The 144179-nt window shown below is 43.5% G+C and overlaps 3 protein-coding genes and 1 pseudogene across 17 annotated transcripts; all 4 read left to right on the forward strand.

The window, feature by feature from the left end:
* Window positions 1-7163: 7163 nt before the first annotated feature.
* IFNAR2 (interferon alpha and beta receptor subunit 2) lies at window positions 7164-43411 on the forward strand. Of its 9 annotated transcripts, none has more exons than XM_063803524.1 (9): window positions 7164-7508; window positions 19193-19284; window positions 20966-21007; window positions 22242-22365; window positions 24009-24181; window positions 26006-26151; window positions 29963-30131; window positions 37880-38010; window positions 39830-40027. In XM_063803524.1, the coding sequence occupies exons 2-9, from the start codon at window positions 19230-19232 to the stop codon at window positions 39983-39985; spliced, it is 996 nt and encodes a 331-aa protein (XP_063659594.1). In that variant the 5' UTR covers window positions 7164-7508; window positions 19193-19229; the 3' UTR covers window positions 39986-40027. The 9 variants fall into 9 exon arrangements, 8 of the variants coding, with proteins under 8 accessions (XP_063659594.1, XP_016802667.1, XP_016802666.1 ...); XM_016947178.4 differs by having other exon boundaries at window positions 7184-7849; XR_010154464.1 differs by having other exon boundaries at window positions 7371-7508; window positions 37880-38241; window positions 39125-40027.
* IL10RB (interleukin 10 receptor subunit beta) lies at window positions 43296-84423 on the forward strand. 7 transcript variants are annotated; one of them, XR_010154465.1, is made up of 8 exons: window positions 43642-43798; window positions 45656-45779; window positions 53862-54019; window positions 57021-57187; window positions 60362-60509; window positions 65420-65577; window positions 82426-83066; window positions 83217-84423. XR_010154465.1 is itself a non-coding variant. In XM_063803527.1 (7 exons), exons 2-7 carry the CDS (start codon window positions 45664-45666, stop codon window positions 70591-70593), a joined length of 921 nt encoding a protein of 306 aa, XP_063659597.1. In that variant the 5' UTR covers window positions 43296-43459; window positions 45656-45663; the 3' UTR covers window positions 70594-71469. The 7 variants fall into 7 exon arrangements, 6 of the variants coding, with proteins under 6 accessions (XP_063659597.1, XP_063659598.1, XP_531433.2 ...); XM_063803527.1 differs by lacking the exons at window positions 43642-43798; window positions 82426-83066; window positions 83217-84423 and adding exons at window positions 43296-43459; window positions 70420-71469; XM_063803528.1 differs by lacking the exon at window positions 43642-43798 and adding an exon at window positions 43312-43459 and having other exon boundaries at window positions 82426-84423.
* Window positions 84424-97697: 13274 nt separating this feature from the next.
* On the forward strand, window positions 97698-129392 carry IFNAR1 (interferon alpha and beta receptor subunit 1). Its single transcript, XM_514868.9, has 11 exons — window positions 97698-97947; window positions 108927-109050; window positions 114353-114528; window positions 116628-116785; window positions 116898-117039; window positions 118599-118713; window positions 122448-122647; window positions 122746-122900; window positions 126109-126259; window positions 126990-127135; window positions 128667-129392. Exons 1-11 carry the CDS (start codon window positions 97872-97874, stop codon window positions 128898-128900), a joined length of 1677 nt encoding a protein of 558 aa, XP_514868.2. The 5' UTR covers window positions 97698-97871; the 3' UTR covers window positions 128901-129392.
* On the forward strand, window positions 107818-108648 carry LOC134809236 (upstream stimulatory factor 1-like; annotated as a pseudogene).
* Window positions 129393-144179: the final 14787 nt, after the last annotated feature.

Consider the following 144179-nt stretch of genomic DNA (forward strand, 5'->3'; position numbering starts at 1 on the left):
ATAGGATTAGTAGTGATGACCTCTCTTTCATTTCTAATATTGGTAATTTGTGTCTTCTCTCTCTTTTTTTTCTTGGTTAGCCCACCTAGAGGTCTATGAGTTTTACTGATCTTTCAAAGAATGAGCTTTTGGTTTGGTTGATTTTCTCTATTCATTTTCTGTTTTCAATTTCTTTGATTTCTGTTTTAATTTTTATTAATTCTTTTCTTCTGTTTGTTTTAGGTTACATTGATCTTCTTTCTCTAGTTTCCCAAGGTAGAAGCTTAGTTTTTGATTTTAGGTCTGTGTTCTGTCAACAAAAAGAGTCAAACTCTGTAAAATATTTGAAGAGATTTATTCTGAGCCCAAATGTGAGTGACTAATGGCCCCTAACATAGCCCTCAAGAGATCCCAAGAACATGTGTCCATGGTGGTCAGGGCACAGCCTAGTTTTATACATTTTAGGGAGACATGAGACATCACTCAGATATGTGTTAGATGTACATTGGTTAGATCTGGAAGGGTGGGTTAATCCGAAGTGGGGTGAGGCTTCCAGGTCATAGGTAGATTTAAATATTTTCTGATTGGCAATTTGTTGTTATTATCAATAGAAAAGAATGTCTGGGTTACAGTAAGGGATTGTGGACACCAAGGTTTTATCATGCAGATGAAGCCTCCAAGTAGCTGGCTTCAGAGAGGATAGATTGTAAATGCTTCTTATCAGACTTAAGGTCTGTGTTGATATTAATGCTGGTCAGCTTTTCCTGAATTCCACAAGGGAAGAGGGTATAATGAGGCATGTCTGACCCCACCTTTCATCATGGCCTGAACAAATTTTTCAGGTTAACTTTGGAATGCCCTTGGCAGAGAGGACAGATCCATTCAGATGGTTGGGGGGAGGGCAGGGGCTGCTTATAATTATATTTTTTGGTTTACACTTCTTTTCTTGTGTATTCATTTAATGCCATACATTTTCCTCTAAGCACTGCTTTCATTTTATTCCACAAATTTTGATGTTTTATTTTCATTTTTATTCAGTTAAAATATTCCAATTCTTCCTAAGTCTTCTTCTTTGACCCATGTGTTATTTACAAGTTTATTGTTTAATCTCCAAATATTTTGGGACTTTTTCTAGCTATCTGTTATTGATTTCAAGTTTAATTCCATAAGATCTAATAGTATATTTTGTGTGATTTCTATTCTTTCAAATTTGTTAGCATGAGTTTTATGGCCCAGAATGTGGTCTATTTTGGAAACTATTGTGAAATAGTTTCTTGTGAAACTATTAATTGTGAAATAGTTTCTTGTGAAACTATTAATTAATGGTTTCACAAGAACTTGAGAATGGGTATTCTGCTGCTGTTAGATGACATATTCTATAAATGCCAGTTAGATCAAATTAATTGATGGTGCTGGTCAGCTCAACTATATCCTTACTGATTCTCTCCCTGCTGGCTCAATCTGTCAATTACTGATAAACAGATATTGAAAACTCCAACTGTAATGATGGATTTGTCTATTTCTCCTTGCAGTTCTATTAATTTTTGCGTCATATATTTAGACACTTTGGAGTTGGGTGCATATACACTAAGGACTGTTATGCTTTCTTGGAAAGCCGACTTTCTTATCATTATATAATTGTCTTTTACCCCTGATAATTTTCTTTGTTCCGAAATCTGCTTGCCTGAAATTAATACAGCTACTCCAGCTTTCTTTTGATTAATGTTAGAATGTCATATATTTCCCCATTTTTCTTCTTTTTTTTTTGAAACTGGATCTGCCTCTGTTGCCCAGCCTGGAGTGCAGTGACACAATCATAGCTCACTACAGCCTTGAACTCCTGGGCTCAAGTGATCCTCCCACCTCAATCTCCTGAGTAACTAGGACTACAGGCACCTGCCACTACACCCAGCTAAAATTTTTTTGTTTTTTGTTTTTTTGGTAGAGACAGGGTTTTACTATGTTGGTCAGGTTGGCATTTTAAAAAATGTAATCTATCAGTGTCTCTATATTTAAAGTGGGTTTCTGGTAGACAATATATAGTTGGCCCTTGATTTATTTTTAAATCCACTCTATTAGTCTCTGTCTTTTAATTGGTACACTTAGACCATTCACTTAAATATACTATTGATAGTTAGATTAATATCTCCCATATTTGTAACTGTTTTCTATTCAATGCACTTGTTCTTTTTATGTTCATTGTTGTTGCTGTTATTGTTTTTCTTCCTTCTCTTTTTCTGCCTTCTCTGTTGTTGTTGTTTTTTTGTTTTTTTTTTTCTTTTGAGACAGAGTCTTGCTCTGTCCCCAGGCTGGAGTGCAGTGGCACGATCTTGGCTCACTACAAGCTCTGCCTCCTGGGTTCACACCATTCTCCTGCCTCAGCCTCCTGAGTAGCTGGCACTACAGGCACCTGCCACCATGCCTGGCTAATTTTTTGTATGTTTAGTGGAGACAGGGTTTCACCATGGTAGCCAGGATGGTCTTGATCTCCTGACCTCGTGATCCGCCCCCTCGGCCTCCCAAAGTGCTGGGATTACAGGTGTGAGCCACCATGCCCAGCCCTTCTCTGGTTTTAATTGAATATTGTATATGATTCCATTCTCCCCTCACTTAGCACATTAATTGTATTAGTCAGGATTCTCTACAGGGACAGAACTAATAGGACAGATGTATATATGAAAGGGAGTTTATTGGGAGAATTGATTCACATGATCACAAGGTGAAGTCCCACGATCAGCCATCTGCAAGTTGAGGAGCCGGAAAGCCAGTCCAAGTCCCAAAAGCTCAAAATAGGGAAGCCAACAGTGCAGCCTTCAGTCTGTGGCCAAAGGCCTGAGAGTCCCTGGCATATCACTGGAGTGAAGTCCAAGAGTCTAAAAGCCGAAGAACTTGGAATTTGATGTTTGAGGGCAGGAAACATCCAGCATGGGAGAAAGATGGAGGCCAGAAGACTTAGCCAGTCTAGCCTTTCCCCCTTCCTCTGCCTGTTTTTATCCTGGCCATGCAGGCAGCTGATTAGATGGTGCCCACCCAGATTGAGGGTGGGTCTGCCTTTCCCAGTCCACTGACTCAAATGTTAATCTCCTTTGACAACACCCTCACAGACACACCCAGGAACAATACTTTGCATCTTTCAATTCAATCAAGTTGAAACTCACTATTAACCATCACATTAATTATACTTCTTTTTAACAAATCTTTAGTGACTGCCCTAGAGTTTGCAATATACATTATAACTAATCTAAGTCCATTTTCAAATAACAATACACTAATTCATGGGTAGTACACAGGTATCTTAGAAAAGAGTATTCCCAATTTCTCCCTCTCAACCCTTATAACATTGCTATTATACATTTCACTTATTCATAAGCTATAATCACCCAATATGTTGCTGCTATTATTATTTGGACAGTTATTCTCAACCTGATAAAGAACATCTACAGAATCCCTACAGCTACTCACAGAACTCAGGAAAGCACTTTACTTACTATTACCGGTTTATATAAAAGATACAATTCAGGAACAGCCAAGTGGAAGAGATACCTAGGACAAGGTATGGGAGAAATGGAAACTGAGCTTCCATGCCCTCTCTAAGTGTACCAACCTCCCAGAACTTTAATGTGTTAACCAACCCAGAAACTCTTCAAACTCTGTTGGTTGCTCAGGGGTTATTTATGGAGGTTACATCATGTAGGCGTGATTGATCATTAACTCAGTCTCTAGTCCCTCTCTCCTTCCTGGAGGTTGGGGTGGAGGGGGTAGGGCCGAAAGTTCCAGGCTTTATTGATTATTGGGCTTGGTCTTTTTGGTGACCAGCCTCCATCTATAAAGCTATCCAGGGGCTCACCAAGAGTAGCCTCATTGCTGGGCGCGGTGGCTCACGCCTGTAATCCCAGCACTTTGGGAGGCCGAGGCGGGCAGATCATGAGGTCAGGAGATTGAGACCATCCTGGCTAACATGGTGAAACCCCGTCTCTACAAAAATACAAAAAAAAAAAAAAAAAAAAAATTAGCTGGGCGTGGTGGCGGGCGCCTGTAGTCCCAGCTACTTGGGAGGCTGAGGCAGGAGAATGGTGTGAACCCGGGAGGTGGAGCTTGCAGTGAGCCGAGATCGCGCAGCTGCACTTCAGCCTGGGTAAAAGAGCGAGACTCGGTCTCAAAAAAAAACAAAAACAAAAACAAAAACAGTAGCCTCTTTATAACGCCTATCACCCCTATTACTCAGGAAATTGCAGGGGATTTAGGAGCTCTGGGCAGGAACCAGACCATATATTTTTCTATGAAAAAACAAAACCCTTAGCATAGCAATCATCATGATTTTAAATTCCTAGTCTGATTTGCAAATTCTCTGCCATCTCCGAGTCTTATTTCTAAGCTTGCTTTGTCTCTTCCAATTGTGCTTGGTGTTGTCTGCCTTTCAGCATGCCTTGTAATTCGTTGTTAAAAACTAGATATAACATATCAGGTCATGGGAGCTGAGAATAAATGGCCCTTTAGGATAAGGTGTTAGGTTTATCTGGCTAAGAGTTAGGCTGTGTTAAATGTTTGCTGTAGTTGTACGTGTCAGAGGCTTCAGTTTTATTTAGTGTCCTCATTTTTGTCTCCTCCATTGTCTTTGGGTTTTCCTAGAAATGCCTTCTTAAATGGAGTTGTAATCCACCGTTAATATACTACAGAGTCCTGTTGATGTGGTGGTAAGATACTGTGGAGGCAAAACATTCTACAATCTTATGATTAATTCCCAGAGTTTTCTTTAATGGGCCTGAGTCTCTGGGCTATGACCCTCCGAGAAGTTTCTTAACTTTTGCTTTTTTCCTCCAGTCATGATAGACAGGAAGGCTAGAGGGGGCTGAGTTGTCTAATTGCCCTTCTGCTAGGTCAGTTTAGGCTCCAGTAACGTAATTCCCCTGAGGACAGGTTTTTGTTACAGAACACTCTGGGCATGTCTCAAAATGTTTACTTTTCCCCTCCCACCGGCCAGCCAGGAATTTTTCTGTGGTCTTTACCATGAGAACTTGGTAGAGCTTCTTGGAGTAAACCTTTAACAATTTGGGGAGCATCCCTCTAAGACTGAGTACCCAACAGTGTTTAATTCTCAAGCTAGTCCACACTCAGTCTCCAGCAATTGGTCAATTACAATTTAAGTTTTGCTATGATTTCAGAGGCTTCTGGTCCCTGTAAACTGTGATTCTTTGCATTTGTCTGTCTTTCAGTTTTTGCAGTTTGCCCTGTGACTCAATTCACTGATACTGAAATAAGAAGAGTTGTTAATCTTCAATTTGTTCAGCTTTTCTCTTGTTGTGGGGAGTGGAGTGACAGCTTTCAAGCTCTTCACACCTTGGCATAGACTGCATTTGCTTTTGTTTTGTTTTGTTTTTTGTTTGTTTGCTTGTTTTGAGACGGAGTCTCGCTCTGTCGCCCAGGCTGGAGTGCGGTGGCGCAATCTTGGCTCACTGCAAGCTCCACCTCCTGGGTTAACGCCATTCTCTCGCCTCAGCCTCCTGAGTAGCTGGGGTACAGGCGCCCGCCACCACACCCAGCTAATTTTTTTTTTTTTTTTTTTTTTTTTTTGGTATTTTTAGTAGAGACGGGGTTTCACCGTGTTAGCCAGGACTGCATTTGTTTTTTAAAAAATCTTTTTCCCAATTATATAAGTAAGGATGTTTACTGCAGAATGTTTGGAAAGGAAACAAAATAAAAATCACCTACTATCATCCAATCTGCAATAAGTCATAGTTAAGGTTTTGACATAGTTTTATTTTTAATATATATGTTTATATAAAAGAGTGCATGCAGCACATGGAGTTTGGTATTGGATTTCTCCCATTTGCAGAGGCTATTTCTGCAAATTCTCTAAAACTGTGGCTGAAAATATTTTCAATGTTGAATGTCTTTTATAAGAAATAGGATCCTAGATAAGTTCCCTTCAGATCGTATGGGGCTGGTGGGAATTCTGCCAAGGGTCACATAAGAGGCAGGACCGTGACATCCTCTTTATGATCACCCTTGTGCCTAGCCTTAAAGGAGTATCAGCAAATGTTGGTTGACTTCATAGATTAAAAGGCTCATTTTTCCCATCTACAAAAAGTATGAAACATCCTCCTCCTCCCTTTCCTAGGAGGCCAGAAAGCTGAACGAGAGATTAAATACTCAGTTAAAACAATTTAGGTGGTTAGTGTATCTTTTCCCTCTCCTTCAAAAAGATATTAACATTTCCATTTTAGTAGCTGTAATGTTTAGAATATACATACATTTTACTTGAAAGCTGCCTCATAGTCTATTTTGGTTTTGGATTTTTTTTTTTTTTTCGTTTTTCTTGAGACAGTTTCGCTCTTGTCTCCCAGGCTGGAGTGCAATGGTGCAATCTCAACTCACTGCAACCTCCACCTCCCAGGTTCAAGCAATTCTCCTGCCTCAGGCTCCCAAGTAACTGGGATTACAGGCGCCCGCCACCACGCCCAGCTAATTTTTGTATTTTTAGTACAGACAGGGTTTCACCATGTTGGTCAGGCTGGGTCTTGAAGTCCTGACCTCAGATGGTCCATCTGCCTTGGCCTCCCAAAGTGCTGAGATAACAGGTGTGAGCCACCGCTCCCGGCCTCATAGTCTATTTTAGAAGTTGACAGGCTATAAATAACAAGTAGACAAATTAATGAAGAACATCTGTCTTTCTGCCTATCCCGAAACACGTTGATCAGTGGGGGGTCGAGGGAAGGGTAGGAGTATGGAGAAGAGACCCGCGGAGAAGAGGGGAGAATCTACAACGGATAATGTTGTAGATATTTACAACATTTACTCAATGGTAGGCATTTTTATCCTCGTTTTACTAGTTGGAGAATTATATCATGCAGGTTTATACAATTAACAAGTGGGGGAGCCAGGAGAGAACCCATTCACTCTTTAGTTCATTCATTCATTCATTCAGTCAACACATCTTTGGGTGTCTTCTAAATGCCAGGCACTATTCTAACCCCTAAGGATACTTCAGTAAACAAAACAGTCCCAAATTCTTCCCCTATGGAGCTTTCTCGGCGAAGGCGGGATTGGTTAGGAGCTGACAATCGGCAGCAGACGATTGTAAATGACCGGACCTTTTCTCTATTCTCCTGCCCAGCCCCCGGCCCGGCCTCCGCCTCCGGCCCTGCTCCAGCCCCGCCAGCGGCCCAGGACCCGCCCCTGGCTCCGGCCCCGCCCCCGGCTCCGCCCCCGACCCCGCGCCGGCGGCGGCGCGGCGCGGCGCCCGCGCTTCCGCAGCGCTCCTCGTAGGCCGGGGCTCGGCGCCCGCACCCGCACTAAAGACGCTTCTTCCTGGCGGGTAGGAATCCCGCCGGCGAGCCGAACAGTTCCCCGAGCGCAGCCCGCGGACCACCACCCGGCCGCACGGGCCGCTTTTGTCCCCCGCCCGCCGCCTCTGTCCGAGAGGCCGCCCGCGAGGCGCATCCCGACCGCGAGCGTCCGGTCCCAGAGCCGGGCGCGGCTGGGGCCCGAGGCTAGCATCTCTCGGGAGCCGCAAGGCGAGAGCTGCAAAGGTAACGCAGCGTGGCGGGGACGCGGGAGCGGAGCGCGTGGCCAGCTGACTGGAGGGAAAACGCCGCCTCCCTGCAGCGGTTCCCGGAATCCCCTCCGGTTCCCTCTCGCTCTCCCCGACTCCTCCTCTTCCTCCTGCCCTCCCTCCGCGTCTTGAGTATACGGCTAGTGCGCCCTTCCTCTCTCCCGGGGCCGCACCTGCGACCCCAGGACCCCTCCCGGGCCCTGTCCTGCGCCCTCCACGCGTCGCCCCTGCTGGGAGTCCGCTTTCGTTGCACCCCTCCGCGTCCCACCCCACCCCACCAAGGATGCCCAGGATACCGGGCACTTGCCACTGCAAGATGTGAGTCATTGCTAAGTTTGAGGGTCACATTCCTCCAGGTCCACCCCGCCTTGCAAAGCCGGCTCACCAGCCGGGTGCTCAGGTTCGGGATCCCCAGCCCGCCCCCTTGAGGTCCCCTGGGATTAGCCCCCCTCGACCTGCGTCAGGGTCACAGACTGCAGCCGGGGCTGGAGCGGCCTACACCCCTCCGGATCCGCTGCGTGGAGGCAGGAGGGGGAAGGGGCGAGGGGACGTGGCCGCGGAGACAGAAGGGTGCACCCTCCCAGGGTCGGAGAGGGGAGATACTGGGAAGATACTCCGCGAATATGGAGAGGCGATCGGCACTTGCATTTCAATCCTGAGCAAATCAATCCGTTACACGCAGTAGCGAGTTGACTACATCAGCCCGTTTATTTGGTTAGCGATGGTTATATTGACTCTGAGTATTCCCACCTCCTTTCTTTTAACATTTTTTTTTTATTTCCTTGTTTTGTTTAGCAAGAGGTCTTAGAAACGAATATAGCATGCTTGGGCGTCGAGTCAGTGGTGAGAAGTGCCGGAGCTGGCTCAGGGAGAGGTGGAGTTTCCCATGTGTGCTCACTGGCCCAGGGGCTAAGTCCCACTGCTTGCCAAGGTTTCTCAGTATCCTGTCCACCCACCCCCTATCCACCTGTGCAAGCTTGAGGGGGTGAGGGGGTAGCAGAGACCCTATCAAAATCTACCCTAAGGAAAATATTCGATAAACTCCCCTAGCAATTAGGGCATAGCTGATAAGGCTTGATCTGTTTGTCGCAGAAAATGACTTGAACTTGTAAGTTCTATTGTTCATAAAGTTGTTTTCCACAATTTTAGATAATCAAAAATGTACATGACTCATTTTTCTTACCTATATTTCCTCTAAAGTTTCTCATGTATTTATTGAAAAGTTAAAGAAAATCTGATTTTGGTTCACATAATTTGACAATGGTGATTTGTCTAAAAGTCATTTCAAAAAGTAGTATGAAAAGGATCATAACCCAAGAGGTACTGTCATAGAAGTGAAACATCTATTAAAATATATATTCCATGGCTCACACTTGCACACTCAAAGCCACATTGGACTCATTTTTTCTGCTACCTTTATAAACCTTCAAACTGTTCAAGAGTCAGTGGTATGTATCATCTTCTGTTATCAATCATCATGTTTTGTTTGGTTTGGTTTGGTTTGGTTTGGTTTTTGACAAAGTCTCGCTCTGTCGCGCAGGCTGGAGTGCAGTGGCACGATCTTGGCTCACTGCAACCTCCCCCTCCTGGGTTCAAGCGATTCTTCTGCCTCAGCCTCTTGAGTAGCTGAGATTACAGGCGTGTGCTACTACGCCTGGCTAATTGTATTTTTAGTAGAGACGGGATTTCCACTATGTTACCCAGCCTGGTCTGGAACTTGTGACCTCAAATGATCCACCTGCTTTGGACTCCCAAAGTGCTAGTATTACAGGCTCAATCATCACGTTTTATCAAAGCTAAAACCCAAACTAAAATGCCATTGCTTATAAGATGCACTTTCATTTTATGTAATGAAGTAAGAAAAAACACTGTCAATCATGCTATGCCATGCCACCAGAATGAAAGCATTCTGATTTCAGAAATTCTCAAATGTTAAAAGAAAATGTGCATTTTATAATTTGTGAAATATTAGTGAGTTAGAGCAGAGCTTGATGGCACTGGCCCTGAGGGTCCTTCTTCTTCCTTTGGAAGAATGAAACTGGGGGCTATGCAATTCAGGGAAGAATAAAGGAAAAACAGGTAATTGGCAGAGGAGGTTGGCTGACTTAGAGGTATGGAAAAGACAAAACAAAGGAGGGAAAAAGAGAGGTATGTATGATGGGGAGGAGTTCAGAGCCACCGAAAATTTTCTCTGGCCCCAACAGGAAAACGAGTTACCCCACAAGCCAGGGTTTTATCATCTGGTACGTGGAGATATCCATCAGCATTGTCATTGGTTTTCATTTGTTTGTTTTTAATTCTCAAGTTTAAAAAAAAAATTAAAATTTAAATGTGTCTCAACCACCAGAAACTATAGTGAGATTTCTCTGTGATAAATAGGAAAGAAGGAAACTGATCCAGTCCTTGTTAAAAAAAAAAAAAAAAAGAGGAAACTGAATCACAACATACTTTGCTTTTTTCTTTTCTCACTAAGGAACAGTGGGCCCTTTATGCTGGGTGAAGGTGAGTGAGATGGGGGAAGGTTCACTGGGCACCAACCTTCTGGGCTAGAGAAATTGCCCAGGCTTTACAGAACAAGCTGGAATCAGATAAAGTTGTGGAAAGGAAGTCAAGGTTTCACTCTGCCATATCAGTAGGAGGTACTAAAGCCAAACTAGTAGCAGCAAAGTGAACAGAAATGGTAAGGGGGAAAAATAGGAAAGGAAAGAACAACGTGGATGGCGAGACGTCTTACTAAAAACAAAGAATTACGCTTGGAACAGAAGAAATTCTTTACCATTGCCTTACACTGTGCAACAACTTGATAAAAATATAAATCCAATAAAACAAACTCAAAGATGAGAAAATTGTAAATTGGAGATGAAAAGGGAGATTGCAGACCTAAAGGAAAATTGAAGACCGTAAAAACATAGTGACAGAATAAATAAGTCAGGAGAAAGAACAGAAGCAATACTGCTGAAAATAAAAGTATTTTAATAGAAGAAAGCCCAGTAAGGAAGCCCAGTGAATTCAACTGAAAAGGGACAAAGATTAAGAAGAAAGAAGCTATTATGAAAGACAAAATACAATCAAGAATTGGGAACACTGAAGTCCAAGATGTAGAGAAGTCAACAAATGGGACAGAAAATTCAAATAAAAATAAGTCCAAAGAAAGCTTATTGAGATGAAGAAAAAATGGTCTGTAGGCCAAAGGAACATGTCATGTTCCAGAAAATGTCATGTGGGAATACGGAAGCACTAAGATATCTTAAACTATTTAAATTCAAAGAAAAAGAATTATTTAGGAATCTAAGAAGAAAAAGTAAAGGAGGGAAAAACAAAATCAAGCTCGCCTCAGACTTCAGTGCAGCACTAAATGCCAGACTATGATGGTTGTTAGGGAACAGTTCCAAGGGAAAGAAACTTTTCCGAGGGGCATATTTTTTTTCCGGAAGAACAAAGGGAATTCAGCACCCATGAACCGTTTTTGGAAAAACAAAAACTTGCTGAGTAATAAAATCCAGGAAATAGCAGATTAAGAGATAAAATAAAGAACTTAAGAGTAGAGAATGGTAAAAAGACTTGGTGAGTATTTATTCTATTTAAATATAGAAGTAATACATCTGTAGAAATTGTGGGTAGGATAGAATGCGATTGTTATTAATCTAGACAGAAATATACAGCCAAAAAAAAAAAGAAGTCAGAGAGGAAGATGGAAGGAAACATGAGAATACCAATATTCTCTTCTTTCAAAGAATGGAATAGTAAATATGGTATAAAATTAAAAGATGCTATGTGAATATATAATACTGCAACTTTTAATATCTTTCATAAGTTTTATTTAAAACCTTAGAGGGATATCATAGGAAATTATACTTTCTTATGGACAAAAAAATTTAAATTTTAACAACTCCTTTGACTTTATTTTAGTCTTTTCCCAAGTAACATTAAACAGAAACACTGTGTGTGTGTGTGTGTGTGTGTGTGTGTGTGTGTGTGTGTGTGTGTGTGTGTGTTTATGCATAGAAAGATCTGTGGGATTATGTTCGCCTAATGTTAATGATAGTAATAGTTTTTACAGAAGAAAAAAGAAAGATGTTTCAAAAATAAGCTAGAATCAAATATGCCAAGATGTTAACAATTGTTGATGCTGGATGGTAGGAATAAGGATGAGTGTTACTTTCTTATTTGTACTTTTTCATATTTTTCTAATTTCCAGAAAAAGATATGTAATTGTTTTTGTCTAACATTTCTGAATCCACTTCATTCATTATTCATTGCCTCCTTGACAATGTGCATCAGTCTATGTCAGACAGAAGGAAAGACACAGCCATACTTTACCAGGAGACTATGAGGCAGCGAGTTCCTGGAGGGTTGTTTGTCTGTCTAGGAGGAGTTGGAATTCAAATAATCGCTTCACTCAATCCATCCATTTTATCTGGGCCTTGAAAATTGGCAGGGTTTGTCTGGTCTCAGGGTGAATAGCAGGTAGAGCTCTTCTTTCAGAATGGAGAAGGCCAGAGTGTCACAGGGTGAACCTGTGACAAAATTGGGGTTCAGCCTGGGAAGCCACATGAGTTGTTGGCTTCGCACAGGATGGAATTAAAGAGCAAGCTGACAGAATTAAGTGAAAGCAAGTTTATTAAGAAAGTCAAGGAATGAAAGGGTGGCTACTCCATAGGCAGAGCAGCAGCATGGGCTGCTCCACTGAGTATACTTATGGTTATTTCTTGATCATATGCTAAACAAGTGGTGGATTATTCATAAGTTGTCTGCAAAAGGGGTGGGAGTTCTGGAACTGAGGGTTCCTCACTTTTTTCGATGATATAGGGTAACTTCTGCATGTTGCCATGGCATTTGTAAACTGTGGTGGCACTGGTGGGAGTTCCCTTTAGCATGCTAATATATTGTAATTAGCATATAATAAGCAGTGAGGACAGTTTTGTCACCATCTTGGTTTTGGCAGGCTTTGGCCAGCTTCTTTACTGTGTCCTGTCTTATCAGCAGGGTCTTTGTGACCTCCTGTTTTATCACATAACTAAGAATGCCTAACCCCCTGGGAATGCAGCCCAGCAGGTCTCAGCCTCATTTTGCCCAGCTGCTACTCAAGATGGAGTCACTCTGGTTCCAACACCTCTGACAAGAGCAGGGGGTGACCTGTCACCTGGGGCTCAGCAGGACAATAACTCTAGGAAAAACTGGAAAGGCTGATAGCCTTGAATTTAACCTAAGGAGCTTGGTGTATTGTCAGGCAACAGTGAGCTACAGACTGAGCTCACTACATAATTCACAGGGCCCACCCAGAGCCAAATAAAAATGCATGAGAAAGTACCACTAAAGGTACTAAAATATAAAGCCTTTTCTTCCACAGTCTCTCTCTCTCAACACGTAATGTTTTTTTGTTTGCTATTTAATATCATTCTAAGTAAAAAAATAGGCCGGGCATGGTGGCTCACGCCTGTAATCCCAGCACTTTGGGAGGCCAAGTCAGGTGGATCATGAGGTCAGGAGATCGAGACCATCCTGGCTAACACTGTGAAACCCCGTCTCTACTAAAAATACAAAAAATTAGCTGGGTGTGGTGGCGGGCGCCTGTAGTCCCAGCTACTCCGGAGGCTGAGGCAGGAGAATGGAGTGAACTCGGAAGGCGGAGCTTGCAGTGAGCCAAGATTGCGCCACTGCACTCCAGCCTGGGGGACAGAGTGAGACTCTGTCTCAAAAAATAAAATAAAATAAAAAATAAAAATAAAAACTTGAATTATTAGCATGAATATTGCAGTTCTTTATATTATGCAAAACCAGATTTAAATAAGAGCATTTAATTCATATATGGAATTGCCAAGTTATACCATTAGTACTTTACAGCACATCTTGGGAGGTTCCCTTAAACTAGCCAGAAGAAGCAAACTGAAGCCAGACAGAGGAAGATTGCAAAGAGGAAGAGAGGGTCTCCACCAGGCACAGAGCCACCCAAGGGAGCCCTCCCTCAGGCTCAGGGATACCGAGGGAGCCAGAGCAGATTCACACAGGTCCCTGGGGCCCCTCTGCCCTGGTGACTCTAGGATGCATGTACTTGCACCTGACTTCTAGGCATCCCCCTCCTGCTAGCTTCCCCTCGATCCAGCCTGGGGCAGGCTCTGTGGAAGTCAAGCCTTGCATCTCCCTTTCCCAAGCACCTACCATCCTAACCCACAGTGTAGTGGCCACGTCCAAGGGTCTTTACATCTCTGCCTCAGATATGCTAGGTACCTGGGTCAAGAGTGACCCAGAGACTCATCCCTGCCAGACCCAACCTCCAGCCAGTCACCCTCTGACTCCAGTCCATGGGGCGAGGCTGGAGTGCTGGCCCTGACCTCTCCAGCATCTGCACCAGGAGGGCTTCAGCGGAATGTGGTCCCAGTTGATGCCCCATGCCAACAGCAGCAGCAGCAGTTGTTAGGCATAGAGATTGAAGCCAGACAGGGCCTGGGATTCCTCTGCTGGGAGCCTAACCTGCAGGAGATGGGGAAGGATCCAAGTGTGAGCTGGGGCTCCTAGCACAAAACACACATTGAAAGATAAAATGGTTAAGAATTTCAGGATAGCCACAGGAGAACCTCAAGCCAAGTGTAGGATCCTTCTAGCTGCAGGGCCTGGGGGTACTGAGACTAGCCCTGTTGACAGGAGCCATGCTTTAGGAAGACTGATCTATTTGTAGTCAGCAAGAGTTTTAAGGAGCTCCATTTACAATTTAGGCAGGATGCCAAGATGGGATATTATATTTTCCAAGCTAGAAGAATCTGGTAATCAGGCGTATGGTTCCAAGTGAAGTATATGTCACCAGAAAGCAAGGAAGGAGGCCATCCCCTGGCCCAGAGGGGGAGAATGGTGTGTGTGTGTGTGTGTGTGTGTGTGTGTGTGTGTGTGTTTTCTTGGCTGCTGAAGAGACTGAGTGTTCCTGCAGATTTGTAACAAAGATGAAGATGTGCCACCGTTGGAGACAAACGGGGACCAGAGGCCACATGTCAGAGGTCAGGTCAGGTGTTCAAATATAAAGGAGTTGCCCTGGCTGGGCATGGTGGCTCACATCCATAATCCAAGCCCTTTGGGGGGCTGAGGCCGGAGGATCACTTGAGCCCAAGAGTTCAAGACCAGCCTGGACAACATAGCAAAGCCCCATCTCTAAAAAAAAAAATACAAAAATTAGCCAGGTGTAGTGGCAAATGCCTGTAGTCCCAGCTACTTGGGAGGCTGAGGTGGGAGAATCGCTTGAGCCCAGGAGGCAGAGGTTGTAGTGAGCTGAGGTCACACCACTGCACTCCAGCCTGGGTGACAGAGTGAGACCCTGTCTCAAAAAATAAAGAAGTTGCCCTTCTACAATCTGGATGTGGTGGTATCTAGGGGAATGTTCACAACTCGCAACGCCTCTGCTGTGGATTGATTATGGGAGATGACATCACACATCAAGGTATCTCAGCAGATGTTTCTCAATGGGTACAGTATTATGGGATTAGTTCCAGGCAGTCGTGCTTGGATATCTCATGGGTGGTGGAGTCTGTAGCAAGGCTGGAAATTTTGACTTGGAATCACTTGGATTTCTCTAAGAGAATACCCCAGGTTGGACGTGTTACTGTGGCAGCAGAGAAGACTTAAAAATTACATTGTTTTTAGCTTGAACTTCGTCTTGTGAAGTCCTAATTAGGGAAGAGGAGTCAGGCTGGGGGTCTAGGGGAAAGCAAAGAGATAAAGCAGATAAGCCATAGGTCTACCTTGCTTCATGGTCCAGGACATACAAACAAAAAGAAGAAGCAGATAAGCTATAGGTCTGCCTTTCTTTATGGCCCAGGACATACGACCCTCCTGCACACATAACTCACAATCTTCCTGCGTATCATCAAATGCTTCAACTTATCATCAAACATTTCGGCTGACAGAAGAATGCAAGTTAGCTCCCTGCTACCTTGGCGTTGTCAGTCCTCCACATAGCACTCTTCAGCTCAAATTGCATTTTATAAAATCCCCAGCAAGACTTTGTCTCCTGGCAGTCAACTCCTCTCTTACTGACCTGCCCATTGCTCCCCTGCAATGTATTTTCCTACTTTCTCTAATAAATCTGCCTTTCTTGACCTAAACTGTCATGGTAAATTCTTCTTACTCCTGTGTCACCAGCCACAGACATTCGCCACAAGCCATGACAAGTCTGCAATTTCATGGTCTTTTTTTATTTTGATGATATTTCCCCAGTGTTTGGGGGACAGAAGAATGCCCACAATCTATAGGTCTTAGTCACGTGGATGGGGACAGAATATCTGAGAGAGAGAAGGAACAAGATCTACTGGGGCTCCTTAAAATTATTCTTGAAGAATTCCTTTCTCACCTTGGAGTAGGGAAGACTTTCTGATTATGACTCAAAATTTAGAAGCTAAGAAAGAAAATACCTTTAAATCTGAAAACATAAAACTCAAAAACTTCTGGGTGTTTTTTTGGGGGGGGGTTGGTTTTTTTAAACAGCACAAGCAACTCAAAGGGCAAGTGACAAACTGGGGAGAGAATAAAAAGATGTGACTCATATCACAGTTTCCCTTCTACTTAAAAAAAAACTCCTGCAAACCAGTAAGAAAATAGCAACAGCTCAACAGAAAAATTGCCAAGGGCACAAACAGTTAATGAGAAGGAGATGCAAATTGCTCTTAAACCTATGAAAAGATGAAGATGTTCCATCACAAAGAGTAAGAGAAATACAAATTAATATTAATGTGAAAGACAACTTTTCATTTATGAATTTGAGAAAAATCCAAGAACTTGATGATATACCTCTAAGAAGAGACGGTAGGGAAACGAAAATTCTCACACATTGCAGGTGGTTAAGTAAATTGGTATAGCCCCGAGGGTGGTCAGTGTGACAGTTTCTATCCAAATTACAGATGCATAGTTTCATTGCCAGGTCTCTTCTGTCTGCTTCTTCAGACCCACCCTCCCCTCTCCCCACTCTTTAGTTGGCCCAGGACCCTGTCTGGTAAGGATACAACTCCAGGCCCCTTGCCCTATGGCTTCTGGTTGTGTTCAGCCGATGGGGAGCCCCAAATAAGAGAAGGGAGGGACACCGTGAGTGATATTTATCCCTCAGCTTCCTGCCTGCACTGTCCTCTTGGTCTGGCTGTGTCCAGTGGTCTCATGTCATAGCTGCTCATACAGGAGTTTCTCCTTACAAATTGCAATGTTGGCTTCTCTTCCCCCTCCGGCCCAGAGTGATTACAGCCATCAATGTTGTGAGCTACAGGTTCTATACCCTCCCTTCTGCAGGCCCAGAATGGTTACAGCCCTCAATGTTGTGAGCTGCAGGTTCTGTACTCTCCCTCCTGGGGCCCAGAGTGGTCACAGCCCTCAATGTTGTGAGCTACAGGTTCTATACTCTCCTTTCTGCAGGCCCAGAGTGGTGACAGCCCTCAATGTTGTGAGCTACAGCTTTCAATGTTGTGATCTGCAGGTTCTGTACTCTCCCTCCTGGGGCCCAGAGTGGTCACAGCCCTCAATGTTGTGAGCTACAGGTTCTATATTCTCCCTTCTGCAGGCCCAGAGTGGTCACAGCCCTCAATGTTGTGAGCTACAGGTTCTATATTCTCCCTTCTGCAGGCCCAGAGTGGTCACAGCCCTCAATGTTGTGAGCTACAGGTTCTGGAGTCTCCCTTCTGGGCCCCAGAGTGGTCACAGGCCTCAATGTTGTGAGCTGCAGGTTCTATATTCTCCCTTCTGCAGGCCCAGAGTGGTCACAGCCCTCAATGTTGTGAGCTACAGGTTCTATATTCTCCCTTCTGCAGGCCCAGAGTGGTCACAGCCCTCAATGTTGTGAGCTACAGGTTCTGGAGTCTCCCTTCTGGGCCCCAGAGTGGTCACAGGCCTCAATGTTGTGAGCTGCAGATTCTATACTCTCCCTTCTGGTTTGCCTACAGCCCTCTCACACATTTGTAAATATAGTCCTGCAACCCCTAATGATGTCTTGGGCAAAGATGGACCCTTTATATGACGATAGCCCCATAAGATTATACCATATTTCTACTGTACCTTTTCTGTGTCTAAATATGTTCAGATACACAAATGCCACTGTGTTGCAACTGCCTGCAGTATTCAGCACAGTACCATGCTGCACAGATTTATAGCCTAGGAACAATAGTCTATACCATATAACCTAGATGTGTAGTTGGCTATGCTATCTAGGTTTGTCTAAGTATACTCTATGATGTTCATACAACAAAATAGCCTAACAATGAATTTCTCAGAACACAGCACTGTTCACAGTTGCAAAGATATGGAATCAACCTAAGTATCCATCAACAAATGATTGGATAAAGAAAATGTGGCTAGGTGTGGTGCTCACATCTGTAATCCCAGCACTTTGGGAGGCCAAGGCGAGAATCCAGGAGTTTGAGATCAGCCTGGGCAACATAGTGAGACCCTATCTCTACAAAAAAAAGGTTTTTTTAATTAGCCGGTGTGTGATGACACATACCTGTAGTCTCAGCTACTTAGGGGGACAGGTGGGAGGATTGCTTGAGCCTGGGAGGTTGAGGCTGCAGTGAGCCATGATTGCACCACTGCACTCCAGGCTAGGCAACACAGCAAGACCCTGTCTCAAAAAAAAAAAAAAGTTACATATATATACACACAGTATATTCAGCCATAAAAAAGAATGAAATCGTGTTTTTTGCAGCAACATGGATGGAACTGGAGGCCATTATCTTAAGAGAAACAACTCAGAAACAGTCAATACCACATGTTCTTATAAGTGGGAGCTATTAATAAAAAATGTGCACACGTTGACATATATATAATATGGAATAATAGTCATTACTGACTGAGAAGGGTGGATTGGGTGTGGGGAGTTAAGGAATGAGAAATTACTTAATGGGTATAATGTATACTATTCAGGTGATGGATACACTAAAAGCCCAAATTTCACCACTATACAATATATCTATCTAACAAAACTGCACTTGTACCCCTTAAATTTATTTTTTTAAAAAGCGTCTATCCTAATTTGAATGAGCTGTTTCCTGCCAGAACCCTAACTGATATGTCCTTTGTCTAGCAATTCTACTTCTGGAAATTTTCCCACACTTAAACTGGCACATGTGCAAAATGAAAGAGATTTCCTTGCAGAAGAGACTGGAAATAATTCAAATGTCTATAGTAGGGGTACTAATTATATAAATAATGGTGTGTCTATAGAGTAGAACTGTATCCAGCTATTTAAAAAACAAGGATAGAAAGATCTTCCAAACATATTTTTAAGTGGAAAAAGCAGGGTGGAACAGGGACTATACATGCTATCTCTTGTCTAAAAGATGGGGAAATTAGGAATATGTATTTGTTTTTGCTTATACATGAAGATACTCTGAAGGATTCACAAAAGAAAAAGAAGTTTTCTAAAGGGAGCAAGACTTTTCACAATTTTTTTTTTGAATGCTTAAAATTGTTGAACCCAACGACTGTTGCCTGTTCAAAAGTTAAATTTAAAATTCCTCCCAGACTAGGTAGGGGATTGGGCCCAGAAGCTGAGACCAGGCTCACTTGAATAAATGGGGTAAATGACTAGGAATTTTACTATTCCTTACAGGTCTCTCATTATCTTGTCTTTGCTCCCATTTTTATATTTGCAATTTAATTAGACACTTCAGAATTTTGATCACCTAATGTTGATTTCAGATGTAAAAGTCAAGAGAAGACTCTAAAAATAGCAAAGATGCTTTTGAGCCAGAATGCCTTCATCGTCAGATCACTTAATTTGGTTCTCATGGGTAAGTGCTGCTTTTTATCTTAGCTCTTATAGAAGCAAGCTGTGATGCCATCCTCACTGAGAGCACTGGCAGGAAGTCGCAAACTCATTTCCCTGACTAGAGGACCCAGTACCACCCTGCCTAGTGTCAGGAGTTAAGTGGAAAGCAAATAGGAAACCTACACTAGTAGTTTAGATTCAATGTAGATTCCTGTCCTGTTGTTAATTTTAGGAAAACAAATGAGTGACTTAAGGCAATAATAATCAGGACTATCCTCGCCATCATTTGAAGAGTAATTTCTCCTAACACCCTTTCTTCCTCCCCAATCTTTGATAATTGTCTTTTACCTCTAAAGTTGATTAATTAGCAACATGCTTATTCATATTCTGTGAATATTTCTAGGATGGACAATTGCCTCTGAGGACATTCCCTCAGCCAGCCCAAGTATTTAAATAAAAACAAGGAAATTCTTTGATGTTAAAGATCTCGTGTGTGTCCGGGCGCGGTGGCTCGCGCCTGTAATCCCTGCACTTTGGGAGGCCGAGGCAGGTGGATCATGAGGTCAGGAGATTGAGACCATCCTGGCTAACATGGTGAAACCCTGTCTCTACTAAAAAATACAAAAAATTAGGCGGGTGTGGTGGCGGGCACCTGTAGTCCCAGCTACTTGGGAGGCTGAGGCAGGAGAATGGCGTGAACCCAGGAGGCGGAGCTTGCAGTGAGCCGAGATCGAGCCACTGCACTCCAGCCTGACAGAGCAAGACTCTGTCTCAAAAAAAAAAAAAAAAAAAAATCTCGTGTGCGTGTGTGTGTGTGTGTGTGTGTGTGTGTGTTTTGAGGCATAGTTTCACTCTGTTGCCCAGGCTGGAGTGCAGGGTGTGAGCTCAGCTCACTGCAGCCTCCACCTCCTGGGTTCAAGCGATTCTCCTGCCTCAGCCTCCCAAGTAGACGGGATTACAGGCACCTGCCACCACGCCCGGCTAATTTTTGTATTTTTAGTAGAGACAAGGTTTCACCATGTTGGCCATGCTGGTCTCACATTGCTGACCTCAAGTGATCCACCGCCTTGGCCTCCCAAAATGCTGGGGTTACAGGTATGAGCCACTGTGTCCAGCCATTTTTTTTTTTTTTTAGACAGAGTCTCCCTCTGTCACCCAGGCTGGAATGCAGTGAGCGATCTCAGCTCACTGCAGCCTCCGCCTCCTGGGTTCGAGCTATTCTCCTGCCTTAGCCTCCCGAGTAGTTGGGACTACAGGTGTGCACCACCACACCCAGCTAATTTTTTGTATTTTTAGTAGAGACAGGGTTTTGCCGTGTTGGCCAGGCTGATCTCGAATCCTGACCTTGTGTGATCCACCCACCTCGGCCTCCCAAAGTGCTGGGATTACAGACGTGAGCCACGACGCCCGGCCCCAGATATATTTTTAAGTGGAAAAAGCAGGGCAGAACAGGGACCGTACATATTGTTGTTAGTGTCAGCTCCCAAATGGATCTTATTTTAGCTCAGATCACAGTCCTTGCACCATGTGCTGCTGGCACCAATGTAGAGTAAAAACCATCTATGTCGGCATTTTTTTGGCACAAGAAAAGTCTCAATCTGATACCAATAAATGTGTGTTAAAGAATGCCAGACTTAGAGTAATCATTGCAAGTTGAGCCCAGATAAAACTATTGCCTCTCTAATGTGTTTTCTTCCTTCTAGTGTATATCAGCCTCGTGTTTGGTATTTCACATGATTCGCCTGGTAAGAGATGTTTTTTGGCTTCACTAAATTTTGTATAAGAGTGAAAGTGTTGGGGCAACCATTCAGAGGTATAAAATGTGGGAGATTTGATTTCTGATTGTACATCTGTTGCCTGTTTTATTGGGATTCTTTCTCTGTAAAAGGAGCTAAAATGAGCTAACTCTGGTTTTTTGAGAGATACAAAACTAGTCTAAGAAATGAACACTAGAGATCATTTTTAAACTTCTTTAAAGAATATTCAAACTCTTAATAATCTCACTAATAAAAGAATGAGGAGACACAGACTGCCAAATAAAAAATGGCCCAGAAATATTTACTCTTTAATTTACATTCTTCCACCCTGATGATTCCAGACAAAGGACAATAATTTTTTTTTAACTAAACTTCTTCCTACGTATATAAATCTGTCCACAAAACTTCACTAAGTATTAAATGTGTGTCCAACCTTGTGCTAAGTGTTGGTTGGGGGTGAAGAGTTGGCAGTTGAGAAACAAAGGCCTGAGTCCTAACCACAGGAAACTTAGGTGATCTTTAAAAATTTAACCATATAAGGCAGAATTTGGCAAGTCTGACTTTAGTGTCTCATTTATCACTGCCACTTCCCACCTACATGACATTGTATAATTCAACTCAGTTTCACAGTCTGTAAAATGAATCTTTTCATAGTGCCTACTTCAGCATTGTTTTGGGGCTTAAATGCTTAGAAAGGGCCAGTCTGGGCTCATGTTATACTCCCCTGCTCTCTGTGATCCAGGGAATAAGTGAGCTGGGGAATCCAGAGGAAGGAAAATTTGCAGTGGGCTGAGCTACTTAAGGAGGACTTCATGGAGGAGCTGGGAGCAGAGTTGAGAGAACGGCTTGGGGAGGGAGAATGGGTAGGGGAGAGTGAAAGGAAGTGCATCATGTGGGCTGGGATGGCCTGGGTTATTTTGGTCCAGTGAACCATGGAGGGACAGTCCAAGGGCATTGGAGAAGCCCTTCTGTCCAGACTCTCCTTACAGAGTGCACAGTTCCTGTTTCCCATGCTTGCCTGCCCTGACAATATGTTGCTCGTTAATTAACTTACTAATTTATTTCCCATGTCCTGTAGACTTCCTGTTTTCAAGATACCAGGGCTCTCTGGAGAGGTTATCTGCCAGAGGTGTGGGTTCTAGATCCCAAGAAATGACTGAACAGTGGCCAGAATACAACTGTGGATTCCAAATTTCAATGCCCTTTTTCTTCTTCTCTTTAGATTACACAGATGAATCTTGCACTTTCAAGATATCATTGCGAAATTTCCGGTCCATCTTATCATGGGAATTAAAAAACCACTCCATTGTACCAACTCACTATACATTGCTGTATACAATCATGAGGTTGGTTTGATATTTCATTTTCTCTTGGTAAACATATTATTGTTCTGTTATATGGGGAGAGGTGATCTTTTCTCTCTCTCTGTCTCTCCCTCTCCCTTTTCCTATCTACCTCTCCTTCTCTCTGCGTTTCTTATTCAGAGCCTTAAAAAGCCAAAGACAAAACACCATCACACATCCATTTTTAATTCAGTTGAATACTTTAATAATCCAAATCTATTTTGACAAAGCTTGTATGTGTCATCAAAGCCAATTTCTACAGGTCAGAACCTCACATACAAAATAATTCTTGTGTATGGGTTAGGCAATGATTTCTCTAATTCAGTCAGTCTGAATGTTTAAAAGTCCTATTATCTGAGGACAGGAATCCAAAAGTCTATTGACCGTATTGATGGTTTACGTTCACTTTTCTTTACTCTGGTGGGACACCAGAAAGCTGCCTGGCCTAGTCTGGGACAGGCCTGGGTCCATAGTCTGGTTTGGTCATTAACCAGATTGACACTTGGCACGGACCTCAGCCCCTAAGCTAATGCCTCTGCTGAGGGGTTGCTGCAAGGATTCATGACATAATGGATGGAGTCCTGCTTGTCTTTTCTCTTCCCACACCTACCAATCACCCTTAGAAGTCATTGCTTTGATCCAGCAGCCCCTTGGAGTGTCCTTTTGTTGGTTATTTCTTTGGCCTAGAGCTGCTGCTGCTACTGCTTATTGACTGAGCCAGTGGGAGACCTCTTGTGAGTTTCTCTTCGGTGCCTGCTAAAAAGTTTTTCTCTGCATTGAGTGGTCACATGTATCATCCAACTAACTGAAGCTTGGTAGATGAGATATCTGCATTGTCCCTGAAATAGCCCAGGTCTGACTTAGGACTGGATCATCTAGTCTTAGCCAGAGAGGGAGGGGGTCTCAGGGAAGGCATTCATAATTGTCCCATAGAGGGAGGGAGATCTGAGGCCTCCACCATGAGGGCCCAAGTTTCATTCATTCATTTACTCATCTGGCAATTTTTTTTTTTTTTTTGAGACGGAGTCTCACTGTGTCACCAAGGCTGGAGTGCACTGGTACGATCTCGGCTCACTGCAAGCTCCACCTCCCGGGTTCACGCCATTCTCCTGCCTCAGCCTCCCAAGTAGCTGGGACTACAGGCGCCCGCCACCACGCCCAGCTAATTTTTTGTATTTTTAGTAGAGACGGGGTTTCACCATGTTAGCCAGGATGGTCTCAATCTCCTGACCTCGTGATCTGCCCGCCTTGGCCTCCCAAAGTGCTGGGATTACAGACGTGAGCCACTGCACCCGGCTCCTCTGGCAAATTTTACTGAGCACCTACTACATGCCAGGGGGTCCAACTGTGAACCAAAGTCCCTGCCCTCCTGGAGCAGACATTATGTAAATGGAGACATCAGTAAACAAAGGTATAATGTGACAGGTGTGGGTAAATGCTACAATCAAGAAAAGAGAGGGATTGAAAGTGCAGGGGTGGGGAGGGCATAAGATGTTCCATTTTCAATAAGATGGTTGGGGAAGATCACTTAATACAATGATGTTTGGGCAGAGCCCTAAAGGAAACAATGAAGTAAGGTGCCCAAAAATAGACTCTCATTACATCAATGCTAACAATTTCCTTTTTCCATTTTTTTCTTTCCAAAGTAAACCAGAAGATTTGAAGGTGGTTAAGAACTGTGCAAATACCACAAGATCATTTTGTGACCTCACAGATGAGTGGAGAAGCACACACGAGGCCTATGTCACCATCCTAGAAGGATTCAGCGGGAACACAACGTTGTTCAGTTGCTCACACAATTTCTGGCTGGCCATAGACAGTGAGTTTTATCTCTGTTTCTCCACGTCGTCCCCATCATCAAGATCTTTATTATTTGCTATTCCATGAAATAGGAGGTCTACAAAGGTGTTTTAGACCTGGGGCTGGGCTCACCTCTTGGCCCTGCCACTTCCTAGCTCTGTAACCGTGGACTGCTTTGCTTCTCTGAGCCTTGGTTTTCTAAATCTGAAAAGTGGAATGATAATTTGTACTTTGCAGATTTGCCCCGTGCCTGTATAAGGCAGTAGGAGCTGCTGTTTTTCGGTTTCACAGCCTGACAGGAAGTCTGGAGCCAGGTTCGGGTGGGCTGGATCTAGCGTTCTCATCTCTCTGGCCCAGGATTTTCTTTCTTTCTTTCTTTCTTTTTTTTTTTTTTTTTTTTTTTGAGATGGAGTTTCACTCTGTCACCTAGGCTAGAGTGCAGTGGTGCGATCTTCGCTCACTGCAACCTCCACCTTCCAAGTTCAAGCGATTCTCCCACCTCAGCCTCCAGAGTAGCTGGGATTACAAGCACACACCACCATACCTGGCTCATTTTTTGTACTTTTAGTAGAAATGTTTCACCATGTTGGCCAGGCTAGTCTCGAACTCCTGACCTCAAGTGATCCACCCGCCTCAGCCTCCCAAGGTGCTGAGGTTACAAGCATGAGCCACCACACCTGGCCCCAGTGTTTTCTTAATACAGCATCTCCACCCCCTCATTATAACCCAATGTTCTTTTGTGTGTGAACACCAAGTGTGCATGCACCTAGTACCCAAAGCTCAGAGGAGAAGACTAGACCCCAAGAACAGGCCTACCCCTTCTTTCTTTCCCTGTGACTCAAGTCAGTTCCCTAACGCACTGTGTTAACAGCCCCAGCTCTGTTACTTTTTCAATTTCCCACTTTACAACGAGTTTCCAAGAGAACCATCTGGTCTCAGCTTCCTGTTGTAGGCTATGCAGGTGTGCACGTGCTCATACATGATTAGCAAAGTGGTAAGGATAACTGAATCCCACTGTGGCAAACAATTCGGATATGACATTTGTTGGATTTGTGTGCATGTTTACGTATGTGTATAAACAGACATCTGTGTGTACACACAGAAAAGAAAGAAAATCAGAATTTATAGTTCATGGTATTTGGGTTGTTAAAGAACGCATATTAAAGTAACAGTGAGATATGTTTCATGACTCAAATGATAAATATGAAAAATACATAAATATCCAGGTTTAGAGGGAATACAAAGAGTGTGCTTTGGCATGGTCCATCTGAAGTAATTGACAGCATGTATTAAAAACCTTAACATGTGCTTACTCTAATCCAGAATTCTTTAGTAATTTGTCCCAAAGAAATTATTAAGGCCAGGCACAGTGGCTCACACCTGTAATCCCAGCACTTTGGGAGGCCGAGACCAGTGTATCACTTGAGCTCAGGAGTTCGAGACCAGCCCGAGCAACATGGGGAAACCCTATGTCTACATTAAAAAAGAAAGAGAGAAAGAAAGAAAGCTGGGGGGGAGGGAGGGAGGGGGAGAGAGAGAGAGAGAAAGAAAGAGAAAAAAAGAAAGAAATTATTAAGGACAAATGCAAAAATTTAGTTCCAAGAATATCCCATGATCCATTAAGTCTTTAATAAAAATCAGAGACAATTTAAATGTTCAAAAGAGTGAATCAGTTAAATCATGATACAGTCACTTAGTGGAATAGCATTAGCAATGAAAAATTATGATGTAAATCAGGACTTGGCAGATTTTCTATACAGGGCCAGAGAAGAACCACTTTAGACTTTGTGGGCCACATATGGTCTCTGTGACATATTCCTGTCTGTTTTTGTTTTTTGCACAGTGTCTTTTGAACCACCAGAGTTTGAGATTGTTGGTTTTACCAACCACATTAATGTGATGGTGAAATTTCCATCTATTGTTGAGGAAGAATTACAGTTTGATTTATCTCTCGTCATTGAAGAACAGTCAGAGGGAATTGTTAAGAAGGTAAGTGGCTTCTCCTGTTAGGATCAAAACAGTTCTGAGTGGGCAATCAATGCACTTGACTGTCTCTTTTGAAAGGAAATTTGCAGTTGAACAATTAAAGCTAAAACGTCAGGCTTCAGTATGGTCCGACTTAGGGAAGAAGTCACTATGGTTCATTCACTATTGATCTAAACCTGCAGCACAGTGTTCTTTAAAAGAATAAGCCACGGCTGGGCCTGGTGGCTCACGCCTATAATCCCAGCACTTTGGGAGGCCGAGGCGGGCAGATCATCTAAGGTCAGGAGTTTGAGACCAGCCTGGCCAATATGGTGAAACCCCATCTCTACTAAAAATACAAACATTAGCTGGATGTGGTGGCAGGCACCTGTAATCCTAGCTACTCCGGAGGCTGAGGCAGGATAATCGCTTGAACCTAGGAGGCAGAGGTTGCAGTGAGCCAAGATTGCACCATTGTGTTCCAGCCTGGGTGACAGAGCAAGACTCCGTCTCAAAAAAAAAAAAAAAAAAAAAAAGAAGCCACATGCACAACATCAAGGAACACACAGGAGAGAGGGTGTGGGAGGGAGATGCAGAGTACAGCCAAATTTCAGTGAACCCTGGAGAGATTTCTTTGAAAAGGAGGGTTTAGCTGAGCCACCCGTGAAAGGCATCTGTCGCTGCCTCTCTGGCCCTCACACACAGTAAGGAAGTGGCTTATCTGGCAGGTTCTGTCCTCTCCTAATTTCTGCAAAGGACCTGACTCTCAGTAACCTCAGGGTTATCTGGTATCAGACAGCCCTGCATCTTCAATTTTTGTTGTCCCTAGCCCTCCAAATGCTGGAATAAGTGGAAATGGACAAATTGCTCTCACCGGTGTAGCAGCAGCTTATGTCTGTAGAGCCCTTTGCCAAGTATAAAACCCTTGCAAGTGAGACCAGCCTGAGAGATAATCAGGGTAGATGCATTTCAGGCGGAGGGCACAGGAAGTTCAAAGGCTCTGAGGCTGGAGTGGGCCCGGTGTATTTCAGCAACAGCGGGGAGAGGTGGCTGAACTGGAGTGACCAGGCAGGAGATGAAGAGGAGGTGAGGTCAGAGGGTAAATGTGGCTGGACCTGGTAGGAGTTTGTGGGTCTGGGTCTTCTGAGTGTGATGGAAGCCTGTGGAACCCAAGGCTTAACAGAGCATCCTGGCTGGGCTGTTAAAAATAGACCACAGGGGCAAAGATGGGAGTTAGGAGACCAACTAAGACACAATCCAGGGTGGCAGTCACTTAAGAGGCAGTAACAAATTATATGATTATTATCATTTTTCTTTTAATATCGACATGGATTATAATCAGTACTCTAGGAAAAGGAGCAAAAATGGGTGAAAAGTTTATGTGGCCTAAGGACTATGTGGAGTGTCATTAAATCTGTTTCAATCATGTCTCGTTTGTGTTCACCCCATAAGCAACTAACTCTGTGTTTTAGATTATGATTCCTAAAATAAGAGACTGATGCTTATTAGGATATTGACTACTCTATAAGAGGAAAAACTGTAGTTAATAGGCATCTTCTTCGTAAGGAAAATTAGCCTTTAAATCAAGAAAAAAAAAATAAGCTACTAGTATAATCTAAGCAACAGATGGTGGTGGCTTGGACCTTGATAGTAGAGGGGTAATGAGTAGTGAGAAGCCATCAAATTCTGCATATATTTTGGGTTTTGTTTGTTTGTTTTTGAGATGGAGTTTTGCTGTTGTTGCCCAGGCTGGACTGCAATGGCACGATCTTGGCTCACTGCAACCTCCGCCTCCCGGGTTCAAGCCATTCTCCTGCCTCAGCCTCCCTAGTAGCTGGGATTACAGGCACCCGCCAGCACACCCAGATAATTTTTTGTATTTTTAGTAGAGACAGGGTTTCACTGTGTTGGCCAGGCTGGTGTCGAACTCCTGACCTCAGGCGATCCACCCACCTCAGCCTCCCAAAGTGTTGGGATTAGAAGCATGAGCCACCGTGCCCAGCTCATAATTCTGCATATATTTTGCATGTGGAGCAAGACTAACTTCCCCATTAACTATGGAAGATGATGAATGAAGCAGGTGAGGGTTAGATAGGGTTAGAGGGTTTGGGACATGTTAAATTCCAGGTGTCCGTAAGGAATCTAGGAGGAGACGTGGGGAAGGAGCTGGATGTGCCAGTCTGTTGTCCAGGGGAGAACCCGCAGCTAGAGAGAGAGCCTGGGAGTCACTGGCTTCTTGGTGCATGTTGAATGCCCTAAGACCAGATGAGGTCACCTGGGAATAGACACTCAGAAGACAAGACATCCAGTGACAGAACCCAGGAACATTCCAAAATTTGGAGATCTGGCAAATGAGGAAGAAACAGCAAAATCGACTGAGAAAGAGCAACCAGCATGGTAGGGAGAGAAGCAGGTGAGAGTGATGTCCCGGTAGCTGAGAGAAGAACTTTCCAGAAGGTGAAAGTGGTCTACTGAGTCCAGTGCTGTAAATGGGACAATTGAAGAGGGCTGACTATTGGATTTAGCAACATTGTGTCCTTGATAAAAGTAGTTTTAATGGAGTTAGGGGCAAAGAGCTGGTTGGAGTAGATTCAAGAAAGAGTGGGAGGAGAAAAATTGGAGACAGTGAAGAGAGCTCATTCTTCCAAGGAATTTTTCCAAACAGGGAAGGAGATTGTGTGCTGGCCACTGGAGGGGAAGCTTTTAGTTTGTTGGGTCGTAAGTTTGTTTGTTTACTAACTCCTCCTCCCAAACAGAAATTTACAGAAAAACATCATTACTGAAGGCTGTATTTGAGCTGCTAGGAATCCTCATTTATTAAACTGCTAGTAAGAATGTATTTTAAAAACTGTAAAACATGATACAAAAGTTATTATTCATGAAAGAGCCTTCATATCATCTTTTAAATTCTGAAGTGAAATGCAACTACAGGAAAGAAGAGGCAAGGTGTTTAAAGGGAGATGGCTGGGCACAGTGGCTCACGCCTGTAATCCCAGCACTTTGGAAGGCCAAGGCAGGCAGATCGCTTGCGGTCAGGAGTTCAAGACTAGCGTGGCCAACGTGGTGAAACCCCATCTCTGCTAAAAATACAAAAATTAGCCAGGCATGGTGGCAGGCATCTGTAATCCCAGCTACTCAGGAGACTGAGGCAAGAGAATCTCTTGAACCCAGGAGGTGGAGGTTGCAGTGAGCCAAGATCATGCCACTGCACTCCAGCCTGGGCAACAGAGTGAGACCCCATCCATCCATCTATCTATCTATCTATCTATCTATCTATCTATCTATCTATCTATATCTGTCTATTGATAAAGGGAGAAGATGAGAAACTAGACATCAGTCAGTTTTGTCACAGACAAGCTCTGTGACCTTGGAGAAGTTACTTAGCCACACTGAGCTACAGTTTTCTCATCCGTTGAATGGAGGTAATGCCTATTTTGCAGACTGTTTTGAAAGTCAAAAGGGTTAATGTTTATGAAGGCACTTTCTCAAGTGTAAAGTAGACACACACTGTCCATGAGAGAAGATAATCTTGTAAAAATGACGTTACAGAGACTTTCATTCGTCTTTGAAGACTTTTATCTCATTTGTAAAATGAAGGCGCTAGACTAGATGTCATGGTTATAAAATATGTATGTGTGCAGGTGTATATTAAAAGTGCATGTAGGTGTAGTTTTCTGATAAATTACTTGCTCCAGATGACTTATAAATCCTTTTTCTTACCAAGCCTGTGATAAATCTAACCCTGTTTGAGATTTGAAGACAAATCCCAAAAGAGATTAAGGCCTGCCTGTAAATGAAATTCTCAGTCTTACTGATTTTTTGCTTATGTTTACAGCATAAACCCGAAATAAAAGGGAACCTGAGTGGAAATTTCACCTATATCATTGACAAGTTAATTCCAAACACGAACTACTGTGTTTCTGTTTATTTAGAGCACAGTGATGAGCAAGCAGTAATAAAGTCTCCCTTAAAATGCACCCTCCTTCCACCTGGCCAGGAATCAGGTATGTTCATTTTTTTAAATTCATGTTTTGAGTATTCATGCTTTTACTCTGAGGGCAAGCCTATTTAAAGAAAAGAATCTGAAAAGAATTCATGGAGCACTAAAGGTCTTTCTTCCAGTAAGCACCTCACAGAGATGTTTTCTGTTGGTTCGTGTGTATGATCTGGTAGAGTCACTTTTATGTTGTCATACCAAAAAACAATCAGATACTACTCGATGAGATCAGAAATCTTGAAATGGAAACGCTTTTATTTCAGGGAGTCAGGATTAAATTCAGCGCTGTGTGCCCTTTGTGTGGCCATTGCTGAAGCCAAATGCCAGAAGAGGTGGAGTTCCTTGAGACAGTGGTATACAGTGGCATTAAGGGGTGAAAAGGCGGAAGCAGCGAGGTTGGGTGCAGTTCATGGATGTGATCTGGCATCAGCTCTCGCTCATAGATGAAAGGAACCCTTGCCAGGGTGTACGAGAAAATCACTGATGAAGGCTGAACACCTTTCTGTTACACAGACATCAGAACAGTAAACAGTGTGATCCCAAACCTTCTTCCCCTTTGGAGTGAGAACAATGAAGCCTCGGAACTCCCTGCTGATTGTTTTCTCAGGAAGTAGCCAAGTTTCCACCTGTTTTACCAAAAGTGAGAAGCTATGCAAGTCTCCCTCAAAGAAGCCCTTCTAAATGTCCCAACCGCAATGTTAGGGGAAAGAGGTCCCAATCCATACCCCAAGAGAGGGTTCTTGGATCTTGCGCAAGAAAGAATTCAGAGCGAGTCCGTAAAGTGAAAGCAAGTTTATTAGGAAAGTAAAGGAGTAAAGAATGACTACTCTATAGATAGAGCAGCCCCGAGGGCTGCTGGTTGCCCATTTTTATGATTATTTCTTGATGATATGCTAAACAAGGGGTGGATTATTCATGCCTCCCCTTTTTAGACCATGTAGGGTAACTTCCTCACATTGCCATGGCATTTGTAAACTCATGGTGCTGGTGAGAGTGTGGCAGTGAGGACGACCATCTTGGTTTTGGTGGGTTTTGGCCGGCTTTACTGCAATCTGTTTTATCAGCAAGGTCTTTACCAACGGTATCTTGTGCCAACCCCCTATCTCATCCTGTAAGTTACAATGCCTAGACTGTCTGGGAATGCAGCCCGATAGGTCCCAGCCCCATTTTACCCAGCTCAAGATGGAGTTGCTCTGACTCAAATGCCTCTGACACCAATGGAAGTATCTTTAATGTTCTGATTTACCAGAATAAAAATAAGGTAGGATCTATAAAGAAATTACTTTAGTTGTAAACCAAAATAAAATTCTAAGCCCCCCAACCAACTGAATGGATCCCTCCTCTCAGCCAAGGGCCGAGTAAAGTAAAGTAAACCTGAAACACTAGTTCAGGCCATGATGGGAATGAGTGGTCCAGACGTGCCTCACTGGACCTTCCTACCTTTGGAATTCAGGCACAGCTGGCCAGCACTAATATTAAAACAGAAACCTTAAGACTGACAAAAAGATGCTTTGTAGCACTAATACCAGCATGATGGATAGCAGGCCCTAAAAGAAACCAAAGTGTTTTACCCCAAAATACATTTCTTTGACATATTTTGAAATGGCCCTGCAAAGCTGTCTCTTGCAGGGAAAATCTGCTTTCTATAAAGAACCCCCTTCCCAGTCCAGGTGTTCTTCCTGATCCAAGAGAGAATTCACTAAGAGTCTGGCACTTTTTTAAGTCCGGTAAGAAACATTTACAGTCTGTTCTCTCTGAAGCCTGCTACCAGAGACTTCATCTGCGTAATAGGAACCGTGGCCTCCGCAACCCTTTGTCTTAACCCAGATGCTTCCTTTTATTAATTCCAAGTTTTTAATCAGAAAATCTTTGAATCTACCTATGACCTGGAAGCCCCCCCACTTCGAGTTGTCCCACCTTTCCAGATTGAACCAGTGTACATCTTACATGCATTGATTGATGCCTTATGTCTCCCTAAAATGTGTAAAACCAAGCTGCACCCTGACCAAGGGTTCTCGGGATCTCCTGGGGCTGTGTCATGGGCCATTGGTCACTCATATTTGACTCAGACTGAATCTCTTCAAGTATGTTACTGACTTTGGCTCTTTTCATTGACAAAGTGATATGGTCACTTGTGAATGAAGTGAGCCACGGAACGTTGCCTGGCACATAACGGTGCTCTGTGTTGGATTCACTACAGGGCAGTATGATTTGATTCTGTAGTGTTCCTCAAGACCAGATGATGCACAGGCTGGTTCTAAAGGAAAAAACATGTCAAACACCTTTAGCGTAAGTTATTTTTATGTCAGCAAATACAGGCAAACTTAAAACTGCATATAGATTCTGACTATAGCTCTTTCAAAAATATACATCCAAAATAAATGTGCATGTCTTTGTTCTAACACCAGCTATCTGACACTAACTAGTTGTCCAATGATTCCATTCATTTCTGATACTACCCCAGGTTAGCACAGACCCCACAGGTTAAAGGCTCAGTCCCACAAAACTGCCTGCCCCCACTTCAGATGCCAGCCACAAGTCATGGGTGACAAGGTTCCCTGCACAAATTCAGGAGTTCTCATGACCTCCCTTTAGGTTTGATAATTTGCTAAAACGACTCACAGAACTCAGGAAAGTGTTATGGCTTATGATTACCATTTTATTATAAAGGAATTGATGGACAGCCATTGAAGAGGTGCACAGGACAAGGTCTGAAAGGGTCCCAAGTGCAGGAGCTTCTGTCCCTGGGGAGTCAGGGTGTACCACCCTCTCTGTACATTCATATGTTCATGAATTTGGGGACTCCCCAACCCTTGGTGTTCACAGTTTGTATTGGGTTTCATTATGTATGTGTGACTGGTTAAATTACTGGCTGCAGGATTGAACTCAGTCTCCAGCCCACTCCCCTCCTTGGATAGAGGTCAAATGGGGGAGCTGGAAGTTCCAACCGTCTGATCATGTGGTTAGCTTTTCTAGGGACCAGCCCTCATCCTGAAGCTATCCACACCCTGCCCCATCACCTCACAAGCATAAACTCATATATGGCCCCTAAAAGGGGCTTGTTAACAAAAGACACTCCTAACGTTCAGGAAATTCCACAGGTTTTTGAAGCTGTGCTCCAGGAACTAGGGACAAAGACTGGATATATATGTATATTTTATTATATCATTGATCTTACATACCAACGAAACTCTTATAGACAATAAAAACTGAAATTAGTGACCTGGCAGACAGATGGTGGTTTATTGAAACTCAGTCCCCAGTTCCAAGGTGAACGTGTTGCTGATGAGAAGGCACAAGCTCCTTGGAGGTTGATGAATTCTGTGATGACTCACTTTCTCCCCTGACTCTTTTCCATTTCACCTACTAAGAGATGTTCATGTAACAACATCCTCTCAGGTCATTCCATTTTTACTTGGCGTGAATGCGTCATGTTGCACATCAAGTCAGCCCTCATTCTTTGATTATTACCCAAGATAGGTCAAGTACCGCTCTCTTTAATTATCCAAATACTGTACCTGATGTCAAATTCTTGTTTGAAACTCAGGAAGCAAATAGGTTCAGATAACGTGGCCTCTGTCACTATCTGCTTGCCATCTGACGTGCCCTCAACCAGCCAAACTCAGAAACCAGACAGGTTTGGATGGTGAGGGGTCTTGGAAGGATAGCCTGAGACCAGCATTAACATAGGCTCAGCAGTAAGCACTGTGACCCAATCCTAGGGCAGACTGATATGGGGGGATTTTAGCCCAGAGATCTGGAGAAACACCTTCCCCTTGTCAAGCCCTAAAACTAATTGTTTGTCTCTTTTATTAATATTAAGGCCCTAAGGAAAAGCTCTATTCATTCATTTGACAAATGTTTATTGGGGGCCTGTTATGAGCCAGATTCTTTTCTGGATATTGAGGATTTAGCAGTGAACAAAACAGATTAAAAACTTCTCACCTTGTGGAGCTTACATTGCAGTAGGAGACAGAATAAACAAGATCAACATGTAAAATAGACAGTATGTTAAGTAAGTACCATGGAAAAAAATTATGCGGGAAAGGAGGTGAGGGGGATGTCAGGTTGAGGAGAGCAAGTTGCTGTTTTTAATAGGATAGTGTCTTGATTTGCATTTGCTAGAAGCAGAGCCTGGGATGTGAATTCATATTCAAGTGTGATTTATTGGTGGGGGCATCTTAGGAGAAGGGGAAAGAGGAAACAGGTAGGTACAGGGAGAGAGAAATTAAGCAGGCATGTGGCTCTCAGCTGAGCCTGATCCCAAGGGGTTCTCGGAAGCGTGAACCGTATCCTCAAGTCAGCAGCCAGTCAGTTACTGGTGGTGATCTATGGCATGGCCTCCAGATGAGGCAGCCCCCTTTTGGGCAAGGGCAGTTCCTTATGTGTCCGGAGTTGGTTCCTGCCAATGGGTTCGTGGTCTCGCTGACTTCAAGAATGGAGCCGCAGACCTTCCTGGTGAGTGTTAACAGCTCTTAAAGATGGCACAGACCCAAAGAGTGAGCAATAGCATGGTTTATTGTGAAGAGCAAAAGGACAAAGCTTTCACACCCTGGAAGGGGACCTGAGCGGGTTGCCACTGCTGGCTGGAGGTGGCCAGCTTTTATTCCCTTATTGTCCCTTCCCATGTTCGTTTCTGTCCTATCAGAGTGCCCTTTTTTCAGTCCTCCTCGTGATTGGCTACTTTTAGGATCCTGCTGATTGGTGCATTTTACAGAGCGCTGATTGGTGCGTTTTAGAGTGCTGATTGGTGCGTTTTACAGAGTGCTGACTTGTGCATTTTACAATCCTCTTGTGAGACAGGAAAGTCCCTGACTGGTGTGTTTTACAATCCTCTTGTAAGACAAGAAAGTTCCCTAAGTCCCCACTCCACCCAGGAAGTCCAGCTGGCCTCACCTTTCACTTAGAGAAGGATCAGCTCTGAGAGATATCAGCAGACACGTGCGGCAGCAGTAGTGGGTGTGCACTGACTGGAAAAGGGGACATGGGCAGGCCACCCACAGCATCCACCACAGATGGCCACAGATGGCCTTCCTGAGAAGGTAGCATTTGAATAAAGACCCAAGGGAGATGTGGTAAGCAGAATAATGGCCCCCAAAGATGTCTACATCCTAATCCCAGATATGTGAACAGGCTAACCTCTATGCCAAAGGGGCTTGTGGGTGTGATGAAATTGAAGATCTTGGCTGGGCGCAGTGGCTCATGCCTGTAATTCCAGCACTTTGGGGGGCCGAGCCAGGTGAATCACCTGAGGTCAGGAGTTCGAGTTCAGCCTAGCCAACGTGGTAAAACCCCATCTCTACTAAAAATACAAAAATTAGCCAGGCGTGGTGGCATGCGTCTGGAGTCCCAGCTACTTGGGAGGCTGAGGCAGGAGAATCTCTTGAACCTGGGAGGTGGAGGTTGCAGTGAGCCAAGATGGTACCACTGTACTCCAGCCTGGGCCACAGAGCAAGACTGTGTCTCAACAAAAAGAGAAGCAGGAGATTCAGAGGCAGAGAAGGAGCTCTCACAGCAGCAGCAGAGGTCGCAAAGTGAGGATGAAGGAGGGGGCCATGAGCAAAGGAATGCAAGTGGCCTCTAGAAGCTGGGAAAGGCAAAGAAATGGGTTTTCCCCTAGAGCCTCCATAAGGAGTTCAGTCCGGCCAACATCTTGATATTTTTTATCCCAGTGAAACCCGTTTTGGATTTCTGATCTCCAGAACTATTAATATAATATATTTATATTGTTTTATGACACTAACTTTGCATCATTTGTTACGGTGGCAATGGGAAACAAACACAAGGTGAGGGAGTGAGTCATGCAGACCTATCAGGGGAAGGAGTTCCATATGCGGGGTTCAGCAAGTGCCAAGTCCCCGAGGCAGGATATGCCTGGCACGGCACGGCAGGAGTGAACTGAACGAGGGAAGAATAGTAACAGTTCGGGTCAGAAAAGATGGAGGAGCCTGAATGACATGGAACTTAGAAGCCGTTGCAAGAGATGGGGGCCCTCAGAGGGTTGTGAGCAGGTTGCTCTCCGTGATCTGACTTGGGATGTAAAGGGAACATCCACATGCCTTGAAGTGGGAGCCAGGTGACCCCTGGGCTGATTACTGCAGTCACCCAGGGGAGAGGCGGTCTTACTTGTTCCAGAGAGGTAAGTACAGGAGGAACTATAAGAGACTGATGTTAGTCATCGCCAGTCTTTTCATAAAGTTCTTTATCTTTTCCATTAAAGATCATTGTGATCAGATATTACCAACCCCGTTGCTCAGTTCAGCCCTCTGCTTGTGAGGTTTCTTATTTTTTGCTTAAAATATCTCCACAGTGAATCCAGAGACAGACAGGTTTGTCCAAGGCCAAATTTTTAAGACACGACCTGGTCTCTCCTTCCCAAGATGGGTTGATCTGGTCCATCTTTCATGAAGAAGATAGTTAACAGCAGTAACATTCAATCACAGCTTCTCCTTTCTGAGTCAGAACATTGATGGGATTCATCTCTTTTCAAATATGAATATTTAAAAATAGCATGCATGTATAATTGTCATGACCCCAAGTGAGATTTGTATTTTTTAGATTATCATCAAGCTGAAAACAAAGAAAAATTCTAAGTTCTCCTAAAGAATTCTCAGACTCATGAGAATACCCCAAATTGAGGAATATTATCCTAGCATATTAACTACAATTTACACAATTTGGTTTGGACATAGAGTGCTTTGTAGCTGTTATATGCAAGTTGGATGGGTACATGAGTCACAATCTCTGTATTATGCCATTCCTTCACCAGTGAAATCACTTTGGTTTACAGTACCCCTTTCAAGAATGTAAACGCTATACATGTGAGAATTTTGTATCCTAAAGGCGTGCCTCTGTGGCTAGATCTGATTCTGGAACTGTCATTGATATGACAATCCAATCCTTCACACTCTTGATGGAGGTGAGAGTGGATTCTTGAACCCTGTGCTATCTAACAGTGTTTTTACTGAACTATCAAGGGTTTTTACTGAACTTCTTTCTATTCATTCCTTAACCTTCTGGAAGACTTAGAGTACATAATCCATTTTGATTTCCTTTTTTCTCCCCTCTATCTATTTTTGCCTGAGGCTGTAGTTCGAGGATTAATACTAATGAAGACCTTTCTGGAAGTGCAAGAGAGCCTTAGTGATATAACTACTGATTTTTCAGTCCGGTCGCACTTCAGGAAAATAACTATGGTCAGTCAAAAAGCTGAAATTTTCCAAAAGGAATTTTGATGAGAAACTAAGGGGAACTGTTAATAGAGCAAGGCAGGTTCTGCAGAGCCCTGACTTGTGGCCCCAGCGTGGCTAAAGTCCAGCCTCAGAATGACCCAGTTGGTTGTTTTCAAGCAAACTTTCCTTCCCCACTTCTTCCTGCCCGCAGCGCATGCTAACCAGTGTGGCTACCGAACGTTTGAGATGTGTTTCATGTGACTGAGAGACCGAGCTCTTAATTCTGTTTAATTTTAATCATTTAAATTCAGCCAGCTGCAGCCAGTGGCTACTCCACTGTACAGTGCAGTTATAGAACATAAACTGAAGGAAATTTTACTTTTAAAAGCTAAGTCTATTTTATTGTTTAAAAAATGCACACTTAGATTATTCTCCAGTCTCTGGTATTTCTCAATATAAAACTGTTTTTTAAAACCTTTGGTTTCTTGATCATCTTGTAACACCAGGCCAATGTACATTTATTTCCATCTGCAATTGTTTATTGCATTTTTTGAAATAAAGTCATTTAATTTTTCATCAACAGAATCAGCAGAATCTGCCAAAATAGGAGGAATAATTACTGTGTTTTTGATAGCATTGGTCTTGACAAGCACCATAGTGACACTGAAATGGATTGGTTATATATGCTTAAGAAACAGCCTCCCCAAAGTCTTGGTAGGTAGTTTTTTTGTTTTGTTTTGTTTTTTCTATCTTTGTTTTTTATTTTAACTTAAGAATTTGTATTTATATAAATATTTTCACAGAAGAAAATCTCATTTTCTATAAACGCCAAAATGCTTTCTCACTCTGAGTTCTTTTCCATATCTATAAATGTATATTTTGCAGGGTTTTTGTTTTGTTTTTGTTTTTATTATACTTTTAAGTTTTAGGGTACATATGCACAATGTGCAGGTTAGTTACATATATATACATGTGCAGTTGTAAGTGTATCTGTGCATTTTATGTTTTCTTTCCTTTTTTTTTTTTTTTTTTTTTTTGAGACAGTCTCACTCTGTCACCCAGGCTGGAGTACAGTGGCGTGATCTCAGCTGACTGTAACCTCTGCCTCCTAGGCTCAAGCAATTCTCGTGCCTCAGCCTCTCAAGTAGCTGGGACTACAGGCGTGTGCTACCACACCTGGCTAATTTTTGCATTTTTAGTAGAGATGGGGTTTTGCTATGTTGGCCAGGCTGGTCTTGAACTCCTGACTTCAAGTGATCCACCTGCCTTGGCCTCCCAAAGTTGTGGGATTACAGGTGTGAGCCACTGCACTCAGCAATGTTTTGTTTTGTTTTGTTTTTATACTTCATCACATAATTTATAATGATCAGGTAGAATTTCATTATTATTAACATACCATTTTTCATTTAACCATTTCTCAGCTAAAGGGCATTTGGATTTCTTTTCCTTTTCTTTTCTTTGGTCATGATGAATAGTACAATAAACATTTTTATATGGATCGTCTTTTTGTTTTGGATTATGTCAGTGGAACATATACTCAAAGTGGATTTATCCTATAAAAAGATTTAAAAAGGACTAGGCACAGTGGCTCACGCCTGTAATCTCAGCACTTTGGGAGGCTGAGGCGGGTGGATCATTTGAGCCCAGGAGTTTGAGACCAGCCTGGGCAATATAAGGAAACCTTGTCTTAGAGAAAATAAAAATAAATTAGCCAGGCGTGGTGGCACATGCCTGTGGTCTCAGCTACTCAGGAGGATGTGGTGAGAGGATTGCTTGAGCCCAGGAGGTGGAGGCTGCAGTGAGCTGTGATTGCGCCACTGCACTCCAGCTTCGGTTACAGAGTGAGACCCTAGCTCTAAAAATATATAAATATCTTAAAAATATAAAGAAGCAGCCAAAGGAGAGGAAGTTAAGAGGAGTAAGAACATAGTCTATGTGGCCAGCAGCCTGCCTGGTTTGAAAGGTAGCTGCTCCCACTCACTAGTCACAAACCTTGAGCAAGTTTCTTAACTTCTGCACCTCATTTTCTCATCTGTAAAGTGGGCATAAGAATAGTAAGCCTGGCCAGGCGCGGTGGCCACGCGTATAAACCCAGCACTTTGGGAGGCCAAGGCAGGTAGATCACGAGGTCGGGAGTTCAAGACCAGCCTGGCCAACATGGTGAAACCCCTTCTCTACTAAAAATACAAAAATTTGCCGGGCATAGTGGCGGGCGCCTGTAATCAGCTACTCAGGAGGCTGAGGCAGAGAATTGCTTGAACCTGGGAGGTGGAGGTTGCAGTGAGCCAAGACCGCACTACTGCACTCCAGCCTGGGCAACAGAGCGAGACTCTGTCTCAAAAAAAAAAAAAAAAAGAATAGTAAGCATACCTCATAGAGCAGTTGCAAGGGAAAGGTAAATTATATATAAAGCACCAAGAGTCATGCCCAGCATATAGTAAGCATGGTGTAACTGTTAGCTGTTATTATTGCTGTTATCATCATCAACTGCATCATCATTCAATCTCATTAAGTTTATTTTTTATTTTTTTAGAGGCAAGGTCTCGCTAAGGGCTGGAGTGCAGTGGCTATTCACAGGCGCAGTCATAATGCACTACAGTCTGAAACTCCTGAGCTCAAACAATCGTCCTGCCTAAGCTTCCCCAGTAGCTGGGATTACAAGCGTGCATCCCTGTGCCCCAGTGATTAAGTTTTATTATGTAGAAAATAAAGAGCAAACAGTTACAGCTGATATGGACTCTCTCTCTTTTTTTTTTTTTTTTTTAAGAATTTTCATAACTTTTTTGCCTGGCCATTTCCTAACCTGCCACCGTTGGAAGCCATGGATATGGTGGAGGTCATTTACATCAACAGAAAGAAGAAAGTGTGGGATTATAATTATGATGATGAAAGTGATAGCGATACTGAGGCAGCGCCCAGGACAAGTGGCGGTGGCTATACCATGCATGGACTGACTGTCAGGCCTCTGGGTCAGGCCTCTGCCACCTCTACAGAATCCCAGTTGATAGACCCGGAGTCCGAGGAGGAGCCTGACCTGCCTGAGGTTGATGTGGAGCTCCCCACGATGCCAAAGGACAGCCCTCAGCAGTTGGAACTCTTGAGTGGGCCCTGTGAGAGGAGAAAGAGTCCACTCCAGGACCCTTTTCCCGAAGAGGACTACAGCTCCACGGAGGGGTCTGGGGGCAGAATTACCTTCAATGTGGATTTAAACTCTGTGTTTTTGAGAGTTCTTGATGACGAGGACAGTGACGACTTAGAAGAAGCCCCTCTGATGCTATCGTCTCATCTGGAAGAGATGGTTGACCCAGAGGATCCTGATAATGTGCAATCAAACCATTTGCTGGCCAGCGGGGAAGGGACACAGCCAACCTTTCCCAGCCCCTCTTCAGAGGGCCTGTGGTCCGAAGATGCTCCATCTGATCAAAGTGACACTTCTGAGTCAGATGTTGACCTTGGGGATGGTTATATAATGAGATGACTCCAAAACTATTGAATGAACTTGGACAGACAAGCACCTACAGGGTTCTCTGTCCCTGCATCCTAACTTGCTGCCTTATCGTCTGCAAATGTTCTCCAAGGGAAGGAGGAGGAAACTGTAGAGTGTTCCCTTCTTCCAGGTGACATCACCTATGCACATTCCCAGTATGGGGACCATAGTATCATTCAGTACATTGTTTACATATTCAAAGTGGTGCACTTTGAAGGAAGCACGTGTGCACCTTTCCTTTACACTAATGCACTTAGGATGTTTCTGTATCATGTTTACCAGGGAGCAGGGTTCCCCACGGTTTCAGAGGTGGTCCAGGATCCTATGATACTTCTTTTCTTTCTTTTTTTTTTTTTTTTTTTTTTTTTTTTTTTTTTTGAGACAGAGTCTCGTTCTGTCGCCCAAGCTGGAGCGCAATGGTGTGATCTTGGCTCACTGCAACATCCGCTTCCCAGGTTCAAGTGATTCTCCTGCCTCAGCCTCCCTCGCAAGTAGCTGGGATTACAGGCGCCTGCCACCATGCCTAGCAAATTTTTGTATTTTTAGTAGAGACAGGATTTTACCATGTTGGCCAGGCTGGTCTCAAACTCCTGACCTCAAGTGATCTGCCTTCCTCAGCCTCGTAAAGTGCTGGGATTACAGGGGTGAGCCGCTGTGCCTGGCTGGCCCTGTGATATTTCTGTGAAATAAATTGGGCCAGGGTGGGAGCAGGGAAAGAAAAGGAAAATAGTAGCAAGAGCTGCAAAGCAGGCAGGAAGGGAGGAGGAGAGCCAGGTGAGCAGTGGAGAGAAGGGGGGCCCTGCACAAGGAAACAGGGAAGAGCCATCGAAGTTTGTCGGTGAGCCTTGGGCACCTACCTCACCCATGTCACATCCTGTCTCCTGCAATTGGAATTCCACCTTGTCCAGCCCTCCCCAGTTAAAGTGGGGAAGACAGACTTTAGGATCACGTGTGTGACTAATACAGAAAGGAAACATGGCGTCGGGGAGAGGGATAAAACCTGAATGCCATATTTTAAGTTAAAAAAAAAAAAGCAAACACAAAGATGCTTCAAGATCTTCAGGAGAAGTATGGTATACAAGTTTCAGGGACCCTATTTGACAATTTTCAGAGTGCTCTCTATGCTGATTCCGAGTCAAGTGTGTCAGCTGTGATTACAGTGCCTGTGGATCTAGGCCGGGTTGGGGGGGTGTGGGCGGGGGAAGGGAAGTCTGACCCGGAGCAATTGCTCCTGCCGGTAACCCCAGCACTTTGGGATGCCTAAGCAGGCGTATCGCTTGAGGCCAGTAATTCGAGACCAGCCTGGGCAACATGGCAAATCTGTCTCTACAAAACAAAATTAGAAAAATTAACTGGGCGTAGTGGCATGTGCCTGTTGTCCCAGCTACTTGGGAGGCTGAGGTGGGAGAATGGCTTGAGCCCAGGAAGCGGAGGTTGCAGTGAGCCAAGATCATGTCACTGCACTTCAGCCTGGGTGACAGAACCAGACCCTGTCTTTTAAAAGGGGGTTGGTGGGGAGAGGCTCTAGAATGTCATGTAGCAACCAGTTTAAGGACTGGGACTCAGGGATCCAACTCCCACAGTTTCCCTGTGTGACCCTAGGCATTTGACTTAGCCTTTCTGAGCCTCAGGTTTTTTGTTTCTGAAATAAAAGGATTGGACTAGGTAATCTCCAAGATCCTAGGAACCCAGGAGAAAGATGAGAAAATGTACAAGAATGAACACTCAGGTGGAAATGCTGCAATCCTGAGAAGCTCCCAGGATGAATGAAAGGCACAGGACCTTCTTACCCCTCACCCCTGCCCCCCTCAAGAGCTGGTTTCTCAAACCTTTCTCTTAGGCCCCTTCAAAGGGGGAAAACTAAAAATTATACAAGTTATAGTTCAAGGACTTTAAATAGATTATATGATTGCTCAAAAGGAGGCTGTGAGGAGGGAACACCTTATTTAATCTAATGAAATTCCATAGGAAAGAGGCCTTTTGTATATGGAATCAATTTATCTGCCTTCTCAGTGCATCTGTCGTATTCTGAAAGATTCTGGGTTGATCTTTTGCGATAACCTCTATGGCTGTGAGTGTGTGTGTGTGTTTGTGTATTTTTTAACATTTTGTATAATGATTGGAGGTTGGTAAAAAGTAACACAACAGTACTTTTTTAATACAAACTTGGTGTGGTCTTGAGTTGTCTTCCATTGGAGAGCGTACGTGTGCCACAGATTGGTGCACCTGCCGGCATCTCTAGGATTGCACCAACTCCCTCTAGCTCTTCTTGGTGGCCTGCAGGGGCCTAGGGCGCATTCACTTCCCTCTGCTTGACTTTACGTGGTGTTCTAGCGTCAGACATCAGGCGATGCCGTGCATTACCCAAGACACTGGACAGCTCCGGATTTTCCCGTCTAACCACTAATCACGTTAAAAAGAGGAAATTAACGCTTTCTTAGTAGTCTCTGAAAGAAACTAGTTATTTGCGTAAAGATGACTTGGTTTTGTGTTGTGTATCCCTGGGGAGAAGGGTAAAGAAGACCCTCAAACTGGATTTGCTGCTGAAGTGCTTTTAACTCACCTGTGCGGAGAGCGGACTTCAAGAGAGGGCGTGCCGGTGCTCCGGACAAAACCTGGGGAATACTGAAAGCCACCACCACCACCGTCATTCCAGCATCCAGATCTCAGTCCTGGGTTGGTGTTGTAGGGCATTTATTTATTTGACTTGACGGCGCCTTTCAAAGCTTGCGAGGATCCCTTCCTCTTCCTCGTGTGCATCTGCCAAGCCTGTGCCCCGCGCCTCGCGGGCGGACCCGGGCTGGTGGGCGGGGCCTGCAGCGGGGTGGGAGCCCGGTCGCCCGGCCCCTCCCCACCCCGCCCCGCCCATCTCCGCTGGTTCCCGGAAGCCACCGCGGACAAGCTCTCCCGGGCGCGGGCGGGGGTCGTGTGCTTGGAGGAAGCCGCGGAACCCCCAGCGTCCGTCCATGGCGTGGAGCCTTGGGAGCTGGTTGGGTGGCTGCCTGCTGGTGTCAGGTGAGGGGTCCGCGGGGAGGGGGCGCGCTTGGGAACCGGGAGGCCCCGCGAGATGCCGCCCCTGATCCCATCTCTGGGCGCCCTGCAAGTGACTTAAGAGCCATCGGGGCCTCGGGAGAGAAGATGCAAACGCCACGGCCGGCTGCTGAGACGCAACTAGGCTGCTGCTGCCGTCGATTCTGTAACAGGAGAAAGCCCCATCCGCGCCCGGATTACAGACCGTCTGGGCCCTAAACTCAGGGGGAGACTCCCGGCGTCTTTTGACTCCCTGTCCTCCTGCAGCTCTCTGCTGGCGGGCGTCTAAATAAAGTAGCTTCCCCAAAAGACCCAAGATCCCACCGTGGCTGTCATCTGACCCTTCTGGAGACTATCATTTCAAGTGGAGGCCCCCACCAGTCCCCGAGTGCCCTGACAGCCCTCCCTGACCCCAAGTCTGCCCCCTCAGTACCAGCCCTCCCTACAGATGTGCCTCCCATCACCCGCTGCACCTCCCCTCCTTCCGGTTCAGGCCCGAGCACCCTGAAATCTGGATTCTGTCCCCCAGCGCCCCAGCTCCATGGCTTCTAAACCTAAATCCATTGAAACCTTTTCTGTCCTCTAAATTGACTGCCTAGGTTCCAATAACACCATGGTCACCTCCTTCCTTTCTCATGAACTCTTCCCTGGCCTTCCGGGATACCCCTCCGGTTTCCCGCCCTGTCAGGCTGTCTCTGCTTGGGACCCTCCTGCTCTGTCAGGTTTCTATGTAGCTAATTGTGATGCCCAAAGCCTTTTCTCTCCTTCCCTGGCACTGTTCCTTTGGGGGATTTCAGCCAAACCCTGGCATTAAACACGGGCTATAGGCCCATGACTCGCACATTTATATCTCTCTTGGTACCAGTTGGGTGATGGGTGGTGGTTTATTATAGTCTTCTACTTTTCTACTTGCATGTAGGTTTCAAATTTTCTTTTCTTTCTTTCTTCTTCCTTTTTTTTTTTTTTTTTTTTTTTTGAGACAGCGTTTTGCTCTGTTGCTGTGGCCCAGGCTGGAGTGCAGTGGCTTGATCTTGCCTCACTGCCACCTCCGCCTCCTGGGTTCAAGCGATTTTCCTCCCTCAGCCTCCCGAGTAGCTGGAATTACAGGTGTGTGCCACTACGCCTGGCTAATTTTTGTATTTTTATTGGAGATGGGGTTTCGCCATGTTGGCCAGGCTGGTCTCGAACTCCTGACCTCAGGTGATTCACCTTCCTCGGCCTCCCAAAGAGCTGGGATTACAGGCGCGAGCCACCATGCCTGGCCAGGTTTCGAATTTTCTATTAAAAGGTTTGAAAATAATTTCTGTCTCTAGCCCACATCTGTTCTTGGTGTGACCTCTGGGCTCATTCATCTGGCTGTCTCCCTGACATTCCTACTTCAGCCTCTCTCCAGCATCTCCAACCTAATGCAGCTCAAATGGGACTCGTGAGTTCCCCAGCTGAGCTCCAATCGGGGCACCAGCTGCTTAAGCCCAAAATGGACATTGACCTCAGCTTTTATGCATCAAATGTATCAGGAAGTCTCCAGTTTGTTTTTACGTCTGGAAATATATCTGAAATCCATGTGCCCACCCTACCCCCTCATAGCTTTCTGCCACCACACAAATCCAAGGCTCCTTTGTCTGTCCCCATTTTACTCCCGCCCCTCCAGAAATTTCTCCTCACGGCTGTTCAAAGAAAATCTAGACTCCTCAGCACAGCCAACCTGTCTCTCCCTCCCTCACCCACGTGGCCTTTGAAGACATGGAGCCATAGAGGAGAACCAAGTGCTGGATGTGGGCTTTTTCATGGGCATCTGTTTTGAGGAAAAAGGTTGTAAATGTTTTTGTCTTATTTTCATAGCATTGGGAATGGTACCACCTCCCGAAAATGTCAGAATGAATTCTGTTAATTTCAAGAACATTCTACAGTGGGAGTCACCTGCTTTTGCCAAAGGGAACCTGACTTTCACAGCTCAGTACCTAAGGTGGGTCTGGCCTCACTATTGGCAGGAACGCACCAGAGGAGCCAGCCCTGGGCTGGTCACTGGGTTGGGCCACAGGAGGAAGGGAGTCTGACTACGGTCACCGTGTGACTGTGACAACCCTCAGGGAGCCTCCCTGCCAGGCTTTTTCTGTCTGCAAATTCTCATGGCCACCTTTTCTCTTTTAGGTTTTCTAGTTGTGATGGTTGACGATTTGACTGTTAATCACAGGGCTGCTGGCAGATACAGACATTTTATCATGCGTATGTAGATATAATCAGCCATAGTGGTAACCTCATGCTGTGCCCATCCCAGCTTGTTTGTCACAGTTGATATATTTTAAAAGAAAAATACCACTGCTGTCATCTCTAGGTATGAGTAGTATTGCTGGAAGTCAACAATGTTGAGTGGATGCTACCCAAGAAACTGAGATATGCAAAGCGGTCAGGAAGCCCCCTTGCTACCATATATCACCTGTTCCCCTCCAATGGATTATAACATCATGCCCCAGTGCCATGCGCGATGCACATAATTTGCATAATGAGTGCTCAGTTTCTCCGTGGTTCCATCCTGAAATTAAAAGTAAGACAGCTACTGACTGTTAAAAACCCCATTCTCTGACAACAGCAGGGGCTGTGAAGGAAGAGTGAGTGTCACCCTAGACGGTCATCTCAGCGGTGATCTGAACGCCCTCTACCTCTCCTGCCTGTCAGTGTTTCCCTATGCCTGGTGAAGGAAGTCAGTGCCAGCACTCCCTTGGCAGCCTGCCACCATACGCCACATGCTGGACTGCAGGTGACACACCTTTAGGCCAGGCGCAAACAGCAGCAGGAGGCCCAAGGCTGACAAGCCAACACACCTGCTTTCTACGTGACTCAGAAACATACGAAGATAGACAAGTCCTTCAGTGAGGCAGGAGGAAATTTGTTCCCAGATCCAGCTGTCATTTCACAAAAATCCCCAAGGCCTGCTACATCAGAGAAGAAGTAGAAAGATGAATAAGATAGTCCTCGTCTGTGCATTGCTGGCTTTTGTTTTTTAACTTTTAGTTCAAAATAATTCCAGACTAACAGAACATTTCAAAATTTTAAGTAGAATACAAAAAATTTCCAGATAGCCTACAATCAGATTCACCAATTTTTTTTTTCTTTTTTTTATGAGACGGAGTCTCGCTCTGTCACCCAGGCTGGAGTGCAGTGGCGCGATCTCGGCTCACTGCAACCTCTGCCTCTCAGGTTCACGCCATTCTCCTGCCTCAGCCTCCCGAGTAGATGGGACTACAGGCTCCCACCACCATGCCCAGCTAATTTTTTGTATTTTTAGTAGAGACGGGGTTTCACCGTGTTAGCCAGGATGGTCTCAATCTCCTGACCTCATGATCCACCCACCTCGGCTTCCCGAAGTGCTGGGATTACAGGCGTGAGCCACCACGCCCGGCCCAGGTTCACCAATTTTTAATGTTGGTCACATTCTCTCCCTTCCTCTCTCTCTCTCATGCCCTTTGTGCTGTAATATTTCACTGTGTATTTCACAAGAACAAGGATAATCTCTTACATCACATAGTACAGTGAGAAGCTCAGGAACTTTTACATTCATAAAATACTTGTATCTAATTTACAGTCCATAGTCCAGTACTGTCAGCTGTCCCAAGGATTGAAGGAGGGCATCCTCTATAATTAATTTTTTTCCTGATGTGCATTTTCTAGTACTGATTGGCTTTATCATTTGCTTTCTGTGCTTTCTCTACTCAGTCTGAATAGCCACAGAGATTTTACTGTGGAAAATTAAATTTCTTCTCTGTCTGTCTGTCTCCCTGTAGTTTGTTTTTCTTGTTCTGTGCTGTGCTTTTGGGTTTGTTTGTTTGTTTTTCTTTTTTTTTTTTTTTTGAGACGGAGTCTCGCTCTGTTGCCCAGGCTGGAGTGCAGTGGTGCGATCTCAGCTCACTGCAACCTCCGCCTCCCGGGTTCACGCCATTCTCCTGCCTCAGCCTCCCGAGTAGCTGGGACTACAGGCGCCCGCCACCACGCCCAGCTAATTTTTTGTATTTTTTAGTAGAGACACTGTTTCACTGTGTTACCCAGGATGGTCTTGATCTCCTGACCTCGTGATCCACCCGCCTTGGCTTCCCAAAGTGCTGGGATTACAGGCGTGAGCCACCGCGCCCAGCCTTTTTTTTTTTCTTTGAGACAGGGTCTCACTCTGTCACCAAGGCCGGAGTGCAGTGGTACGACCTCTGCTCACTGCAGCCTCCACCTCCTGGGTTCAAGCGATTCTCCTGCCTCAGCCTCCTGAGTAGCTGGGACTACAAGCGCATGCCACCGTGCCCAACTGATTTTTGTACTTCTAGCAGAGATGGGGTTTCACCATGTTGGCCGAGCTGGTCTTGAACTCCTGGCCTCAAGTGATCCACCTGCCTCAGTCTCCCAAAGAGCTGGGATTACAGGCGTGAGCTACCACACCCAGCCCATGCCATGCTTTTTTGCCATTATAGTCGAGGCACTTGGCTTTGCATGTTTATCTTTTATGTTAGCGATCCCAATGACTTCATGAAGTGACTTCATGAGGGTATCCACACCTGGGTTCCAGGTCTCCCCCGCGTGGAACTACAGAGTGAGTATGGCATGTGCTGGAGAAAACAAAATATGTGCTGGCCGTGTCCTTGGGGAAGATATTTGATCCCTAAAGATGTGATTGCCTCATGTGGCTCTACAAAAGAGTTGTTTAGAGTTTAGCATGAGCAATTGCACAGCACAAACTCTCTGTTGTTTGCATGCATTGGGGCAGGGCGTCCAGAGCAGGGGGCACTTCAGAGGATGTACTGGTGATTTTAATATAAAAACATCCAAAACAATTAGATGTAAATATGAGGAATGGGTCATATTACCTATTTAATGCGGGGAGAAGTATTTGTACATGCAATAAAAATAACCTAGTGAAGGCCAGGCGCGGTGGCTCATGCCCGTAATCCCAGCACTTTGGGAGGCCGAGGTGGGTGGATCACCTGAGATCAGGAGTTCGAGACCAGCCTTACCAACATGGCAAAACCCCATCTTTACTAAAAATACAAAATTAGCTGGGCATGGTGGTGCATACCTGTAGTCCCAGCTACTCAGAAGGCTGAGGCAGGAGAATCACTTGAACCCAGGAGGCAGAGGTTGCAGCAAGCTGAGATTGCACCATTGCACTCCAGCCTGGGTGACAGAGTGAGACTCCATCTCAAAAAAAAAAAAAAACCTAGTGAAAAAGACGTTATTGCAAAACAACTTTTGAAATACTGCACATGCTGGACAATTGATGCATTAGTTTAAAAGAAGGAAATGGGCCAGTAATCCCAGTACTTTGGGGGGCCAAGGTAGGATAATCATTTGAGGCCAGGAGTTCAAGACCAGCCTGGGCAACATAGCAGCCCCTTGTCTCTACAATTTTTTTTTTTTAATTAGCTGGACTTGAGTTGGAAAGAAGGAAGGCGGAAGGGAAGAAAGAAGGTAGGGAGGAAAAAAAATATGGCCACATGTGAGAAAACCCCCTTAATGAAATGACCGCTGGATTTTCCAAATGATGGGATGTTAAGCAGCCGTGAAGAAATGGTTGATTGACAAATATTTGTGGTATATTAAGTGAAAAAATAGCATGATCCCAATGATCTCTATCTACTTTTTGCAAGGGATTTTTCTAGGTTTCACTAAGAATGCTGTGAGATGTGATGTGCTACCTTAGACTATGAAGTCAAACAGATCTGAGTTCAGTTGGGCAGATTTCTTAGGCTCTCCACGCCTGACCCCTGTGTACTTAATAAATGTTGGCTGCTGTTATTTTTATCACCATCAGTTTCATCATCACTTCTGGGAGCAACCAAATTGGTTTTGGCACCAGAAGATGCCTTGGGGGACCAATCAGATAGCTCCTCACTTTTTTATTTTATTTTATAAATTTTTAAATTAAATTAAATTAAATTTTTTGAGACAGTGTCACTCTGTTGCCCAGGCTGGAGTGCAGTGGTGCAATCACGCCTCACTGCAGCCTCCACCTCCCAGGCTCAAGCGAGCTTCCCTCCTTAGCCTACTGAGTAGCTGGGACTACAGGCGCATGCCACCATACCCAAATAATTTTTTTATTTTTTATAGAGACAAGGACTCACCACGTTGTCCAGGCTGTTCTCAAACTCCTGGGCTCAAGTGATCCTCTGCCTCGGCCTCCCAGAGTGCTGGGATTATAGGCGTGAGCCACTGAGCCGGGCCAGCTCCTCACTTTTTGCAGGATGAGAGCCTGGGCTTCCTTTGATCACGTGGAGCCAATTACACCTCCTTGGCTGTTGCGAGCTTAGATTCAGGAGATTGTATTTCCCTAGCATCCAACAGGCATGTCCAAATGTCATCTCTTTTCTTCCACTTCACTTTCTGTCATGTTCCCTTTAGCGGTTGCTGTCGGGGCTGGTGTTCTGACTGAGACTGATGAATTGTTTTATAATTTTTCCAGAGTAATTGCAATGATAGTCATTTATAGGACAGGACAGTCACGGGTCACTTAACAACTGGGGTAGATTCTGAGAAATGCATCATTAGACAGTTTTGCTGTGTGAACGTCATGCAGTGTACTTGCACAAACCTAGATGGTGTAGCCTCGTATACACCTAGGCTATGTGGTTTAGCCTATTGCCCCAGGCTGTAAACCTGTACAGCATGTTACTGTACTGAGTGCTGTAGGCAATCGTAACACAATGGTATTTGTATACAGGCATATCACAGAGATAAGGCAGTTTTGGTTCCAGACTAACACAATAAAGCTAAAACCACAATAGAGTGAGTCACATGAATTTTTTTGTTTCCCGGTGCATCTAAAAATTATGTTTATACTGTAGTCCATTAAGTGTGCGATAGCGTTATGTCTAAAAAAATGTGCACAGCTTAATTTTAAAATATTTACTTGCTGAAAAATGCTAGCAATCATCAGAGCCTTCAGCAAGTCATAATCCTTTTGCTCGTGGAGCATCTTGCCTTGATATGGATGGCTGCTGACTGATCAGGGTAGTGGTTGCTGAGTTGCAGTGACTGTGACAATTTCTTGAAATAAGATGACAATGAAGACTGCTGCATCAATTAACTCTTCCTTTCATGACAGATTTCTCTGTAGCATGAGATGCTGTTCGGTAGCATTTTACTCACAGAAGAACTTTCAAAATTGGAATCCTTTCAAACCCTGCTATCAACTAAGTTTACGTAATATTCTAAATCCTTTGTTGTCATTTCAACAATGTTCATAGCATCTTCACCAGGAATAAATTCCATCTCAAGAAACCACTTTCTTTGCTCACTCATTAGAAACAACTCTTCATCTGTTCAACTTTTATCATGAGATTGGAGCAATTCAGTCGCATCTTCAGGTTCCGCTTCTAATTCTAGTTATCTTGCTGTTTTCACCACATCTGCAGTTACTTCCTCCACTGAAGTCTTGAACCCCTTAAAGTAATCTATGAGGGTTGGAATCAGCTTCTTCCAAACCCCTGTTAATGTTATATTTTGACCTCCTCCTATGAATCACCAATGTTCTTAATGGCATTTTGAATGGTGAATCCTTTCTGGGAGGTTTTCAATTTACCTTGCCCAGATCCATCAGAGAAATCACTATCTATGGCAGCTATAACTTTACAAAATATATTTCTTTATTTTATTTTATTTCATTTTATTTTATTTTTTAAGATGGAGTCTCACTCTGTTGCCCAGGCTGAAGTGCAGTGGTATGATCTCAGATCACTGCTGCCTCCACCTCCCAGGTTCAAGTGATTCTCCTGCTTCAGCTTCCCAAGTAGTGACACCACACCAGGCTAATTTTTGTATTTTTTTTTTTAGTAAAGTCAGGGTTTCACCATGTTGGCCAGGCTGGTCTCGAACTCCTGACCTCAAGTGATTTGCCCGCCTTGGCCTCCCAAAGTGCTCAGATTACAGGCATGAGCCACTGTGCCCAGCTTCAAAATATATTTCTTAAATAATAAGATTTGAAAGTCGAAATAACTCCTTGACCCATGGGCTACAGAATGGATGTTGTGTTAGCAGGCATGAAAACAGCATTAATTTCCTTTTAAATCTCCATCAGAGTTCTTGGGGAACCAGGTACATTGTCAATGAGAGGTAATATTTTGAGAGAAAACTTTTTATCCTGAGCAGTAGGTCTTAATGCTGGGCTTAAAATATTCAGTAAACCATGCTGTAAACAGATGTGCCGTCCTCCAGGCTTTGTTGCTCCATTTGTAGAGCACAGGCAGAGTAGATTTGGCATAATTCTTAAGAGCTCTCTGATTTTCAAAATGGTAATCCAGTGTTGGCTTCAACTTAAAGTCACCAGCTACATTAGCCCTTAACAAGAGTCAGCCTGTTCTTTGAAGCTTTGAAGCCAGGCATTGACTTCTCCTCTGTAACTATGAAAGTCCTAGATGACATCTTAATAGAAGATTGTTTCATCTACATTAAAAATCTGTTGTTTAGAGTATCCACCTTCATCATTTTAGCTAGATTTTAGCTAGATCTTCTGGATAACTTGCTGCAGCTTCTACATCGGCACTTGCTGCTTCACCTTGCACTTTTATATTATGGAGATGGCTTCTGTCCTTAAACCTTATGAACCAACCTCTGCTAACTTCCAACTTTTCTTTTTTTTTTTTTTTTTTTTTTGAGATGGAGTCTCGCTCTGTTGCCCAAGCTGGAATACAGTGACACAATCTCGGCTTATTGCAACCTCTGCCTCCCGGGTTCAAGTGATTCTCCTGCCTCAGCCTCCTGAGTAGCTGAGATTACAGGTGCATGCCACCAAGCCCGGCTAATTTTTTTGTATTTTTAGTAGAGATGGGGTTTCACCATGTTGGTCAGGCTGGTCTTGAACTCCTGACCTGATGATCCGCCCACCTCAGCCTCACAAAGTGCTGGGATTACAGGCGTGAGCCACCACACCCAGCCCCAACTTTTCTTCTGCAGCTTCCTCACCTCTTTAAGCCTTCACAGAATTGGAGTGTTAGGGTCTTGCTGTGGATTAGACTTTGGCTTAAGGGAATGGTGTGGCTGGTTTGATCTTCTATCCAGACCACTGAGACTTTCTGCATATTATCAATAAGGCTGTTTTACTTTCTTATTATTAATGTGTTCACTGGAGTAGCACTTTAAATTTCCTTCAACAACTTTTCCTTTGCATTCACAACTTGGCTAACTGTTTGGCCCAAGGGGCCTGTTGTGGCCTGCAATATGCCTTCCTCACTAAGCTTAATCCTTTGCAGCTTTTGGAATAGGGATGCCCGAGGAGAAGGAGAGAGGCAGGAGAGTGGCCAGTGGGTGGAGAAGTCAGAACACTCACAACATCTATTGATTAATTTCACTGTCTTATATAGGTGTGGTTCATGGTACCCCAAAACAATTACAACAGTAACATCAAAGATCACTGATCACAGATCACCATAACACATATAATCATGATGAAAAGTTTTGAAATATTGCGAGAATTACCAAAATGTGACATAAAGACATGAAGTGAGCATGTGCTGTTGGAAAAATGGCACCAATAGACTTGCTCAATGCAGGGTTGCTGCAGACCTTCGATTTGTAAAATGCAATATCTGTGAAGTACAGTAAAGCAAATCACAATAAAATGAGGTATGTGTACATCTAAATGTATTTAAACATAGAAAAGGTACAGTAAAAATACAGTATCATTATCTTAGGGCATCACCGTTGTATATGTGGTCTGTCATCTACCGAAATGTCATTATGCAGCACATGACTTTATTGAAAATCATTGTAATATCTTTATTTTGGTAAATTTTTGTAAATCAATGTCTCATAAATCACATGCCCCTGTTTTCAAAAATACGTAATCAAGGAAGCAAGCTTTCTTGGTCAAGTATGCTGAATACTCAACCCCTTGGAGAGGCACGTAGTCATTAAGATGTTCAAGTCTCTGAGAAGTTCTGTTTTGAAGACACGTATTTCTATGTTTAACACAGTTTCCACTCCTGCGCCCCACCCCTCCAAATTAAGTACCAGTCAGCCTCAGGGAGACTGAAGCTAGAACTCTCCTGATTGACCTATCTTTTTGATTGTGTAGTTATAGGATATTCCAAGATAAATGCATGAATACTACCTTGACGGAATGTGATTTCTCAAGTCTTTCCAAGTATGGTGACCACACCTTGAGAGTCAGGGCTGAATCTGCAGATGAGCATTCAGACTGGGTAAACATCACCTTCTGTCCTGTGGATGACAGTAAGCCATTTTGTTTTCCCTTTTTTTGTAATGTCATCATCTTGCCTTGTTTTTTTCCACATTGGTTGGTCCATCAACAAGAATTCTTTGAGGGCCCACAAATGGATGGCCTTGCACAAGGAGCTTAAGGAATATAATAAAGAGAGTTGTATCCCTAAAGAATTCATGGGAGAGACAGAAAAAGATAGGCATATCATCAATGCAACAATTAAATATAAATCTAACACCTTCAATGCCTCAAGGATGTGACTATGTTGGGGCCCGTGCTGTTGAGGAGAAGTTCTGGAAGGATTCTTGTGGTGAATTTTCTGGGAGAAAGTCAGTATGGAATTATGACTTAAACAAAGAAATATAACGTGATAGGCAAAAGAATGAAGGCAGGTGTAGAGATGGAAAATCTGATGCAGACAGCCGGCTTGCCCAGAGCGAAGGACAGAGGGAGGGATAGGGCTGATGGCAGGTGGGTTGGGTCAGACTGGTTGGTCAGCATCAAAAATTGTTCCCAGGTTGGGCGGAGATTGCAGTGAGCCGAGATCACGCCACTGCACACCAGCCTGGGCAACAGAGTGAGACTTGGTCTCAAAAAAATATATATATATTGTTCCCAGGTTAGATTTGGAGAGTCATGGTGACCACCAGAGTCCCCTAAATATGAGATGAGCATATTTAGAATATCAGGAATTGAAAACTAATTAAACCATATATTAGCAATTGAGAGAGTAAAGAAGATTAGAGGTTAAAAGAACCTGATTCACAAAATTCACATACAGCCCTTCAAAACTCACATAGAGAAAAGCACTAAAAGAATTGTCTCTGGCTAGGCATGGTGGCTCACGTCTATAATCCCAACACTTTGGGAGGCTGAGGTGGTGGATCACTTGAGCCCAGGAATTTTCTTTTTTTCTTTCTTTCTTTTTTTTTTTTTTTTTTTTTTTTTGAGACAAAGTCTCACTCTGACACCCAGGCTGAAGTGCAGTGGCGCAATCTCAGATCACTGCAAACTGCCTCCAGGGTTCAAATGATTCTTGTGCCTCAGCCTCCTGAGTAGCTGGGACTTCAAGTGCCTGTCACTATGCCCAGCTAAATTTTTTTGTAATTTTAGTAGAGACGGGGTCTCACCATGTTGGCCAGGCTGGTCTTGAACTCCTGACCTTAAGTGATCCACCTGCCTCAGCCTCCCAAAGTGCTGGGATTACAGACATGAACCACCACGCTTGTCGTTGAGCCCAGGAATTTAAGACCAGCCTGGGAAACATGGTGAAACCCTGTCTCTACAAAAAAAAAAAAAAAAAATACCAAAAAAAAAAAAAAAAAAAAATTAGCCAGGCATGGTGGAGTGTGCTTGTACTCCCAGCTACTTGGGAGGTGAGGTGGGAGAGTCACCTGAGCCTGGGAATTCAAGGCTGCAGTGAGCCATTATCACACCACTGCACTCCAGCAGCCTGGGTGACCAGAGTGAAGTCTTATCTCAAAAAAAGAACTGTCTCTATATGGGGAGTGGTCTTTATGCCAGTCCCTGCTCTGGACCCCCATGACCCCCACAGTTACATCCTCCCTGGTAGAGAATGAGGCTAGGATGCCTTTCTTCCCTTTCCCAATTCCATCCCAAGCCTGGGTAAAAACGTCTTACTTTTGGAATCATAAATTATCAAAGTTAGATTATATTTTCTAATGGTACCTTTACAAAAACAAAGGAAAGATGAACGGAAAAGTAAGTTTCACAATAGTTAAAAGTACAAGTTTTTGCTCCTATAATTGCTAACTGGCTTACCAGGTCCTAAGTTGTCCCAAATTCTGTTAGCTCCCATCCACGGAAGTTCCCTTTAGAGCCTAGGTACAACACGGTTAAGCAGCTTGTCAAAAAGTCATACAGGTCATGAGTGGCTGAGCAAGGATTCAGACCCAGGCTCTTGCTTCTGTGCTCTTAGCAACTACTACCCAATATTGGAGATTTGCCTCTTGAAGTCTATGTATTTTAGTGATAGGAAAGTGTTTCCAGGCATCATGCATAACCTATTTATACTTGCTTTGGCAAAGTATTCCAACAAGTTTTCTTGTCTGGTTTTCAGACGAGCACTTTAGAATGATAGAAGCAGGTCCATTAACAGCCCTGAAAAAGTAACAGCAGCCAAAGAAGAATACAGGACATAACTCAAACACCATGATTGCCTGGAACCATTTATGAATCATTCTATAGTTATTATTGAGTACATCTGTGTAACAGCTGCATTCTGAGCACTGAAGCTACAACAATGAACGAGACAAAATACCTCATGGAGCATATATGTGCTAATCAGGAATACAGATAATAAATAAATAGATACATATTACATGACAGGTAGTGACTATGGTTCTTAAGAAGACTGAAGCAAGGCAATAGGACAGAAAGTAATGGGAGCTGCGCTTCTACATAGAATGGTAAGATACAGTCTCTCTGAGGAAGTAGCATTTGAGCAGAGACCCAAATGAAGTGAAGGAGCCAGCCACATGAATATCTAGTAAAAGAGCATTCAGAAGGGAAACAGCTTTAGACATTGTTGGAAATATATATGGTTAATTATATATGTTAAACATGTAAAGGTGGCCACTAAAAATAATAGAGATGCCATCTGTAGCTTCCATCCTGAAAAAGGAAATAAAATTCAAGCCAACAAAAAGCAGGAATAAAAGAGGAGAAGACACCAAAAACATAAAATAGAAATTTAAAAAGAAATCCTTATAGAAAATACAAAATAATGTAGCTGGAATAATTCCAAATGTATCAGAAACCACAATAAACATAAGTGGACTAAACTTCATTAAGAAAGACAAAGATTATCAGATTTTTTAAAAGAAACTAAATCCAACTATCCTTCTTAGCCATGTCAATCAATGTCATGACAATAGTATATCAAAGCAGTGTACTTCCGTGGACTAATTGTTCTGCATGGTTATGAAAAATCAATGTTGAAGTTTTTAAAATGTGATTTTTGATTGTCATTTTGCTTGTTCTTCTGCTTAGCCATTATTGGACCCCCTGGAATGCAAGTAGAAGTACTTGCTGATTCTTTACATATGCGTTTCTTAGCCCCTAAAATTGAGAATGAATACGAAACTTGGACTATGAAGAATGTGTATAACTCATGGACTTATAATGTGCAATACTGGAAAAACGGTACTGATGAAAAGGTAAGGTTGGCTAATTGCATTTCAGAGGTAGTAGGCTTTCATATTCTTTACAGAATCTTGCAAGGTGGCAGCACCTTATGGACTGGTCCTCTGTAAGCCAAGAACTTCCCAGACTGAGGGGTTACTGGTATCTCTGGCTCAAGCTTCCCAGACTCCTAAGGGATATGTGTAGAGCAGACTTTCAGGACAAAGTCTGCACAGTGACAGCAGACCTTTCCCCCCCCGAAGGGCAGTTGCAGGGGAAGGCACAGTTGAGTCAGAGTTAGCTAAGGGAACTTGGAGCTGGCTGAATTAGGTGATCAGCAAATTGACAACTGTCCCATGACATCAACCCCTGTGTCCCACACACACCGCAAATCAGGGACATCCGTGGTCAAGACAGCCCCTTGTTGCTCTATTCTTCAGGGGACAATTTCTTTAAAAACATGGGCTTGGAGTCAAAAGATCTGATCGGAATATCACCCGTGCCACCATGTGCCATTGGTCACTTTCTTGACCCCAGCCTCCTCAAGTCTGCAAAATGGGCATAATAACTTACTTTATTAATAAAACAAGGATAATAACCTACTTCATAAGATTGTTGGGGAATTTAATGAAATAATAGAAAATATAAACTCATCCCATTGCCTGGAATGATGTATATATGGTCAGTACATCAGTACATGAGGTTTCCTTCCTCTTTGCTAAACATGTTAAGGTTATTTTTATTCATCCTTGGTCAAGGTTTATTCTGATACCTAATGCTTCTGAGCTGAATGCCATTCATGGTCCTAAACTGACATATATATGTTATGTATGTCATATTACATATATGTTATCCCTTCCACATTAAATGTTGACTTTACCACTTAATTCTCAAAGTGTTTGGGAAGAAGGGATCACCCATGTTTATTATCTTAGGAATGATGTAGTTAAATTTATATACACACACTGCATAGCCCAAAAAATCTCAAGTTAATTTTTTTCCCCAAAAAATATTCCATTAAATGATGCAGTGTCTTAAGTCCATTCCTGCTGCCACAACAAAATACCACAGACTAGGTAACTTATAAACACTAGAAATTTATTTCTCACAGTTCTGCAGGCTGGGAAGTCCAAGATCAAGGCACCAGCAGATTCAGTGTCTGGTGAGCACTGGCGTGCTCTGCCTCCTAGATGGTGGAAGGCAAAGGGCAAGGATGTAAACAGCTCCCTTGCTGCTCTTTTCTAAGGTCACCAATGGCATTCAGGAAGGCTCTGCCCTCATTATTTAATCACTTCTGAAAGCCTCCACCTCTGAGTCCTATCATAGTGACAGTTAAGTTTCAGCATATGAATTCTGATACTCACAATCACTGATCAAATGCAGGCATCTCTGTTAAGCCCTGGGGTATAAAGATAAGAGCAGATTGCTCCCCTCCGGGAGCTAGCAACAGACCTCAATTAAGGATCTAGTTTTACAGTAAGCAGGGTCAGGTGCCTCCTGAGGCAAGTGTGAATGCAAACTCCACTTACTGTTTAGCTTCTTTTCTCACACATGCCCACAACATGGGCATCTGGTTACACATTTGTCCTCTCTCTTCGGCCAGTTGTGTGGCAACCTTCTGTGTGACTTACCGAGTGTGGAAAGGCTGCCTGCTGCACTGCTACTCTCACAGGTGCCTGTGATGCCACCAATACAGGCTTTTTGGGGGTTTTTTTGAGGCAGAGTCACAGTCTGTCGTTGCCCAGGCTGGAAAGCAGCGGTGCAATCTCAGCTTACTGCAACCTCCGCCTCCTGGGTTCAAGCAATTCTCCTGCCTCAGCCTCCCAAGTAGCTGCGATTACAGGCACCTGCCACCACACCCCGCTAATTTTTGTATCGATACAGGCTTATATGGTTCCCCTCTAGAATGTAGAGATTCCTGAGGCGGTGCCAGACTAGGTCCCTAAACTCACAGCATGAAGGGCTTTTGAGAATTCTTTCTTCCTGTTGGGAGAAAGTGAGAAGATAAAACCAGAAGTTGCCCAGACGTGAAAGGGCAGAAAAAGCCCCAGCAGGGATTGAGAAGGTCCCTCTACTACTATGCCACCACCTTACCTGCTTGCCTCTGAGTTTAATCTTTGAAAAAATTTGCACTGTAAGGTTTTAGAGGCCCTGGACTTCTGGAACTGCAAGCCCGCCATTTTTTTCAGTTGTTGCTTTGATTTGCTTTTGGTCTTTTAATTTACTTATTAGAAGTTAAACCATTTTCTTCATATATTCCATAAGTCTAATCCAATTATTGACCTCCATGGGCTTAGCTCCTCATGCAGTAAAGGAATATAGGCATGCTGTCAACAACCCCAACCCCAAAAAAGAAATAACCAATTGCGACTGGGTGTGGTGGCTCACACCTGTAATCCCAGCACTTTGAGAGGCCAAGGTGGGAAGATCACCTGAGGTCAGGAGTTCCAGACAAGCCTGGCCAACATGACAAAACCCCATCTCTACAAAAATACAAAAAAAATTAGCTGAGTATGGTAGTGTGCACCTGTATTCTCAGCTACTCGGGAGGCTGAGGCAGGAGAATTGCTTGAGCCTGGCAACGGAGGTTGCAGTGAGCCATGATCGTGCCACTTCACTCCAGCCTGGACGACAAGAGTGAAACTCCATCTCAAAAATAATAATAATTAAAAGACCAGTTTATTTTATTTATTTATTTACTTTTTTCTTTATTTCTGAGACAAAGTCTCGCTCTGTCACCGAGGCTGGAGTGCAGTGTGGGGTGATCCCGGCTCACTGCAACTTCCACCTCCCAAGTTCAAGCGATTATCGTGCGCCACCACGCCCGGCTAATTTTTTGTATATTTAGTAGAGATGGGGTTTTGCCATGTTGACTAGGCTGGTCTCAAACTCCTCAGTCTCCCAAAGTGCTGTGATTACAGGCACGAGCCAACACACCCGGCCTGCTTTATCTTTTTTAAAAAAGAAGTGATGGCTTGTGTGTCATTTAAGCTGGAGAATTCGGGAACCAAAATGGTTTGTGGGCACCACTGTCAGTCCTTGATGCACCCCCTGAGTAGCCTCAGGGTCCCTGAACTGAGAGGAGCACCTGCTACCTGCTCCTTCCTATTTTAAGTCTAAAACGGCTATTATCACTGATAAATGTGAAAAAAAAAAGGTGGTGCCCTTCCACTGCTTAGTCATGTTCTTATTTTTGTCTCCATTACTAGTTTCAAATTACTCCCCAGTATGACTTTGAGGTCCTCAGAAACCTGGAGCCATGGACAACTTATTGTGTTCAAGTTCGAGGGTTTCTTCCTGATCGGAACAAAGCTGGGGAATGGAGTGAGCCTGTCTGTGAGCAAACAACCCATGACGGTAAGCCCTGAGATGCACCTCCGCTAAGCATCCTAAACAGCTTTATAGACACCTGCCCTAGACATGATTGCAGCCAACTCAAATTCCAGCTCAGTTCAGAAATCTATCGCCCTGACATTATCTCTCAGCCCTGACTGCTCAGCTTCATGCTAGGAAGGAGACCACACCCGCTTCTGAGGCAGCTCATTCACTCTTAGATCAAAGGAGTTGCTAGAAACCTTTTCTGTCTGGTGGAGCGAGGTCTGCCTCCATGAGCCCCCCTTGGCAGTACTTATTCTACCATCCCAGGCTCCCTAAAGCAAGGCTCATCAGTCCTCCCAAGACCACCAGCAGAGCTCAAGCCCTGTCACATACCCCAAAGGTCTTTCCTCCCCAGGCAGCACATCTCCAGCCCCTGCCGACACGTGATGGGAAGCAAGTGTCAGGAAATCTGACCACCGTCTTCAGCCAGTGCTGCCTGATTCAGGGCCCCTTATATGCAGGAATCCAGGATGTCAACACAGTCCTTCACACACCATATGGACCACTTCTAGCTTGGAGGAAGGAACGGGAGAAGGAAAGAGAGAAGGTTCCCATGGGCCTAAACACTGCAGATTTATGTGCAGACACACTGCAGTTGCGTGTTGGTGAAAACTGTGGCCCAGGTGTCTGCATGCGAACAGCAGGCCTTCCTACAATTTAAAGATGTTGGTGAAGGGTTCAGCAAGCTCAGACAATGGAAGGGTGAAACATGGCATGCGGCATGCAGTTTGATCAAAAAGAAAAACATGTCTGCCGGACGTGGTGGCTCACGCCTGTAATCCCAACACTTTGAGAGGCCGAGGCGGGCAGATCACCTGAGGTCAGGAGTTTGAGACCAGCCTGGCCAACATGGCAAAATCCTGTCTCTACTAAAAATGCAAAATTTAGCCAGGTGTGGTGGCGCACACCTGTAATCCCAGCTACTTGGGAGGCTGAGGTGGGAGAATCGTTTGAACCCAGGAGGCAGAGGCTGCAGTGAGCTGAGATCATGCCACTGCACTCCAGCCTAAGCAATAAGAGTGAGACCCTGCCTCAAAAAAAAGAAAAGAAAACATTTCAAATAGCTTGCGAATACCAATAATCACCCATGAAATGACAAAATCCAAACATTTTACAAAACAAAAGGGTATGAGCCATTGAAAACCTGCTTTCATCAAACACCATTTTCATTTTTTCTTAAAACACACCTATCCCATTTAAATCCCACAAGTTTTCAATGAGAGCATTAGAAGGATCTTCTCCCATTTTACAAACTAGAACATGAAGGTTCAGAGAGTGATACACTTTGGATGTTGCCCTCATCCAGATCTCACGCTGAAATGTAATCCCCAGTGCTGGAGGTGGCGCCTGGTGGGAGGTGATTGGATCATGGGGGCCGATTTCTCATGAATGGCTTAGCACCATCCCCTTGGTGCTGTCCTCCCGATAGTGAGTGACTTCCTGCGAGATCTGGCGGTTTAAAAGTATGTGGCATCTTGCTCTCTCTTGCCCCCACTTAGCTTTCCACCATGATTGGGAGCTTCTAGAGGCTTCCCCAGAAACAGATACTGCTATGCTTCCTGTACAGCCTGCAGAATCATGAGCTAATTAATCCTCTTTTCTTTATAAATTACCCAGTTTTAGTTATCTGTTTATTTGTTTTTTGGACGGAGTCTCACTCTGTTGCCTAGGCTGGAGTGCAGTGGCTCGATCTTGGCACAACCTCCGCCTCCTGGGTTCAAGCAATTCTACTGCCTCAGCCTCCTGAATAGCTGGGATTACAGTGCCCACCACCACACCCAGCTAATTTTTTTATTTTTAGTAGAGAGTGGGGTTTCGCCGTATTGGCCAGGCTGGTCTCGAACTCCTGACCTCAAGTGATCCACCCACCTCAGCCTCCCAAAATGCTGGGGTTACAGGTATGAGCCACCATGCCCAGCCATCCAGTTTTAGTTATTTCTTTATAGCAGTGCAAAAACAGCCTAAAACAGAGAGGTTAAGTAACTTGCCCAAATGCTAGTAAATGAAAAGGATCAACCAGAACACAGGCTCATCTAAGCCCAGGTTATGTTTCCTGTAACTTACTACCTATAGATTAATTCCATAGGTAAACTGAGGAACCATGTCCCTGTGGATAAAACAGGAAAGAGTAGTCTGCCTCATGGTGTGGTCAGATGAATCTGAAACAAGTTAGAGAACTTTACACAGAGGATGTAGATTAGTAGATTCTCCCACAGTTCACAACCTGTGCAGAGCAGGGTCCTCTCTCCTTCCCCCTGTGGAACTCTCCATCTGGGGTGAGTAACAAAAGCATTCCTTGAATCATGTCACCATCACCCAGATGTGTCCTTGTTTAAGATGCTAAGATGCCCCAGTTTGAGACACCAGGAGACCCAAGCACTGCCCCAGAGGTTCATTACCCAAAATAAAATAACAGGGCAGGCCCATGGATCCCTGTTTGAATGAGTCTCTGGGCGCCAAATTAGAGAACTACCGAAATATTAATGGAAGGATGGATGGATGAGTAGGAGCCTGGAACTTTCTCAAGACCTGGGATGTCAAATCCCAAGGAGACCTCACGTGTCCAGCTGTGGTGTGGACTGGGCCGCTCCAGCCAGCTCACTGCCGTATGACCCTGGAATCACCAAGAGCAGACTCACATGTTTGAGCTGAACATGCTGGAAGTGTGGGCCAGACGGCACCGCTTCTGGGCTCCGGTGCATGAAACAAACAAGAACCAAGAACTGGGATAAGGAGTGCTGAAACCCGCAAGGACAGGAGCTGGGGAGATGGGAGGCTGCCTGCGGGAATGAAAACACAAGAGAACGAGGGCCATGGGGTTGGGGGCGGCACAAGTGCTCAGGTCCTTCCAGCCGCTTCCCTCATACAGATGCCACTTCTATCCCTCAGACGTTTAAGGAGTGTCCGCTGTGAGCCATGCACTGTGACAAGCACCATGTCGTGCCAGCAGGTGACTGCACTTGCTGTAGCTCCAGGGTCATGTGCTGTGTCAGGGCTCTTTGATCCCTGTGTCCCTTTAAAACGACATGCTCTTCATGGGCAGTGTTTGTTCTCTTGGCCCCTCTCAGAGCCAAATGCTCTGCTCATGAGGGCGGTGCTGGTTGGCAGGGGATGGGCACAGAGAAATCAGGTGGCCAGGGCAGCTGGAGGAGGGACCTGGAGCCGAACAAGGGGAGCTGGGACCACGAGCAACCCAGGTGACATCCTGGACTCTGTCAAAGATAAGCAAAGCAGGACACTAGTTAAAGCAGTCAAAACATTTTATTCAGTAATGACTGGAGTTGGGAAAAGGGCCGAGTTCCATTTACTCAGAGGTGTTTTAAAGGGAGAACGAGGGCCGGGTGCAGTGGCTCATGCCTGTAATCCCAGCACTTTGGGAGGCTAAGGCAGGAGGATCGCTTGAGCCCAGGAGTTCGAGACCAGCCTGGCCAAAATAGTGGGACCCCCCCATCTCTATAAAATATTTTAAAAATTAGCTGGGCATGGTGACACATGCTTGTAGTCCCAGGTACCCAGGAGGCTGAGGTGGGAGGATCACTTGAGTCCTGGAAGTCGAGGCTGCAGTGAGCTGTGTTTGCACTACTGTTCTCCAGCCTGGACAACAGAACAAGACTCTATCTCAAAAATGAAAATAAATAAAAGGAGAATGAGGGAGTAGAAAGAAAGAATGCATGGGGAGTTGAGCAGAATCAGGGAAGTGAAAAAAATTTTAAATCAGCTAAGGGGATGGTGCCGTGAGGCCCTCTGTGTCTGTGAACCGGCGTTTATCAAGGCTAGGCTTCTACCCTCCCACAGAGACAGGGAGACAGAGGCCCTGTACTTCCTGATGATTTCCAAAGGATGGCTCGCAGATCGTTGAGAAAAATATCCCTGCGTTGTGGGAGATACATACATGTCTCAAAGGGACAGAGGAAGGATTCACCACTATAAGCCCTTTTTAATAAATGCTCTCCGAAAGAGAGGTCAGGGCCTCTCATCAGGGGCTGGGAAGAACAAATGGTAAGTTCCTTAGGCAGCCTTGGGTTTTTCCAGACAGGAATTCAAGGGGGTTGGGTCGTCTCAAGGATGTGGCCTTGGCCTGCTAGAAGCTATGCTGGGGTTTGGCCAAGTCTCTTAGTGCAGGGGTTTGTTTGTTTGTTTTGGCTTTGGTTTTGGTTTTTGAGGCGGGGTTTCACTCTGTCGCCCAGTTTGGAGTGCAGTGGTACAATCATAGCTCACTATCACAGCCTCGACCTCCCAGGCTCAAGCAACCCTCCCACCTCAGCCTTTCAAATTGCTGGGACTACAGGTGTCTGCCATCATACCCAGCTAATTTTTAAAAAAATTTTTTGTTGTAGAGAAGGGGTCTCACTATGTTGCCCAGACTGGTCTCAAACTCCTGGGCTCAAGCGATCCTCCCACCTCGGCCTCCCAAAGTGCTGGGGTTACAGGTGTGAGCCACCACACCTGGCTTAGTGCAGGGGTTTGGATAGAGTTGTTCATGCAGAGTTTCTGTTTTTCTCAATATAGAATGAGATGGTGCCTGTGTTTAACTCAGGCTCAGGTGTCCAGGGGAGTATCACTTGCTGTGTCAAGGCAGAAGTGGTATATCCAGACCAGGGAGGCCCATTGTTACACTGCCAGTAGTGGGTACAGTGGATCAGAATTCTTGCTTGTTATTCTTTTGATGTATATCAGCAATAATTCCAGAAACCAAACTTTGGAGAAGATAGGAAAAGGGTGAAACTCTTCAAAAACCTCTGGGTCCTCCAACCAGTTGCTGTTTCTGAGACGTCCCCCAAGATAAACGTACAGGCTCTGTTTTCAGGGATTGTGATGGTTAAAATGCTCTTGGGATCACTGTGACCCGACCTGTGACAAGAATGTAACATGCCCATTACCCCTGGCAGAAACGGTCCCCTCCTGGATGGTGGCCGTCATCCTCATGGCCTCGGTCTTCATGGTCTGCCTGGCACTCCTCGGCTGCTTCGCCTTGCTGTGGTGCGTTTATAAGAAGACAAAGTACGCCTTCTCCCCTAGGAATTCTCTTCCACAGCACCTGAAAGAGGTAGGTAGGATGGAGTGAGATGTGGATTTGAAAACCTTGATCGGAAAGAGCTTTCCTTTCAAGTTAGGGCTGCCCAATTCCAGACAACATGTTTTCCAGGAAAACACACACACACACACACACACACACACACACAGAGACACGCCTCTTGTGTGCTGGTCCATTCTCTTGTAACCATTTCAGGGAAGTCTGAGGTGAAGGAACAGCCCCGAGGAAAGGGGCGCAGGTTTGTCCAGTAGCCCTCCCTGCACCTAGGGCATCGCCCCTTCTCCAGCCTTCACTGCCCAAAGCCCCAGGTCCCTGAGGAGCAAAGGTGATGGTTCTAGGGCAGGAGGGGAAAAACAGAGCTCAGTGTGGAAGAAAGAGAAAACTGGAGGCTAAATGCCAGGAAATCACCAGAGGGAGAGAATGGGAGGAAGGAAAGGCACATTTCCAGTTTTGGAATATACGAGAGCGATTGAAATTCTGGGTAGTGTTTCCTGGACTTTAGGAAGGCTATTTGTAAAAGGGTTAGGAAGAAGAAACAATGCACCTGACTAATGATAACAGGACTGAAGAAGCCCTAAGAAATGAAACTCTGGATAGTCACTGACACTAGAAAATGAAAAGATGCCAAGCCCGGACCCAAAGGAACTATCTTTGGTCTCATTTCCCAGGAAGCAGACTCTAAGATAGAGATTTGTATTCAAAAGGCTTGATGGGGAACATCCTTGGGAATAATACCCTAAGGGAGTGAAGGTAGCCAGATGTGGCAGAGAGAGGTTGAGCTGTCACACAGCCACGACAGAGGCCTCAGCCAATCCCATGGTTGAGCTGTCACACAGCCACGACAGAGGCCTCAGCCAATCCCATGTGGCCTGATCTTGGGCTGCTTTTCTTTCCACATAAAGGTGATGATCAGACCCACGGCCCAAAGCTCCGCCCGTGGGGACACTTTCTCCCTGATTGGGGCTGAAGTGCAGCAGCGGGCCACTTTCAGTGTGTGCCCACACACCATGCTAACCTTACCATGAAACCAGGCCGGCCTTTCCTCCTACTTCTGCTAGGCATAATTACCCATCCCCCTTTATGGTCATCATGTGAGTAGACACAGACATGGTGCGACAGGGGTAGAGGGGACAGGAGTCCGAGCCACCTGCATGTGGCCAACATGCACCCTCTGACCCCATCTCAGGACCTACTGGGTCTCAGGCCTCATGATGGTCACTTCTGGGCAGCACCATCACCTCGCGTCCCTCGTCAGAAGCTCTGTCTCTGCCGGGACCCCATAGCGTCCCAGGAGCTGCTTTTTCAAACAGAGTATAATTATCTGCTGCAGATGGCCCCGCCTGACCCCAGAACTCTCGTATCTATGTTGTGATTTTCCTCTTGGGATTTGCCATAAACTCCACCCAACATCTTTTCCCACCCCAGACACTTCAAGGATATGCAAAGTCCCACATTCCCCAGGTTGGATTCACAGGCCGTCCCTGGTGGGTAATATACCAGTCCTGAGGTGTGCATAGGGCTGCAGGCTGCACGGCCCATACCTTCTGCAGGGCCCTTTCCTGCCTGGGGCCCCTCCCTGCCGGCAGCCTCCTGTGTGGTTTGATAAACATACTGGAACAATCAGTATTCCTAGGCGTGGAACATGCTGCCTCCAGAACCCTGAGGCCTCCACAGCACAATGCTTCCTTCCTAGTGGTGGGAGGGGCAAGATACAATAATTGGTCCTTTAAAGAGGATGTCCTGGCATGCCCCACTGCAAGGGTCCCCTCAAATATCACAGATGTGGCAGGTCCCTGAATCTCTACAGTGTGTGTGCCTCACCAATGCCTTGCCACTTCTTGGCGTGTCTGGTCCTATTAATGTATTGTTGTGATAGCTAATATCAGGCCCTTGTCCCCGCACCACCAGTTAGCTGATGCAGGCTGCCTCTGGCAAGGGCACAGAGCCTTGACCGAGGCAACTGCCTTCTGGGAAGGGCACAGCCTAGAAAGGGACTCAGCTGTGAGCCATTTCAGCCTCCGATATTCCTGGAGGCTGGGGGAACAAGCGCCTCCACCACAAAAGGGATCTGGGCAACATAGCACTGCATCTACCCTCGATGGCAAGTGGGGCACAGGATCATAGGCAAGTGTTTCAGAGCGACTAGAACCCCCTACAGAGAGTGCCAGGCCGAGCATGGTGGCTCACACCTATAATCCCAGCACTTTGGGAAGCCAAGGCCGGCAGATCACTTGAGGTCTGAAGTTCAAGACCAGCCTGGCCAACATGGTGAAACCCTGTCTCTACTGAAAATACAAAAATTAGCCACGCCTGTAATCCCAGCTACTCAGGAGGCTGAGGCACAAGAATCTCTTGAACCCGGGAGGCTGAGGTTGCAGTGAGCAGAGATCGCGCCACCGCACTCCAGCCTGGGCGACAGAGCGAGACTCGATCTCAAAAAAAAAAAAAAGTACCAAGGAGACTGCAGCACCAGCATGAACTAAGAATCCTCTATGAGCTTTTGAGAAGCCACAGCTGCAGCAGGAAGAACAAAGAATGAGGGTGGGCCCTTTGCTTGGGTAAAAAGTGTTGTGTTAACTGAGAACCAAAAGGAAACAAAATTATTCACCTGCTATTTTTGCTTCTGGCTTCACCATCAAAGAAACTGGTCAGACAGGAAAGAACAGACGGAATGAACGGTAGAGGGGCCTGCTGGCATGAGCTCTCACCTCCAAGGCTAGAAGACTTTGCAGACTTGACCGTGGAGCCAGTCCCTGTAAGATCTGAGAAATCAGAGACGGGAGTGGAGGGTGCTGGAGAAGGGCCAGGCAACTACGGAGCAGTTCGAGGTCCTCACATCACGACTTTCTCCAGCTTGACTCATAATGATAGAATCCATTAACCAGAACCCAGAGGATCATTTCGAGTTTAGGGAGATTTGCTAGGAATGGAGACTTTGAGTTAAAAAAGCACTAGGGAGGTTCATCCTACACTCATCTATTGAGCCAGCCACCAGTTTGTGTGTGTGTGTGTGTGTGTGCGCGCGTGTGTGTGTGTGTGTGTCCAACCGGGAGACTCAGCTGATACTGCTTCCTTGAGATTTAATACACCTTCCTTTGATGATCTCTCCTGTCCCCATTATCCCAGGAAAATCCAGAGTAGCTTCCAGTCCATTCTCATTAATCCACTGGATCCAAAGTTTAGAGAGGTTCCCCTTCCCTCCAGCCTCCTTCTTAGCCCAACAGAGGAGCACCCCACCACCCTCCATCAGCTGCTCAAAACCCACAAGGGAAAAATCCCTACAGGTCCATGCCAGGAGGTAGTGGAGCTACCCTCAGGTTCCATTAAGTCATACCAGAAGGCTGAGTGTAGAAATGACACTAAGAGGGGTTCCATCTGTAGGGAAAGGGTTCAAGATGCAAAGCTTTACAGAAGGTTCTCCGTCTAATTGTGAAGATTAAGAGCACTGGTGGACCTAGGAAGATGAAGAATGGAGAGTGGGAAACCAGCAGAGATTTCAGGAAACGTATAGAGGCATCTTCATCGTTCAAAGCACCGGAGAGACAAGGATTATCAGACTGTGGTCCCTGCCCTTAAGGAGCCCTGGCTACAGGTGACACAAACTGAGAAGAGTTGGTGTCTATTAAAAGTGAGAAGGCAGCTCTGTCTGATAGAGCATATTGCAAGCCATGTGTGTTTTAGATTTGCTAGTAGCCACATTTTTAAAAAGCCCAAAGATTGGGCCGGGTGCGGTGGCTCACGCCTGTAATCCCAGCATTCTGGGAGGCCGAGGTGGGCAGATCACGAGGTCAGGAGATCGAGACCATCCTAGCTAACGCTGTGAAACCCTGTCTCTACTAAAAATACAAAATATTAGCCGGGCAAGGTGGTGGGCGCCTATAGTCCCAGCTACTCGGGAGGCTGAGGCAGGGGAGTGGCGTGAACCCGGGAGGTGGAGGTTTCAGTGAGCTGAGATCGCACCACTGCACTCCAGCCTGGGTGACAGGGCAAGACTCCGTCTGAAAAAAAAAAAAAAAAAAAGTCCAAAGATTGGCCGGGCATGGTGGCTCACACCTGTAATCCTGGCACTTTGGGAGGCTGAGACAGGTGGATCACCTGAGATCAGGAGTTCAAGACCAGCCTGGCCAACGTGGTGAAACCCCATCTCTACTAAAAATACAAAAATTAGCCAGGCATGGTGGCGGGCACCTGTAGTCCCAGCTACTCAGGAGGCTGAGGGAGGAGAATCTCTGGAACCTGGGAGGCAAAGGTTGCAGTGAGCCAAAACTGTGCCACTGCACTCCAGCCCAGACAACAGAGTGAGACTCCATCTCAAAAAAAAAAAAAAAAAAAAAAAAAAAAAAAAAAAAAAAAAAAAAAAAAAATCTTCGTTTGTATAGCAGTATCCCCACCTGTAAAAAAATAAAATAAAAATAAATAATAAATCAAAAGATGCCAGAGACCGTGGCTCACGCCTGTAATCCCAGCACTTTGGGAGGCCAAGGCATGTGGATCACCTGAGGTCAGGAGTTCAAGACCAGCCTGGCCAACATGGTGAAATCACATCTGTACTAAAAATACAAAAATTAGCTGGGCGTGGTAGCACATGCCTGTAATCTCAGCTACTTGGGAGACTGAGGCAGGAGAATTGCTTGAACCTGAGAGGCGGAGGTTGCAGTGAGCCAAGATCGCGCCACCACACTCCAGCCTGGGTGACAGAGCAAGACTCTGTCTCAAAAAAATAAAATAAACATTAAAAATAAATAAATAAAATAAAATAGATTTTCCAGCCAGGAGTTCTGTGAAAAAATCTTTGTAAACCCAGAAAAAGAAATGGAGGAAATTGATCATTAACTGTCCTCTTTCCCTCCACAGTTTTTGGGCCATCCTCATCATAACACACTTCTGTTTTTCTCCTTTCCATTGTCGGATGAGAATGATGTTTTCGACAAGCTAAGTGTCATTGCAGAAGACTCTGAGAGCGGCAAGCAGAATCCTGGTGACAGCTGCAGCCTCGGGACCCCGCCTGGGCAGGGGCCCCAAAGCTAGGCTCTGAGAAGGAAACACACTCAGCTGGGCACAGTGACGTACTCCATCTCACATCTGCCTCAGTGAGGGATCAGGGCGGCAAACGAGGGCCAAGACCATCTGAGCCAGCCCCACATCTAGAACTCCCAGACCCTGGACTTAGCCACCAGAGAGCTACATTTTAAAGGCTGTCTTGGCAAAAATACTCCATTTGGGAACTCACTGCCTTATAAAGGCTTTCATGATGTTTTCAGAAGTTGGCCACTGAGAGTGTAATTTTCAGCCTTTTATATCACTAAAATAGGATCATGTTTTAATTGTGAGAAAGAGGGCCGAGCACAGTGGCTCACGCCTGTAATACCAGCACCTTGGGAGGTCGAGGCAGGCGGATCACCTGAGGTCAGGAGTTCAAGACCAGCCTGGCCAACATGGTGAAACCCAGTCTCTACTAAAAATACAAAAATTAGCTAGGCATGATGGCGCATGCCTATAATCCCAGCTACTCGAGTGCCCGAGGCAGGAGAATTGCATGAACCCGGGAGGAGGAGGAGGTTGCAGTGAGCCAAGATAGCGGCACTGCACTCCAGCCTGGGTGACAAAGTGAGACTCCATCTCAAAAAAAAAAAAAAAAAAAAAAAAAAAAAAAAAATTGTGAGAAACAGAAATACTTAAAATGAGGAATAAGAATGGAGATGTTACATCTGGTAGATGTAACATTCTACCAGATTATGGATGGACTGATCTGAAAATCGACCTCAACTCAAGGGTGGTCAGCTCAATGCTACACAGAACACGGACTTTTGGATTCTTTGCAGTACTTTGAATTTATTTTTCTACCTATATATGTTTTATATGCTGCTGGTGCTCCATTAAAGTTTTACTCTGTGTTGCACTATATGTGTTCATGATACTACCTGTGTGTCATTGTTAGATACTGAAAAAGGCTCTAGTTTGCCATCTTGATGTCCACTCATTCCACAAGTACTTCCTAGACCCTGCCTGCTGTTGACCAGGCACTGTGTTAGGTACTAGGTTTCAGTCATCTGGGAGCTCTCAGTCTAAAGCTTCAAAAACTAGAATTGCAGTCAAGGGCCAGATCCGTTATTAAAAAAAAAAAAAAAAAACTAGAAATAAAAAGTATAGTTGTGGAAGTTTAAAAAGCCAGGGGACAGGCTTAACAACAGATTAGACACAGAACTGAGCAAAAAAGGGAGTCTCCAGGTACAATGGCTCACTTCTGTAATCCCAGAACTTTGGGAGGCTGAAGTGGGAGGATCACTTGGGCCCAGGAGTTGAGACCATTCCAGGCAACATGGTGAGACCCCTTCTCTACAAAAAGTTTTAAAATTAGGCATGGTGGCATGTGTCTGTAGTCCCAGCTACTCAGGAGGCTGAGGTGGGAGGATAGCTTGAGCCCAGGAGGTCAAGACTGCAGTGAGCTATGTTCATGCCATTGCCCTCCGGCCCTGCCTGGGTGATGGAATGAGACCCTGTCAAAAAAAAGAAAGAAAGGAAAGAAAAAAAAGAAAAGAAAGAGAAAAGGAAGGGTATTAGGGTTCTCCAGAGAAACAGAACCAATAGACTGAACATAGAGATTTATTTGAAGGAACTTTGGAGGTTGGCAAGTTCAAAAACTGCAGGGCAGACCAACAGGCTAGAGACCCAGGTAAGAGTGGATGTTTCAGCTTGAGCAAAAGCAGTCTGGAGGCAGAATTAACTCCTCCTCAAGGGACCTCAGGCTTCTTTTCTCTTAAGGCCTTCCTTCAAGTGATAGAAGTGAAACTCACCCACATTATGGAGGGTAATCTGCTTTACTCAAAAATCTATGGATTTAAATGTTAATCTCATCTTTAAAAATACCTTCACACCAACATCAAGACTCGCATTTTACCTAATCAGTCTAGCTGGTTGACACATAAAATTAACCATCATAGGGAGGGTAGATCTGTGATTGCTTTTTTGAAACTTTTTTCAATGTTTGCTGCATGTATATAGAAATAAAATTTGGCTGGGTGTGGTGGCTCACACCTGTAATCCCAGCACTTTCGGAGGCTGAGGCAGGTGGATCACCTGAGGTCAGGAGTTCGAGACCAGCCTGGACAACATGGTGAAACCCCGTCTCTACTAAACATACAAAAATTAGCCAGGCATGGTGGTGCACACCTGTAATCCCAGCTATTTGGGAGGCTGAGACAGGAGAATCACTTGAACCCAGGAGGTGGAGGCTGCAATGAGCCAAGATCATGCCACTGCACTCCAGCCTGGGTGACAGAGCGAGAGTCCATCTCAAAATAAATAAATAAATAATAAAATAAAAAATTATTTTTGAAATTGAATTTTAAGATCTTTTTACACTTTTTTAAAGAAAAAAGAAGTTATTATCCAGGGCACAGTACAGAGAAACAAAAGAATGGAAAATATGAGTGGTTAGGATACAAGCCTGAAAAATCAAGCTGCAAGCGTCGATAAGCAAGCTGGAAGCTTGCACAGGTGAATGCGGCAGCTGTGCCAATAGAAAAGGGATACCTGGAAGCCAGGTACATCCAATATGGAGGTTCCTCCTCCCTTCTCTTTGTCGTCATGTGTGCAGGTGTCATGGTGCTGGCCAGGTAGAGACCCCATCTGCAGAATAAAAGATTAGGGTGGGATGGCCAGCCTCTTTGTGGGCTATGTAAATGGCACAGCTGGCCCAACAAATCCACTATGCCCTATATAAATCAAACACTGCCTCTTCAAGCTCGTCTGTAAAACCAACCGTATCTTGCCCCAAACCCGGAAACCCACTCAGACCCACTCGCACCCCCTCCCTCTGCACAAGGAAGCTCTCTCTTCTTTCTTTCAACTATTGAACTTCCACTGTTAGACCCAGTTTTTGTGTGTCCATGTCTTCGATTTCCTGTGTCTGTGACTTCAATTTCCTTAGCATAAGACAATGAATCTTGGGTATTTCCCCAGACAAAGGATGCCACTTCACCAGGAAGTGACTAAGGGAAGAACTGCACCTGTGGGAAAATGTCCAAGAATTCTGGGACCAGAAGGGGTTTCAGCAGAGCATCTGTGGGCCACCAATCAGACATTCTAGCAGAAAACATATGTCCAGTTGGTTTGAAAGATTCCCTGAGGGGAAGACAGTGTAAGCCATCCTCACTCCCTTCCACCCTTCCTCCTCGCTCTTTCTGGCTGCCTCGCCTTGTTGAAAATATCTCACTTCCTTTTGGGGCTCCTGCCCCTCCCCTAACATACCTCCCACACCCATCCCCAGACTGGTTTAGCCTCTAGGGCACCTTTGTTCCTTCCTCTCACAACCATGGGTCTCAGCCGTAGCTGCACGCTGTGGCCACCAGGAGAGCTTTAGAAATGTGGACGCCCAGGCCTTACCATGACCAATGAATTTCAGCTCTCTGCAGAGGGATTTTTGCATCAGCATTTTTTAAAGCTCCTAGGTGATTCCAGTGTGCAGTCAAGGTGGAGAACAGCTGCTGTAGCAGAGCAGTTATGATAGATTGAAAGGACGTGCTTACCTGCACTTCGGTGTGACCTTCTGTTATCTGGCTTTCAAAGGGGTCGCTTTCTTTTAATACCCAGCTAACTGACTCCACTCATCCCCTTGTGCTTCCTCAGGAAGATTTCTTTCCTGAGGGGTTGTGAGTGTCTCTGGGAAACGTGCCCCAGGAATGCATCCTTCCCATGCACTTCAGCCTTCTCGGCTGCTCACCACTGACCACCTGGGAAGCAATTCTCCAAGTTGCTACCCCTTTCTTTGTGCCTAATAAGATAATCCTAAGTAGCTGGTACAAAGAAATATTTGTTGAATTAATGGATAATAAATAATGATGGCTAGGTGCGGTGGCTCACCCCTGTAATCCCAGCACTTTGAGAGGCCGAGGCAGGTGGATCACCTGAGGTCAGGAGTTTGAGACCAGCCTGGTTAACATGGTGATACCCCGTCTCTACTAAAAATACAAAAAATTAGCCAGGCGTGGTAGCAGGTGCCTGTAATCCCAGCTACTCAGGAGGCTGAGGCAGAAGAATTGTTTGAACCCGGGAGGCGGAGGTTGCAGTGAGCCGAGATCGTGCCACTGCACTCCAGCCTGGGTGACAAGAGGGAAACTCCATCTCAAAAAAAAAAAAAAGGTAAACAAAAGCCTTCTTGGGATACATGACAATTATACATGCAGATTAAACAGAGAGCTGTAAGTTAACAAATCACCATAAAACATATGCAAGCGAAAAACAAAAATAAAACAAATATGCAAAGTAAAAGAAAACAGTTATGTTCTGTACGGGATATCCGGATGCTACAGTCTGGATGTTTGTGCCTCTCCAAAATTCGTATGTAGAAATCTTTAGGAGGTGGTGAATGGGATTAATGACCTCATAAAAGAGGAGCTGCCCATCTCTTCCACCATGTGAGGACACAGAGAAGGCGCCACCTATGAGGACAGGCCCTCACCAGACACTCAATCTGCTGATGCCGTTGTCAGAGGTGGTTGAATCAGAGCGACTCCATCTTGAAGAGGGGCTGGGTAAAGTAAGGCTGAAACCTACTGGGCTACATTCCTTGGACAATTTCTGTTGTTTTAAACCACCCAGCTTGTGATCATTTGTTACTTCTGCCACAGGAAACTTAATCCAGCACGGAAAGACTCTGTTGTTTTACCCTGACCAGTTCTAATATCTTCTTAGTATCTAAAATGGGGAAGAAGATGGGCAGAGGGTCATTCGGATTTATTTTACGGGAACTTAGTATCTTACTCTTCTCAGCAAGGGACTTAGCTGAGAATGACTGGGCATGCTGCATCACTGTCCCGTTTCCTGAACTCTCTAGTTCAGAAAATGCTGTTGCAAATCAACTTCCTTAAAAAACAAACGGGAAGTAAAAAGCAAAGTCTATTTTATGAACTAGAGACTCAGAGACTCAACATGATTTTTCTCCCTGAGTCAGGTCCATGGTTCTGTCTCCTGACCACCTCACCACTCCTGTTTGAATCAAGCAGACACCAAACAATGTCTTTGTTTCCATGCCCATCAGAACTCTTAATTAAACAGCCACTGACTATTGGGCTGGCACTTTACGAGGTCAAATTTATTGATGTTGGATTGTCATAAAAAAGATACCCGGAAGGTTAAAGCTGTGGGAGTAATATCTCTGAGCAGGAGGAGTCACGGCAAGGACAGACTTTAAATTGGGTTAAACAATTCAATAAAAACAGGAAACACAAGCCAGCTGCAGTTCCCCTCCTCTTGGCCTCTGCCTGGGGCCTGCCTGCTACTGGGCTGCCCCTGAGGGTTGCATTGCACACCTGCCCTATGGAACTGATGGGATGGGCGCGATAGCCAACCCTTACTTACTGCTTCCTATGTGCAGGTCTTGTTCTAAGCACTTTTACATTTTCATTTAATTCCCACAGCAACCCAGTTAAGCAGATACTATTATCTGCCTCATTTTTCAGATAAAGAAACTATGGCACAGAGAGGTTCAATCACTTACCTAAGATCACGCAGGCAAGAAGTGACAGAGCCAGGACTTGAATCCAAGTGGTCTGGCTCCAGACTCAATCATCTAAGATAGCCACCCATGATCCCCACCTCCTGGTAGCCACACCCTTGAGTAATCCCTTCCTCTTGAGTGTGGACAGTGCCAATGACCTGCTTCCACCCATGGAAAGCGACACAGGTGACAGGATGCTGTCTTAGATTCCATAGGATTGTAATTCTCATCTTGCCAGCAGACTCTGTCTGTTGCCTTCTTGGACAGCACACTTGCATGAAGCAAGCTGCCATATTGGAGAAGTCACATGGCTAGGACCTGAGGATGCCTCCTCCAGCCAACAACGAACAGGGAATCGAGGTTCTCAATCCAACAACGACAGAGTGAGGCACTGTTCTAAAAAACAAGAGGCTGGAGCTCAATGTGGACTTTCAGCGATTCCCTGCTCCTCATCCAGGGAGCTGCCAATCAGGCATAAGTCACGCCCCTTCTGCCAGGCAGGAGACTTCTTTCATTTCTAGGGAAATGGAAGCTGGGGGTTCCCTGATGACTGCTCCATGCGGGAGTGCCAAGGCTGGGCCCCCTTGCGTTAACTTCAGGCAACTCTGAATCATCATCCATCTCCAACTTCTCCCTCTGCCCAATCCTACTTTCCTCACTCCTTACAAGTGTTGTCCCCAAGAGCATTTCCAGATGAATTTCCCACATGCAAATCTTCCTTCCAGAGTGTGTTTCCAGGGAACTCAGCCTAATCTAGAGACCTTGGGAAGACCTGTTGCCACAGAGTGATGACAATAAAGTCTAGACTTCAGGGTATTGAGGAGTGAACGGGAGGGTGTGGAGAAGCTGGGACAGCAGGTGTAGCCAACTCCTTTGAGAAGGACGGCTTTTGGGCTCAGAAGAGTGTGACAGTGTCTGGAAGGGGCAAGAAGAAAGTCGAGGGGGGGATATTTCAGGTGAGTGATATTACACCACCATTGTATACTGTCGCCTGAGGCCTGTAGACAGGAAATGAGGAGTCCGGCTCCTAGTTAGAATCCCAGGGCTGGTTTTTCAGGACTGACCCTGGGCAACTTTAAGGCTGTACCAAGGAGGCCTCACAGGGAGGCTCCCTCTCCAGACCAGAACTGGCATAGCCAGTGCACTGCAGTCCCTGGAGGGAGCTGCGGTCAAGGTCTCAGGCCCCTGCTGGCCATGCTCTTACGCGCACCTGTGTTCCCAGCCTTGCACGTGTGCCCAAGGCCTTCTTCAGGCACCTCAACTAAGGCCTCCTTATTCTCAGGGAGTAGGGAAGGGGGAGCCACGAAGACATTGTTATCCTCTCTGACTCAGTTCTTTCCTACTCCTGGCCCTGTCCTCTCTCCCTCCCGCTAGTTCCCGGGTCCATAAAACTACAGAAGCCTCAACAGAGAGATGACCTTCACCCCCACATCTATACTGATTACTTGACTCTTGACTGGAGCTCTGTTGCGGGGAGGGTGGAATCCTCTTGCTTCTGCCCCTGCAGTGAGTGATGAGGGCTTCACTGTTACTTTCTTTTTTTTTTTTTTTTTTTTGAGACGGAGTCTTGCTCTGTTGCCCAGGCTGGAGTGCAGTGGCACAATCTAAGTTCACTTCAACCTCCACCTCCTGGGTTCAAGTGATTCTCCTGCCTCAACCTCCCGAGTAGCTGGGACTATAGTTGTGTGCCACCATGCCTAGCTAACTTTTGTATTTTTAGTAGAGACGGGGTTTCACTATGTTGGCCAGGCTGGTATCGAACTCCTGACCTCAAGTGATCCGGCCACCTTGGCCTCCCAAAGTGCTGGGATTACAGGTGTTTCTGTTACTTTCATTTTTGGCTTATTGCTTCAATTAGCCACTCTCTCCAGATTAGCTGAGCCCTTGACAGATGCATTGCTGACACCCATGAGAGAAGGCCTGATGTCCCTGGAAAGGACACAAGAGAAGTGACCGGACCTACAGCCCCCGCTCTGGCCTTTGGCAGGAGGAGGGATACTCCCGAGGTTGTCACTGGAGAGAACACAGGCCAGGGACAGGCAGGTGATCCCACTAAGGGGGTGAGGGGTTAAGGAAGCCTGGTGTCTTCTATGTTCCTGGCAAAGTATAGGTCATCAACAAAGGGAGGGAAGAGAGGGGCTTGGGAGGAAATGAGTAGGATGGAGCAGCTCCCTAGGGGAATGAGAAAGTGAGCCCACCTGACAAGGCAGAGGGCTGATGGGGCAGTGCCAGAGCCCGCTAGAAAACCAGTGACAGAAAAGCTGCAAGGTGCCCAGCTTGGTGACCAGCCAGTAGCAGGGTCTGCAAGATGGCTGGCTCCTCCTTCCCAGCACAATGAGCATTTCTGCCACGGCGGGGACAGCACAGCACAGCGCTGTTGGCCAGGAAGGAGGCTGAAGAAGAGCCCTCCCAGGGGGAATGTTGGCATTGTTGCTCTGTTTCTAGTTTCCACAGCAGTCTGGAGGAAAAAAGGACCCAGCCTGAAGATGCATCAAAAAGTGATTGACACTAAGCCCAGTTGAACAGCCAAAGCCTGAAGGCAGGGAAATTCAAACACCAAGTCAGCCGGCAAAGTACAAGCCATGCTGACAGGGCCTGCTGAGCCATCAGCAGGATGGCTGGATTACCGCTGATCCAGCCAATATCCATCCAGAGATTACACACCGTCCCTCAAGGTGCAATCGCGGTTTCTTTTTCTTCTGGTTCTTTCTTCAGCACCAGCTAACAGAGCATCACTGATACTGTTTTCCTGAAAGCTTGCAAGGATCCCAAATGGGCTGCCCTGAAAGGCCCCCTACCTTTGAGCATGCGCACTCTCCTGGGGATTTTGTGAGTTCCCCAGCTCCCAAGTATACACAGAGCCAGATCTACAGTAGCAGACGCCTCATCATTGCAGGTCTGAATGGCCAGGAAGACATGAAATTGATGTTTCAGTTGACTGAATTGATCAGCACTTTTGTAATCAGTTAAACCAAGCCAGTTCCTTCTTCAAACAAGCAGTTACAAAATGGCTTTTATTGGTGGCATCACAAACACTATGTGATTAGTCATTGTCTTGTCTCAGGCTGTACTATCAAGATAAGACATTCAAACAGCATTATTTTCCTAAAGATCATAAGACTAAGGACACAAAAAAAGCAAAACTGGCTGGTTAGAGCCAATAACCTCCACAGTTCCTTACATAATGAGCAAAGGCTGTCCAAAAAAGATAAAGAGCCTATTCTACTATTCTATGTAGATAAGGTCTCGTGGGAGGAAGTACCATCTCCTATCCCTGGTTCTAAGTCTTCAACTGTTTTTGTTGTTGTTGTTTTGAGATAGAGTCTTCCTCTGTTACCCAGGCTGGAGTGGCATGATCTCAGCTCACTGCAGCTTCCATCTCCCCAGGCTCAGGTGATTATCCCACCTCAGCTTCTGGAGTAGCAGGAACTACCGATGCGCACCACCACGACAGGCTAATTTTTTTTTTCTTTTTCTAGAGACAGGGTTTCGCCATGTTGCCCAGGTGGGTCTCAAACTCCTGAGCTCAAGTGATCCTCCCATCTCGGCCTCTCAAAGTGCTGGGATTACAGGCATGAGCCACCATGCCCGGCCCTTCAACCGTTAACCTGTATTGATCACCCACACTGGTAAGCGAAGGTCACTCTGACTTCCTAGGTCATGACCTATCAATAGGTCAGAGTCCTAATGGGAAACCCATGACACACTCCAACAGAGTAACTGAGAAAGGCATAATGAAGGATCTTATTGTAGCAGCGTAGGCAGGGTGAAGGGAAACCACAAAACAATACAGTAGCAATAGTGGGAAGCTCACTAGCTCTAGGCCTGTTGGGAGGCAGGGGAGGAGCCATTACCCTGGAGAGCACAGGGGTCAGCCACACAGCCCACTAATGGAGACCCTGCAGGAAGAGAGCACACCTCATTGTCCCCCACCCTCTGATTTTGGGCTGATGCCTCCCACTGGTGGAACCCACCCAAAGTCAGAGGGTAAAGGACTCTGCTGATTAATTTTTTTTTAATTTTTAATATTTTTTTGATATGGAGTCTTGCTCTGTTGCCCAGGCTGGAGTGCAGTGGCACAATCTAAGCTCACTGCAATCTCCACCCCCCAGGTGCAACTGATTCTCCTGCCTCAGCTTCCCAAGTAGCTGGGATTACAGGCACCCAAGACCACACCCAGCTAATTTTTGTATTTTTAGTAGAGTGTTTTACCATGTTAGCCAGGCTGGTCTCGGACATCTGACCTCAAGTGATCTGCCCACCTCGTCCTCCCAAAGTGCTGGGAATACAAGCATGAGCCACCACACCCATTTTTGATGCATTTTATACAAGAAGTCTCCCAGGGCATGGAACAGGGCAGGCCCAGAGAAGAATGGATCTGGAGGGGCAGATGGAAGGCCTACAGCACCCAGGGAAGCAATATGAGAAAAGAATATAAGAACAGAGACTGTGACAAAGCAAATTTAGATCCACAACATTGACATTTTTATAAAAAGGTTTTTGGAGGTTTATACTGAAAAGTTTTGTAACAATTATATTCATGTGTATCAGATTTGTAAGGTGTTCAAACCATTTTAAAATATCCGTTTGGCTTATAATTTTCATTACATTTTTAGTTTGAAAGAGTTTAATTGATTAAATTTTTAATCATTGTTTAAATACTCGAGGAACCCTAGTTTGTAAAATTCTAGTTTTTGATATAATAGTTATCTGAGCAGAATGTGAATTTACATCATTGGGTTTTTGGGGGGTGGGGTTGTTTGGAGTGCAGTGGTGCGATCATGGCTCACTGCAGCCTGGACCCCACTGGGACCCAGCGGTCCTCCTGCCTCAGCCTTCCAAGTAGCTGGGACTACAGGTTCATGCCACCTTGCCCAGATAATTTTTTTTACTTGCTTTGTAGAAATGGGGTCTCACTTTGTTGCCCAGGCTGGTCTTGAACTCCTGGGCTCAAGCAATCCTCCTGCCTTGACTTTCCAAAATGCTGGGAGTCACCACACCCAGCCCAACAACATTGTTAGCTGTTTAAAAACAACGATTTAGTGTGGGTTCCCTTCAGTGTGTAAAAATTATTAAAATCGGGTAAGTTTAGCATCTGTGGGAGCCAGGAGGGAGCTAAGCGCCTGGTAACCTTCCACTTCTTCTTTCCCTAATTTAGATCATGTCATTCCTCTGCTAAAATCTCCATCATGGCTTCCTATCCGGCCCAGAATAAAGCCCAAATCCTTGCCAGAGGCTGCAGGCCCCACCGACTACTCCCCTGGCCTCCATTCCTCTGTACCCCTTCTCTCCTCATTCTGCAGGGGCTCAGCCTCCTTGCTGTGCTTGTGTGGAGACAAACGTGACTGCATCTTGGATGCTAATCCACCATGTTGACTTCTGATTCACCCCAGTCCCTGAAGTCCTCCTGATTCCTACTTTATTTACTGTCCTTAGTGTAAGAACATGTACTCGCTACAAATCCTGCCTTGACATCGAAGCAACCATAATACTATCACACCAAGTACAGGCTATGATGCACATAGCAGTCTTGCCTGTTCTGGACAGTGGTCTTTCATTGACTCTTTGGAGTATGTACCCTCTTTCCCTCTAGTATATAATCTCTGGGTCTGAGGGTAACCATGAGAAATCCTTCTGTCTTGCAGCTGCCCAAGACCCTGCTTCTGTCTGTGAGTTCCCCAATAAACCACCCTTTACCGACAAACTGAATTTGTCTTCCTTGTTCTTCGGTTTCTCAGCTCCTTTGGCATTTGGGGGCCTTTTTGCATATAGGGCCCTTTCACGGAACAGCCTGGGATGTGCCAGAGACACATCTGTCTCAGAGCCTGTGCATATGCTCTTCCCTAAGCATGGAACACTTTCTATTTACACAGCCCTCTCCTTGTGTCATTTTGTCCAGTGTCTCTTTCTTAGAGAGGCCCTCTCCCTTGCTGTCTCTTGTCCCTCTTTCTTTTTCTTCATAGTATGTAGCATTACTTGACATCATAATATTTCGATTCAATTCAACAAATATTTTTTGTTCGCACATTTGTCCTTGTCCACACTAGATTGTAGGCTCCAGGAGAGCACAGACATTGTGTATTTCATTCACTCCTGGATCCCCAGCCCTTAGAACAGTGCTTGGTGCTTAATAGATGGCTCAAGATCTATTTGTTGAATGCATGGATGTATGAGTGAATGAATGCCCGGGATCTTTCAGTAAATCCATGGCTGACTCATGCCCAGAGTTCAGGTCTTCTATGTTCCTTTCATTGATAGCTGCATTGCATTCCAGGATTTCCTACCTTTCAGATTCCCAGAAATTATGTATACATATATACTGTGCCCTCTCAGCTGATGGCTTCCTTTTCCTTTCTTCACAGCTCTCTGGCATCAATTTTTCCACTTCTCAGAAACACTTTGGCCCACAAATTCCCAAAGGAACCTTGTTCTTCATTCTGGAAAACACGATGCCAACATATCAGAATAAAAGACAGATAGGAGCTTTTGCTTCAAAGTGAATCACTTCATGGATGTTAAAGTGTCCTGAAAGATTCTAAACTTCACAACTTTTGATAGTAACTGTACTATATTTGTAACATATTTGCATATATTAATTGTTATATCTGAAAAGCATGAGATTGCTATTCTATAAAATTAAATGAAGTAAGTTAATATTTTATTGCTAGGTATAAGAACTGCTGATGAGGACATCTATAGAAGTAGAAAATTCTAAATGTCCTACCATCACCAATAAGAAACTTTTGACAGTCCCGTAGATACAATATAATCACATGGAAAACTGTATACAGTATATTGTATGTGAAGATCCCACAAAAAGAATAGGGACTGTAGGAAATATAATCATCTAAGCTACGGGTAAGAAGAACATCAAGATTCTTTAAAGCAATGGCTCTCAAAGTGTGTTTCCTAGACCAGCAGCATCAGCGCCACATGAAAGCTTAGGAATGCAAACTCTCCAGCCCCGCCTCAGACCTACTGGCTCAGCAACTGTGAGGGAGAGGTCTGTATTTTCATCTATGTTATAACAGGTCCTTGGGTGACTCCAGTAAACACTAAAGTTGGCAAACCATTGCCTTTAAGGGTGCATAAGATGTTAATTTAGTACAAAATTTGCAGTTTTCTGTGTTGTTGTGACTTTCTATTTTTGCAGGAGTAGAAAAGTACCCCATTGCAGTAGAGATAAGTGGATCTGAAACCCCAACAGCAGCTGAAGAGGTTCTTTATGACAGCTGGAACCTGCACTCCAGTTGCCCTTGCACGTTTGTGGTTTAGCAGTCCCAGAGACAAATCTGCCAATTCTGGCTTGCATCCAACAAAAGTGCAGCTGTTCATCATTAGGAGATGTTGGCTGATGTACATAGACATGTAAGAAAGATTCAAAGTGTCATGGATGGATCACCAATAACACCAGCATATGCAAGACCAGAGGAGAGTGTGTGATCCAGGTCCTAGGATTGACAAATGAGGACTCAGTCCCTACTTGGGTTGGTGTTTTATTTTGACTTTTTTCTGAAACAGCAGAGAAGCTTACCAAATAATCACAAGGAGATAAGAAAGTGTTTACATTTGTTTCAGTTGCTCTTCACTGCCTCCTTATGACCAACACTCACAATTCTATGGTCTTAGCAGTTGCACTAAGAAGTCAGAAGAACCTGCTATTGTTGGTTCATAATCTTTTATTACCTTTCACTGAGAAACAATTTATACTACTAAACAAGATATCAGTTATGATGCTCAAGATTTTAAGTGCCTTTTGAACTAAAAACAAACAAAAAAATTGTGACCTGCATATAATGTAAATGGTTTATCTTCAAGTCAAAAGCCACAGGTTTACCTCTGCAGTTTTACTCTTTCCTAAACATTGCTTTCGTGTATTGCTTATGCATGCTTTCTGCGTCCCAAAAAGTATGTAGAGAATAACAGTTTAAGTCCTCCAGATGAGTTACTACCTCTACTACATGTTTCATTCTCATTACATGTTTCATTGCTTATTAATGTCTGTGTTTTGTAGTGGACTTCATGAGGACAGGTAATGTTACCAACTGAATTGTGTACCCCCAAAATTCACATGTTGAAACCCTAATCCCCAATGTGACTGTATTTGAAGTAGGGCCTACAGCAGGTAATTAAGGTTAAATGAGGTCATAAGGGTGGGGCCCTGAATCGATGAGATTAGTGTCCTTATAAGAAGAAACAGCAGAGACCTTGTTCTCTCCACCATATGAGGACAGAGTGAGAATGTAGCCATCTGTGAGCAGGAAGGGAGGCCTCACCAGGATCCAAATGAGCCAGAACCTTAATCTTGGACTTCCCACCCTGCAGAACTGTGAGAAAATAAATTTCTGTTGTTTAAGCCACATAGTTTGTGGTATTTTGTTATGGCGGCCTGAGCAGACTAATACAGATACCATGTCTATCTTGTTCATTATCCTATCTTCTGTGTTATAGTTTATCAAATATATGTTTAGTAAGATGCATCCTAGTTAGAAGGCATTGAACTTGGGCTTAAATAACTGCTGCATCGTGTTACATTTCCAGGATTTTTTCTCTCTTTCATGAACTCTGTGAAGAAATTTTACTTAGAAAAAACTGACATTGTCATTGGCATTACAAGAGGTGCTCTACAGGACTTGTGTGACCCACAGTAATCCTGCAAAAAAGCCATGTCATCCACTCATGGACAGATTTAAGCTTAAAATTCTTCCAGAGTTTGCAATGGGATATCTCCCTTTATCTTCTCTGTGGTACAGAGACAGTTTTCCGTTAATTTCCACATAAGGGCTTTCCATGAACATGGTAAACAAAAAAGGGAGAAAGCAACAAGTTATAGCACTCTGAGTAGGTAGGTTTCATGAGAGCAGAGAGGTGATCAGGAAGGCAGAGATGTGAACAGACCAGATGTCTTGGGGGCTCAAGACCAGTATACATGGTGTGGGAACAAATATTAAGTCTTTTATTTTTCTTTTTCAAATATTGTTTTAAAGGATTTAAGCCAGGCACAGTGGTTCATGCCTGTAATCTCAGCTACTTCAAGAGGCTGAGGTGGGGCCGGGAGCGGTGGCTCATGCCTGTAATCCCAGCACTTTGGGAGGCTGAGACAGGTGAATCACTTGAGGTCAGGTGTTTGTGACTAGCCTGGCCAACATGGGGAAATCCTGTCCCTACTAAAAATACAAAAAGTAGCTGAACATGGTGGTGTGCACCTGTAATCCCAGCCACTCAGGAGGCTGAGGCACGAGAATCACTTGAACCCGGGACACAAAGGTTGCAGTGAGCCAAGATTGTGCCACTGCACTCCAGCTTGGGTGACAGAGTGAGACTCCCTCTCACAGAGTGAGAGGATTCCTTGAGCCCAGGAGTTTAAGGCTGCACCACTGCTAGGATCACACCACTGCACTCCAGCCTGGACAACAGAGCAAGACCCCATCTCATAAAAAGCCTTTAAAATCCCTTTTTAAATGTCTGTAAAAGGCATCCTTTTCAAATGTTTATTTTGTATGTGATTTACGATGTGCATAAAAATATGTGCAGTAATATGCGTATTTAGCTTATAGATAAATAACAATACACCTACTGGGAATGCATGATCAACGTTGTTGTTTTCCTACTGGAATTATGTAATAAAAAATATCTAAAGGCTGCTGTTCTTGACTCAGGTATGACAGAAAGGTGGAAACAAAACGAGGAGGTCCAAACACTAATGGGTTAATTAAAAGTCAGTCAACAGAATAGCAGTGGCAAAAAGCTTCCCACACTCCTCTGCTGCCTGCCTCTCCCCTTCCTGAGGCGGTCAGGCATTTGTCTAAGTCACCCTTAGGCAAAAAATTATAGATCTGTTCTTCTTAATAATTGAATTAACCACCCTGGCAATATTACTGCACTCTTCAGTAGGCCAAAGGAAAGAGTTCACCATTCTGGCAGTTGGTGTCCACAATCTTGCAATGTCTCACACCCTACTTCCCTACTTATCCTACAGGGATGCTTCCAGAGATAAGTTCTGCCTCAAAAACACATGTCTTCATTTTCTTGAGAAAGACTCTGTTAATACTAGCTACCTAAAAAAAATCAACCTGCTGTCTCCTTTAAAATATATTTTTAAAATACTCAAAGATTGCCAGACAATGAGAAAAATAAAAGAAAAAGACAAACAGAACAAATTGACTCTTAAAGAAATCGAATATTGGAACAGAAGAGAATGTCACAGAAACCCAAATTCTAAAAGATCCCACATTCGTGCATCCATAAAATGAGAACATGATGCTATATATTAAAAAATCAGAATAAAGAAGTGCTTTTAAAAATTAAACATATAATTACAGAAATAAATATTTCATTAGAAATCAAGTAAATCTTCCAGAACCAAGGACAAAAATATAAAGAGTTAAAAACTAGAGAGAACATATTAGGAGACCTCAAGGGTCAATCCAGGAAGTACAATTTTCTACTAATAGGAGTTGAAGAAAGAAGAAAGAAAATGGAAGGGAGGAAGTGTTTAAAACACGGTGCAAGTTTGAGACTTCTGCTTCTGGCCATGATGGAGTAACATGGAGCAGATTTACTCTTTCGCCTTAAACTATAAATAAACAACCAAAATAGCACAAAAGATTTAAAATACATATTTTTAGATATTAGACAATGAAAAACTCAGGACAGTGATCCCTAAGAGGAGAGAAACAATTGAGATGATCTCTACAATTGCCCAAGCTGACTTACTGGAGAGAATTTCTAGGCCTCAGCATAGAGAGAAGGACTCCATATCCCTGTGGGTCGAGGAAACGCAGCTAGGAGTCCAAGGAGGCCAGGGCAGCTAGATTTCATGGAGTAGAGAACCAGATAAGACAGAGCTGCACACAGAGAAAAAGCTCCAGAGAGCTGCAAAGAGTATTAGGCTAATTACTGATCAGACAATGTGTAGTAAGGAAACTTGAGGTCAGAGAAAGAACCACGCTAAAAAAGCAAAGGGATAAATCCCCAGGGTTCATGCTGGGCTGAAAATAGTTTCCAACCAGTGTGGAAAATCTCATAATTCATGAAGCATCAGGTAGCATACTCAGGGGGCTATTACTTCAATAGTGGGGCAAATGTGCTCTTACACCAAACACTTGCCTGATCCTCTCTGACAAAAGCAAGCCTCAAAAGTACCAAACCATTTCCAAGTAGCTTAGCTGGATCCCAGAATAAAACTCAAGCAATATTTATAGGAATAAAGAAATATCCAGCACTCAACAATGTAAAATTTATAATGTCTGGCACCCAGTAAAAAATTACTAGCCATGAAAAAAGGTAGGAAAATACAACCCATAATGAATGAGAGTGTTTTTTTAAAAAAAAATTAAACTAATTAAATTCAATAGAGTTTAATTTAGCAAAGAACAATTCATAAATTGGGCAGCCCCCAGAATAGGTTCAGAGCAACTTCAGGGCTGCCACATGGTCAATAACATTTTTAAACAGAAAAAGGAAAGGGATGTACAGAAAACAGAAGTGAGATACAGAAATAGCTGGATTGATCACAGCTGTTTTGTTGCCTTATTGAAGCTGGCTTAAACAGCTGGCCACCTGTGAATGGCCAAAACTCAGCTGCTGTGATTGGCTGAGACTCCGCTACTTGTTACAAGAGCAAATTACAGTCTGTTTACACATCTAGGTAGGCTACAGTTCATGATGTACAAAGAAGCCTTTAGGCCAAACTTAAAATATGTAAGGAGGTAGCTTTAGGCTAAATTTAATTTAACAAGAAGAAAAGTAAATCAATAGAAATAGTAGATAGATTTAGTAGATTGGGACATTAAAACGGTTATTGAAACCATATTTTATATGTTCAAGAAGATGAAAGAAAGCATTAGTATATTAAGGAAAGACATGAAATATATTTTTAAAAGACTAAATCCAACTTCTAGAGATGAAGAGTACAATGTCTGAGATGAAAAATATACTGAATTCAGATTAATAGCTGATTAGACACTGTAGAAGAAAAGAGCAGTGATATTGAAGACATAGTGATAGAAACTATTCAAAATGAAAGACACAGGGGAAAGGACAAGAAAAAATGAAAGAATAGCATCGAACACAACTTTAAGGAGTCTAATATATGTGCATTTTGAAGGAGAGTAAAGCGAGGATAAGAAAAAAATTGAAAGAATGGCCAATAGTTTTCCAAGCTTAACGAAAACTATAAACCCATCGATCCAAGAAGCTCACCAAACCCCAGCCACAAAAATAATACATGAAAATTTTCTTCAGCTAGACAGACACAAGTCCTCAAATAGAAAGGGTCCACTGAATAGTGTCAAGCAATCAGGTGTCCAGGTAGTATTTAGGACAATGAGCTGAACTGAAAATAACAATCAAGCCTTTATTAACTGCAAACAAGAAGCAAAAAAGAGGCAGCAGCACCCCAGTGTTCCTTTTTCCCCTACAGAATGGCCAGGAATGCAGATACGCTTATGAGCAGGGCTGGCCAGAGGTGGTGTGGGAGGTGGGAAAGCTGAGTCCTTAACCACAAATCCCTCTAGAAAAATGCAGTGCACTGTAGTGCACATGCAAGTCTGGTATGGGGAGGACAGTTTCTCCCCATGAGGCCTGGCAGACAAAGCTTTGTAATTTCTGTGGTCAGGATTGAAAGATCACGCACAAGATTTTGGGACGGAGCCAGACTCCTCAAATGAGGAGCAGAATCATTAGGGGAATAAAGGCTCATCCTCCTCTTTCCAATACGCTGATAGATATAAAATCTGGATATCAGGAAAGAAATCTAGGCTGAAGACCAATTTGGGAGCCATGAGCATAAATGACAGTCAGTGAACTCACAGAAGAGGAAGAGACCACTATAGGAGATGAGAAAAGAAGATGAGCCAGGACAAAGCAGTGAGGGACACTAATATTTAAGTCACAAGCAGTGGAGTGGGTTGTCCTGGAGATTGAGAAGAATGGCCAGAAAGACAGACGTAGCAGCAAACGAGTATGGAATCATGAGAAAAAGAGCGTGGGGAATGATAGATACCAAATGCTATGGAGAAGTCAAGTAAAATCAAGGCTATAAAATGTCTAATAGATCTGAATACTAGAAATTAGCTGATGATCTGGGTGAGAAGAGAATAAGCAAAACGGGACAGAAAGATAAGCTCAGTGGGCTGAGGAATACATAAGTGAGAAAACAAAGATAGTTGTGGACAAATGTAGACAGATTTGGCTACGAATAATAACAGGAAGGACGGCTTCTGGAGTGAATGCAGCATATACGCCTTTTTAAATTGGGAGAGACTTGAGAATGTGTAACTGTTAATGAGAAGAAACTAAAGAGAGGAGATAAAGTCATGAAAAAATGTAAAAATAATCAACAGATAGCCATCCCTATGAAGGGGTGGCTCACGGAACCAGACAGAGAGATTTTCATTTGACTGAAAGAAGGATGTCTTCCCAACGACAGGGAAAGACAGAATGGAAGCAGGTGCAGGTGAGTTTGAAGTTTTGGTGATGGAGAGCTGAAACCTGATCTGTTGACTGTATTTTCCAAGAAACTAGGAGCTGGGTGGAGGAACATCTGTTGAAAATGAGAAGAAAAGCTGTAGGGTAGAGATGTGAAGTAAGTGTAGGTTTTTAATTTCAGCTCAATTGAGGTTGCAGACTATGAAGTTTTGATCATTGGGGCTATTTGATCCTTCAGGTTTTCTCCAGAAAAACTAGATCTTCCCTCTGAGCCCTCCTGACGTAGGAAAAACAGTAACCACGATGGTCAGAAAAAAATAGCCAAAATTACTGAGCACACTGTGCCAGACACTAAACTAAGCTCTTGGTGTGCATTAACTGATTAAAAATTCATCACACCACTATGATATAGATATTGTTATAGTCCCCATGAGGAAGCAGGAAAAAAGATTAAGTAACTTGCCCAAGATCCCAGAGTGATGGAGGTGGGATAGCAACCTAAGTCAACTTCAGAACTCAGACTCTTAACCAGTAGGCCAGTCTCTGTTTAAGAGATACTTAGTTACCACTTGAAAAGGCGTATGGCTGTCTTCCATGTTACTGCTTAAAAACAGACATCTTTCTCAGTATGCAGTGAGCATGCAGCCACACTCAATCTTTCCTCAAGCCATGTGAACACAGACTAGACCTTCAAATACACTGTTCCCTTTATTTAGAATGCTGTTTCCCTCTTCTTTTCCTATCTCCTACTTATACTCTGCCTCCCCTTAAACATCTCTTACTGCAGGTCACCTGCTGCAATGTGTATCCCTCACCACTAAACTAGTTTAGTGTTCCCACCGTTTGCTTCATCATCATCATTATTACTATTTTGAAATAGCATCTCACTCTGTCACCCAGGCTGGAGTGCAGTGGTGTGATCACGGCTCATTGTAGCCTTGACTTCCTGGAGTTCAAGCGATTCTCCAGGCTCAGCCTCCTGAGTAGCTAGGACCACAGGCCTCTGCCACCTCATCCAACTAATTGTATTTTTTGCAGATATGGGGGTCTCACTTTGTTGTCCAGGCTGGTCTCAAACTCCTGGGCTCAAGTGATCCTCTTGCTGCAGCCTCTCAAAATGCTGGGATTACAGGTGTGAGCCACTGTGCCAGCTTCACTACTATCTTTTACTGAATTGCCTGCCTACTGGGATGAGGAAATGTATAGGATGATAAAGCACCAAGGAGAAAGACATTCTGGAGATTCCAGAGTAGAACGGCTCAGATTCCTTCCTGAACATCCTGGAGCTAATGTTTGTACACCCTCAAAGTCTGTGCCACTGGGCTGCTACTCAGCTAGGACTCTTCTCCTTTCATCTACCAACCTCTCCTCCCAGAAAGAAGTGAATTTATTCTTCTGGAAGGTTCTAAAGCAGTGATTTCTAATCCAGGGTGCACCCACCCTAGGGGTTTGCGTTGGATTACAGGGTCCACTGAAGTGCAGTGAAATTCTGTTTACATTCTTTAATAAGAAATAAATTAAGCTTTTGATATTTGATATATAACCTAGCACAAGCACCTTCACTTGGTCCAAATGCCAGAGCATCACATTGTCACATTCAGTGATGTGTGACACACTTGAGAACAGAGTGAGAAACTCACAAGGTGGAAATGCGCAGCGATGCTTCTGCTTGTACACTTTTGGAGTTTGTGATTATGTCTAGCCATTTACTTGGCTTGATGTGTGTTTATAGGTCGTTAGCTAGTTTTAACTAAATTAATGCTCACAAAATGGATGTGACAAGATTCTTGCAAATAAATTGGAAATTAAAGATAGTACTATTAATACACAAGTGAGTAAGATAACAGCAGCCTTGACATATTAGCTAATCACAGTATGAAGCCATCACATTAGGAAGACATTTTCCAGAAAAGCAAACCCCCACAATTTCTTTCCAAGAGTGTTTAAAGTCATATGATACTCATTCGTTTTGGTTCTTTACAAAATTTCGTAATTGGTGACAGTGTTTAGAAACTGCTTTGGGGGTTCTTAATAGCAAAAGACAAAAAGCCACATGCCCCTTGTTCTTCTTTCTACAATATGACAAACTAAAATACATTCCTCAGTCAGCAATAGTGTTGGACTATGTATAGCAAATACGGCTGACAATGCGAAGAAACAAGAGTTCAATTTCACAGTGTGGGAAATCTGCCACGTAATCATATGGAAACATGCTCTAAAGCACAGATGTTTCTAACATGTCTTTTTCCAAAAAGTGAAATACCCAAGGAACGACTTTTTCTTTGTTAGCAAAAAGGGAAAGATAAAATATATACTCAACAGTAATTTACTTCCTTAATTAAAACAAAAAGTTTTAGTGCCCATATATTGGTTTCTAAATACCATCCCCCAATAAAAACATCAACAACAACAACAACAACAAAAAAGCAGGGCCCCTTGAAGAAATGGCTGATTTTAGGGCTGAGCAGGAAAAATATAAGATGAACTTGGAACATCTTGTGCTAGAAAGTAAAGAAGTGTTCGAAAAAATTAAGAGCATACTAGCAAAAGGAAAAAGAGTCAGCTTGAAGTGGCTGCCACTGGCGAAATCTGGGACAATTTGAGCATTAAAATAAATAAGGAGGGTGAATTGGTAGAGCACAGGTGATATTTAGGGCGGTGAAATGCCTCTGTATGATGCTGTAATGGTAGATACATGACATTATGTTGCAAGTGGTTATGTATGAGAAGGGCAGGAGACGGCTCTTCCCCCACCCACCAGGAATGTCAGGTGATGGTTCAACAATCACATTGCCTCTCTAAAAATAATTCAGCACCCAGAGCCGAATTATCTCCTAATGGTCCACAGCTATTACATTAGAGTGTTAATTGAATGTAGGCGCCATGAAGCAAAAAGAGCTTCCAATCATCTCCGGTATTGGGTGAGTGAGCCGGTGCATGCACATTAAGAGACAAAACGGCAGAGTACGACCTTCCGGGGGCACTCCATCGGAAAAGGGAAGAAATCTTCAGATGGGCATGCGCACAACTTCCTAAACACACTGCACATGTTCACCTCCCAAGTGTAAGAAGGGCACTGCGCATGCGGGCAGCCCACCCTAAGGGAAGAATCATGGGAAAGGGGTGCAAAACCCCAGAAGTGGGCCAGCCTATAAATCCTAGAATCACAGTTAAACGCTGCATTTGTCCTTCAATTTGCCCGCTTGGGTCTCTTCCAAGTGTACTTTCCTTTCTTTCCCGTTCTAAAGCCTTTTTAAATAAACTTCCACTCCTTCTCTGAAACTTGCCTCAGTCTCTTTTTCCGCCTTATGCCCCTCAGTCGAATTTGCTGTGCAGGTAACTGGGATGCCTTCTACCAGTAACAATTATACATTGTAAAAACCCATAGAATGTACAACACCAAGAAAGAACTCTTATGTAAACTCTGGACTTTAGTTAATAATAATGTATCAGTATACATTCATCAGCTGTAAGAAATGTACCACCCCAATGCAAGATGTTAACAACGGGAAACTGAAAGCAGGCTTGGGATGAGGGGGTATATAAGAACTCTCCACACTGTCTGTAAACCTAAAACTCCTCTAAAAGTTGTATATTAATTTTAAAAATTTAAGTAAGGATAGCCATGAACTATAACCAATGAAATAAAATAAGAATCTGTGAGTCTATACTAATAATAAATGGAGACCGGGCGCGGTGGCTCACGCCTGTAATCCCAGCACTTTGAGAGGCCAAGGCGGGCAGATCACCTGAGGTTGGGAGTTCGAGACCAGCCTAACCAACATGGAGAAACCCTGTCTCTACTAAAAATACACAATTAGCCGGGCATGGTGGCACATGCCTGTAATCCCAGCTACTCGGGAGGCTGAGGCAGGAGAATTGCTTGAACCCAGGAGGCAAATGTTGCGGTGAACCGAGATGGCGCCATTGCACTCCAGCCTGGGCAACAAGAGCAAAGCACCATCTCAAATAAATAAATAAATAAAAATAAATGGAAAGAAAGAAAAGCTCTTTCTTAAATTGTGTCAACTAATATTTGCAGTGAGAGGGTCAGGGTTGAAAACTTACCATTTCATGACCATCACAGGTAGGATAGTTCAGGCAAGAATGATTAATGGATGTTAATTCTAGAAGAAAAGTTTGATGAACAGCAGAATATTTGCAGGATTTCCGAGTGTCTTCCCACCAATTAGCTGCAGGAGGTGGGGTGGGAGGGGAGGTCGATGGGGGGCGGAATAGTAACTATATAATGGAGACTGTAACTATAATACTTTGATACTTGATCAAAATTAACATCACATATGAGGTACTAATAAACTTAATGTGCCTGTGAAGGGACTGAGGACACCACACAAGCCAGGTACGCATAATCTGAAATTAATCAGGAGAAACCATCAGACAAGTCCAAATTGGAGAAGCATTCTATAAAATAGTTGGCCTGTGTTTTTCAAAAAAAAAAAAAAAAAAAATCCCCAAATCAAAAAAATGTCCATGACATGAAAGACAATGGCCAGGGAATTACTCTGGATTAAAGAAAGCTAAAGAAGTTCAGGAAAATAAATAACATACATACATGACTTTGTATGTGTATTTAAAGAGGGAGTGTAGATATGGCAAAATATTAACGATTTGCTGAATCTGGGCAAAGGGTATGTGGGAGCTATCTTACTATTTTTGCAACTTGTCTGTAATTTCAAATTATTTCCAAGCAAAAAGTAAAAATGGGACTGGGTGTAGTGGCTCACTGCTGTAATCCCGCACTCTGGGAGGCTGAGGTAGGTGGATTACTTGAGGCCAGGAGTTCAAGACCAGCCTGGCCAACATGGCAAAACCCCGTCTCTACTAAAAATACAAAAATTCGCCAGGCGCAGTGGCACACTTCTGTAGTCCCAGCTACTTAGGAGGCTGAGGCAGAAGAATCGCTTGAACTGAGGAGGCAAAGGTTGCTGGGAGCCGAGATCATGCCACTGCACTTCATCCTGGGCAACAGAGCAAGACTCCCTCTCCCCTCCCCACCAAAAAAGGTGAAAAAGAACATGCTGTATGGAAAAACTGCAAGTGCAACCTCTAATGGATCGTTTTGACTAGAATAAAGGAGAGAAGGGAGGTTCTGGGTTAAGGTTACAGAGCTAGCACCACAGGGGAAATTAATTCATGTCTTATCCTTAAACAAATTATTACAGCAAAAAAGTTGAAACTAAAGTACACGAAGTACTTACCACAGGGTGTCACAGCTGTGGCAAATTTTATTAAAGCACAATCCAATTTTATTAAAATACAATTCAATGTTTATAATAGGTTGTATTAAGATGGGGAAGAGTGAAAATCTTAGGAAAGGAGGAAGAAAAGGAGGGGAGGTAATTGTCAATGTGTTTAAAAATCTAATTAAACGTTTCAGTCATTTTGAGCTCATTGTTCTAAATATAAAAATGCATCCTATTCCAACTAGTTTGCAAGAATTTTTGGACAGGAGGAAATGGAAATTTTAATTTAAACATGCAGAGTCATTCGAAAGGCTTTTAAAATAAGTATTATTTTGTAATTGCAACCAGGAATTTTTCCTCTTCCATTTGGATTCACGTATCTTCATGGGGTGTTTTTCCACCTTTGGTGTTGTTAAAACGAAGTACTGACACACTCAAAATCAAACCCCCAAATCGATGAATCATAAAGTGATAATTCAAAGTTTTTTAAACGATACCTAACAGCTGGATAGATTGCCTAAAAATCATTATTCACTCAAACTGGGTGAATTTCAAGATACATAAATTATACCTCTAAGATGTTTTTAAAATAGGCATATTTCCCCTGGGCGTGGTGACTCACGCCTGCAATCCCAGCACTCCGGGAAGCGAAGGCGAGCGGATCACTTCAGGTCAGGAGTTCCAGACCAGCCTGGGTTACACAGCGGAAATCCCATCTCCACTAAAAATACAAAAACTAGCCGGGCGTAATAGCGCACAGCTGTAATCTCAGCTACTCAGGAGGCTGAAGCAGGAGAATCGCTTGAACCCGGGAGGCGGAGGTAGCGGTGAGCCGAGATCGCACCACTGCACTCCAGCCCGGGTGACAGAGCAAGACTCCGACTCGAACAGTGCAATGGAATATATACATATATATATATATGGAACATATATACATATATGGAACAAATATATATATGGAACATATATATGGAACAAATATATATATATGGAACATATATATATGGAACAAATATATATATATGGAACATATATATATGGAACAAATATATATGTGGAACAAATATATGGAACAAATATATATGTGGAACAAATATATGTGGAACATACATATGTGGAACATACGTATGTGGAACATACGTATGTGGAACATACGTATGTGGAACATACGTATGTGGAACATACGTATGTGGAACACATGTATGGGACACACGTGTGGGACACACATGTATGGGACACACGTGTGTGGGACACACATGTATGGGACACACGTGTGTGGGACACACATGTATGGGACACACGTGTGTGGGACACACATGTATGGGACACATGTATGGGACACATATATATGGGACACATGTATGGGACACATATATGGGACACATGTATGGGACACATATATATGGGACACATGTATGGGACACATATATATGGAACACATGTATGGGACACATATATGGAACACATGTATGGGACACATATATATGGAACACATGTATGGGACACATATATATGGAACACATGTATGGGACACATATATATGGAACACATGTATGGGACACATATATATGGAACACATGTATGGGACACATATATGGAACACATGTATGGGACACATATATATGGAACACATGTATGGGACACATATATATGGAACACATGTATGGGACACATATATATGGAACACATGTATGGGACACATATATATGGAACACATGTATGGGACACATATATATGGAACACATGTATGGGACACATATATATGGAACACATGTATGGGACACATATATATGGAACACATGTATGGGACACATATATATGGAACACATGTATGGGACACATATATATGGAACACATGTATGGGACACATATATATGGAACACATGTATGGGACACATATATATGGAACACATGTATGGGACACATATATATGGAACACATGTATGGGACACATATATATGGAACACATGTATGGGACACATATATATGGAACACATGTATGGGACACATATATATGGAACACATGTATGGGACACATATATATGGAACACATGTATGGGACACATATATATGGAACACATGTATGGGACACATATATATGGAACACATGTATGGGACACATATATATGGAACATATGTATGGGACACATATATATGGAATACATATATATTCCATTGCATTGTTCTTTACAAACATTCATTTAATTATGTAATTGCTAATTAATTCCTTGGTTGTTATCACAACGAAGTATTTGATTCCTTATTTTATCTCATCATTTAAATTTTATTTCGCATATTTTCACAATGCACTTGATCTATTACTGAGGAATTTAATTAAATAATCATTCGAACCGTGGGCTCGAGTTGTTTACTGATAAAGCCCGACAACCAAAACAGCCTAGCGACTGCTGTTTGGAGCCCCTCGGCCCAGGGCCCGTGGCGGTTCTCTCCAAGGGACCATCTCGCCCCTCAGCCAAGTCGCCCGGAAAACGAGCGCTCGACCGCCTCTGCCCCGCTCTCGCTCTGCACACAGGAACGGTGTGGTCGCTCAGCCACTTCTTCTTTCCAGCCTCATCTGGTTCCCAGGCCGCTGGGGACTCCCAACGCCACTGTCCAAGACTCTAGGGTCAGCAAGCGCCCCGGGCGGAGAAGTGCGAGGACGAAGAGCGCCGGGCCGCGACCAGGAGCCCACCCGCGCCCTCCGACTGCAGACATGGGGAAGAGACGCGGGAACTCCAAAGTCGCTGGGTCTGCGCAGGTGTGTGCCGCGATCCTGTGAAGGTCAAGGCCTCCTGTGAGGGGAAGTCGTCCTGGAATGCGATGGTGAAGTGCTCCAGACCGGCCACAGGCCGGAAAGAGTGAGGAAGAAGAGAATGCAGGAGGCCTGCGATTTCTAAGGCGCGCGCGCACAGGGGTGCTGCAACTAGGATGGGGCAATGAGAGCTTGGAGAAGGGGTGCTAGCTAGGAGGAAAGGCGCGTGCGTGGAGGAACGGCGCGTGCGCGGAGGGGCGGTGTGTGCCAGAAGAGGGGACGCGTGCGTAGAGGGGCGGTGAGAGCTAAGAGGGGCAGCGCGTGCGCAGAGGGGCGGTGTGACTTAGGACGGGGCGATGGCAGCTGAGAGGAGCGGCGCGTGCGCGGACATGTAACTGGTGGGACCTGCGGCGGCTCCCAGATGATGGTCGCCCTCCTGGGCGCGACGACCCTAGTGCTCGTCGCCGTGGCGCCATGGGTGTTGTCCGCAGCCGCAGGTGAGAGGCGGGGAGGAGAGTCTTGGCGCAGGGCGGGAGGTAGGGCGCGCAGCTGGGCTACGGGGGCGGCGATGCTGTTGGGGGCGACAGACGCCCAGTCTGGGAAACCTTCGGTCCACTTTGCCGCGCCAAAGATTAAACCCGACCTGGGCTCGCAAATCAATCAGGAGAAAGTGGTGTTCTGGGTCCTCTCTCGCCGCTTGCTTGTGGCCGTGTACGGGTCCTCGGGAGCACCCGGGTCCCACCCCGGTGAAGTGGCGGTGCCAGAGCTTTATGTCGAGTTTGATTCTTTCCGGGAAAGTACCGCGGCTCCGCTGGTCTGTTTGATAGTAAACAAAACATTTTCCGAAATGCATTTCCTCAATCTGGTGAATAGGCGCCCAGTCCCACGGGGGAGTGAGCTAAGTGTGGCCAGGATTTCTCTGCCCTCAGGATTCATACAGGCCAATAAAAAATGACAGTCGGAGTGACTGAAGCATAATTGTCAGTCCTCGAGATTTACTAAGCCTGCTTCAGGGCGCATCCGGGAAAAACGTGAGCCACAGACACGTCTGTGACTGGTTTTCCAGAGGTTTTCAGGAGGTGGGGCAGGAAGGCAGTAAGGCAAATAGTTCTGTGAGAATTTAGTTAGTGCCCAAGAAATCTGTATTTTAAGATACCATGAGTGTCTTGAAGAGAAAAAGAGAGTAAAGGGAGTCAGTTATGCAGATGCCTCTGGGTAGGTGGAGTCTTGATTGTTTTGCACCTGAGAAGATAAGCTTGTAATTGACATTGTCAGTGTGGAAGGCCTGAACTAGCTTTTCAGGTTAACTTTGGAATGCCATTTGTTGAGGGGAGAGGTCCATTCACATTGTTGGGGGGCTTAGAATTTTATTTTTGGTTTACTTAACTACCTACTTTTTTCCCAAAGAAATAATCATGTTCAAAACTCAATGAAATGTTATCTCAATGAGATTGTAATGTTGCTCAGTCTTTCAGAAGTCATAAAAATAGTCATACTTTTTAAACTAGTAAATGCAATTCTAGGACCCAAGACTAAGAAAACTGTCCAAAATATGGGAAGACATTTTTATTTATACTTTTTTTTTTTTTTTTTGAGACAGCCTGTTGCCCAGGCTGGTGTGCAGAGGCGTGATCTCAGCTCCCTGCAACCTCTGCCTCCCAGGTTCAGGCGATTCTCCTGCCTCAGCCTCTTGAGTAGCTGGAATTACAGGTGCATGCCACCACATCTGGCTATTTTTTGTATTTCTAGTAGAGATGGCGTTTTGCCATGTTGGCCAGGCTGGTCTCGAACTCCTGACCTCAAACAATCCACTTCAGCCTCCCAAAGTGCTGGGATTACAGGTGTGAGCCACCACGCCCGATCTATTTATGCTTTAGACTTTAGTTTTAGGAACTAGACTTAGGTTGTAGACCTGAAGTTACAGTTGGCATCCCCTTGTTTATGGGAGACCAGCAAAGAATTGACTTATGAATGATCTGTCGGGGTAGCCCTTCGCAGATGGCTGAGTCTTTTTATCCTTCCTTGGGGATTTGGCTGAAGCATAATGCTAGTAACAGCCATTCATTTGGAAGAGGGTGTTGCAGTCACTTGGCCTCTGGGCTTAACTAACTTCACTTTTGCGTAAGAAAGTTGGGAGAGGTCCTGAGATTTTTTTTTTTTTACAAAAATAATAAAAGAAAAATACAAAGGCAGGGCGTCACCAGGCTAATTTGCTGAAATTCTTCATACTTACTTGGGATGCATGGGGGAATGGCAACTATTACAAGGTTGATAGAGAGTGAGAGGTAATTTTGTAGTGAGGAGGGGTACCCAAAGAGAATCAGGGCTAGCATCCCAGTGCAGGAGTCCAGGTGGTCTGTGAGCCTGCAAGTGAGTTCAAAATACTTTACCTGTTGGCTTAGGAAACCATATACCTGTGTGGTACATGATATCCTATTTCTCAAACTTTTCCACAAATATGTAGTATACTTTTCCTAGGATGTGGGTACTAGGGTCCTGGTGCATCCCATAGTAATTTCTTTGAAGTCTTTTATTTATGAAAAACTTGCATTAAACTCATGTTTGGTTTGATGTGAAAAGAGCTTTCCCAGAATTTTCATATAAAATTGACATTCCAGGAGGGTGTGCATTAAGAAATTAATTTAAAATTAGGTTAGCGGACAGGTGGCAAGATATAATTTATAGGCATTTATCATTTCTTAAGCTCTTAGCTGTGTGCCAGGCAGTAATCTAAGTGTTTTAAAGGTATAAACTCATTAAGCTTTCAGAGCAGTGTAGATACTGTTATCTTTAGTTAACAGACAAGGAAACTGAGCAACGGAGAGATCAAGTAACTTGCCTGAGGCTGTATAGGCCAGTCCGTGGAGGAGTGGGAAGTCAAATCCTGAGTCTGGCCTAATAGCCTTGGGGCTTAACCAGACTAGACTGTTTTCCCAAAGGCCAAACAATTTAAATTCCTGATTGTCCACTTGTATGTTTTTTTGTTTTTTTATTATTATACTTTAAGTTTTAGGGTACATGTGCACATTGTGCAGGTTAGTTACATATGTATACATGTGCCATGCTGGTGCGCTGCACCCACTAACTCGTCATCTAGCATTAGGTATATCTCCCAATGCTATCCCTCCCCCCTCCCCCCACCCCACCACAGTCCCCAGAGTGTGATATTCCCCTTCCTATGTCCATGTGATCTCATTATTCAATTCCCACCTATGAGTGAGAATATGCAGTGTTTGGTTTTTTGTTCTTGCGATAGTTTACTGAGAATGATGATTTCCAATTTCATCCATGTCCCTACAAAGGACATGAACTCATCATTTTTTATGGCTGCATAGTATTCCATGGTGTATATGTGCCACATTTTCTTAATCCAGTCTATCATTGTTGGACATTTGGGTTGGTTCCAAGTCTTTGCTATTGTGAATAATGCAAGAAAAAAACAAACAACCCCATCAAAAAGTGGGCAAAGGACATGAACAGACACTTCTCAAAAGAAGACATTTATGCAGCCAAAAAACACATGAAAAAATGCTCATCATCACTGGCCATCAGAGAAATGCAAATCAAAACCACTATGAGATACCATCTCACACCAGTTAGAATGGCAGTCATTAAAAAGTCAGGAAACAACAGGTGCTGGAGAGGATGTGGAGAAATAGGAACACTTTTACACTGTTGGTGGGACTGTAAACTAGTTCAACCATTGTGGAAGTCAGTGTGGCGATTCCTCAGGGATCTAGAACTAGAAATACCATTTGACCCAGCCATCCCATTACTGGGTATATACCCAAAGGACTATAAATCATGCTGCTATAAAGACATATGCACTTGTATGTTAAGGGCCTAATTATCAGTATCTTTCAGTTAACTGTGAGCCCAAAAATATCTGAGACCGGTCTGAAATCAACTTAGAAAGTTTATTTTGCCAAGGTTAAGGATGCATTCATGACACAGCCTCAAGAGGTCCTGGCCACATGTGCCCAAGGTGGTCAAGGTCCAGCTTGCTTTTATACATTTTAGGGAGACATATCAATCAGTACATCTAAGATGTACATTTGATTGGTTCGATCTGGAAAGGCAGGACAACTCAAAGCAAGGCTTCCAGGTCATAGGTAGATTTAAAGATTTTCTGATTGGTAATTGGTTGAAATCAATGGAAAGGAATGTCTGGGATGTCCTAAGGGGTTGTGGAGACCAAAATTTTATCATGCAGATCAAGCTTGTCCAACCCACAGCCCACTGGCCGCGTGCAGCCCATGATGGCTTTGAATGCAGTCCAACACAAATTCGTAAACTTTCTTAAAACATGAGGGGGTTTTGTTTTGTTTGTTTTCTTTCTGTTTTTTGTTTGTTTGTTTGTTTGTTTGTTTTTAGCTCATCAGATATTGTTAGTGTATTTTGTGTGTGGCCCAAGACAGTTGTTCTTCCAGTGTGGCCCACGGAAGCAAAAAGAGTGGACACCCTTGATGCAGATGAGGCCTGCAGATAGCAGGCTTCAGAGAGAATAGATTGTAACTGTTTCTTGTGAAACTTAACGTCTGTGTTGTTGTTAATGGTGGTTAGCTTTTTCTGAATTCCAGAAGAGAGGAGGGTATAATGAGGCATATCCAAACCTCACTTCACATCATGGCCTGAAGTAGTTTTTCAGGTTAGCTTTGGAATACCCTTGGTCAGGAGAAGGGGTCCATTCTGATGGTTGGGGGACTTAGAATTTTATTTTTGGTTTACGTAACTATCTACTTTTTCCCCAAAAAAAATCATGTTGAAAACTCAAGACCTTAAGTTTACAGCTCAAGCTGATCCTGAAAGTTATCTCAGTGAGATTGTAATGTTGCTCAGTCTTTCAGAAGTTGTATAAATGTACCTTTTAGCCTAGTAAATGCAATTCTAGGACTCTAGATTAAGAAAACTATCCAAAATATGGGAAGACATTTACTTACATATTTGTACAGATATCTATATTTGGATTTATGTCAGACTTAAAGATATAGTAAACCATTTTGGTCATGAAGATGAATGTGAAAGGTTGAAAGCAACCAAAATTATAAATGCATTATATATATATTAGATTAAATGTCCATTTATACATTTACATGTGGGGTAATTAATTGTTAATATACTAATATAAAACATTTTAATATACTAGTAAATTAATATATTGTATGTTAATGTTACATAACAATTTATGAAAAAATTATTAAAAGGAGATTGCCAATACTAATAGAGCAAAATCTGTGAAAACTAAAATCCTGTTTAATAACTTTATTTCCAAGCCCCTGTCCATTTATCAGTCAGTTATTCATTGGTCTTCCAAATGCCAACATGCCTGTAACTTCAGGGTCTCCTTCTTTTAGCAGTAAAGGATTTTTTTTCTCCCTGAGGAAATCACTAGCTGTACCCTATAACATTTTCTATTCTTGTCTCAAGGCCCAAAATTACTAGAATTATATTATTCTGCACAAGATATTGTAAATACTACAAATGCCATCAGATCTTTTGTTAAACTCTGTAAACCCAGTTGCTACCCTTTGGCTGCATAGAATCTATAAATTCTAACAAATGGATGAGAACCAAGTTAAGAATTCTAGAGTGGGATAAGGGGATGTGATGTATTCTATTCAGGGATGAAGTTTTAGAGACTCCAAGTATGAAACAGAAAATTGAGGATGGGGAGACCTGATGGGTACCACATTAAGTTTAAAAAAAAAAAAAAGTGTTTTCTCAGCTGTCTCCCCTTTTGACCCCATACTATAAGATCTAACTGGAAAGAGCAAGAAGCTGTCTCAATTAAGAAAGTTCTATACAGGAACCCCTGTGGTAGAACAAGTCTACAACAAGATAACATGATTGCCCCAAGGCAGAAGTAAAAGAAATATTGTAGGAACCATAAATAAATTTAAAAGCTGATCTTTTAAAAAATACATAGCTTATCAAAGTGAGAGATCAGTCCTTTATGATATTTAAGGAGTTCCTGTGAATGCACCATTATGCTGGATACTCTGAAAAAATGCAAATCAAGTATGAAGCGATATAAATTCTGCCCTTAAGGAACTTGCAATCTAGTTGGAGATTTATGTTTAACACAAAGAAGCAGTTTTTACAAATACTTCTTTTGAGGATTCTGGAAAGATGGCAGAGTAGAAAGCACCAGGAATCTGTCTCCTCACCTAGACAAGAATTGTACTGGCAGAATCTGATGTAACTATTTTGGAACTCTGGAGTCTATTGCAGGCTTGCAACTTCCAGGGGACAGGCTTAGATGGTAAATTGCAGTTAATTTTGGTCTATTTGAGCTCTTAGTACAGTAGCAGCTACCCATCTTCCACCTCTCAACCCTTAGCAGACAGCTGTGCACGTTATTAGAGCAATCTGCACACAACTTACAGGAATCAGGTGGGCAAAAAGAAACACACCATCCAGATATCTGGGATCTGTGCTCTTAATTGCTCATTGCTCCTTCTCGTCACAAAAGCGCAAGGAGATGGGCGGTTGTTGTTGTTACACCTTACTCATTGTTACAACCCCCTCCCCACTCACTCCCCTGCCCCATGGATTTAAAGGGCTAGAAATCTCCCTCTGCTTCATTTTTCTCTTTCACTTTTGGGAGCCGGATATTAAAGACTAGGACATTTAAAAACAACTGCATTTATGGGGAAAATTAGAAAGTCACTGTACATACCTAGGGAAAGGCTCAGGAGAGACCTTAAGTTTATAGCTCAAGCTGATCCTTGGCACAGGATTAACAACAATTACACAGCAATTAAACAAAGCAAACACACACACACACAATGTAGTCTGGGAGAGTGATGTTAGCAAGATGGCCAACTAGAAGCCCCTTCTGCTCATCCCCTCATAAGACAGCCAGAACAACAAATAAACAACTACATTTTAGCAAACTTAACTAAGAGTGCTAGAGTGCATCAAAGAAGTAACAGAAATCCTAGTGAGCAGAGAAAAGTGGGATGGCCACATGGAGAATGGGAGGAAATGCCAGGATTCCTAGGATCATCTGGGAACCAGGAGGAACTTCTTCCTATGGCCATAAGGAGATAAACAAGAAGATCCCAGCTACACCATGGGCACCAACAGATCTCACCACTGGGGTTCCTTAGAGTCCAGACAGCAACTAAGCCAAGCTGAGGAAGCTGCCTAGAGTCTGCACAGCTGTGTTCCCTCCAGAGAAGGAGCCAACACTGTGCTCCACCTGCTGTGGCCCACACAGCTACTGTGCCACTCCACCTTGGAACTGGAACTACTTCTGGAGTGTGTCTTGCTTCGGGGACTTGTAGCCATGGCTTCCTTTCATCTGAACCATGCCAGGCTGGTGGCTCAACATCCCTAAGCTAAACTTTAAGCAGCTGTTACACCCTTCCCTGTGGGGTCAAGCAGAGGTGGAACTACTCCACCTACTCCTACCCCACCGCCCTTGGGCTAGAGCTGAAGCAGTATCCTATTTCCTGGGAACACACTACCTTGGCCACCCAGAGCAGTCATGCACCCCTGTGCCTAAGCTGAAGTGGTATACGGCATTCCAGGGAAACAGGGCCTGAACCACCCAGAGCAGTCACACTCCCTGGGCCTCAGCTGAAGGAGCACATCACTCCCTGCAGAATCAGTGCCCTGGCCAAACCGAGCAGCTATGCATCCCAGGGCTGAGCTGATGTAGTACCCTATGTCTCAGGGAAACAGAGCAGTGGCTGAGCTGAGACACCCTGTTCTACAGGCCAAATAACTGTAGTACCCCGCTTCCCTGGAGCTGGACTAGTCTTCTAGAGCCTGAGCTGCTGAGACACTCTGAGGAGTGGAGTCATCACTGTGCTGTTCCCTACCCCCCATTCCCAGCCCAGACAACAGCTATGCTTCACCATTTTGTAGTACTTGCTGCTGCTGCTACACCTGGCCTCACAGTCTGGGGTACTGCTTATCCCCAGCTATTCCAAGATTTAGAGTCATGACTTCATGGTGCCTCATCCCTTGGGACCTGTGTTGCCACTGAGCCCTATTAGCTCATATTCCCAAATTAAAACCATACCCTGCTCCCCAGGCCCAAACCTCCAGAGAACCCCTTCTTTATAGTCAGGCCAGTGCTATGCCCTGACCCCCATAGGGGTAGAATCAAAGCTACAACCCATTCTCTGGGCCTGAGCTGCCAGGAAGCACCTCCAGGTCACAAATCCTGGCTCTATGAGCAACTACGTCCAAGCCCTGCCACAGAGAGCAAACCCACCTCAGCAACCAAGTGTCTCAATAGGTTTGTGAGATCCTGAGCCTAGGATGTTTGCCCAGTAGCCACTCTGAATACCTTCATCTGGAATCAAGAGCTGCTACAGCTGCATATATATAGCCCCTGTCAGACCTGACACCAAGAGGTATCGCCTTGGCTGAGTCTCCCCATTGTGGGGAAGACAAGAATAGGAGGATCCTAAAAGCCTTCAACACTGAGAACATTAACAACCTACACTACCACTGCCACAAACTTCTGCAGCCTAGGCCTCTGAGGCACCCATTTACTACTGACATTGAACACAGGTAAAGCAGCTGCTTTACCATACCACTGCATCTGTCAGGAAACAGTCACCACACCCTTCGAAACCAGCATACTGAAACCCAACTGCTAATAAAAGACTTTATCTTTGAAAGCCACTGTCTGTAAAGTTTGGAAGAGGTAATTATCCTATCAACACAAAGACACAAAAACATGAAAAAGCAAGGAAATATGACACCACCAAAGGAAAGTAAGAACTCTCTAACGGTGGCCCAATGAAAAGAAGATCAACAAATTGCTGGAAAAGGAATTCAAACTAATGATCTTAAGGAAACTCAACAAGATACAAGAAAATACAGATAGTTCAATGAATCAGGAAAACAATTCACAATACAAAAAATTCAACAAAAAAATTAAAACATGATGAAAAAGAACCAAACAAATCCTACAGTTGAAGAATTCAATGAATTACATTTAAAAAATACATTAAAGAGCTTCAATAACAGACTTGGTAAAGCAGAAGAAAGAATCTCTGAACTTGAAGATATACCATTTGATATTACTCAATTGTAGAAAAAACAAGTGAAACCCTACAAGACTTATGGGACATCATTAAAGGAACAAACGTTCATACTATGTAAGTTACAGAAAGAGGAGAAAAGGTAAAAGGCATATACAAACTATTTAATGAAATAATAGCTGAAAACTTCCCAAGTCTGGAGAGAGATACAGACATCCAGATCCAGAAAGCTCAATGATTCCCAAATAGATTTAACCCAAAAAGGTTCTCTCCAAAGCACATTATTATCTGTTGTCAAAAGTCAAAGACAGAGAGAGAATTCTAAAAATAGCAAGAGAAAGGCATCAAGTCACATTTAAGAAAATCCCCATTCAGCTAACAGCAGATTTCTTCACAGAAACCTTACAGTACAGAAGAGGATGGGATGATATACTCAAACAGCCAAGAATGCTATGCCCAGCAAAACTATCCTTCAGGAATGAGGGAGAAATACAGTTTTTCCCAGACAAGCAAAAACTGAGGGAATTCATCACTGCTAGACCAGCCTTATGAGAAATGCTCCAGGGAGTCCTACATCTGGAAGTGAAAAGAGAGCAGTCAGTATCTTGAAAACATGGAAAAGTATAAAACTCACTGATAGAGCAGATACACAAAGGAGAAAGAGAAAAGAATTAAACCTTATCAAACCATCAAACCACAATGATAAATAATAAGAGAGGAAGAAAGGGGCAAAGGATATTATTAGAAAACTTTAACAAAATGACAAATGTAAGGGCTCAAATATCAATAATAATCTTAAATGTAAATGGATTAAATTCCATACTTAAAGAGACTGGCGGAATATTTTTTAAATGACTCAATTATATGCTTTCTGTAAGAAACCCACTTCACCTATAAAGACACATATAAACTGAAATTGAAGGGATGGAAAAAGTTATTCCAAGCAAATGGAAACCAAAAGCTGTCAGGAATTGCTATACTTATGTCAGATTAAACAGACATTAAGTCAAAAACTGTAAAAACAGACGAAGAAGGTTATTATATAATGATAAAGGGACCAATTCAGCAAGAGGATATAACAATTCTAAACATACATGTACCCAACACCAGAGCACCCAGATATATAAAGTAAATATTACTATACGTAAAGGGAAAGATAGACTCCAATATGATAGTAGTTGGGGACTTCAGCACCCCACTCTCAGCTTCGGACAGATCAGCAAACTCCAAGTACAGTGAACTCAAAGAGACCACACCAAGAAACAGTCAAACTTTTGAAAGCCAAAGACAGAGAAGTGACTTGTCATACACAAGGGATCTTTGATAACATGATCAGCAGATTTCTCACCTGATACTTTGGAGACCAGTGTATTCAAAGTGCTAAAAAAAACAAAACCAAAAAACTCAAAACCCTGTATACGGCAAAATTGCCCTTCAAAAGCTTAAGGAAATTAAGATGTTCTTAGATAGACAAAAGCTAAGGGAGTTCATTACTGCTAGAACTGCCCTGCAAGAAATGCTTAAGGAAGTCCTGAAAGGGGAAATGAAAGGGCACTAGACAGAGGGGACAGTGCAGATTCAGGCAGGTGCAATGGCTACTGGGGAAGACCCAGCCAGTGGGGCTATTGCCAGCATCCAATCAGCTGCCACCTTCCCTGACCCCAGTGTCAAGTGATGCGCAGGGTGATCCAGGTGTGTGAGGGGCAGCTGGATGTCCAGACTGAGGGCACTGGTGCCATCAGTGGCTATCCTACCACTCAATTCGTGACCCAGGTGGTGATCCAGGGTGATATCACCAGTTATGATGCAGTTAACACAGAGGGGAAAGCTGCTGAGATACACTATACTTTCCCACCCCTGCAGTGGGAGATGGGGCAGGGGGTACCACATCAGGGAGTACAGCTGCTGTTGTTACTACCCAGGGCTCAGAGGCACTTCTTGGGCAGGTGACTCTTCCTGGCACTGGTCAGTTATTTGTGATGATGTCACCACAAGGAGTACTGCAGGGAGGAAGCCAGCACTTGATTGCCCCTAGGACTCAACCTTATTTATTTGGACGTAACACCATTGTAAGTCAAGAAGTATCTCTATCTATCTATGAACATACAATGTGAAATCAAACTGAGGCCATAAAACAGTTGAACCTCATCATAAGAGTGACTCATCGGTGTCACTTCTAAGACCAAGAAAAATTCTATTTTTATGCAGAGACCATTTGTTTTTTAATTAAAAGACAACTCTATTTCAAAGAGGAAAAAAAATCAACTCTTTTTTCAGCTCTCTCAGATGCAGAAATGTAATTATCAGCATCCCTGTGCTGGGAGCAGTCATTAGTTTTTTTAGATTTTTAAAATATACTTCATTATGTTTCACTGTATTCATTCTTTAATCAGGGATGTGAGGGATAGAATAACATTTAGAATATCTGTACAGTTTGTATATAATGTTCTTATTTCTTGTTGCTTTTATAGGTGGAAAAAATCTAAAATCTCCTCAAAAAGTAGAGGTCGACATCATAGATGACAACTTTATCCTGAGGTGGAACAGGAGCGATGAGTCTGTCGGGAATGTGACTTTTTCATTCGATTATCAAAAGTATGTGACTCTAGTTACTGATTTGTCAGAATGACCTGAATAATTTTTACAAGTTTAACAACACCATAATTTTTAGATTTGGAAAGTATTTGGTTTTTCTATTTTTGAGAAATGTTACGCCTATTTTACATAATATTTTTAACTTTGTTTCTGCAGAGACTTAGTCAAATACATCTTTGGGTGTTGAAGCAAAAAATTGGGGATGAGGGTGGTAGACAGCGTCTTTAACCCATAGCCATTCCTTCTTTCTTCTGGGTGTTCCAGCTTCTTTTTTTTTTTTTTTTAATTATTATACTTTAAGTTTTAGGGTACATGTGCACAATGTGCAGGTTAGTTACGTATGTATACATGTGCCATGCTGGTGCGCTGCACCCACTAACTCATCATCTAGCATTAGGTATATCTCCCAATGCTATCCCTCCCCCCTCCCCCCATCCCACAACAGGCCCCAGAGTGTGATGTTCCCCTTCCTGTGTCCATGTGTTCTCATTGTTCAGTTCCCACCTATGAGTGAGAATATGCGGTGTTTGGTTTTTTGTTCTTGCGATAGTTTACTGAGAATGATGATTTCCAATTTCATCCATGTCCCTACAAAGGACATGAACTCATCATTTTTTATGGCTGCATAGTATTCCATGGTGTATATGTGCCACATTTTCTTAATCCAGTCTATCATTGTTGGACATTTGGGTTGGTTCCAAGTCTTTGCTATTGTGAATAATGCCGCAATAAACATACGTGTGCATGTGTCTTTATAGCAGCATGATTTATAGTCCTTTGGGTATATACCCAGTAATGGGATGGCTGGGTCAAATGGTATTTCTAGTTCTAGATCCCTGAGGAATCGCCACACTGACTTCCACAATGGTTGAACTAGTTTACAGTCCCACCAACAGTGTAGAAGTGTTCCTATTTCTCCACATCCTCTCCAGCTCCAGCTTCTTTCAATATAAGCTGGGGTCTGAGCTAGGGTATATCTTGAAGATATGGCATTGTACTCCAAAAGGCCCATCGAAGACCTTGGAATAGGCCACCAGGTTTCCTGTGATCAGGCTTTCCTATTATCTCTATGATATACTATATTTTAATTTTAGATACACTTTTTTTTTTTTTTTTTTTTTGAGGTGGAGTCTTGCTGTGTTGACCAGGCTGGAGTGCAGTGGCATAATCTTGGCTCACTGCAACCTCCACTTCCCGGTTTCAAGCAATTCTCCTGCCTTAGCCTCTCGAGTAGCTGGGATTGCAAGCACATGCCACCATGTTTGACTAATTTTTTTATTTTTAGTAGAGATGGGGTTTCGCCATGTTGGCCAGGCTGATCTCAAACTTCTTACCTCAGGTGGTCTGCTCACCTCAGCCTCCCAAAGTGCTAGGATTACAGGCGTGAGCCACTGCCCTGGCCTAGATACACTTTGTAAATATATTGTTAACTGGGCATGGTGGCATGTGTCTGTAGTCCCACCTACTTGGGAAGCTGAGGCAGAAGAATCACTTGAACCCAGGAGACAGAGGTTGCTGTGAGCCAAGTTTGCACCACTGTACTCCAGCCTGGGAGACAGAGCAAGACTCCATCTCAAAAATAAATAAATAAATAAAATAAAATAAAAATCAATATATTGGACCTTGCATTTCTAAAGACTCAGTTTTTCTGGAGTGTTGATGTCTCTTCCTTAGTACTTTCTACTTAATTATTCAAGAGGAGAGGCAGGCAGAAGGAGGAATATAGAAGGGACACAGATCAGGAAGTACAGTACTTTGCCTTCCAATTATGTGTTGGGGCCCCACCTGCCAACCATGTTCCCCTGTCCAAGAAAAAGCAGGCAATGAAGAAATAAGGCATTAGGCCCTCCGGAACCAGGAGCCCACCACTTCAGCCACAGCTGTGATACTATTCTCAAGTTGTAACTAAAACTGGCATATGAATCTCACAGCTTCAGTAATTGTGTATGCATATATAAACAAATAAACACTGTATATATACATATATACACTATATATAATACATACTGTATACATACATATACACACATTGTGTATACATACATATACACACTATATATACATATACACACTGTATATGTATATGTATATGTATATACACACACAAATTCATATATGACTTTTCTCAGAATTGATAATTTAAAATTTTTTATCTCTAGAGATTTTCATTAAATTGAACTTTGAGTTTGGTTACCAGTTTTGTTTTTTCCCTTAGTTTGGAATTTCCTTATGAACAACTATTTTAGGTAGAGAAGGAATTATTTCAGATACCCTTATTTAATGTTACTTGTATAAAGAAACTATTTGCAAAATATGCATCCAACAAGAGCTTAATATCCAAGGAACTCAAACAATCAACAACAAAACCCAAATCCATCAAAAGGTAGGCAAAAGATAGGAATAGATATTTTTCAAAAGAAAACATACAGTGGCCAACAAGTATGTGAAAAAATGGTCAACATCACTCTAATCATCAGAGAAATGCAAATGAAACCTGCCATGAGATATTGTCTCCCCGCAGTCAGAATGGCTGTTATTAAAAAGTTAAAAAAGGCTGGGCATGGTGGCTCACACCTGTAATCCCAGCACTTTGGGAGGCCAAGGCAGGTGGATCACCTGAAGTCAGGAGTTCGAGACCAGCCTGACCAACATGGTGAAACCCCATCTCTACTAAAAATACAAAAATTAGCCGGATGTGGTGGTGCGTGCCTGTAATCCCACCTACTCGGGAGGCTGAGGCAGGAGAATCGCTTGAACCCAGGAGGCACAAGTTGCAGTGAGCTGAGATCGTGCCCCTGCACTCCAGCCTGGGTGACAGCAAGACTTCATCTCAAAAAAAAAAAAAAAACCCAACAAATATTGAATATATTTCATGCCAAACACTCTTCTGACTGCTTAGACTGCCTCAGTGAACAGGAGAGGCAAAGATGGCATGAAGTTATATTATGAAACGGATTTCATGAAGTAAATATTACATTAGTTACATATTCATATTTCATATTCTGTTCTGAGCTAATTATTGCATATGATAATAGTTTTTTTGTTGTTGTTGTTGTTTTTGAGACGGAGTCTTTCTCTGTTGCCCAGGCTGGAGTGCAATGGCGCAATCTCGGCTCACCGCAACCTCCGCCTCCCGGGTTCAAGTGATTCTCCTGTCTCAGCCTCCCGAGTGCCTGGGATTACAGGCATGCACCCCCACGCCCGGCTAATTTTGTATTTTTAGTAGAGACGGAATTTCTCCATGTTGATCAGGCTGATCTCGAACTCCGGATCTCAAGTGATCCACCCCGCTCGGCCTCCCAAAGTGCTGGGATTACAGGTGTGAGCCACCGAGCCCGGCCAATAATGATTTTTTTAAGAAAATATAAAAGTAGCTTCTGCTGCAATATCTTGATTAGATGTGAAACAGTTTTAATGGAGCATGCATCAGCATCTCCTGAAATAGGAAAGACAGATGTAAACAGTGAGGTTGGGTTGAAATTATATTAAGTTTTAAATTTTTGATAAGGTTTTCTGTTTATAATGAGAGTTTCTGGATTTTTAGAAATAGATTCTGATGTGGAACCTTTTCAAGAATGTTTAAGGTATTTTTAATGCCAGCTCTAATCTCAGGCCTCAGATATGTAAAAGTGGAAGTGAAAACTGGCCAAGAATGAAGTATTTCATATGCTAGTGTATATTTTTGCTAATTTCTTAAAAATGTTTCCATTTTGAAAAACAAGGTAGACTTGTATTTGGTTCAGCAACAAAATTATTTTGGTATTATCTCTGGTTTCTAATATCTAAATCATCTTTAAAATGGCATCTGTGATATTATTAAAAATAAATAAATCAGCTAATGAATTAGGCTTGACAAAAATGCCTTCCCAGAAGATAGTTTCTCTGCTACTTATGGTCAATGGGCTTAACATAGGTAAAAGTTCTGAAATCTGCTAAATTGGCCGGGCATGGTGGCTCACGCCTGTAATCCCAGCACTTTGGGAGGCTGAGGTGGGCAGATCACCTGAGGTGAGGAGTTTAAGATCAGTCTAGCCAACATGGCAAAACCCCATCTCTACTAAAAAAAAAAATACAAAAATTAGCCAGACGTGGTGGCACACGCCTGTAATCACAGCTAGTCGAGAGGCTGAGGCAGGAGAATTGCTTGAACCTAGGAAGTGGAGGTTGCAGTGGGCCGAGATTGCGCCACTGCACTCCAGCCTGGGCAGCAGAGTAAGACTCTGTCTCAAAAAAAAAAAAAAAAAAATGAAATCTGCTAAGTTCGTTTCTATCCCTCACTTTCCCGGCAAGCTCTTCTTCCCCTTTCTGGGCAACATGTCCTTTTCTGCTTTAGGCACTCCATGCCCACTTTATTCTTCATGTTTGCCCCTTTTTTGAAAGGAAGAATCTAATATCACTTCAGCTTTCTGATTGGCCAGTTCCACTTCCAAAAATTTATTTGTTTATGTAAACATTTTCAGTTTTGTGGTTTCTGATGATGTAATAGAAGAAATTACGGAGACAGGCAAGCAGAAGGGATGGTTTGCTTTTGGAGAGGGCAGAGGAAACCTTGAAACCATACTGATTCTGAGGTCTTTCTTAGGGAAGGTAAGTCTATTCATAGGAGGAGGTCAGAAGGGAATCATCAAATCCAATTCCCCAGTTTCTATTTAATTTTATTTTATTAGAGACAGGGTCTTGCTCGGTTGCTGAGGCTGGAGTGCAGTGATATGATCATAGCCTACTGCAGCCTGCAGCCTGCAGCCTTGAACCCCTGTGCTCAAATGACCCTCTCACCTCAGCCTACCCAGTAGCTAGGACTGTGGGCATGTGCCACCATGCCCTGCTTTGCCTTTTTTTTTTTTTATTTCTCATAGAGACAGGGTTTGCTATGTTGACCAGGCTCCAAACTTTCAATAAGGAAGATAAGATCCAGAAACACAAAATAGTTTACCAAAAGTCACACAGCTATTTTTAACAGAGCCAACATACTAAATCCCCTTTTACCTTATGGGTCATTTATTTCTCTGCTTCCTGAAGCAACCACCCACAAAATTATATAAAGAACTGTATTTTAAAATTCAGTTTCATAAGTAATAACTTGGCTTATATGCATTGAAAAAGAGTGGAAGGGTGTATGCTAAAATGTTAATAGGACATTAGCTCAAGTAGAAGAAATAACTCTTAAACCAAAAATAGAAATAACTCTTAAACAAGAGTTATTAAGAGTTAAGAAATAACTCTTATACCAGTAAATAGAAAGTATTTGACACTTACGTTTATACATTTGCTCACTCATTCATTTGTTTTTTTTACTTTAAAGACCTGGGATGGATAATTGGATAAAATTGTCTGGGTGTCAGAATATTACTAGTACCAAATGCAACTTTTCTTCACTCAAGCTGAATGTTTATGAAGAAATTAAATTGCGTATAAGAGCAGAAAAAGAAAACACTTCTTCATGGTATGAGGTTGACTCATTTACACCATTTCGCAAAGGTAAGAAAAAGTTGCTAGCTGAATTATATTCTTTAGTAAATATTACCAGAGCAGTTCACTTTCCAAGCCATTCATTTGCATGATGCAAAATCTAACATCTTTTAAAAAGAACAAAAATTCCCTTAAACCTATATCTTCTTCCTGCTATGGCTCCATTTGTCCTACTTTCCCTGTAGTAGTGGTTCTCAAAGAGTGATCCTCAAGGCCCTTTCAGGGGACTGTAAAGACAAAGCTATATTTATGACAAATCTAAGACTTAGTTGCCTTTTTAATTTTTGTTCTTTCTTGTATTCACAGTGGAGTTTTCCAGAGGAGGCTGTTTGATGTGTGATGTGGTGATATGGTCACTGATTTAACATAGAATTCAATGTGAAATTCATCTGCCTTCTTTATTAATCCAAACATTCAAAAGATTTGGAAAAAAAATGTAAAACAGCACCACTCTGAAGTTTCTATGTTCCTTTTGGCAAATGTTTGTTACCATAAAATAGGTTTATCATTGTTATTTCTTTCGTTTTTTTTTTTTTTGAGACAGAGTTTTGTTCTTGTTGCCCAGGCTGGAGTGCAATGGCACAATCACGGCTCACTACAGCCTCTGCCTCCTGGGTTCAAGTGATTCTCCCGCCTCAGCCTCCTGAGTACCTGGGATTACCAGCATGCACCACCACGCCCGGCCAATTTTGTATTTTTAGTAGAGACAGGGTTTCTCCATGTTGGTCAGGCTGACCTCAAACTCCCAACCTCAGGTGATCTGCCCACCTCAACCTCCCAAAGTGCTGGGATTACAGGCGTGAGCCACCATGCCCAGTCCATTGTTATTTCTTAATGGATTAATTAGTTAAAATGGATTGAAAACTTTACCAGTTTCAATGTTTAATATGCTAGTATAAAAATATACAGCCCACATAAATAATGGCTGTTTGGGATTCTCGATAATTCCTTTAAGAATGTAAAGGAGCTGAGTGTAGTGGCCCACACCTGTAATTCCAACACTTTGGGAGGCTGAGGTGGGAGGATCACTTGAGGCCAGAAGTTCAAGACCAACCTAGGCAACATAGTGAGACCCCATCTCTACAAAAAATATATAAAAATTAGCCAGGCATGGTGGTGCACACCTGTAGTCCCAGCTATTCAGGAAGCTGAAGAGGGAGGATCACTTGAGCCTGGGAGATCAAGGTTGCAGTGAGCTGTGTTTGTGCCACTGCACTCCAGCCTGAGCAACAGAGCTAGACCATATCTCAAAAAAAAGTGGGGATCCTGAGACCAAAAGGTTTGAGAACCACTGCCCTGTACCAAGAATGATCTGTACTCCCTTTCTATACTAATCTTCCAATTCCCTGTCAGCCCTCTCCATTCAAATTCTGTTCCTCCTCACTTAAAGCCGCTCTTTTTGGCCAGGCGCGGTGGCTCACGCCTGTAATCCCAGCACTTTGGGAGGCCAAGGCGGGCAGATCACGAGGTCAGGAGATCGAGACCATCCTGGCTAACACGGTGAAACCCCGTCTCTACTAAAAATACAAAAAAAAAAAAAAAAAAAAACTTGCCGGGCGTGGTGGCGGGAGCCTGTAGTCCCAGCTACTCGGGAGGCTGAGGCAGGAGAATGACATGAACCCAGGAGGCGGAGCTTGCAGTGAGCCGAGATCATGCCACTGCACTCCAGCCTGGGCGACAGAGCAAGACTCCGTCTCAAAAAAAATAAATAAATAAACTACTCTTCTCAAGGTCACAGCAGCCTCCACAATGCCAAGCAAATTCCCAGTCCTCTTCTGGCTTCATCCCTCTGTAGCATAGATGTGGTCATCACTCAGTTTTTCCTTTACTGGATCTCTGGGGCACTGCTCTTTCCTGGTTCTCCTCCTGCTCATTGATCGCTTCATCTTCCCAACTTTTCAGTGTTAGACTGCTGCTGGGCTCAGTCGTTGAACCTCTTCTCTTTCTGTATCACTCCACTGGTGATCTTACAGCTTTCTATCCTGTCTGTATGCTCTTAACTCCCAGAAGTGGCAGGCACATATTAAGTGCTCAGAATTATTTGTTGAATGAAGGTTTTGGCATTGTATTAATAAAGTTCCATAGTAATTGTTTTGATTTTTTTGCAGCTCAAATTGGTCCTCCAGAAGTACATTTAGAAGCTGAAGATAAGGCAATAGTGATACACATCTCTCCTCCTGGAACAAAAGATAGTGTTATGTGGGCTTTGGATGGTTTAAGCTTTACATATAGCTTAGTTATCTGGAAAAACTCTTCAGGTGTAGAAGTAAGCATTATTTTTACCTCTGTTTAATCGATGTGAGAGAAAAATTAGGCGAATTAATCCTAAAATTTGACTTTATACTTTTTTAAAGAACCAACTTATATTTGTATTATAGGAAAGGATTGAAAATATTTATTCCAGACATAAAATTTATAAACTCTCACCAGAGACTACTTATTGTCTAAAAGTTAAAGCAGCACTACTTACGTCATGGAAAATTGGTGTCTATAGTCCAGTACATTGTATAAAGACCACAGGTAAGGAAGATGTTTTGTTTTAGATTCAATAAATATATAAACAGATTGTCAATTTTGGCATCTTCCCCATATTGCTGAAGTTTACATGATAGGTCAATATATGTTAAAAACATTGTAACATTTACATAAGCAAAATAAATGTTACTTGGGATTTTTGTCTCAAATAGTAATGAAAATTAATTCTACTTAAAAGTTCAGGCTGGGCGTAGTGGCCCACGCCTGTAATCCCAGCACTTTGAGAGGCTGAGGTAGCTGGATCACTTGAAGCCAGAAGTTCGAGAACAGCCTGGCCAACATGGGAAAACCCCGTGTCTACTAAAAATAATTAGCTGGGTGTGGTGGCGCACGCCTGTAGTGGTAGCTACTTGGGAGGCTGAGGCACAAGAATCCCTTGAACCTGGGAGGTGGAAGTTGCAGTGAGCCAAGATCGTGCCACTGCACTCCAGTCGGGAGCAAGTGGGACAAAGAGTAAGGCTCCATCTTAGAAAAAAAAAAAAAGTTCAAATATTTTGTAATGACAAAACTTTTCATTTGTTCAGAATCCACATGAAGCAGGAGGTAGCTGAACTATGAGTTCTGCAAGTGGGAAGAAAAGGTGGGGAAGTAGTTGCTAGTAGACAAGTTACTGTTCAAGAAAGCATACCTTTGTAAGTGGAATGTTAAAATATGAAAGTATCCTGATACATTTAGTAACATCTTTCCAATAATTAAGGTCAAGGGCAGGAGCTGGGATTTGTTTATTTTAATTGTAAATTTCATATGCTTTTTTTTTTAATCAAACATTACAGAAGGGTTTAAAGTGAAGTCTTCTCCCTTCTTATCCCCAATTCCATTCACTAGAGATAAGCATTGCTTAGCAGTTTGTGTATATCCTTTCACAACTTTTTTCAGGATTTATGTAAGCATATACACAGACCCACAGTTTCTTGGGTTTTGTTTTTTAAAATTACAAAATAAAATCTTACTAGAAGTATTTTACAGCTTGCTTACTTAACCCAGTGTGTTGGGGATATTCTATATCACTCAATACAGATCTATTACGTTCTTCATTTGATCTTAGCCATCTATTGCATTCTTTCTTTTTTACTTACTTATTTATTTATTTATTTATTTATTTTTGAGACAGAGTCTCACTCTCTTGCCCAGAATGGAGTGCAGTGGCTCAATCTCGGCTCACTGCAACCTCTGCCTCCCAGCTTCAAGCGATTCTCCTGCCTCAGCCTCCCGAGTAGCTGGGATTACAGGCGTGTGCCGTCATGCCTGGCTAATTTTTGTATTTTTAGTAGAAATGGGGTTTCACCATGTTGGCCAGGCGCGTCTCGAACTCCTGACCTCAGGTGATCCATCCACCTCAGCCTCCCAAAGTTCTGGGATTACAGGTGTGAGCCACTGCGCCCGGCCTGTAGTCTTTCAAATGGCTGCATAGTATTACATAGTGTGAATACAAACCATATTTAACTATTACCTTATAATGATAAAATGCGAGCCTTTATCTTTTTGCCAGTTATCTCACTTGAGTAAAAATGTGTGCTTTTTTTAATCTGTTCTTTGGCTTCTAGTTGAAAATGAACTACCTCCACCAGAAAATATAGAAGTCAGTGTCCAAAATCAGAACTATGTTCTTAAATGGGATTATACATATGCAAACATGACCTTTCAAGTTCAGTGGCTCCAGTAAGTTCCATTCCATAAATTTCCTTTTGCCCAGTTTGTTTTGATTATGCTTCTTTTTGCTCTGCATCAGTCACCAGGTCCTTGCACACAGAATGACCGACTGGGAGGTGGGTACGATATATTGGAAACGTGAGAGATCTCATTTCTAACCCCAGTTCTGCCAGTAACTAACTGGATGACATTGAGCTAATCGCTTAACCTCCATGGGCCTCAATTTCTTCACTTGTAAAATAGATGGATTCTAATATCTGGGGTTCTTACTGGCTTAAGAAAAAAAAAAAGTGTAACTAGTTGCATGTGTTATTTCCCCAATCTAGAAGACTTGACAGTTGACCCTGATCTTTTTCTAAGAACTCACTTCTTCCATGAGTCCTTAAAATGATCTCAGTCCACTCACTTGTTCAATTCAAAAAATTAGCCTTCCTATTTTCTTTATTACTTTAGTGGTTTTGACAAAATTTTGTAGTAGATACTTCGGTGGGAAAGAAAGTTGGAAAGAACTATGTTCTATGTGGTTGAGCAGAGGCTAGTTAAACATGGATGAAGTCCAGGCGCTGCATAAATGAAAGAGAACTGGCCTGGTGCGGTGGCGCATGCCTATCGTCCCAGTTACTCAGTGGGCTGAGGCAGGAGGATTACTTGAGGCCAGGAATTGAGGCTGCAGTGTTGTATGATCACACCTGCTAGTAGCCGCTGCACTGCAGCCTGGGCAACATAGTGAGACCCCCATCTCTAAGCATTAAAATTTTTAAAAAGCTGATAAAAGAGAACTGCATGTAGTTTATATTGATTGGAAAATTGTAGGAGATGAATAGAGAGAGAAAAGAGAAGAGGAAAATTAAGTAGAAGGAAAAGTGGGTTATGGGGAGAAAAGAGATGGAAAGAAAGATATACATTGGTGGCAGAGGAGTAGAGAGAGCAAAGGCAAGTATAGCTAAGACAGGAAAGGAAAAGTCAGAAGAAACTGGAAAGAAACAGAAAAAATGAGGGAGAAGGGAAGTGTGAGTACTGCTATGATCAATTTCTCTCTATCTTGTAGTGTTAATTTTGAACCAAGGGTGACTGGTAGAATGCAAATGCATTTATGTGCATATGTGCCCCACAATGCATATATAACCTCACAAACCAATCAGGAAACTGTTCAGTAGTCTTTTGTGTATACCTCACTTTCAGAAGTGAATAAATAATAGGGTCACCAAATAGATAATGAGAGGTATTTCTGATAGCTGATCTCTAAGCTTCTTTTGGGTATTTACCATATTGTACAAAGCACTGAAGAAGTGGAAAGAGTCAGCAGAATCAAACGTGGTTCAAAAATTGAAAGCAGTTAGCCAACTTTGCAAAGTGTTGTGTGGTTTAGGAGTAAAGAGTGGTATACAAATTATAAGGGTTGCAGAAATTGAAAATGTAAAGGTGAATAGGGGCTAAAGAGACCAAACAAGCCATAAGGAAAGAGATGAGGTGTGAACAAGGCCTTGATTGTTAATTCAGATTTTGTTTTAAGTAGACAACTATTAGATGTTAGTTTTCTGTGTCTGTAACTAATTACCACAGACTTAGCAACTTAAACAGCTGTTTATTGTCTCAAAGTTTCTGTGAGTCAGGAGTCCAAGTGTGGCTTAGCTGGCTCTTCTGCTAAGCAGTCAAGGAATCAGTCATTCATACAAGACTTGGGGGCCGCTCCCAAGCTCACATGTTGTTGGCAGAATTTATTTCTAGAACTCATGGTGGCTCACTTCTTAGAGGCCATCAGGAAGGGAGAGTCTGACCTCTAGATCCCTTTTTTTTTTGAGACGGAGTCTCACTCTGTCACCCAGACTGGAGTGCAGTGGCATGATCTCAGCTCACTGCAACCTCCGCCTCCCGGGTTCAAGTGATTCTTCTGCCTCAGCCTCCCAAGTAGCTGGGACTACAGGTGTGCACCACCACACCCAGCTAATTTTTGTAGTTTTAGTAGAAACGGGGTTTCATCGTGTTGGCCAGGCTGGTCTCGAACTCCTGACTTCAGGTGATCCACCCGCCTCAGCCTCCCAAAGTTCTGGGATTACAGGCATGAGGCACCGCGCTCAGCCAGTTTTTTTGTATTTTTAGTAGAGACGGAGTTTCTCCATGTTTGCCAGGCTGTTCGCAAACTCCTGGCCCCAAGTGATCTGCCCACCTCAGCCTCCCAAAGTGCTGGGATTAGAGGCATGAGCCACCATGCCTGGCCTAGATCCTCTTTTAAGGGGTTCATCTGATTAGGTCAGGCCCACCCAGAATAGTCTCTCATTTGATTCAACTGATTTGGGACCTTAATTACATCTGTGAAATACCTTCTCTTCTGCCACTTAATGTAACCTAATTATGAGAGGAGGGCCTCCATCGTATTTACAGGTCGTGCCCATGCTCAAGAGGAGGGGATTATACAGGATGTGTACACCAGGGGGCAGGAATCTTGGGGGCCATCTCAGAATTTTGCCTTCTCCAGTGGGGGGGATGTCCTTCTAGAGTAGCGGAACATTTGGACACCAGGTGGCAATGGGAAGAAAGCTGAATAAGTAGAATGGGACAAGATTAGGGTCAACCTCAGGCTGTCCTGTAGGCTTTTGGGGATTTTGTGTTGGGGTGATAGTTAACCTGAGCTCTGGATTTGAGGAAGGTGCACGCGGCGACATGGTATGTGGGAGAGTGGACTAAGGAGACACTAAAGAGAGATAAGGAAACCAGTCAGGAGGCTATTAGAGTTCTGGGCTTGAACCGAGATGCTTTTAGCTGTTGGTTTCTGGGCAAGTTACTTAACCTCTTTAGTCTCGTACTTATACTTGCTCTTATAACCCCGCAGTGTGTCTCTATTTTAGCACTTAATCAGTGTCCATTGGTATGCTGGCGCATGTTTAGCAGCTGGCTTTCCAGAAAGAAAAAGTCCTATTTTGTAGCGTTTGCTGATTTTTATGATATAAATATTCCCACCATGGCCGCTTTCAAGCCACCAGCCTGATGTCCCTGAATATGGAGTTGGGAACATATGCACAGTAGCACACCACTATCATATAGCTACAATAGATAAAGATAGCCCCAAGAGCTTAGAAAATAAAATGTGGTAAAATAATTAGGACAAGATGAATTTATTTATTACCTCTGTCTTTAAAACAATTTTTTATTTGCAAATTTATATAACTTAATTTTTAGTAATGGTTTTTCTTTAAAAACCAGTTTGTATTTTGGGAGGCCGAGGTAGGTGGATCACCTGAGGTCAGGAGTTCGAGACCAGCCTGGCCAACATGACGAAACCCCATCTCTACTAAAAATACAAAAATTAGGCAGGCCTGGTGGCGTGCGCCTGTAATCCCAGCTACTCAAGGGGACAGAGGCAGGAGAATTGCTTGAACCCAGGAGGCAGAGGTTGCAGTGAGCCAAGATCCTACCACTCCACTCCAGCCTGGGTGACAGAGCGAGACTCGGTCTCAAAAAAAATACCAAAAAAAATAAACCAGCTTGCAGCATTCCTGGAAATTCTGACTAACAGATGTTCTTGCATATTGATATGAGCCACCTCCAGCAGAGCACAACATGACCACAGTTTGGAACAGTCTTTGGTTTTCTTTTATGTCAGATGCATATCTCTTCCATTGTTTGTGAGTTTCCTGAGTGTGGATACTATTTATTTCTGTAACCTTAGCCCCTAACATAGTGTCTGGCATATTGTAAATACTTAATAAATATCTAATGAATTTTAAAAATATTTGTCTTAAAAGCGCCTTTTTAAAAAGGAATCCTGGAAACCATTTGTATAAATGGAAACAAATACCTGACTGTGAAAATGTCAAAACTACCCAGTGTGTCTTTCCTCAAAACGTTTTCCAAAAAGGAATTTACCTTCTCCGCGTACAAGCATCTGATGGAAATAACACATCTTTTTGGTCTGAAGAGATAAAGTTTGATACTGAAATACAAGGTAAGGCAGTAGTTTTTACTGGAGATTGTAATTCTCTGGTGCAAGTTCTTAAAATTGTTTTTCTAATTGAACATTATTTCTTTACAAATTTTTTCTAGCTTTCCTACTTCCTCCAGTCTTTAACATTAGATCCCTTAGTGATTCATTCCATATCTATATTGGTGCTCCAAAACAGTCTGGAAACACGCCTGTGATCCAGGATTATCCACTGATTTATGAAATTATTTTTTGGGAAAACACTTCAAATGCTGAGGTAAAAAGACTGTATAGTATAATTTTGTAATTTAGAGTTATAATTATGATTTGGGTAAATAAAGCTTGAATGTAAAATTTGGGGGAATTTTTAAACTTTATGTGGGCTGGATGCAGTGGCCTGTAATCCCAGCACTTCAGGAGGCCAAGGCGAGAGGATCGCTTGAGCCCAAGGGTTGGAGACCAGCCTGGGCAACATAGGGAGACCCTGTCTCAATAAAAATTTTTAAAAATTAGCCTGGTGTGGTGGCGTGCACCTATATTCCCAGCTACTTGGGGTGGGAGGATCACTTGAGCCTGGGAGGTCAAGGCTGCAGTGAGCCATGATCGTGCCACTGCACTCCAGCCTGGGTGACAGAGTGACTGACAGCCTGTCTTTTAAAAAAAAAAAAAATGTGATTAACTCAGATATTAACAAAATGAAGAACATGAGCATTTTTCATGTTTTGCACTGTAGAGTTATGGGTGAGCTGCATCTGGGCCCCAGTTTGCTTTTAAAATACAGATTCCTGAGCCTGTTGTTACTGAATCATTGTCTCTGGGGATGGAACTCAGGAATTTGCATTTTTAACATGATTCCCATGTATTCATCTAAACCTGGGATTCTCAGCACTATTGACGTTTGGGCTGGATAGTTCCTTGGGAGGGGGCTGTCCAGTGCAGTGCAAGATGCTTGGCAACGTTCTGGTTTCTGCCTACTAGATGCCAGTAGTGTTCCTTCCTAGTTGTGACAACCAAAAACATCTTCAGATATTGTCAAATGTCCCCTGGTGGCTCCTCCAAGGGGACAAAAATTGGTTCTTATGTGACAAAAGAATTTATGTAGTACAGTTGTTTGTTTTCCTCCAAAACCATTAGAAAGCATTCTTCCAAAGTTCAGCTTTGCCCAACAAAATCTTATTCCTTAGTGTTTAATTTTATGATGGGGGAAGGATTAGGAAAAAATTGCCCAAAAAGTTGTTTAGTTGGGGAGGTAATGAAAAAAGGGTTGACAAACACTGGTCTAAACCCTAAAATTCAGATACCACTGACAAAGATAATATATACCATCAGATAATATACGTGTTTCCCAGATCACTTCCCCGTCGTGGAGTTGTAGTCAAGAATCGACCTCTAAAACTCCTGTCCAGTCAAGCTGGTAAATTCTTTAACTTCACCTCATTTTCTATTGGAAATCTAAGCAAATTCCATTGATTTGGCTGCTTCCCTTTTTAATTGTCTGACAACCCTGTAACCATAGCTTAATGTAGCCCATTGAGAATTATGGTCAGTTTTCAGATGTCTGTAGATCAGACAAACCTAAATTTCTATCTCACTGCTAAATTGTGTAACCTTACGTACGCAAGGTGCTTTACCTCTTGGAGACTTTGCTTCCTCTTCTCTGAAGTGGTGGTAATCATAACAACTAAATTTTTCAAAAGGATGTTTATAAGGTTTAAAAGGAAGTAACAAATATGAAAGTACCTAGCACATTGCTGGACAAGTAGTAGAGATTCAATAAATTGTAGTTGCCATCTTAACCTATACTGGATAATATATCAATAATTGTTACTATAGAAACTCTTACTGAATACTTATATGTAAGGTACTATGCTAAGTATTGTACATGAATTGTCTCAGTCATTCTTCAAAACAACGCTGCCGGATGATGTGATTGGTTACATTGCTGTTTGGCAAATACTTGGGATGGTGACTTCATCCCTGCATCACCAGACCGTAGATGCTGGAGCCCAAGTAGATGTGCTGAGAACAGAGACCTTAAGTGTGCTTGCAGGGTTTGGCTTGGCTCTTGCACTGCTCCTGTTTGCCAGGAAGAAAATGTATTCCACATAGTCTCTGGTCCAAGGAGGATTAGAGGCTGCTGGAGCTGACCTAAACCCCATGCACAGCCTCCGTGGGAGCTGCCCAGCCAGTCTGTAGACTTGTGAGTGAGAAACTACATAATCGTGTTGTGAGCCACTGAACGTTAAGGCAGTTTTGTTATCTATATATATTTTTTTATTTTATTTTATTTTATTTTTTTTTTTTTTGAGACAGGTTCTCATTCTTTTGCCCAGGCTGGAGTGCACTCATGTGATGTCAGCTCACTGCAGCCTCGACTTCCTGGGCTTAAGTGATCCTCCCACCTCAGCTTCCCAAGTAGGTGGGACTACAGGCACATGCCACCATGCCCAGCTAATTTTTTGTATTTTTGCTAAAGATGGAGTTTCACCACGTTGCCCAGGCTTTTTTGGTGGTGGTGGTGGTTGTTTTGGAAATAGGGATTTCCTCAGCCTCCCAAGTAACAGAGACTACAGGTTCACACCACCATGCCTGGCCAATTTTTTTGAAATTTCTTGTACAGACAGAGTCTAGCTATGTTGCCCAGGCTCGTCTTGAACTCTTGGGCTCCAGTGATCCTCCTTGGCCTCCCAAAGTGCTGGGATTACAGGTGTGAGCCACCGGCTTGTTAGACATTATTCTGGCGATAGCTGACTGATACAGATAGCAGCAATAACTGTCCCAATTTTATAGATCAGGGAACCAGGTAGAGAGAAATTAAATAATGCTTGCAAGACCACACAGCTGTCAGTGATACTCTTAATAAGGCAGTTTGAGGCCAAAACCCCTACTCTTAACCATTCTGTCACTAATCAGAGGTAATAGAATGGCAATTACCCCAGACTTGGCATGTACTTGTAAATCAATTAGAATTCTCTTAGGAATAGATCATATGCTTTTTTGGCAGCAGCATTTTTAACTTTCTGATTTGGTTATACTGGTGTATCTAAAACAAATTTATATTTCTTACACATATACTCTGTAATCCCAGCACTTTGGGAGGCCGAGGTGGGTGGATCACTTGAGGCCAGAAGTTCAAGACCAGCCTGAACAACATGGTGAAACCCCATCTCTACCAAAAAGAAAAAAAAATTAGGCGTGGTGGCATCTGCATCTGTAATCCCAACTACTCAGGAGGGTGAGGCAGGAGAATCGCTTGAACCCAGGAGGCAGAGATTGCAGTGAGCCCAGATTGCACCACTGCACTCTAGCCTGGGTGACAGAGCGAGACTGTCTCACAAAAAAACAAAACAAAACAAAACAAAAAACACATACCAACTACGTGGGAGAGGCCAATGTTAGACTGAACATAAAAAATTGAGAAAGTACATATTCCCTGATTTCATGAGGTGACTAAATTTTATCAATGATTTAATTGTATTTTCTAGAGAAAAATTATCGAGAAAAAAACTGATGTTACAGTTCCTAATTTGAAACCACTGACTGTATATTGTGTGAAAGCCAGAGCACACACCATGGATGAAAAGCTGAATAAAAGCAGTGTTTTTAGTGACGTTGTGTGTGAGAAGACAAAACCAGGTCAGAATCTTTTATTGTCTTTTTTAAAAATGTAACTAGACATAATAAAAGTAATTCTATACTGTACATTGAAAATTGTAAAACATTTTCTCTTTACTGCAAAAAATATATAGAAAGAATATTTTCTTCATGAACTACATGAATCAAAAGTAGACTTTTTAGAAAATATTTGTAATGCTTAACTCTCAAGTCGGTGTTGTTGGATGCTTTATATTTCATCCAGTATCCCTATAATTAATTTCCTTAATGTATTGCTCTTTAACATTTAATAAAACTATTAGTTTTAAATTTTTAGAATATAATCCTTAACATAAGTATCATGTAGAAATCACTTAGTTCAATTGTGAGTTTTTTAATGTGGGAATTGGTTTAGTCTCATTTTCTATTTTACAGTTTCTAGTGTTGACCGGTAGAGGCTTAGTCATAGAATATCTATTAAATTTTGCTAGTTGTATGGTGTAAAAGTGCTGAAGGATACTTGCATGTTTGGCCTGTATGTCAATATTGTATTTCTCCCTGAGGATCTCTTACTTCAGTTCCCACGCCAATCTTTAAATGTAAATGTCATTGCCTATGGTTGCTGTGGACTCAGTGCTACCAGAAATATTTTTAAGAGTATTATTTAATAGATTTTATATTTCCTTTCATATGGCTAGTCTTTCACACAGCTGTCAGCACTAAGGCATTTGTATGTCAAAATATATGCTAAATATCACGTATATCTTTTTAGGAAATACCTCTAAAATTTGGCTTATAGTTGGAATTTGTATTGCATTATTTGCTCTCCCGTTTGTCATTTATGCTGCGAAAGTCTTCTTGAGATGCATCAATTATGTCTTCTTTCCATCACTTAAACCTTCTTCCAATATAGATGAGGTATGTTACTTTTTTTATTTTTTTGTCAACAGCTAGGAAATGAACAGAAAACGTGTTTGATTTCAACAGGATATGTATAGGTTTTCTTGATATCCAGAAAATAATAGAGACTGATTTGGGTATTTTCTTCAAAGCTTTAGTCAATTAACTTTAAAAACAGTAATTTAATGTAATAACATAGCATGAGATAGTAATGATTGTCCTTAATTTCATATTTTTCTGGCAATTCCTAGATTCACTGTGGCATTTGTTTTACCGTTTAAAGCCTGTGATCTTGGCCAAGCGTGGTGGCTCACGCCTGTTATCCCAGCACTTTGGGAGGCTGAGGCGGGTGGGTCAGTTGAGGTCAGGAGTTCGAGACCAGCCTGGCCAACATGGAGAAACCCTGTCTCTACTAAAAATATAAAATTAGCCGGGCGTGGTGGCACATGCCTGTAATCCCAGCTACTCGGGAGGCTGAGGCAGGGGGATCGCTTGAACCTGGGAGGTGGAGGTTGCAGTGAGCCGAGGTCGTGCCACTGCACTCCAGCCTGGGTGACAGAGCAAGACTCTGTCTCTAAATAAGTAAATAAAGTCTGTAATGTGATTCTTCTCAGTACAGACGGTCCCAAACTTACGCTGTTTCAATTTGTGATGCGTTTGTCAGAACGTAATTCCATTGTAAGTTAGGAGCATCTGTATATATCCAGAAGACTAAAATATTCTATCAGCGTAGAAAGTATATTCTATGGATGAAATCACACAAAATGAAATAACTAAAAACATGAGACTTTTTTTTATGACACACATCACAGTTTTTTGTTTGGCACTTCTATGAAGCTAGCATATTAAATGAAAGCACTGAATGGTGAAGGCCTAAACATAGAATCTGTTCCTGGGAAACCATGTGCTCATCTAGGGTGGGTTTTATGAATTTAAGCAAGTCACTAAGGGCAGGTAAGCAAGTACCCTTGGCTGTAAACCACCCCGTAGAGGTGTTAGGAGCAAAGGAGTTAAACCATAAGAGCCTTACCACTCTAAAAATGCTCCATAAATATTAACAATTTTACTATTATACCCCTGAGTTTTTAAATGTCATTCCTGTGTACTGTAATATTCATAGCTATTATTTAAAATAGACTTAAAAACTAGTTACAATAGCTAATAATTTCTCAATTTTGCTTCTTCTGGATATATATGGGTTGGATACAAACATTTTTATTATTTCAAAAAAAAAAGTCATGATCCCAGAGCCCGCCCGCTCCTGTCCTTTCCCGTGTTCTTCCCCGCCTACCCCGATGGCACAGTGTACCTTTCTTAGGTACTCTTCAAAGACTCACCACAGAAGGTACTAAGATATGAGTGACCTCACTAATGATGCTTTTAAACATTATAAGGCAATTAGTATGTTCTTAGGCGACTTTTTAATATGCATGCCAGAAGACAGGTTTTCTCAGTAATGGACGTAAGAAACTAAAGCTATTATAACTAGAAAAGGAATTTTTATTATTTTAAATAATTGATTTCTAATCTTTCCCTTTTTTTAAATTAGTATTTCTCTGAACAGCCATTGAAGAATCTTCTGCTTTCAACTTCTGAGGAACAAATCGAAAAATGTTTTATAATTGAAAATATAAGCACAATTGCTACAGTAGAAGAAACTAATCAAACTGATGAAGATCATAAAAAATACAGTTCCCAAACTAGCCAAGATTCAGGAAATTATTCTAATGAAGATGAAAGCGAAAGTAAAACAAGTGAAGAACTACAGCAGGACTTTGTATGACCAGAAATGAACTGTGTCAAGTATAAGGTTTTTCTGCAGGAGTTACACTGGGAGCCTGACCTCCTCACCTTCCTATCAGTAACTACAGAGAGGACGTTTCCCTGTTTAGGGAAAGAAAAAACATCTTCAGATCATAGGTCCTAAAAATACGGGCAAGCTCTTAACTATTTAAAAATGAAATTGCAGGCCCGGGCACGGTGGCTCACACCTGTAATCCCAGCACTTTGGGAGGCTGAGGCAGGCAGATCATGAGGTCAAGAGATCGAGACCAGCCTGGCCAACGTGGTGAAACCCCATCTCTACTAAAAATACAAAAATTAGCCGGGTGTGGTGGCGCGTGCCTGTAGTCTTAGCTACTCAGGAGGCTGAGGCAGGAGAATCGCTTGAACACAGGAGGCGGAGGTTGCAGTGAGCCGAGATCGCGCCACTGCACTCCAGCCTGGCAACAGCGTGAGACTCTTTAAAAAAAGAAATTAAAAGAGTTGAGACAAACGTTTCCTACGTTCTTTTCCATGTGTAAAATCATGAAAAAGCCTGTCACCGGACTTGCATTGGATGAGATGAGTCAGATCAAAACAATGGCCACCCGTCTTCCTCCTGTGAGCCTAAGTGCAGCCATGCTAGCTGCGCACCGTGGCTGAGGATGACGTCTGTGTTCCTGTCCATCACTGATGCTGCTGGCTACTGCATGTGCCACACCTGTCTGTTCGCCATTCCTAACATTCTGTTTCATTCTTCCTCGGGAGATATTTCAAACATTTGGTCTTTTCTTTTAACACTAAGGTTAGGCCCTTAGGAAATTTATTTAGGAAAGTCTGAACACGTTATCACTTGGTTTTCTGGAAAGTAGCTTACCCTAGAAAACAGCTGCAAATGCCAGAAAGATGATCCCTAAAAATGTTGAGGGACTTCTGTTCATTCATCCCGAGAACATTGGCTTCCACATCACAGTATCTACCCTTACATGGTTTAGGATTAAAGCCAGGCAATCTTTTACTATGCATTAAGACTTCTGATTCAAAACTTATTAGAACAGTAGCTTCTGCTGGAATTTGCAATCACTGAAGTCATAGAAAATAGGTAACTATCTAATTAGAGAAATAATTGTTGTGTTTTAAGATCTGAGAGTGTGTACAAGTTTTAATATACATGCCATGCCAGAAGATAGTGTATGCAAGAAGTCTTGGACCAGAAAATGGCAATGATAGGAGACTGACACAGAAGAAGAATGCTTCCCCAGGAAAGAAGTCGCTGGCTTTGGTGCAAGAGGAAGAAGAATGTTCTGCTGGGAGCCTGAGCACCTAATCAGCTCTCAGTGATTAACCCACTCTGTTGTTATGGGTGGTCTCTGTCACTTTGAATGCCAGGCTGGCTTCTCTGCACTGTCTAGCAGTATTCAGATACCCCTTCTGCTCAGCCTGCTTGGCGTTAAAATACAAATCATTGAACTGAGGGGCAAAAAATGTAACTAGGAAGAAAAACCCAATTTAAGAAATTACATAATGCTTTCCAAAGGCACCTACAACTTATTTTTAAATTACTTGCTACTGGGGATTACCCATGGATATCCTTAATAGGCAGGAAGTCTGGGAATTCTGGTGGCCTCTAGGGCAGTGTTCTCACAGCACCGTTCCGGCAGGGACCAGTGAAAGAAAAGAGACAAAGTTAGAACGTGCTGGGGAGCGGCCATTTCTAAGGCCAGTCTGATTTAAGTAGTCATTTCTGCTGAAAAAACAGATGATCCTGGTGGAAGAAAAGGTTGAAGGCAGCTGCCCTCGGGAGGGTTGTGATGCTCAGCACATCCTGCCTGGCACATACACGTGTCTGCAGGCCACACCGTGCATGCCCCCGGACCTGCCGCCTGGCTTCTGGAGTGCTTCAAGCAGAGCATGGTGGGCCATTGAGGAGACCCAGGAATCTCCTCTGAGACCCACTCTCTGCCGGAGAACCCCATGGTGACACATTTTCATCTTTCTGACCAGAGGCTGTTTTTTTTTTTTTTTTTTTTGAGACAGTCTCATTCTGTTGCCCAGGCTGGAGTGCAGTGGCTTGATCTCGGCTCACTGCAACCTCCGCCTCCCGGGTTCAAGCAATTCTCTGCCTCAGCCTCCAGAGTAGCTGGGATTACAGGTGCCCACCACCACACCCCACTAATTTTTGTATTTGTATTTTTAGTACAGATGGGGTTTCACCATGTTGGTCAGGCTGGTCTTGGACTCCTGACCTCATGCTCCACCCGCCTCGGCCTCCCAAAGTGCTGGGATTACAGGTGTGAGCCACCGTGCACGGCCGGCCTGACCTTTGGAAAAGCCTTGTCACTTTGGACGTTTGCGTCTTTGAAGAGGCGATGGGAGCATATCATGACTGCCTGCCACCATTGCTTTTCAGACTACCGCAACTCAATCATGCTGTCCAGGACTTCTGGCCCTGTGTTCACCAGTGGGAAAACGTACTTCAGACTGGATAGCCTAAAAAGGAGCAATGCCCTTGTAGGATGTGGAGAAGGGAAAATACGGACATTAATATTAAAAGACACCAGTGAAATTGTTAGGTCTCTAGGAAGTTGGAGCACAAGACTTCACGTTTTGAGACCATTTGTGGTTTTCAGTGAACAAGCGCTGAGCACCAGCAGCAGAAAACAACAACAAAAAAACCCCTCGTTTTTACCTTGTCTTCTAGACATGAAAAGGCAGTTGCATTCCACTCTGCATTATGTTCTACGTGTTGCTTTATCAGTATATGCTTAGCTGTAAGTGACAAGTATTTTTTCTGAACAGAAGTTTACTTAGAAATACCATGCACTTGGGGGTACCAATTAACCGCCTCAAAATTAGCATATTGATAGTTCTTGGAGAGACCAGTTTAAGAATTTATATGAAAGATTTGTATCATTAGAGCCAGAAATAATTTTATATTAATATATAATACAGATTATATATAATATGTACCTGTGTCACTTCTGACATGAGCCTGTAAACATATATTCATATATGTACCTGCACATGTACCCACCTGATGTAGGTCTTATTCCTTTAGTATGGACTTAAAGTACTTATTCATATACCTTGTAACTAAAAATTAGAACAGCTCCCTAGAATTATGAACTTTTAAGAGTCTGACTAGAAATTTGCAACTTATAAAAAAGTTACTTTTAAAAATATAAGTTAGGGCTAGGCACAGTGGCTCATGCCTATAATCTCAGCACTTTTAGGAGGCCAAGACAGGAGGATCACTTCAGGCCAGGAGTTCAAGACCAACCAACCTGGGTAACATGGCCAGACCCCATCTCTATTTATATTTATATTTATATTTATATTTATATATATATATATATATATATATATATATATATAGAACTTAGAGTTTGTATCTTCCCCTAAAAGAGGCTGTGATATTTGCAGCAGCCTCAAATTGCTCTTAAGGGGTTTGGGTGTGCAGAAGCTTTCCTTTCCCTACCCAGTAACCATGTGACTACCTAACGTGGTATATTGATTTATTTTGTTTGCTGTCTGTCTCCCCTGCCCCACTGCTAGAACAGAGGCACCAAGAAAACAGGGACCTTATTATTCATTACTGCATCCTCAGTAATGAAAGTACTTAGAAAATAATTATTGAATGAATGAAATCTAAACTGTGAACCTGAGGGTGTTTGTGGCAGTGTTTGTTTTACTGAATTGTAGAAGGACATAACCGTGTTTTCAGTGTTTCTATGGAACAAACTTGTACATTTTATTTCACTTGTGTTTTGTCTTAAACCCTACTGCTGGAAACAATTTTATGTAATAAGCAATGGGCCCAAAAGTCTAGGGGTTTTTTTGTACTTAGTGAATTTGTATGCAACAGAGATGCTGTAGCTGATGCCTTTAAAAGGTATTCATCATGGAAGGGCTGAGGCCTGTGCTTGGTGTTCCAGAGCCCAGGGTTGAGCATCCTGAAGGAGCCACTGCAGCCATCACTGTCCCCAGAGCCTGTGGAGATAGAGCCTGTTTGCTGCTTTTTCTTCCCGCTCTTAAGACATGGCTGGAGCTCAGTCTTCATTGAATGAAGTTTGCTGTGGTATTGCATAGCCTTGCTTTCTTGAACTAAACTGTTTGCCCTTCACAAGTATTTCTTCTTTCAGGATTAGTTCATTCCAAGGAGGCTCTTCAGTCTCACAGATAAGTAGATCTCTCCTGCTGTCTGGACACATTTCACTCGGAAATTGAATACAATTTGTATTCAGGCTGGGAACCTGAACACACACTTGTGTTTTTAAGCTTCCCTTTTTTACAGTGGACAAGGACACAAATAATAAACAAATCATCCCTAATGCCCAAGAAATGCCCTGGTACTTAGTAATGACAAAATACCAGTAACTTCCAGTTGTTTCTCACTACCTTTTTTCTTGAGTAGGATGATAATGGAATTACAACTCTTGAGGGCAACATAAATATAGGTGGATATTTGTGGTATGATATTGATGGAAAAATAGCAATCTTTTTCTTTACCTGAGGGGAACAAAGGCAAGAGGAGAATTCGATAGTGTCTCATAACAAAGGATTTCTGAGTTTTCCTCCCCTTTCTGTGATCTGTCTCCACTTGGAACTCATGTTCTAGCAAAGGACATTTTGTGGGTGAAGAAGTGATTAATGATTAGGATGAAGAAAATGTTGGCAGTTCCAGCCTGGCCAACATGGTGAAACCTTGTCTCTACTAAAAATACAAAAATTAGCCAGGCATGGTGGCATGTGCCTGTAATCCCAGCTACTGGGGAGGCTGAGGCAGGAGAATCGCTTGAACCCGGGAGGCGGAGGTTACAGTGAGCTAAGATTGCACCACTGCACTCCAGGCTGGGCGACAGAGCGAGACTCTATCTCAAAAGAAAAAAAAAATGTTGGCAGAGAAGATATTCTGTTGTTGTTTTTTTTTTTTAAGGTCCTGGGAAAAGGGAGGAAGTTGAAAAATTTTATCACTCAATAGCTGGATTAAATTAAACATTACGTCTCACAGTGACTCACCACCCTTAAGCCTCCCTCCCAGATTTTCTGGATACATCAAAGTTAAGAAGAAAAACCTATTTTCCTATCTTTCCAGTAAAAGGACCCTTTTTTCTAAACATAGTCCTTAAATATATAATAGGCTTTTTGTGTACTTGACTCTGTTGTCTATTCCCAAATTTTATAATACTTTTAATATTCTGGAATTGTATTTAGAGAGATTATTCTAAATGTTGTAGTATAAAAGTACATCATCCACTCTGAAATCTCCCTAAAAGAACTCCACTGCATACATGTGTAGAAGTCATCGTGCCCCATCTGTGTCTGTACCTGCGGGTGTGTCTAGCGTGCTCCCTAGGGAAGGGATTTTATGCCATTTGCTTATATTTATTTGGCAAGCTCCATGAAAACAAGGACTGTTTTTTAACTTTGTGGCTAACACTTGGTTGCCTAAGTGTTTAACGGTGATTGAGCGGGGACGTTGACGGTACAGACACTGATTGAACTTACCACTAAGGGGCAACAAGTCACCCTGTTCAGGCTGACAATCGGTTACTATTCAATAATTCCATTCCCAGAAGATACGCCAAGTATGTTTATACAGGTGGTTTCTTAAAGTTCTGTTTGTGATTATCTCGTCTTGAGCAAATGAGGAAAGGATGTGAAGAATCTGGTGTCCCCATGATCTCACCCAGAAATGGTTTGGTAGTTACAAAGCAAGATAGAGCAGTTGAGCAAATACTTAGCCCACCTAGTCCTCTACCACTACCACCTTCGCCTTTTAATGAGCAGGACTTTGTAGTAAGCCAGTTGTTGAAAAGGAGCTCCACATCCTTAGTAACAGCCTCGGAGCGGATGGGAAGAAGTAGGCATTGCTGCAGAGCTGAGATGAACCTGCAAGGAGACAGCCTTGGCCCCAGGGAATGATCACTGCACTGCGCCCCCTACTGGCCTGGCTGAGATGACTAGCTGTGAGTCCCTCCTTAGTCTCACCTGTTGAACATGGCGCAGAACAGTTACAGCCATGATCAAAAAAGATAATTAATACTTTAGTGTCTCCTGCCCTATCCGCCCCCAGGGAGAGGCCAAACCATTCAGGGTGCCAGCTGGAGGTTATAAGGGTGGAGTGTGGAGACAGTGTTTCGTGTCACTATTTCCTTTTTTTTTTTTTTTTTTTTTTTTTTTTTTTTGAGACAGAGTTTTGCTCTTGTCGCCCAGGCTGGAGTGCGGTGGGGCGATCTCGGCTCACTCCGACTTTCACCTCCCAGATTCAAGCAATTCTCCTGCCTCGGCCTGCTGAATAGCTGGGATTACAGGCGCCTGCCACCACGCCCAACTAATTTTTCTATTTTTAGTAGAGAGCTTCCTGATAGCTGAACATGCAGAGGCTGCTGGGAAGGGCATAGAATCTCTGCAGTCCTTCTCACATACCTTATCCTATGCATCTCTTCATCTGTATCCTTTGTAATAGCCTTCATAATAAACCGGTAAACATAAGTTAGTGTTTCCTCTAGTTCTGTTAGGCAATCTAGCAAATCAGTTGAACACAAGGAGGGGGCCATGGGATCCTCAATTTATAGTCGTTCAGTCAGCACAGGTAAAACCTGGGGCTTGCAATTGGCATCGGAAATAAGGGGGCAGTCTTGTGGGAATGAGCTCTCAACCTGTGAGATTGAAGCAGCATGGTTGTCTGGGGTAATACGTGTAGTTTGTTGCCCCACGCCAAGGAAATCGAGGATGGGGACACACAAGGAGTGGGTTTAAGAGCGGAAGTTTAGCAGGCAAAAGAAAGAAGAGACCTTCCCTGTGCAGAGGAAGGGGTCCCGAACAGGTTTCCGGGTTTACAGCGAGATGCGGTTGCTTTTATAGATGAGCTTGAGGAAGCGGTGTCTTATTTACCTAGGGCACAGGGCATTGGTTGGACCAGGTGTTTCATTTACATAGCACAGGAAGAGGCTGGCCATCCCACCCTCATCTGTTATTATGCAAATGGAACCTCTACCTAGCCCAGGCCTTGTTGCCTGCTTTTTTGCTGCACACGTGGCAACAAAGAAAAGGGAAAAGGGAACTTCAATATTGAATATACCTGACTTCCAAGTATCCCTTTCCTATTGGCACAGCTGCTGGCATTCGCCTATGCAAGCTTCCAGTTTGCTTATCTATGTTTGCAGCTTGATTTTTCAGGCTCTTTTTGTTAGAAAAGAAATGATTTGGGGCTTCTTTTTATTAAAAGGCAAACCTTACTGAGGACTCTTTTATCCTCACTAACTGCCTAAATAAATTTTGTTTAGGTGTTGTATCAGGATCTGATGCTATCTCCAGGTAGACAGTGTCAGAATTAAATAGGAGGATACCCAACCAGTGTCTGCTGCAGAACTGATTGCCTTCTTGTTAATGGGGAGAAATCACTACGCATTTGGTCACAGAAGTCTTCTGTGTTGATTGTTGTGGCATGAAAGCAGAGGAAAAACGGTTTGAGATTTTTCCCCTCAAAAACATAGGGGAAATCTTCATGATATTGGACTTGGCAATGATTTATTGGCTATGACACCAAAAGCACAGACAACAAAAACAAAAGTAGACAAATGGGACTACATCAAACTTAAAAACTTCTGCATATAAAAGGAAATAATCAATGGAAAAGACAACCTTTGGAATTGGAAAAATTATTTGCAAAATATTTGCTTTGATAGATTAGCAGATAAAATGTGGTGTTCACATGCCACGGAATATTATTCAGCCTTTAAAAAGAAGGAAATTCTGAGGCCAGGCGCGGTGGCTCACGCCTGTAATCCCAGCACTTTGGGAGGCCGAGGCGGGCAGATCACGAGGTCAGGAGATCGAGACCATCCTGGCTAACACGGTGAAACCCCGTCTCTACTAAAAATACAAAAAATTAGCCGGGCGTGGTGGAGGGCGCCTGTAGTCCCAGCTACTCGGGAGGCTGAGGCAGGAGAATGGCGTGAACCCGGGAGGCGGAGCTTGCAGTGAGCCGAGATCGCACCACTGCACTCCAGCCTGGGCGACAGAGTGAGACTCCGTCTCAAAAAAAAAAAAAAAAAGGAAATTCTGTCATGTGCTACAACATAGGTGAAGCTTGAGGACATTATGTATGCTATGTCAAATAGGCCAGCAACAAAATATAAATACCATGTGATTCTACTTACATGAGGTTTCTAAAGCAATCTAATTTCTAGAGACAGAAATTAGACTGATGATTGCTGGCGGCTCAAGGAAGGGGAAAATGGAGTGTTGTTCAGTGGCTATAAAGCTTCAGTTTTGCAAGATGAAAAAGTTCTGAAAATAGGTAATACTACTGAATTGTACATGTAAAATGGTTAAGATAGTAATTTTTTTTTTTTTAAGAGACAGGGTTTCACTCTGTTGTCCAGACTGGCCTCAAACTTCTATCTCAAGCGATCCTTCCGCCTCAGCATCTGGAGTAGCTGGGACTATAGGTGTGCACCACCACACCCAGCTTTAAAAAGGTCACTATTTTACTTATTTATTTTTAATTAGGGCAGACTTAACAGTAAGTGATTCATCCTTGGTTTCTGATACATTATTTCCTCCTTTCTCTAAAGGAAGTCTGCTCTCTGCCATTATTTTATCTGCCCAGAATACAAGTATAGTAACGTCTTATTACAAGCTATAGAAATCCTTTTTCAAAGTGAGTGTGCAGACTGGGCGTGGCGGCTCACGCTTGTAATCCCAGCAATTTGGGAGACTGAGGTGGGTGAATCACTTGAGGCCAGGAGTTCGAGATCAGCCTGGCCAACATGATGAAACCCCATCTCTACTAAAAATACAAAAATTAGTGGGGCATGGTGGCACACACCTATAATCCCAGGTACTCGGGAGGCTGAGGCAGGAGAATCACTCGAACCCGGGAGGCAGAGGTTGCAGTGAGCCGGGAGTGCACCACTGCACTCCAGCCTGGGCAACAGAGTGAGACTGTCGTGAGTGTGCAGTTAATCACGTAGGCTTGTGTTGATGTCAACATAAGGCAAGTACTTCCTCATTGCTCTACATCAGTGAAGAAATGTGAACACCAAGGTTTAGACTGAGAAGTAGGGCAGGGAGATTGGATGGAGGTAAACTTTAAACATTTCATGTCTTAATTTCTGCTTGTTTACCCCCAAGAGAATTTTATAAATCAATTTACTTCTTCATGTTTTAATTAACATCTAAAATATTTCCTGACACATTTAAATAGCTGCAAAAGAAATACTTTACAGTAGGTTGTAAATATTCACATTTTAAAATAAACTTGCTTTATCGCTCTTATAAATGCATTCAATGGAATCTCCTATCAAAGCAATTTGATTCCCATCATTGTCTACTTTGAAATTACAGAAACTCAGCCGGACATGGTGGCTCACTCCTGTAATCCCAGCACTTTGGGAGGCCGAGGCGAGAGGATTTTTTGAGTCCAAGAGTTCAAAACCATCCTGGGCAACATAGTGAGACGACCTTGTCTCTACAAAAAAATGAACAGAATTAGCCAGGTGTGGTGGTGTGTGCCTGCAATTCTAGCTATTTGGGAAGCTGAGATAGGAGGAGCCCTGGAGGTTAAGGTATAGCGAGCCAAGATTGTGCCACTGCACTCCAGCCTGGGCAACAGAGCAAGACCCTGTCTCAGAAAAATTTTTTTAAAAATTTTTTTAAAAAGAAACTCCAGAAACTGTTCTTTATGGGTTCTGAAACTTTACACCATTTCCTTTCCTCCTTGAATTCATATTCTTATTCCCACAAAAGTTCATCTTCATACAGTAGATTTATTGATCATCTATCGTATATCTTTGCAACAAAAAAGTATATAAATTGATATATTTCTTTTTATATGATCATAGTCTCTGAATGTTAAAAAGAAAAAAATCTGGTCAGGCGCGGTGGCTCATGTTTGTAATCCCAGCACTTTGGGAGGCCGAGGTGGGTGGATCACGAGGTCAGTAGTTCAAGACCAGCCTGGCCAAATGGTGAAACCCCATCTCTACTAAAAATACAAAAATTAGCTGGTCACGGTGGCAGGAGCCTGTAATCCCAGCTACTCGGGAGGCTGAGGCAGAAGAATCACTTGAACCCTGGTGACAGAGGTTGCAGTGAGCCAAGATTGAGCCACTGCACTCTAGCCTGGGGGACAGAGTGAGACTCCATCTCAAAAAAAAAAAAAAGAAAAATAGCTTTTCTGGATTATTATTGCAATTATTAGTATACAGTTGATCAAATATTTCATAACCTTTGATAAATAATTTTTCAGCATAAAAAGTCCAATTTCACTGGAAATGCATCTCTTTTATTTATTTACTTATTTATTTATTTTGAGACAGAGTCTCGCCCTGTCACCCAGGGCTGGAGTGCAGTGGTGCTATCTCAGCTTGCTGCAACCTCTGCCTCCTGGGTTCATGCAACTCTCCTGCCTCAGCCTCTCGAGCAAGTGGGATTACAGGTGCATGCCACCATGCCAGGCTAATTTTTTGGATTTTTAGTAGAGACAGGGTTTCACCATATTGGCCAGGCTGGTCTCAAACTCCTGGCCTCAAGTGATCTGCCTGCCTCAGCCTCCCAAAGTGCTGGGATTACAGGCATGATCCACCACACCCTGCCTGGAAATACATCTCTTAATGAACTGGATGGAGCTTCTTCCCTCTTCCTTCAATGCCTGCAGGTGTCACAGATGAACATGCCTTCTTGCCACAAGGAGACAGGACCTAGTGCCTCTGCTGCTCCTGTTTTCCATGTTTTGGGGTGAGGCTTTGTGATGGGCTTGGAAGGAATCCCAAAGTGTCACCTCCACTCGAGTCTTTGGATTCCTCCTGATTTATAGGTCAAAAGCTATTTAGTGAACGTTTATCAAAAATTATTTCTATCTAGTTGCTGAGCATGATATGAAAGGAAAATAAAAACTCGGGACTCCAATTCACTCTGCCAAAAGAAAAAAACTAACCTGAAAGCTGAGTCATGCAAGAAGCTGCCTTTCCTTTTGTTCCTAAGCAGAGAGCTACAGTTAAAGGTAAGTGTCTTGGGGGGGATATTTAACCTACTCTGTGTTCACCTTATCTTCTGTAAAATGCTGATTTTCTGAGCATCCAAGGAATACATAATTGAAATTGACTATTCCCCTACCTGCTCCTTTTCTCTTGCAACTTGTGGATTCAATAATGTGACCATACCCTCCTTCTTTCCACACCAGCCTGTTTTTTCCCTTATATTGAAGCCCTCAAAATCATCTTTGGAGAAAGGCACAGACCTGTCTCCTGGGCATTGTCCTTAACCTTGGCAAAGTAAGCTTCTCAATTGAGACCTGTCTCCGATACTTTTCAGTTTACAATCAACAGCAGCTAACATTGACTGGGCGTGGTGGCTCACTCCTGTAATCTCAACACTTTGGGAGGCCGAGATGGGTGGATCGTTTGAGCCCAGGAGTTTGAGACCAGACTGGGCAACATGGTAAAAACCCTCTCTACAAAAAATACAAAAAAGTAGCTGGGCATGGTGGTGCACACCTGAGTCCCAGCTACTCAGGAGGCTGAGGTGGGAGAATCACTTGAGCCCAGGAGGTGCATGTTGCAATGAGCCAAGATCAAGCAACTGCATTCCAGCCTGAGTGACAGATTGAGACCCTGTCTCAAACAAAAAGAAAAAGAAAAGAAAAGAAAAAACCTAGCAGCTAACATTATAAAAACAGAAACTGCCAAACATTATACATCTCCTGATGGACAGATCAGGAGTAGTCTTGAAAAAACCCATTGTTAGGAATGATAAATTCCTCTTCAAAGGGTTTAATTGTGTAAAGTTCTTGCTCTTTGTTCAGAAGCCCAACCTCCTTGTACTCTCATTTCTAGCCTGCAAACAACTCTTCCGCTCTGGTTGTGCCCTGACATGCCCAGACATGTTCAGACATGCCTTGTACTCTAACAGACAAGCTACTCCTACCCCATCCTTCTCTTAACTGCACGTTTGCCATATTTAGAGAAAGTTTAAGTCTTATCCTGTTGGGTTAGTTTAGATTGTGCAGTCCAACTCCAACCAATGGGGAAAGGACACAGGAACAGAAGCTGCATGTGGGGTAAAAACCCTTCTCTCCTTTGTTCGGTGTGCTCTTGCAAGCAGATGGACACAGGCAGCACTCTTCTGCAGAAGTAAATGTGCCTTGCTGAGAAATTTTCTGTCTAAGTGCTGGTTTTTCTTTGCAGCACTGAGTGCTTGTTTCTAACACCATCCTGACCTGGCCTTAGATCGAATTGCCAACTTATAGAAAATACAGGGGACAAAGAAACAGGTTACATGATACTGTACAGATGCAAATTCCAGACTATGAGCAAGTCTCTATGACAAAAGGGCTGGTTTCATTAACAAATCAATTGCAAGGAAAAAGAGGGAGAGCTTATCTCTTTTCTTTTCTTTTCTTTTCTTTTTTCTTTTCTTTTCTCTTCTTTTCTTTTTTGAGACAGAGTTTCGCTCTGTCGCCCAGGCTGGAGTGCGGTGGCACAATCTCAGCTCACTGCAATCTCTGCCTCCCGGATTCAAGTGATTCTCCTGCCTCAGCCTCCCGAGTAGCTGGGATTACAGGCACCCACCACCATGCCCAGCTAATTTTTGTATTTTAGTAGAGACGGGGTTTCACCATGTTGGCCAGGCTGGTCTTGAACTCCTGACCTCAGGTGATTCTCCCACTTCAGCCTCCCAAAGCATTTGGATTACAGGCATGAGCCACCGCACCCAGCCAAGCTTATCTGTTTTCAATTGTGTGTGTGTGTGTATGCACATGAGAGAGAAAGAGGAAGTTACATTTATGAGACTGATAGTGGCAAGAGGCAGGCAAATGCCTAGGCAGATAACAGCGGGTCCCTGGTGAAACCCCACTGCCAAGCTGAAAACAGTTTAAAGCCTGAAAGTCAAGCTACAGGTCAAATCCATGGACTGGATTGAGAACCTGTCTTCCCATTTGGTGCACTTTCCTCTGATTGGGCCCCACCCTTCACCTGTTTTATATATACCTCCTAATTGGTTCTCTACACTGTCATGCCCACCTTTGAGTGGTGTCTTTGCTTTAGCCTTTTTTGCATACTCACAAACCAATCAGCATGCACTCCCCTATTCTGAGCCCATAAAGACCCCAAACTCAGCCACACTGGGAGAGAGAAACCACCTGACTATGGGGATCAGGGACCACCCCCACGTCCACTCTCCACTGAGAGCTGTTCTGCTCAACAAAATTCTTCTCTGCCCATCCTCTGCCTTCGAATTGTCAGCATATCCTCATTCTTCTCATTCTTCTTGGACAAGAGCTTGGGAACTGGGTACAAGCCATAATGCAGGTGGGGCTGAGTGGTCAGGATGTCTCCAGCAGCAGGCCTGGGGCTGAGCAAAGCCCAGGCGAGGTTGGGGGTGGGGGTGTGTGTCCCCAGCCATGGAGGTCCCTGCTTGGCAAAGTGGTAGAGAAAAATCCTGTGTCAAGACAATTAAAACTTTTAACACCAACAATTTTTTTTTTTTTTTTTTTTGGATACGGAGTCTTGCTCTGTTGCCCAGGCTGGAGTGCAATGGTGCAATTTCAGCTCACTGCAAACTTCACCTCCCGGGCTCAAAGGATTCTCCTGCCTCAGCCTCCAGAGTAGCTGGGACTACAGGTGCACACCACCACACCTGTCTAATTTTGTATTTTTAGTAGAGACAGAGTTTTGTCATGTTGGCCAGGCTGGTCTTGAACTCCTGACCTCAGGTGATCCACCTGCCTCAGCCTCCCAGAGTGCTGGGATTACGGGCATGAGCCACCATGCCCAGCTAAATTTTTTTGTTTTCGTTTGTTACATAGATGAGGGCTTCCTATGTTGCCCAGGCTGGTCTCGAACACCTGACCTCACCTCATTATGTGATTATGTGCCAGGACAATAGGCCTGAGCCACTGCACCTCCCACAATTTTTGTAATATGAATTACTAACTTATTTTGTGCCAGCTAATAATATTATGGTATCTCGTGCTTTAAATAAGATGCGTCTGAAATGTTTATAGATGAAGTAAGATAATATTTGAAATTTACTTCAAAGGAACACTGGAGGAAAGGTACAGAAATGCAGGGCAGTGCAATGGGTGTAATGCACTGTGCACAAGGGAAAGCCTTATTCCCCCACCTGCTGAAGCATTGCCAAGAGACAGCCTGGCTCTGTCAGTATCTTCAAGAAGCACCTCACTGAGGAGTACCAGCCTGTGCTGAGCCCTTGTCTGTGACAGCCCACATCCAGTGTCTTCTCCATCAGGGCTTGCCCCACTGGGTCAGCTCCCAGGTCCATCCCCTAGAACTCACTCTTCCCAGCCCTGCTTCCTTCTCTCCCTTGCACAGATTTGATCCTGGGAGCACTCCCTATTCAACTTCCTGCAAGCTAACCTGGATCTCAGATCCTGCTTCCAGGGAACTCATCCTGTACAAGTTGAAACAAAACTGGCCGTGAATGGATAATTCTTAAAGCTGAGTGTGATAGGTAGAATTCAAAGATGGTCCCCAAGGTCCCCACCTCTGATATAAACACCCTGTATCATCCCCAGTACTGTCTGGCAATAGATTTTACTCCTGTAACTAGCTTCTTTGGCACAGTTGACCGCTAGCCGGGGAGAGGAGTATTCTGGTGCGCCTGACCTAAATCACATGAGCCCTCCAAAAGCAGAGTTTTCTCTGGCTCCTCCCAGACAGCAATTCAAAGCACAGGGATTCAACAGGCTGCTGATGGCTTTAAGGTGGAGGGAGCCACAGTGCATGGGATGCAAGTGGCTGGTAGCAGCTGGGGCAGCCACTGTGGGCAGTCAGCATGGAAACAGGGTCCTAGGTCCTGCAGCCGCAAGGAATGGAATTCTGCCAACAGGAGCAGACTTCAAGGAGAATTCTCCCCCACAGAGCCTTCAGATGAGAACACAGCCCAGCCGACACCTTGACTTCAACCTTACAATACGCTGAGCAGAGAGACTAGCCATGCTGGACTTCTGACCACAGGGTGTGAGCTAATCCATGAATATTGTTCTAAGCTGCTAAGTGTGTAGGAATTTGTTGCACAGCAACAGAAACCTAATATACTAGGTGACAGGCACAGAGAGGTTCATAACCCTAGTCTATTTCTGTACAAGTCTGAAATTTTCCATAGTGAAGAAAACCAAAATATTTCACCCCAAAATATATTTCCTTGACATAGTTCAAGATGGCGATTCAGAAGGGCTAGAAATACAAGAGTAACTAAAACGCTGTCTTTTGTCAGGGAGATTTGCATCTGTCGAGAAAATCTGCACCGATGCAACCAGGCTTCCTCTCAG

This window comes from Pan troglodytes, chromosome 22, assembly GCF_028858775.2.
Source record: "Pan troglodytes isolate AG18354 chromosome 22, NHGRI_mPanTro3-v2.0_pri, whole genome shotgun sequence".
NCBI lineage: Eukaryota > Metazoa > Chordata > Mammalia > Primates > Hominidae > Pan > Pan troglodytes.

Coding starts and splice junctions, on each gene's coding strand:
- IFNAR2 (XM_016947176.4), top strand. CDS start 7,815: ATGCCCAGGATACCGGGCACTTGCCACTGCAAGAT. Junction 19,285..20,965: donor ACTTAATTTGGTTCTCATGG/GTAAGTGCTGCT, acceptor TCTTCCTTCTAG/TGTATATCAGCCTCGTGTTT. Junction 38,011..40,063: donor ACAGCCTCCCCAAAGTCTTG/GTAGGTAGTTTT, acceptor TTTTTTTTTAAG/AATTTTCATAACTTTTTTGC.
- IL10RB (XM_054675199.2), top strand. CDS start 43,750: ATGGCGTGGAGCCTTGGGAGCTGGTTGGGTGGCTGCCTGCTGGTGTCA. Junction 57,188..60,361: donor AAAACGGTACTGATGAAAAG/GTAAGGTTGGCT, acceptor CTCCATTACTAG/TTTCAAATTACTCCCCAGTA. Junction 60,510..65,419: donor TGAGCAAACAACCCATGACG/GTAAGCCCTGAG, acceptor TACCCCTGGCAG/AAACGGTCCCCTCCTGGATG.
- IFNAR1 (XM_514868.9), top strand. CDS start 97,872: ATGATGGTCGCCCTCCTGGGCGCGACGACCCTAGTGCTCGTCGCCGTG. Junction 114,529..116,627: donor ATTTACACCATTTCGCAAAG/GTAAGAAAAAGT, acceptor ATTTTTTTGCAG/CTCAAATTGGTCCTCCAGAA. Junction 116,786..116,897: donor AAAACTCTTCAGGTGTAGAA/GTAAGCATTATT, acceptor TTTGTATTATAG/GAAAGGATTGAAAATATTTA.